The sequence below is a fragment of the Amphiura filiformis genome, chromosome 7 (assembly GCF_039555335.1).
Source record: "Amphiura filiformis chromosome 7, Afil_fr2py, whole genome shotgun sequence".
Lineage (NCBI taxonomy): Eukaryota > Metazoa > Echinodermata > Ophiuroidea > Amphilepidida > Amphiuridae > Amphiura > Amphiura filiformis.
In genome coordinates this window covers 20,476,475-20,620,653 of record NC_092634.1, presented here as the reverse complement: position 1 = coordinate 20,620,653, position 144,179 = coordinate 20,476,475, and the positions used below count along the sequence as shown (strand labels likewise).

The following is a 144,179-nucleotide window of genomic DNA, read 5'->3' as shown; positions in this document are numbered from 1 at the left end:
AACCTTATTTCCGTTTATTGGTAAAAGAAAGAAAGCAAAAGGCAGGCGGTATAGGGGTTATTGCCCGGGTTTAATTGTCAGTGGCCACGTGCCAGTAATCTGGTTTGGATAAAAAGCGCGCGCTTGCTGTCGTTGTGCGGGAATGATACATTGGGGTTGGCATTTTACACATAGCGTTGGACTTGATCAATGTTGACTGTGACCTGATATGAGGCTCGAGGATATCTGATGCACTTCCCTGTAATGAGCCTGATCACTTAATTTTGATATAACATCATCAGATCACAGTCCTTTACAAGTTTACACAACTGTTATTTTCACGACATCGACGCCTAAACTTATTTTCATAACTACACGATTCTAGAAAATTGCACAGGTTTTGATAATTTCAGCTCTAAAAGACGGCCTAAATTGCTCACATTTCTGGGTTTTTCAGGCAATTATCAACCAGAAAGTCAAGGAGAAGACCCTTGACTAGTTGAAGCTTCAAACCCCCCACCTTTTACCGGTACGTCGTCAGCTCCCAAAGACCCACCATCCCGATTCTGGAGAGCATACTCACAAAAAATGTATGATATGCCCCCCCCCCCCCTGATGGTGGGTAGATATATGTATCAACTGTTTTAATTAATGGGAGCATGTTAGAGATTTTTCAATTTCTATCTCATAATGCATGATTCCAGGGGTTGAAATGTGCATGCTCTCATGTCCGCTCATGAGTCATGAGTTTGAAAATATTACAGAGTTTGCGACTCATTCTAAACGTACCATCGAAAATCCCGTCACGCACGGGCGTTTGATACGCCCGTTTGAAAATCGCAGACTCTCCATTCGACTTTCGAACGCGTATGTGAGCGTTAGAGCACATCGCCAACAGAAGTGTCCCTCAAAGTTTATGACATGTAAAAAGGTATAATTATTATCCGAACCTCGTTTATTCGGATCTCTCTATTATCTGGTCATAGCAATGATCTTCATAGGAAAACACGTCAATGCTTGACATCTTAACGTCATGCTTTGAAGCATTTCATGTTGCACCACGGTTGTTTGATGTAATCATTTGTTAATTTTTCAATAAAACATTATGATACATAACTGTACATTTGTGTGAAAATTGAGGGCGCTATTTATATATATTTTAAATTTTAAATTAGCCAAATAATGAGTTATACCTTACATTTCATGATACATAAAAGGTTTTTTGAAAATTCCCTTGTCATTTGTTAGTCTATTTGCTGTTGTTCTTGTAGCATTATATACATGTACAAGTGTCTACCCCTTAAGATGAAAACAAGATTTAAGATAAATAGCGTCATCATTGTTCAACTTTTCTTTAAAATGACTCGGTTTTGCATGCCATCAAACAACCGTGGCACACAGCACTGAAATATTCTAGTGTTAGCACATATTAAATATTGTGTTTCCTAAAAGTACTTTGGGCACGCGCACATGTTCAATGCACATTTATCCGGATTTTCAGTTATCCGAGTAATGGCTTAAAAGCCATTATATTACTGTCAATTTCAGCGAAGATTCCACCATGTTTGTAAGTTATCGTACCTTCATTCGCTGTCGAAGTGATGTAATAATCGGATTAACTATAATAATAGCAATAGGCTCAAACAATTTTTGAATATATCGCGATGCACTACAAGTTGCACTCATCACCTGTGTGTATGTCTGCAATCATAGATTGAATACAATACCGCTCTTTTTAAAGATACTAATCTTACAGGTGCGAGTGATCAGCATGATATGAGTATTCTATAGAATTACGATCCAGGTCTTTATCCCCGCTCTTTGACTATTATATGGTTCAAAGCAGAGGTACCGCGTGAACGTACTAGTGCAGCGCGATATATTCAAAGTTGTTTTAACCTATTGCTATGGTAGTTAATCCGATTATTACGTTACCATGGTCACTTCGAATACCTTTCCATAAATGTACTGCCCCTTCATATACTCTACTCCCCAAGGACTTTTAGAGCAATTGTTATGTTTTTCTTTATATCATTATTTCAATTTGGGCATATATTTGTATTTTGGCCGCCCCATACACATTTGTGATGGCCGTACACATGTTTCAACCTTGCTACGGCCCTGCTACTCCCTGCCCCCACCTCCACCCATTTTAATACAATAGTTTTCGCCATTCGCCCGGCCAGTTTCTATTCGGTACAAAAGTAACATTACAAGTGAACTTGAAAAAGTTCAAGTATGTTAAAGAACGATGAGCTGGCACATTTGTGGTGTAATTCTTCATTGACGCTAATTCTAAATTGATGGGCTCAGATGTTGAAACCTCGACGAATTAAAATAAAAGAGCTAGTAAACTTGGTAAAGACCTTCGTACTGTAAATCTTATTTTACGTTCAAGAACACCTACTCTCGGACGGTCAGTTTCGAGGTATGCAATCGTAAATTCAACAAAGTTTATTGTTCTTTTTTGACGACGTGATTTAATATTTTATTTATCATAATTTTAAGTATAGTGTCTACCACAATATTAATATATTGGGCTTGTGATTTTTAAAATATTAGTTTTTCTTCAGAAAGTCTCTTCTATTTAGGCTATACATAAGTGTACGTTGCCATGGTTGCGTTGATAGTCCCTCCTCTATAAATGGTATATATACGCGAATCCGACAAAACGCGGTATTGAAGAAAGCTTTTGACATTGTTGATCGATTTTGGAAATGACTTTTCTTCAGAAATTCGTTTCTATTGTACATAGTGGTGGCGCTACGGGGGAGGGGGGGGGGCAAGTGTCATCCCCCAAGTTATTGTATTTTAATAAAGTTGAAAGTCCGATTTTTAATTATGGACGTGAAGAATGGTCATATATTAAGAATTGTGTCTTACTGGCCGCGCCTTGCCACCCTTCTATTCTTTTAAATTCAGTAATTAATGAAGGATGCTGAAGACAAGTATTGCTCACATTCACGGTAGTGCTTTCTGCTATCATTGTATTTCTATGTGCAAAATGTAACTTTAAAATGACCAATATTACGTGAAAGTATGGGATTTGTCAAATACGGATACATTGCACATACACATTGTCATAAAGTGTGTGAAGCATCAACCTTTCACAGGTTCACTATTGTCAAAATGTTTGGAATTTTGACAGGCTAATTGTCAAATTTCGAAGACTGTCAAAATGTTTGACACCTGTCAAATGTGACAATTTCTGGATTTCGGAAGTCCACCGACATGCTATATTCAGCCCAACAGCGTAGCGTGAATCATCCGATGGGGAGGGGGCATGATGGGGGACCCGGGCCTGATTGGTGGTGGCGGGGCGCAAGCTGTTTTTCGGTAATTTCCTAAATTTTCAAATCGATTGGGGCCACGTGCCGCTACGACTGTCAGCCAGGGTCCATGGGCAGTGGCGGCGCTATGGGGGCGCAAGGGGGGCACCCCCCCCCCCTTTTTATGTAAAAATCCCCCAAAATTACGTAAATTCCCACTTTTAGCGGTGCCTCCACTGTCCATGGGCCATAGCAGCTCATAGCATATTCGTCAGTTGAATACATTCCAAAAAGATCACTCAATTGTGTTCATGGAACGACCGCACAAACAGACAAACAAATCAAACCAGCAAGCAAATTAGGCATACAAGGTGCTGGAAAATAATTATAGATTGTGCAAAATCGCGTGCGAAAACAGACATGGTATTCTAACCATGTTAACCATGTTAACTGGAAATTTTGAGAGGATTTGAGAATGAAATCCATATAAACCGTGAAACTCACGCATGAGATCAGGAATTAATTTGATCATGTCTTTAGTGGCGAAAGGTGAATCGCGTGTCGCTTGCAAGTTGGTCTGCGTTTTGTAACAATTTTAATATGAAAACGAGCCCAATTTTCGGCATTTTCGTGATCATTTTTGGATTTAACATCAGCGACGAAATTAGTCGCATGAAAATGCCCACATTCATCATGGTAATGTTAACGCAGGACCTTAGGTTGTATCCGGGGGTTGTATAGATAATGTAAACCCAAGACGGAAGAGTGTTCATGTTCAATAGCAAACTATAAAGCCGTACGACGTTGCATCAGGCTTTCCACTGCTGGGGACGCTAGCTCAGGAAGGGGGGTGGGGGGGTGCTCTGTAATATTGTGAGTCGAAATGGGTAAAAGTTTTCTCTACCTTGAACGGGACCGTGACCTGACCTTTATGAACCCTTTCGGTATTAACTAAATCTGATCTGATCCTATGCATAAGACATAGCCTATAAAATCTACCCTCGGAGTCTAATCCCGTATAGGCATGATAGGATCAATTTAACAAGGCCTAATCATGCTAACCATGAACTGTAAATCTGTATGCAGCTTTAGACCTATGAATGTGCCGACATATCAAAGAAGCTCAAAGAACCGTGCTGTGAACATTTAATACCAGTTAGTTTCGCTTGTTTTTCCTATTTTGTACGGTTGCACAATGCACTTCTTCTTTATCCGATTTTTTCTGCCAAAGTGAAAGTACAACTCACAGGGAACAGAACATGTTCATGTTCAATGCCGTATCAAATTAATGTTACTCTCGTCTAGAGGATTTTAGATGCTGTACCAGAACGTAATTCAAACTTGACCATATTATCTGCAAGCAATTTTTTGCACATAAACATGACGTAGCCAGAGGTTTGAGAAAAGTGAGGGGATGAGGTTATGGATCACGAAATGCCCCTTTAAAGGAAAACTTTTTTTTCGATATGTGTTTACTTATGTTCTGTTCACATGGCCTGAAGGAAGCCCGGGGAGGAAAGTCATGAGACTCGAATCCGATAGGGCATGCCCAGATGAGATTTTTTCGTCTCTTTTGCGGAGTTAAATTCCGGAACCGAGAACAAGAGGACATTTCAATACATACATTTGTCCCATCCAGCAACAACATTTAACAACGCCTGGATTATGAAGACAGGTAAAGGTAAAGGTCAATAACATACGGATGTGTGGGAAAATGCTGCTTTTCTCCATGTGAAATTACATGCGACGTACGGAGGAACCGGCAATGAGGACGATTTACGGCCCAGTGCCGAGTGACAGCAGCCCCATTTCACAACGCACCTTTCTCACTGAGACAACTTTTCAAATGGAGTTCCGTAAAGTCGCGGCTGATTCGCGAGAAAAAAGTTCGAATAGCTGTCAGAAATAGATGGTCTGTAGGATTGTCGTACCTGGTATTGGTAGACAGCAGCGATAGGAATAGGATAGCCTCAGGATGTTTAAGTGCGCAATCAATTAACGTAATTATACTGTTATATGTATTGATAAGGCATTACATTTTTGACGTCTGCTACACTACCCCCTCCCAATATCAACAATGCTCATCGGTTCTTACCCGTTTATCCGAATTGGCGTTATTCCTAATTGAGCAAAAGGGAGTATCCGAATTGAGCAAAACCCAAAGCATAATCATAAACCATATCCGTACCCCAACCCAAATTTTCGGGAAAATGCCCCTTCGAAATGTTCGGGAAAACGCCGTTTCCCAATTCGAAAAGACACCCCTTCTAAATACGATGAACGGATCCATTTTAATATCTCGGCTCGCAGTGTCTTTACCCAAATCATCGTTTCTAGATTATCACACTTTTCTTGATCTTATATTCCAGTGCCTCGTTCATTCTTAAAGGTGTTTTTTTAAGTGTCAAGAAGGAATCGCGCTAATTATTTATTCATTTTTAATTTTGTTTAGATTGGTTGCACCATGACATGGCGACACGCGATACTGAATGAAGTTGAACCAAACGAAAACGCAGAGTCGCAGATCCACACGTGATCGGAATATATTCAGGAAAAAAATACCATTTCCGTGACTTATTAGCGTTGTTGGACGGTACCATCATGAGAACTAGGATGGATTTATGGCGAGAGCCCCAAAAATAAATATTTCTACTGGCAAGGTCCTGGGAACTTGACGTTGGGCTCTCTCTCAGGCCCAATCTACTGCTGGGACGCTGTGCGGGCAAGATCAAGGACAGCTATACGGAAATATCTAATGCTTTTACTTGTTACAAACTCACTATAACTTTAATTGTATTGTAGCATTGAAATATTCTTTGTATGCCACTTCCTTCTTTGCATTGCAACAATGGTATTAACACTATACAGGTAAACTTCTGAATGTGGTATCTTGTTTCCATGGTGACAAGTCAGAGAGAAAGGAGATGGCTCGAAATGTCATTTGAAATAAAGAAGTGCCCCTTTAATGAGTATAGACATCAGTGGCGGCACCAGCAATTTTTTCGGGGGGCACTGGGGCAAAATTGCCGCCAAAGGTGGAAATTTACATCATTTAGGGATTTTGCCTCAAAAGTGTGGGGGTCAAACGGGGGGCAAGAAAAAGATATTTGGAGGAAATGCCCCCAGTGCCGCCACTGATAGACAGTCCTCGTGCATCCTATTTATGGTATCAATACAATTTTGAGTATGCTACTTTTTCAAAAAAATCCTCAATTCAATGTTCAATCTATCAAAAAACATGATTTCGAATTTCAAAACAACATAGGCTTAGCTCAATAAATATTCTCGGAACAGATCGCCCAAACATTTGAAACATATCATAACATTTATTTAATAGTTTTGAAAACACTGAATGTTTATGATATAACTGGACAAAAATGTGAATCCAAATAAAGACCAGACTTAGTGGGTCTGAAAGAAACAATGCAATACTAGTACCTTTAAATCTACCGAAGGTGTCCAAATTTTTGCGTGCAACGTAGGCTTTCGCTGCTAGGCCTATACCCCACTTGATGTTTTTGAATTTTTCATTGGCATGTTGTATAAAGAAGTTCGCATTTATTCAGTTGGTTTGTTTTGCTTCATATTTTGTTTTTCCAATATGAATTATGAGTTATGATACACATGGGAGTCTAGGTAAGGGACTGAATCTGTCGACGAGTGCCTTCATTCCCACGCTACTTTGAACGAGGTCCAGCTATACATGACAGATTGAATCAGGGCTACTCTCACTTCCCTGGTATAATCAAATCGGCTGCAAAACGTGCCGCGCATGCCCGACGTGTGCGACCTGTGGTTGGATGGTCAGCAGTGACTTGGTTGGTGATCTGTTGTCAAAATGCTAGAACAAAACAAAAGTAAACACTTTTCTCTAAAAAAAAATAAGACAACACCAAAACAAACAAACAAAGAAACAACAAATTCGTGATTATCTGGCGGAGTCGGAGACATAAGCGCGATTTACAGGGCCGAACGGTCGCGACTGATTGAGTGCGTCACAGTGCGGTGCGCCAAAAGTATCATGTATATTACATGGCCTGGACGGAGGAAATAGAAACGCTTTATAAATGTACAATGTACATACACGTTTTCTATTATTTATAATTGAAGACCGAATTAAAAAGACTAGAAGTTTGCGTCCTGTCAACCAGACCAAAAATGACGCACTACGCAGGTCAGCAACCAATCACGTATCGTCTTTGCTCTGACGTCAGACGCAAACTAGTCTTTTTAATTCGGTCTTCAATTATAATGCGGGACCTGAACCAGCTGTGTATTAAGTTGCGTACCATTTGACAAGTTGTAATCATTTTGATACGCGCGAGTGCCCAGTAAACTAGGTGGACATACATAGCCTATCAGCAAATGACGCGAATTGACCAATATAGGAGAGCGTCCTTCCGGCTTTGAATTGCTTTTTGTCCCACTCCAATATAAAATGTGCACAAATTAACTGTTTTTTAAAATCCTGGAGCGGAAAAGAACATAAATAATAATATAACAAGATAATAGAATCCAGCTACCCGCTAAAGTTGATCGTATATTTATAAGTTTTCGTTTTTTGTCGGCCTGGCCAAAAAGAAACAAACATCTGTCTTTGTAGTTTACCATAATTTTGTTTTCGTTGACCAACACCAATGCCAAGTTTAAGTCCTCTGTGGAGCGAGGGTTAAGTCAGGTACATAGTTACGAGATATTTCATCGCTGCGAACCTGTATCGCTCTCACTATAAAAATACTAGTAGTAAAAAGTCACGTAGACCGTATTCTGCTGCGATATTTCCGCAGAAAAAAATGCCGGCGACGCTTGTTTCGTCACAATATCTGTGGTTTCACAAATTTGTGTATCTTTGCCGAAATCGGCAAAAGTAACAATTATTTGAGAAAATCGCTGAATCTAGTTTGTAAATTCGTTTTCATCTCGGCATATACTCTTGTTTAACAAATAGGCAACTTAGGAAGATTTTCTCCAAAATAATGGCATCGTGCGCACATTTTCTTGACAGAAAAATCGCTGGACTATGCACCGGGTTATATCAGACCTGACGCGAAAATGGTCAGTCGTTTTGAGAATCGTGAGAAAAATTTCGCGTAGACAAGGGTAAAAAGTTTAAAGTTGATTCTCTCTAAGGATTTTTGATATTATAAAACAAAGGGAATTTGTTAATGTCCAATTTATTAATAAATGACCGCGAGACTATAATAATTATTTTGGTTAACTTGTCATTCATTATCGGCGGATAACAAGGCAAAAGTTGAGCCGTGTTGGGAACTGAGAATTTTGAGACATGACCGAGTTATGAGTTGGCCAAGCAAAGGGCATACTCTCAAAGCCAAATTTGAGTTAATATTATTGAAAGTTTATAATATTTTAAAACACTAACTGAATAGGGAAATGGAACTGCATGCGCGACCCGGGATGCGCGACGTGTTGGAAAAATCACGCATAGGCCTATAGGCTATAGCAAATAATGCATACAAATCTGGCATTTATCATGACAAGACACTCATGATTATTCATGGTGGTGGAGTGATGGAACAGATTGATATGTCAAATAATCCTATTTGATTGCTAGAAAGTTGCAACTGAAAAAGAGGTGACTAATTTGACAGTGATGTCACATGATAAAGACAGAAATTATGACGAAACGGCGTGACATTTTGGTTTGGCATATGATCATGATGACGTCACACCTTTTCATCTGAACCCCGGATCTGTGCAGAGATACGCACATGATTGGTATCGCCAATGATGTCATATGCCTACTAATGTTAAAATCATGTGGGATGATTATGTGAGGCAACCATGGTTTTATTGAGCAATTGAAGTGTCGCTCTGCGATATGGTCGCAAGTGCGCACATGCACATGATGCATCTCGCAAGAAAAAAAGTTCCATAGTGTTTTTTAATGTTTGTCCTCACAGTCTTACAATGGTGTATCATAACAGGATCTTTGGGCACTCTGAGGAACCTCTTCGTGGTTCTGACATGTTCTTTAAATATTGTAATGGTTCTCAAAAGAGTTACTGAATTTTAGGACGTTTTTCGAGGGCTCAGGTGTGAGAGTTCTCAATCATGTCCATAGACGAGATGCGCCTTGCCTTGCATGCAAGTTTGTCTTGCGGTCTTCTTCTCTTGCATGAGGTCTCCCCGTCAGTCCGAAACACCGATAATCCGAAAATCGTATTGAAGTTAGGGCTAGGGTTAGGATTGACGTCTTTTTCAATTAGATTTTCGGACTGACGTGACGCGTGACGGTGTTTCGGACTGACGGGATGTCCCCTTCTCTTGATCGTTGGCATAGACCAGGGTAACATTCTCTGTCGTTGGTGACCAATTCTGCACATTTTATTGTTTCTCGTACTCTGTACTGTCATGCTAGATGCTTCTCTGTAAATATGAATTTTTTCGACAAAAATGTAGTCTAATTTGGCAGACTAAAAATTCAAACAACAATCACTGTTTCACTGAAAATGTATTAAAAACTCTTAAATTATTTTACATTTGCAGCTCCATAAATTATTATGTCTCCATTGATAAACTTGTAATTACGAAATAATGAATGACAAGTAAAATGACAAATTGATAGTTGTCAAAATAATATCCGTCATGGCAAAGATGACAAACGGATATTATATGGTGAAACAATGCATGCAGCAATCAACGTCATTGGGGAAGTTGTAGTGCCGCAGTTTTACTTTGTGAGCGAGTTTATAGTGCGAGTCCATGCAACCCGAAGTGCCGAGCGCGCAGCGCGAGGGTTGCTGACGTAAACTCTGCGTTCAAGGGGTCTGTTGCTTTATTAATATACTATCCAGTAGACCTCTGGATAGTATATTAATCAAGCAACAGGCCCCTTAAAGTTAAATTGTGTTAGGGGAAGTGTGAACGACCGACGACCGATGAAAGGAGGTCGAAGTCCTGCATTTTCTGCAAGGTGCAAGAATTAAATGAGCCATATGTGCCGCATCTTCAGATTACCACATCCACGGCTACCGATGGAGTGGTTTATTCGCTTAATTAGCTGAATCAAAACTAAAACTAGATGTATATTCAGGTACATAAGTTGGCGTGATACTATTTAAGAAGCTCACCACAATATGAATTCGTTAACTATTTGTGACGTGTCATGTCAAAAGGAGACACTTTTGGGCAGGTTATCAATTTTGAGGTTTTTACATATCTTAAATATAGAGATATTTTGTTCCACAACGCCGTTTTCCCCAATGAAATCAGACATTCCTAAACGAAGATATTGAGTTTGTAAGTTATGGTAATATAAAATTGGGAATTGAGATATCGGCCTTTAAAGATATTATTGACAATGTAGGGAGTAGGAATTACCTAGAAAAATGTCTCAAAAAATACAAGATGCCAGTTATATTCCGGTCTGAAACGATCAGACAATATTCTAAACATTAATAACATCACAAATTTGCAACAAACCCAAATTGTGAAAAAATCACCCCGGGCAGATTTTTGGCTATTTCTCCATTTACGACCCTGCCCAAAAGTGTCTCCTTTTGACATGACACGTCACATTTATTAATCTTTGTTACACTTGACCAAGAAAAGACCAAACTTAAGGGTGCCGGAAAATGTGGTAATTATAAAACTTTGCATGACTTAAGGGCAGCATAAAAGACAATCCAAGCGGAAAATGCGTTTGGTTTTGATGAATTTCAAAATTCGCGCGTTTTGGTTTTGTAACGGTAACGGGTAAGCTAAATTAATCTGCGATAAAACAAAGAAATAAAACGTATCAATATTTTAAACCTTCTGCCAGCTGGAGAATTAAAACATCTTAATCCATATTTATATTTCATTCTTTTGAATTTTGAATTACTTTTGGAATGTTTAATAGGTTGTTTAAAGCTGATCATTTGCGATTATTTTGCTTGATTACAATCAGGTTTAAGGGTATTGTCCTACTCGCGTGCCAGCACGTGGATAAATATTAATATGATCAATGGTCGTGTGCGCGGGGCCCTTAGGGTCATAACTTGATTATTTAAAAATAAAATCGAAAATTGGTATTTAATTTTACATATATTTACCGAATTTCTTTAGAATTATGATTTTCTATTAGGACAATTGCATTAATATATCTCAAATGCGTTGAGGGTATTGTTTTCCTGCGACGTTTCATCATAACAATATTCAGTCTTTTGGCATTAACTTATCAGTATAGCGGACTGATTTTGGAATTATAAGATTCGACGTTTTCTCGAAATTTAGTGACCTAAGTTTGTGTATACCATCCATGTGTATACCATGATTTAATTTGAATACTGGTTTGTTGAGATTTCATTGTATCTTATCATGAACATGATGAAAGCCAATGCCAGAAAGGTCCATGGAGTGCATAAGTTTGTGATGTCAGCCGACAAATCTTTACCCCCACACAATGACGATGACGTCAAAATTTTGATGACATCACATGACATTCATGTTACAAGTAGCCTCGTGTATAATAAGACTGCAGTTGTACCATGTACCAGCTTGTACCGGTTTCACGTCATTCATACCCCACGTCATGACGTCAAAATAACATTCAACATAATCATGATGGCTATGTTAGGCCTTTACAGTCGCGCAATCACAAAACGATTGTACGCCGGTGAGCTAACCCCACTCCCCATAATCAGCACCAGCCTAGCCCCTCATCCCCGCGGCCCTCATAATGAGATACCGTTTTTCTGGCCCCGCCCGCCCCTCTGCCGTGATTTCGAGTTTATGAACCTGCGAATCTCGAATACATTTTTATGCACGTTCGGGACTTTGCGTGTCCTGAATGTTTGATCATGTTGATGTCCGGATCTTTGGTTGTGTCAATTACGTTATCGGGATATCTGGCTTTCCCGTAGTCTGTACCTATATAATCCATAGGGAGAGAAACTACTGGGAACCACACACTTTCGGAAACCATTCACCGCTTCGCGGCTCGTATTCGCCGCTCACCCCCTTGATCGCGAGTCCGACACTATCGCGAGTCAGTCTTTGACAAAGACTAGCTTTCCCATAGAATATCTGGCACCATCAGGGATATATGTGGGTTGATCCTAATCCACAGATTCATGGAATGCGTTCCAGAATCAGTGATTTATGGTTGAGGATCATGATCTTGTTTTCATCATGATCATTTTCATACAGCAAACGAGGGGATTATGACTATAAAGATGTATGGCAAGTAGCCTATACTTTTTTTGGCGCTAGTAAAAAGCGCGGAGCAGATAGGTCCCTGGGAGTGACATAAGCAGTGATAAGGTCCATGACCCATTACCATCTATCAACCCATGACAATATGAATATCAAGATTCATAATGCACTGATTGGATAATTAACATAACACACGGCTTGTAATGAATTCAAATTACATAAATGAGAACCGAATATCGCATGTCGATCTGCTCCAGATTTTAGTACGAATAATATTAATGCTTATATCATCGCATTTTTTTGTAACCAATTAAGAATGACAGTTTCAAGGCACTACTTTTTTGACATTTTCTAATGAAGTATGACATAAACTAAGCCATATTATATCGCCTAATTCTCACAAATCTCTTTGATGTATTTCCAAGGCAAAGTTAACGCCCGAGGATGAGTTTCGAATCTTTTTAGCATGTTTTAAATCCATGAGTTGGACGTTTTGGATCATTAATGTTGTCATGTTCATGATGTTGGAATCGGGTCAAGTGGATCATCGCACTGTCATGTGATGCGGATGAAAGAACCAGGCAGATCGATGTTTTTGAAAGGGGGGAGGGTCGCTCATGAAAAAAAATCCAGTTTGCTCCGCACGCCCAAATTTTACGACAAATGCAATCTCTAAGTTGGGCATTGCTGGGGAGCGAACCCCGCGCCACCGTATCGTAGTCGGAAAATTTAGTCTCCTCTGCCGCCAGTTTTATTTTACAATAGATCTCTTCAATGAACATTTATTGATGTATTCATGAAGACCTAAACCAAAATGTGGAATCAAGAAAGCCTCTTTTCAGGGAAGTTTGCCACTTTGATTCGGTGGAATTTCTGCTTCCCCAAATAAGCAATACATAAGAAATTGTGAAAATGGTGTCTTGGTGTCATATGTAAGACATGGCAATAGACGTGTCTTGAAAAATAGAAATAATCGAAAATATAACTGACCAATAAAACATAAATTAAGACACAAAGACACGTCTTACAGCCAGACATGTCTCCCAATTCTCGCGATTCCAAATACAGCGCGCCACCAACGACGGCAGTGAAAATTGGCTTGGGGTCGACAGTTTTTCATCAACCATAGCTGACCATTGTGATTATTACTCTAAAAACACAATGTTTTATAGTACTTTTTGAAATTTTTTGAGATTTTCTGTGTTGAAGTGAAATATTGCAGTTTGATATTCACAGATGTCCTTTTCTAAATCCCGCAAACTTGACGTTGATACTAGGTGTTTCCTTTTTGTTATACATTTTCTAAAACCGCCCTTTTTTGTTTTTAAACTTTGCGATGCTTTTCAGCCCGATACGCGCGAGCCTAGTCAATGCGAAGTAGGCCTAGGCCTGTCCTTTTTTTAATGGAAAACGCATAGGTTTTATTTTGGTTATTAGAATAAATTGTTTTAATTCTTTCTGAATTTATTGTTTGTTCAATACGATAATAATATAACACCAACATCCATAGGCCTACTATAGGTGTTGCATTTTTGTAATCGAAGGCGCTTATAGCGGGCCGCCGCGCGGGATAGGCCTACCGCAAAGAAATTCAAGTAAATTTTTAAAAGATTCTTAATGTCTCATTACTTATAAACATGCATCACATTGGTTTGCCGTTTTTGTTATTATTGTAATTGTTTGATTTGTCCTTATTATATTTGTGGCGCCCTCTACGGAGGGGCCACATATAGGCATGTACTTTGTGAAAGGCTTCTAATTTCAGTCTTGCTAGATTTACTCCTTAATTGTTTTGCTAAAATTATGCCCTTGCTCAGAAATAAAACCACAATATGCTTGGATTTTATTTTATTATTGTTTTCTGATATGCACGGGATAAAATGATGTGTGTATATTCTTTGTTTAAAATACAAAATTAATGGACTTAAAAACACCAAATAACCCGTGACCTTTGTATGGTTTAAACCAGTTTACCGCCTCTTAGAACCCGATAGACGGTGACATTTGACCATTCTAATTATGTATGTTTTGAACATGTTTGCACATGAACTAGTTGTTTACAGTGTGAAGAATCTACAACATACTCATCTATCAGGGCACAGTTCTTTAACCCCAATACATTTGTGCATTCATTGAATGACCTTTGAAAATGTGAGTACAAAAACTCATACTTTGCAAATTAAGGTCAAATTTTGCACTATGATTGTTTAATTAAGGTTATTGATATTATAGTGATTGCACACAGTGCACCTAATCCTTAAACCAACACCAATTAATTATAGTTGACCAACACAACCACTGACCAAACATGAAATCACTAATGGTTTATGTGCTTGAATACAGCTCAGTATCTTTGTGGTGACTATCTCTGATAAAAAACAAAACATCAATTAACGAAAATCAATCCTGGTCAGCAGAGAAAGGAATAAATTTGGAAGACATGACTGTGTTGAAGGTCAGAAGTTTATTTGCAAAAATAATATTTATTGTAATATGCCTAACTGTTGGGAAGGGTTCCTAGCAATGTAAAGTGAAAAGAAACCCCAATGGCTATTTTGTCTGTTTAAAATAGAGTTCTATGGCCGACTTAAAGTCATAATTATGACGTAATTTTGTTATTTATTAATTAATTTTTAGCAGAATTAATAACATAAAAATGGGCTGTGCCCGTTTCATGAAGAATAACGATCGATCTTACCCTTGATTTAACAGGCCTGTCAATTTCTTGGTATTGTTTGATATGAAAGGAGGGTATGATTGTTTTGTATTAAGTATTTCCTAGCCTCGCCTCTCTTAGCCACATGGTTGGCTACAAAAGACACAGAGTAGCCTATACCTTATAAACTGGCATGAGTGCGCCGACCCCAAGTTTTCAACATTTCAGGATTGTTTCTGGACGGAGGTCGGGTGAAAAACGAAATTACGTTTACATGACTTTGTCGAATTCGTCGTGTGACAAGAATGAGTGTGTATAGATGACTAGGGGGAAGCTTACTTATTTGTGTCTTCTAGTTATCCATCATATACCCTAGGCCCTGATAACGAAATTCAACAATATTCAATATCCAAAGCAATATCCTCACTACAACGGCCCCCAAAACAGAACTCCCACCCACATAATCGCAAATTGACACAAAGCTTCATTCCATGAAGCATTTCTCTCATTTGATCATCTTCTACTCTTCCCTAAAAAATCATTATAATACCAAATCTAATCACCATGGAATTCACCATATCCCGTCCAGCTCACATTGGGCGCCACATTCCTTTTTTAAAGGAATTTTTATTTTAGCCTAAATTTGTATTTTTAATTGTATTACTATCAAACATTAAAAAAATTACGATCACAATAAAAACACTTTGTAGGCATAGCCTACCGCATAGGCCCTAAAAATAACATTTATTTTTTGTTAATATTTCAATTTTAGACTTTAATGCATAAGTTCAACAATACCTCATAGAGTTCTAGCATTATAATAAAGATGAAGAAAGTTTCAAACTGCATGCAAAAGAGTACATGAATTTAAAAGATCATTATTTTACGGCATAGGCCCATCAAGAAAATATGCATGAAAAACTCCATAACTTTAGAACCAAGTATGCTAGACCTTTGGTGTTTTCACAGTAACACAATTTTCAAAAATGCCTCTTTTGCCCCCCATGAACCAAATCGTGTCACAATTAAGGTTTAAATTTGACAATTGTCATGCCCGATTTTAATATTAATTCATGTTTCTTTTTCATATTTTATTTTCATATACTGTTTCCCCTTTTCATAACCCAAGGAAATTTACTCTTAATGTAGGCCTAGGCCTACTCCCAATTAAAATAGCACACGTTGGTTGGAATGAGTTTCTTTTTAGTCATATCATATCGGTCGGCACAACATTGAAAGATCAAAAACTGTTTCGACTAAATATTCAATTGGGCAATTTTAAACGCCTAGGCCTATACATGTTTTTTAAAAAGAAAAAGAAAAGGGGAAAGATTAGATTTTCTTTTTCTTTCTCATGAAATTATAAGTCAACACTGTGAAAAGAACTGAACTGTAGTGTAGCCCAACCTTTACGGCATTGTGGACTAAATTGGAAAGGTTTAAATTCGGAGGGTCGACATTTCTTGCATATTAAATAATGGATCAGGCCCATGGATCAAGGACTCAACCTACAAAGTAAAGAGGTCAAATCTGGGGATGGACTTTATTGGAGGGGTGAACGCATTGTTTAGGCCTGCTTCATTTGAGACTGAAGGGGCGAACAGGGACACCCCCCCCCCCACACACACACACACACCAATTTACGGTGAAGAATATACTGTACAATAAGGGACAAAACAAGATAACTTAACAATGTAGCTTAACAATGTAGTTTGGAGGCCATTATAGGCCTAAATGAAAATGAAAACATGCCTATTCATACAGAAGGGTAGGCCTATTCGAGTCCCCGCACCAAATTTATTGAGGGGGCTGAGCCCCCAGCCCCGATTCATTAGCCTATGTAATTTTGTTGACAGAATTGCACCACAAGAGTTTATTTTAAAAATTAACAGGTTTATTTGTTTAGTGCAAGTATATCTGATATATTTTCTCCCGACATTATACATTGGGGCCAAAGTGTTTTGTTTATGGCTATATGCTATAGAAGGAAATGGCTTCTAAATTTACCACCTTTCGTGATCATACAGTAGGCCTACATCATGCTACAAAGAGCGTTTCAAAACGTCACACGAAAAATGCTTTAAAACAATTAATTCATATCTATTCAAGTTTGTAAAAGGTTATAAATGTAAAACATCTATAGGCCTAGGTTAGGAAAAAAAATAAAAAAATAAAAATAAGACAAGCGTTCAAAACATTTATGAAAACCAAAAGCTTTTGTCTTAATCATGTATCACGCATGGTATAATTATGGGAAAAGTTATCCAAACAAGAAATAAAAAAGATTTAGATTAAATTTCCTGTTTGAAATTGTCTTGCATCAAAAGCATTTTCTATCATAGGCCTACCCAAACTCGAAATTTGACATTTTGACATCGGGTTTATAGGCCTAGATGGTCGATCAGAGACATCAACATTTTTGACATCGAGTTTTAACCGTAGATGGTTGAATAGGAATAGAGTACATTTGAAATTCGAAAACGTTTTAATCGTATTAAAAAAAATGCTTTACGCTGTCCATGCTGGTAAAATATGTACCGGTATTGAATATTTCGTTATTCTAAAAATTGAGAATTAGGCCTCCTTTACTTAAAACAAACAAGGTTTAAAAAATTTTTTTTTAAGGATATATTCATGAGGGTCTAAGTAGGCCTAGGCCTATCCCCAATCACTGATTTTTCAGTGTTTTCTTTTCTTGTAAACGAGAGCCTAAAGTATTTTCCCAAGCGCCTCGGATCGGGTTCGGAAAAGTTTGAAAATAAGGGTTAATTGATGCCCATTATTTTGTGTGGGAATAGGCCTAACACTCTGAACATTCACAGATGTAGGCCTAAACCATGACTGTCGAAATTAACTTTAAAATGGAGGCAGAAAAAAAAACATTAAAAAAATATGTACTTTACGCTGTCCATGCTGTTAAAATATGTATTGAATATTTCGTTATTCTAAATATTGAGAATATTAGGCCTACTTTACTTAAAATAAACAAGGTTTAAAAATTGGGTTTTTTTAAGGATATGCATGAGGGTCTAAAGTAGGCCTATCCCCAATCATATTTTTTTAATCAAGTCTATTATTGGCCTTCTTACCATGCTTACAACAAAGCTTAAAGACCTGAAAGTGTTTTCTTTTCTTGTAAACGAGAGCCTAAAGTATTTTCCCAACACCTCGGAAAGTTCGGAAAAGTTTGAAAATAAGGGTTTAATTGATGCCCATTATCTTGTGTGGGAATAGGCCTAACACTCTGAACATTCACAGAGGTAGGCCTATACCGGTAGGCCTAAACCATGACTGTCGAAATTAACTTTAAAAAGGAGGCAGAATTGGAAAAAAATCGTCGGAGGGTTGAATTAACAGCTGATCATCATCAACGTAAATAAACAAATTTGAGTAGGCCTAATCGATAGCAACACTCGTTACGTTTCCAGGGTCGATGGTTCATCGTCGACGCGTCATGGATGTCGACTTTTACCCATGATGCTCTGCGCGAAGTTGATCAGCCAGGCGTGATCGTAGGTGGCGCGCTGTATTTGGAATCGCGTCAATTGATGACAAAAGACACGTCTTAGAAACCGGAAATGTCTTGCATAAAAACATGACTTGTGACTAAGTGTTTGCAAAGAGCCATTAAATTTGAACATATCTTGTACAGAGACATGACTAAATAAGATACATGTCTCCCAATTGATGACACATAAAGTGTCTTTTGCCAGGATTTTTACAGTATGATTGCTATTTCTAGCGAAATGTGGCTTGCCCAGGCAATATGGAAATCTCCTTTTTTGATAACCATAATATAACGCGTGGTACGTGCGGATAAGGCGTATGGCAAAATGCGCCAATTATCTCCTTCTTTGAACCGTTACGGGGGACATGATTTGTACATGAACTTGATGAATTACTTTCCTCCAGATCCCTCAATCATGTCTAAAACGATGCACTTAAGTACAATTATGTCGCAATAAAACATTATTTGCAATTAGCCCCCTTATAAATGGTATAATAAAACAATCGCTCTTTTCGGCAATTTTACCACCACAACCATCATGCGGTTATCATGGGTTTGGGTAGAAAGTCCATTGTCATGACTAAACACTAAGTAGTCCTACTTGATAGCCTATAAAAAAGTCTAGAACATTGACTTTATATTGGGCTATGTCAAAATTATTTGTTCATGATTTTCGTTTGTTTGTTTGTGTGCGCTGTTGTTTTTGTTTGTATGCCGGTCGGTTTGGTATAATAAAGCATTGCAGTGCATCGCGTCGAAGACTAAAATGACGAGAGATGCGAGGGGAGGAGCGGGGAAAGAAATGGAGTAAAAAGAGAACGTGAGCCAGGGAGAGAGGAGAAAAGTGAGAGTGAGTATGGCCGGGGCGGGGAGCATGAGCATGGTAACGGCCATATGGACTGTGATGGAGAGAGAGTGGGGAGGGAAGGACCCTTATATAGGATGGAGAAAGGTGGGAGAGGGAGAGGGAAAGAGAGGGGGCGTCGGCGAGAAGCATAAGAAGAGCCTGAGTCTTGAGCTGGAGAGAGGGAGGAGAGAGAGACAAAATGGACATTTCGTTGAGAGAGACATGCAGTGTGGGCATGACGGTGGATGTCAAATACTAGCTTGACATAGAGAGCGTGAAGAAGAGAACAGGAAGTTGTGGGGAAAAGACAGGAATACGAATCGCAAATGTAGTGTCAAAATGAGATGCATGCACGACGTATCCGGTAACGGAAAGAGAACGTTGTATTCGTGCGCTCAAAACGATTGCGAAATTAATTAAAAATTTGCTATTAACATATGATTAATCCGAGAACAATTAAGTCAAAAGGTACGTGAAACATTAAACGATTCACATGTATCATGGGCGTCAATCCGGGGGGGGGGGGCACGGGGGACGTCTCCCCAGTCTCGGGAAGGCATTTCATGCCGAATGCCCCCCCCCCCTCCCCACATTTAAGCCGGATCGGCCGCGCTAATGACATGTTTACACATTTATATACATCCAGAATAGCTCAGAATATATACATGCATCCAGAAAATAGACTCATTGAAAGCTACTCCCTTTCATAATCATGTAGGACTAAACCTATGTACCATTGTATACAATGGACAAGTTGAGGACAGAGCGTTGACAACAATCTGGTCATCCCCCTGAGCGAACTTCTCTGAAACAATCGTGTGATTCAAAACCTCACAAGTGCAATATTTTTCCGTGAACTTGTAACATTAACTCGAGTTAAGGATGTGGTTGATACCAACGGTTATTTTAGCAAAATTGTTTTCTGTCAAGGGATTTATATCTGTTCAAATTTTTTAAGTTATTTAACTTTTAGCGCTTGCAATATTATTACGACAGTTTTGGCCGACCCTTTTGCAATTTCAGTACAACAAAGTTGTGTATTGTTCAATATGTTATGAAACGTCAGAGATCTTAATTGTGTTGTGGTTAATTATTCATCGAACAAAATTGTGTCGAGTGAACACAATAAAATAATACAGTAATTGGTTACAGGCCTAATTTATAGTCAAAAGTGAAGTTCGAAACTATACAATAAGTGAAATTGTGTGGCTTTCATCAGTTAACACTTTTAGTCTTCACTAACAAATTCTAAGAATCTACCGCTCATATATACAAGTTCATGATGATTCATGGTATTAAATACACTAGCATACTCCACACGACACACACGAGCGAACTAGTGCGCAGTACCCATATCTGACTTCATCGCAGCCATGCCCGGCCCATCTCAAGCTTTCTTGCGTAATAATATGTTTAGCTACTTTTCTAATGAGAAATTAAAAGCCTCGTACTTGTGAAGCCACAATCCACAAACTTGACAAGGTAAGGTAGAAAATTCGGACATTGTCTATGCAAATATAATACGCCAACCCACAATTGCGCAAAAGAGCCTAAATATGGAAGCCCTATAACTATAAGGCCGGTCATCAGGGAAAATGGACTCTTGGTAAGCAGGTCAGGGCGGCAAAGACCACGAAGACGAATTTTGCAATGGCAGACCAGGTATTGTCTCTCAATAACGAAAGCCGATTTTTGAAAGCTCTAGACATCAGCATTTAATCCTGGAATTCGGCAGGGATAATGCTCTCAAGACCAATCAAGATACGACGCGATCTGAGTCTAATTTGCGTGAGAATTTTTCATCGCACCCACTCGGCCATTCAACCCTTCAACGAAATGATGCGATTTTAAAAGCCTCAGTAATTTGCGTGAGATTTTTCCTTGGGTCTACGTTCATTATAGTCCGGCCATTCGGCCAATCAACCCTAATCCCTGTGGTTGTCCTGCATCATGGACTATTTGGGACATCAGATCATCTCTAACGAAGCCATAAAATTCCGGCCAATGACCGGTATCTGATCTGTATTGTCAGAGCACCAATTTGGTGCTTGTCGCCTTTAATAAAGATGGCATTGTATATCATCAAAATTATTATCTTATGACATCGATATGGTTGGTTTTAATTCACGATAATGTAAACTGAGTAGAGATGGGCGTAAAACAAACGGCATACTTTCATTTTTTGACAAGAAAAATGTGATTAATAAGAAAATGGTGTTTCGCTGGTGTATCGGGCACGCGACCGCGTGGGGCAGAGGTTAGACCTGAGGTATCTGCCCTAAGGGGCGTCCCTAGACCCTCCTTGAGATACATACGCGAGAAGGGAAGGGACTGTTTTGTAGTTCATTCGAGGTGAAAATTTACCTGTAAATACTCAACAACACCCGAGTATAATCGCCATGGGCCAGGTGAAATCATGGTCAATTGATATTATCATTTTTAATTTGGATGAGAGTGAAAACTTTTATACCTGAATTCGTCGGCCATTGCCCTTTACTGAATTTGGCGCGAAAATTCCCGCGGGATTGCCACCCCGCTGCCATGCCTACACTTCAAATGATGATCATGTTCCTTCGGGGTTGCGTGAATATTATGTTCTTTTAATCGTGTTTTTGTCTTGATTTTTTCTTGCAGTCAAGTTAGCTCAATTGATAAGGCGTTCGACTATGGTGCGAGAGGTTGCGAGTTCGAACCCTGCGGTGCCTAGTACTATCACATGGAAAAATTGAGTTTGCTTGAAATTCCCCTAGACAAGGAACTCACTGCTAATTGTCTCGTTGTAACCCGTACGAGCTGATCCAGGTTGCGAAGGTTAGCTGTGGAATGTCTAGGGTGTGCGCTATTGAAGCTGCAAAGTCCATGTGTTGTTGTCAAATGGTTTATGGAATGATGTGGGGCCGTAGTGGTTAGCGACAACCTGTAAATCTGAGGCTTGTGGATCAACGTCTGTAGGCGTTGTGCCTGTGCGTAGCGCACTATCTGCGTATTTTGGTAGGGCCCATTTATTGTAGGCCAATATTGATTGATAAATAGTCTAGGCCTACATGTATAATTATATTGCCTAATGTTCCCTATGTGCATAGCATAATTATTAATGATCAAATAAATGGTCAACCCTGGTGGTCAACATACAAGGGGAACAACATACATGTCGAACTATAATAATTATACTTTTCCATGTTCTCCAATCCATGAGCATTCACCACAACTTGAGTTATGCCAAGAGTCGTACAAGCGAGCTCATGACTGTTTTGAAACAAACATTATTTTGGGTATAATCTTGGTTAAAACCATTGTACCCACAATTAAGCTCGAGGTGTAATCAAATTAGTAAATATTATAACATTAATACACCAGCTGCCTTACAAACATTGATATACTCTATAATCGTGATAATAGTCATATTGTCTCAATTTTGTCCAGTTCAATAAGTTCCAGTTCCTGTCCTTTGTTTCAGACTTTTACCCCTCCTTGTTGAACTCTGCTCCCTCCCGAATTCCTCCCCTCTGGTCAAGCTCCAAGCATTAAATGACCGAGACTTTGCAGTAACAGGTTATTTTGTTATCAGGCCTTTGCCCCTCCCCTACCACAGAGTTCCATAGTTATCCATTGAACATAGTGCCACTATCCTCGCCAATGGTTTTAATGTCTGCGGTTCTGCATAATGTGGAAGGAATAATTAGCAATGGCTCCTTCCTCGAACGCGGCAAATTTAAATTAATAATCATTGTATTATATGTAAAATAATAACCACTAATTCGAATGTAATCCTGGGGTTACAGAATCACCTATATTAATATATGCATAATAATTATGGTGTAAATTAATTTGTTTCAAGGCCTTCCGTTTGGCGCGGTGTTGTGGTGGCCACTTTTCGTGTCTGCATTCGGAAATGGCACTTAAAATAGCCTACTGCTATTGTAGCTCTATACTGAAAATGCATGAACGTATGTAAGTGTATATTTTATTTATGCAAGTTTACAGTATATCTTACTTATATCAACAATAAAATCACTATCGTCATTGATTAATTTTAATAATATGACACTGAGATGAAGTTGAAATAAATACATGTATATATAGTAGGCATAGGTTATAATAGTATTCTAATAGAGCTATTATTACCTTCCCAGCATGCAAAAACGTTTTAAACGGGTCATATTTTGGACTTTTGGTTTGGTAAAAACGTTTTAATAACATTCAGTGTCCTGTTTTATAAAGGTAAACGTTTTAAACTGTTTAGTATGAAAACACATTACAACAACATTTTTAAAATGTGAAAATGTTATTGTATTAATTGTAAACATGGTAAAATATTTTTGGCTAACATTATTTTGCTAAATATTTCGTCAACATAAACACTACTTTAGTATACTTTGCAGACATTTTTTCAAAGATGTTTTTGAATGTTATGAAAACGTTTTATACCCTTTATGTATCCTTTTTAATTTATAAACCGACATTTAAAACGTTTTCTGACACTCTTTTTGTTACCTTAGTGTCGAATAAAGTCGAAAACATCTTTTTTTTTGTTTGCTGGGTTCTTCTTTTAAAGATAATAACGGGGAAGGACGACGATAAAATCGTAATTATGGTCATGATGCAGGTCTTTCGCAGTCTTTTTAATCTCCTTTGGTTTGCTCCCGATGGCACTCATTATGAACCTATTTCACTGAAGACCTGCCGACAGAGCAGCGAGACATTTAGAACATTTTCTTTATCCGTGCATGTCACGCATGCTTATAACAAAATTTGGGCTTGGTTAATCGCCTCTGTTGCTTATTTTGACACTAGCTACTCTGTTTTTCTTCCTCCAGCATCCCCTAGATTCAAACGTTACATCTTCCCTTGCATCGTCGCGGACACAGACACCCAACACAATTATTATTACTTCACCCAAAGTTGAACACAGTTACCGTGCTTCATGGGCCGTAACGCAATTCACCTTATGGCTACAAACCACCGTGCAATTGAACAATTTTCTTCAGCGTAACTGTTACGCGGTAGTTTGTTGGGGGCAAATCGACCAGAACAAATTGGGCCGAAACTGGGGGAAAACTTGGCCCTAAGGTTAGTAAAAGCAGCGACATACAACGACCCAGCGTGGCGTGTGGTAGAGGATGATGCTCTTTACAAGTGACAATGTCAATGAACTCCAAAGGTTTTTTATTAATTTTCAGAGCTATATATATGATAGTGTTTTAATTCTCTTCTCATGCTTGTTTTAAGAAAAACCTTTTTGTTTTTATTCACATCTAAAATAGAAGCACTACGCAATGATATGAAAGAAGCGATACGCAAATGTCACCATGGTCACGTGGTTATACCAATGCTACTGCGTTTTGGCCAACTTCCTTCATCACAAGTATCCTGCCCATCCCATGCTACTTTTAAAAGATCGAACTAGTCAGTGCAGTGTCGTATACGGGAAAAGACAGCTCACTTAAATTATGAATTTAAATTGTAACTTTCGACTCCATCCAATTCCACAACTTCTTACTCACATCGCTCCATCAGCAATATGTAACTCGCCCAATCATGCGCGTCAACTCGCTAACTTGAAACTCGTCACTATACACTGATGACGTAATAATAGTTATTCACTCCTGCTGGACCGCAATAAAAAGTTGTAATGCAGCAAACAAATGCAATTTCTATTTAAATTCAGGAAAACTATGTCTTCTTCATGTTTTATTCATAAAAAGTAAATAAGTAAAACACTTTTTATGACCGGTCGCTCGAGTCTCGCTATGATGAGACCCATTTTATTGTTACGATTTCCTTTGAGTTTCGGATTCGTTTGTTGGGCGTAATTTTGCCGACTACAATTATTCCATTTCATGCATCATTTACAATTTACATTAAATTGTAATTTGCTTTCATAACAAATAGCCGATGTAAATAAATTCTCGTGGGTAGGTAATGTTTGCGACATGTTTTGTTAGCATTTAGCATTCAAATAGACTTCTATTCTATGTAGTCCACTTGCCCATTGTGCATGCTCTGGCTGAGTATTATTGCATACAGCATTATCATAATGCATAAAACTGTATTAATTTGTGTACACTTGATAGATTTTCTCATCTGATCTTTTCTGTCACCGTACTCCCTCTGCTCATGCTGCTTGTTAGCTTCTCAAATGGAACCGAAAAGAATAAAACTGCATGCAACTTGCACAAAGAAACCAAACTTTTAATATGGGACAAACTCGACTTTATGGGACAAACTCTTTTGTGACATTGTCTCTGTCTGATGTGATGTCACATGTCGTGCCTCTCTTGGCATGTCTCTGCCTGATGCGATATCCCATGTCTTGCCTCTCTTGGTCTGTCTCTGCTGTCTATGTGATGTCCCATGTCTTGGCTTTCTTAGTCTGTCTCTATCTGATGTGCTTTCCCATGTCTTGCCTCTCTTGGTCTGTCTCTGTCTGATGTGATGTCCCATGTCATGCCTCTCTTGGTCTGTCTCTGTCTGATGTGATGTTCCGTGTCTTGCCTCTCTTGGTCTGTCTCTGCCTGATGTCATGTCCCATGTCTTGCCTCTCTTGGTCTGTCTCTGTCTAATGTCATGTCCCACATCTTGCCTTTCTTGGTCTGTCTCTGTCTGATGTGATGTTCCGTGTCTTGCCTCTCTTGGTCTGTCTCTGCCTGATGTCATGTCCAACGTCTTGCCTCTCTTGGTCTGTCTCTGTCTGATGTGATGTCCCATGTCTTACCTCTCTTGGTCTGTCGCTGCTGTCTCTGTCTGATGTCATGTCCAACGTCTTGCCTCTCTTGGTCTGTCTCTGTCTGATGTGATGTTCCATGTCTTGCCTCTCTTGGTCTGTCTCTGTCTGATGTGATGTCCCATGTCTTACCTCTCTTGGTCTGTCGCTGCTGTCTCTGTGTGGTGTCATGTCCAACGTCTTGCCTCTCTTGGTCTGTCTCTGTCTGATGTCATGTCCCATGTATTGCTTCTCTTGGTCTGTCGCTGCTGTCTCTGTCTGATGTCATGTCCCATGTATTGCTTCTCTTGGTCTGTCACTGCTGTCTCTGTCTGATGTGATGTCCCATGTCTTACCTCTCTTGGTCTGTCGCTGCTGTCTCTGTCTGGTGTCATGTCCAACGTCTTGCCTCTCTTGGTCTGTCTCTGTCTGATGTGATGTCCCATGTATTGCTTCTCTTGGTCTGTCGCTGCTGTCTCTGTCTGATGTCATGTCCCATGTATTGCTTCTCTTGGTCTGTCACTGCTGTCTCTGTCTGATGTCATGTCCCATGTCTTGCCTCTCTTGGTCTGTCTCTGTCTGATGTGATGTCCCATGTCTTGCCTTTCTTGGTCTGTCGCTGCTTTCTCTGTCTGATGTGATGTCCCACGTCTTGCCTCTCTTGGTCTGTCTCTGTCTGATGTGATGTCCCATGTCTTACCTCTCTTGGTCTGTCTCTGTCTGATGTCATGTCCCATGTCTTGCCTCTCTTGGTCTGTCTCTGTCTGATGTGATGTCCCATGTCTTGCCTTTCTTGGTCTGTCGCTGCTGTCTCTGTCTGATGTGATGTCCCACGTCTTGCCTCTCTTGGTCTGTCTCTGTCTGATGTCATGTCCACATGTCGTGCCTCTCTTTTCATTTCGATTAGAGTCGAAAGCTCGCAGTCACAATATATACATTTTGAATAAAAATCACAGAAATATATAAAGACAGGCCAAAAAGACGCATGTTATGCTGTTGCGGCTCAGATCTCCGCATGAAAGCGCGTGTGGTCTCAATAATCTGCACGCAGAGGGGCGCATCGTGGTAAACCCTGCCCGTGGCACTCGGTATAAAGAACTCTTTTAAACCTTGCCCGTGGACGTCGCAAGCCATTCTAGGGTCTATGATCTACGTTTGTGGTGTAAAGGTGACAACGAGAGGGGTTAAAATCTCATATCTATATTGGTAGGATCACAGGACTGAACATGCTGAACCGCCATTGCACAGCTGACGAAAAATGCTTTATTTTTTACCATCTTGACCTGAGACCAGGGCAGTGGACATAGGTCTAGTAGAGCTTAGTAGGTAGATGTTGAGAATCTAAATGAGATCTTGAGCATGTATAGTTAATCCAAATTATTAGTTGATCCCAATCAAACCATTGCATCCCATGGCGGATGTCAGTCCGTTCGGGAGGATCCCACCACTGCCACCAATGTAACATCTATACGCGTGGCCTAATCAAGCTATGAACACCACCACTGCCACCAATGTATCGTCTACACGCGTGGCCTAAAGAAGCTATGAACAACTTAACGATTGATGGATAGTATTTTTTGCAGAAGCAGAGAAGTCACATTATAAAAATCTATTTGTTCACAAGTCAACTTTCGAGATTTGTTGCTACATGTATATTATTTTAGTGTTCATGTAGCTGTACACAAAGAGAAATTTTTCCATAACGTTATGTAATTATAAAAAGTCATAATAATAAAGCTAAATTTGCCCCAAAACTATGTACTATTTACTTAATTATGTAAAAGTTTATTTTACTTAAAATTGTAAATAATTTAGTAAAAATTTCATAGTTCTGAGGTATATTTTTCTAATTATCATGAGGTTCTATATACTAACATGACGTTATGTAAAAAATTCTGTGTGATGTATAGGTCTACTAGCAGTACATAAAGCCATATTCAGGCGGGCATGGACCTTAAAAGTTTGAACCTCATTAGTGAAAGTCACTCTGAGTTGAGTCCACATTGTGGGTTTATCATTATTGAAACCCCTGATGCTAAGTGGCTAGTGGAACAATACATTGGTCTTTTAAATGTTGCCTTCATATGTACTACTCGGCACAATTTGATTGAGTGGTTTTTTCACCCTTTGGGAAGACATCATTTGCAAATTATTTGTCTTCGTCCATCTTCGAAGTCATCAACAAATGTTCACCTTCTGGCCTATGACCAGACTCCAATCGATTGTCATGATTTTGTGACAACGAGCTTGCAGTGGCTGTTCATGGCGCCGTGGTCTACCAAAATCCTGATTTCGATTAAATGCTCATTGAAAACATTCAAACAAAATAATGTTTAAAACAGCTAACTTTATACCCAGGACCAACTTGAATTGATTGAAAAAATACATGGTTTGTGTGTATGGTGTTGAGACAACATTCTAAATTTCCCTACAGACAATAACAACAGAATAACAACCGTGTAACAATAAGCAAAATGGCAAATCAACTTGTTTTAACAACGCCGGCACCTTACATCGTATTTCAAACGATTTTATACAGGTGAAAAACACCTCGCGGCGTGGGTCTAAAATCTACGCACCGTGCACGTCCCGTGCGGATTTTGCGAAAAGATTTTCACACACGCATCTGTTGGCAAATAACTTCATTACTCACCATGCATCTCCCCTTCCTTAAATCTAAGAAAAGCACTTTATGTACACATCCAAGTCAGGGTTTAAATACTGAATTTATATTTGCTCATCCCATAAAAGGATGCGGTGTGAAGCTAACCGTAAACACGGATTTAGTCGGTCCGTTTCAAGGGATCTGCATCCTACCAAGTTCACGGGCAGCTTTTGATGTAAGATGTAGGGGGATCAGGTATAGTGTTTGGGCCTGACACGTATTGTTCCGATCTTTAGTCACTTACGACTCTTCAAACCACGCCACGTTTACGCAGCGGCTTGTTCGAAGCTTTGCCAAGCTGGGATGAAGTCCATGCTCCAACACAGTTTTGACAACCAAATAAGATTGTTCCTCAGACCAAACCAATCATATAAGCAACTTGGCAAACGTACAAAGAAACTACGTATAGAATGGTGGATAAAATGCCAAATACTTAGAACATACTTGAGACAGCAATCACATCCAAAACTTCGAACAATGTTTGTTTTAAGGAAGACATTATTCAAAGACTTTATTCGAAATGGATTTATAACCATTTAAGATGAAAAAGAACATTTTAATGAGTGGCGTGTACCCGTAACTAAGGTTGCAAGCCCGAAGTGTGAACCCATATTCGCGTTATACAATGCGAATGTCACACTGGTGACACGATCGGCACCGCTAAGTCTTATACAAGACTAACCCAAATCCAACACCTGTGATTGGTTCAAAGTTCCACCATATGTTTAGTCTCTACGGAGTCCCTCTGATCGATTCTCCCATTTGTTTCATAAACACACTAATGTCTCTTCCATTTGCTATTTTGATATGCCTGACCACAGGCACAGTCCCTCAAAATCTATTTGACCCGAATGGCATGAAAAATAGAAATTCGATGATATTACAGATGAATTTATCATTTTCTCATCAATTTTTCTGATTCCACCTGCTAACTTGGAAATGATATGTCTATCAGCGATAAACAATGTCAATAATTGAGGAACAGGTTTTAACATAAAGGTTACGCTATAATTTCCCCGTCTGTCAGCGTTGATTTCAACTGGAAGAAAAAAGGAAAACTTGTGGTTTGAAAATGATCATGTTAAAAGGAACCTCACCTGTCATCGACAAATATAATTTGTCCTTTGTGGACTTGATTGTAATTAGCATGATCATAACCTAATCATTGCTCATTGATTACACATATGGTTGATATGTTAGGGATAATTTGGTAAATTTGTACAGTTATAAATATGATGACGGAGTTGATCAAAGTCAGGGTTAAGTTGAACATGCAGAAAAATATATTGAGCAACATGATCTGATGAAATTTGATTGGTGAAAAACATCTAGAAGAAAATGACTGTTTTGGGACTGGAGTAAACAGGTAAATATCATTCCTAACATGTGTTATTGGAGTGGTATCAGGTATGCTCCAAAGTTTATAGCAAATAAAACTGTTTTTCCCGATATGCACAGAAACGGTGAAACGTATAAAGCCTGCGTAAAAGAATTATGCAATTTTCTCAATGATTAACATGGCATGATAAAGAGTAGTATGCTCTTCTTTAGGCTAGGCCTGTAATAGCTGTTTACCATGTTTACCGATGGGCGCCAGATTGCAACACTGAAAGAATTTGGGAATCGATGAGAAAAATAATTTAGGGGTCCAGGCTCGATCAATTCGCATACCGTCTATTTTACTACTATACTTTCAATAATCAGCTAAATATTTTATCCGTTCCCTTTAGGCCTAATCATTTGAATATTAGTCATCATTGTTTTTCATATGCCTACAGCATAAGCCTATACGATAAATCGTGATATTTAAATCTTCAACAAATGTTCACAAGTGTGGTCCCATAAATAGGGGAACGTTCGTACAAACATACTGAAAAAACAATTCATACTCTTCGTAAACGGCTCGTAGTTCTCAGTTCCAATATTTTCACAATTGTTCTATTTATAGCATGCGTAATAAATATAATGAGTAGTAAAGTTACAAAAATATGTAAATAGTTTTCAATTTACTTAGCGGCACATTTTAAACGTAGCAAACATCGATAAATATTATTTGAACCATGTTTTCAGACTAACCCAAAAATCAAAGGAAATTACACGCATGTTTTGATGCGGTATCCCGAATGTATACATAGGAGTTTGAGTAGGGATTTTAAGACAAGATCGTCGTCTCAAAATCTATTTATTTTAAGCTTAAATGTAACTGATCGGCAAAGCAACTGATAAACTACAATGGTCGGCATCATAAACCTATTATTCATTAGTTTGTTTTTAAATTAGGCAGAAATGGATTTATCTGATCTAATCTTGTTACCAAATTAGTCTTGATTGATAAATCTATTATATAATTGGCCATGAATTAGGGTCTGCAATGATAAACAATAAAGCAAACGTGAAAATGTATCCAGCAATTAAGATGGTGTCAACCCTGGAATTAAAACTTTTAGGCCTCATTTACAGATAAATTGTTGGTCTAAAGTATTTAAAATCTACTATAATTTTATTTAGAAGAATGACAAACACTTAACGAATCATCTGAACAGTGACGCCAGATTTATCATGTAGGCCTAAATGCTTGCGAGAAAATGACAAAAGAGCATGATTTTGACCCGCGGACACTCACCCATCTTCCCCCTCCACTTGTTCCTATACACGGAATGTTTAGTCATATACACGGGCACACGTGTTTTGAGGTTTGAGCCCCCCTAATCTTTGCACTTCAAATTAATATTATGGTCATATTATAAAAGGAAATATAAAATTGTGAACATCCTTGTCCCAGCACATCCCTTTTTAAAGGGATTTTTCTTTTCTTTGCTGAATATTTACCGGAAAGAATTTTCCTACGCAAATTCTTGGGCATACACATAATTATTTCAGTGACCATTCGCCCATTGCACGGTCCGCCATATGCGGGGAGAGCCTCGAACTGATAATAGACATGAAAGGAAGTATTACGTAACTTTACGCAATGTTATATGACTGGTTCAATTCCCATTCATGCATGCTGCCAGATCGAGGCTCTCCTCGCATATGGCGGAACATTGCATTTTGGACCCAAAGTTAGGTCTACACGTGCGGGAATGCTTTGTTTTATATACTGGCCACAAAGTTTTATGCAAGTCTTATACATACAACATTGTCATCACTATAGGTGATCTGAACTATCACTATCATCACTTGACAAAAATTGTCAAAAATAGCCAACTTTTTTTGCTTGGAGACCAATTTGATAGCATTTTAAACCATAGATATAGCAGCACACTTTACCAAAATATTGTCACAAAAAAGTGTCATCATGACACAGGTACATCATCACAAAAAGTTGGCGTTATTTGTTCAAAGATTGTTCATGTTTTCATACATAGACAGTGGAAAATTTTGATTGCAAGGTAAGTCTGAGGTATGTGGCAGAAGATTTTATATTTATCAACACGAAAAATAAAAATAAATAAATCGGCAATGATCAGAGGCCTCATCTCGAGACGCAAATATGTGAATATGTGGTCCAATGATGTAGGCCTACTGACGCTTTTCGCGCCAAGAATTCCACAAAATGGTCATTTTTGCTGCGAGATATTTGACTGAATCACAAATAAACGTTGTACATTCAACATTGTTGAAAAGGCGCATGATGTTGTGCAAACTTTAGAGATATATGTGTTCAGGGAAGTGCAAACCGTGTAGTTTGTTCGATCAGGGTTACACTTCCCTGGTTCGATGCCACGCAATATCGAGTCTTGCAAAGTACTCCACGTAAAGGTTGCAAAAGCTCCCGAAAATCCCACTCCGCGCAAAAAGTTGCACCCACAAAATTCCTTATACCATGTACGCAAATTTTATATACGCAGTCTTTCGAAAAGTTCTGCGAAATCTGCAAAAAGCCTCGCGCAAATACTTCCGAAAATTGCCGCACAATCTGCATGGTGTTTTCGCGCAAATTATGTGTCCCTGCTCAGGTACATTTTCCTCAAGATATTTCATGTTATTTGGAACAATTCTGATTGTATTTTAAGCCTTAGTTATGTGGGAGAGAAACCTGAAGTTAAACAATGCTCCAAATAAAGTTTTCTCTGCAATTATTTCTGCATGGGCATTGGTTCTCTTCATCAACTGACAATGATAGCCAGCGTTATTTTTCCTTCACAGATTTTTCATCATGTTTTGAGATGAAACTATTCTGATTGTATTTTAAGCTTCGGTAATGCGGCGGGAACTCTTTGACAAATATTGTCAGAAAAACAAAAGTATCATCACTATCATCACGTAGCATCTCAAAATATGTACAAAGCGTTGTTTTTGCTCAGATTTTTCTTGATGATGGAGTCCCTTTTGGCGGCTTGAAGAGGATATCTGTACCGCGGATTAATCACTTTCTCTCTGTGCATTGATCCTGTTGACTTTGACACCTATGTCCAGCCTGAGGTGTCGCGGTGCAAGCGGACAGTAAAGGTTTATTTACAGAGCAAAGAAAGCTCATTACACCTTGCTTGCCCACCTTACAATTTGTCGAAAGAAGCAAAGGTTCTCTCTCATCTATTGTAATGACCACCAAAAAAAACCCGCCGAAAAACACAACTTGACCACTTAAGATAGGCCCTAAACATGAAATAAAAGAAACGAAGTTTGAACTTTATAATATGGTGATGGTCATCATCAACATGTATGATCCATGTTCGGCTTAGGAACCGGGGGGCTTGGGAGCCCAGCCCCCTGGTGCGGGGGCTGGAATACCTTTCAGCCCCCCCCAATAATCCTAGGTGAAGTTAAAAAATTTAAAATTGTGAACATGATACAGATTGGAATTGCATTTTACAGGGGATGAGAAACCAAAAATTCGATGGCGTCCTATAGCCGAAAGTCCTTTGGAGGGGAGTGGGTCAAAAGGTCCGAGTATGATTGTAAAACGGGGATCTTCGGTTCAGAATATTCACAATTTTACACTTACGTCGGAAGGGATGATCTACCTCCTAATCCTTTATATTATACCCTAACCCGAAACTTCACGTGACCCTAACCTATAAAAAAATTCCCTTTAAAAGGGAAAGCCAGCTTCAGTGCAGAAGAGGTCTTGTAATTAGTTTGGGTGGAAACTCTATTCGATATTCACGGGCTATGCTCTAAATCCTATAACTCTGTGATCCTAACCCAAAAATCCTAAATGCCAGCACAGATATTGGAACACAATATCTGTGATGCCAGGCACAAAACCCTATCTTTAAGGCCTTTTCCGACTTATGATTAATATGAACCTTCGTACTGTAATGAACTTTTCCCAATAAATTTACATAAAATTTACGTAGGCTATACTAGGAAAACTAGTGTGTATGCATTTATTTGTTGTACGACGCTGATTGACAACCCATCCATGTTGACACGCGAGGATTTTTCTTCACAGATTTGTGCGCCGTGCGTGCGGCACGCGCCTCGGGCAGACAGACAGGTATCCTTGGTATAAGAGTCACCTTACCCTGAACAAAACATTGCAGGTATAGGTAATCAACCCTAAAGCTAGTGTCATCCTTGTACCTGCATGCGACGGTGATTCGACAGGCTGACTCGGCCTTCGTCAATGGTCTACTTTTAGTATTTTGACACTTGCCTCGCGTCACAATGCTAATGGATCTAGGGTCTGTGGTCTAGGCCACAGTTGGTCTAGGCCTATAGACATGATAGATGCTCAGTGGAAGAAGGACTCAGGTGCCATTTTGGCGAAATTGACAGATTTAAAGTGTGTTTCGTATGGTCATGAGGTCAATAATAATAAGCAATGGGAAGTACGCATTTGTTCCAGTTTTCGTTCGTGAGTTACATCGTGCTTTACGAAGTCCGAGGGGGAGGGGGAGGGGCTATTACCGATTCGTCCATGCCAATTAAAATCATTAGGCTTTATTTATGCATATGATTGATTTAACTAAAAGTTCATATGTAGTAGGCACTATGGGTATTTTTCGTTTCAAGATGTTTTGGCCTACGACTTGCGAGGGGCAATCATGCATATGAGTTCTGACATACTCGGAATATGAATTTGGCTGCACACCGCATTAATATCATGATTATTATTTTTAGCATGTTATTTTCCTTGACTGGTTCTTAGACGTGAGGTCAGTGAAGTTCCGTTTTATAAAAGAAAACATAATGTTTTAATAATCAAAAATCGTGATCATTCGAGGTTTCTTCTTCTTAATCATGTTAATAACAAATCGGATTATAAAAACAAAGGCCATATTCTGCACAAAAATCAAAACCTGAACACAATTTGAGACTCCTTTGATCAGCATGAATCCTCATTATTTCGTACAACCCACTGTTGACCACGCGTCCAAATCCTGCCAGCCCATGCCAGTCACGACGTCCTGTGGACCAATTAAGACTTGTCTTGCCTGATTTTTGATACGAAACGTATTTGTTTTCATGACAATCAACTTAAAATTTCAAAATAGAACTGGTTGGTTTCTGTTTGAACTTTCGCATGGATAGAAACGACGTTGTCTGTCATATGGACTGGCACCACTTCGCGAAAGACCGGGCGAAAGGCACGCGTGCGTGCCTTTCTGTATTTCGGATGTCAAGACGTGTGCAGCCACGCGTTTGTTTTTACCTTGCCTTTAACTTATTTGTTAAATATGTCAAACTTTGAGGTTTTTCTCCCATGCACGCATTGACAGTGTGAAGACGCGTGCAGTCACGCGTTTGTTTTTACCTTGCTTTTAGCGAATTTGTTAAATCTATTTCAAACTTTGAGGTTTTTCTCCTTGCACGTATTGACAGTGTGAAGACGCGTGCAGCCACGAGTTTGTTTTTACCTTGCTTTTAGCGAATTTGTTGAGATAATCTCAACTTTCCTGTTTCTATGTGAATCTATGCCAAAGGTTTTGTCCTTTCACGCATGACCAGTGTGACCTCGTCGCATTCATGCCACTGTATTAAAACAGCAACAATAATAACCATAAATACAGAACAACACAAACAAGCAAACACAAACAAATTCAATTCAAACAGTGCGTGTCACTATGTCACAAAACAATTTAATTGTAAATTGTGAACTTTTGTCCATGTTGGAATTGTTGATTCGTTCATTTGGCAAATCATATATTTGTTACCATGATTTTGTTTTTCAGGTAGCCTATTGTTAAATCATCTTCTCTGATTAAATATAGTAGGCTATACTGAGTATAAGTGAAAGTAATAAGTGAACGTGATTAGTGATATTGACCTGTATAACTAATCACCAAGTTCTTAATTAGCTTTAATTGGTAGTGCAATGTTTGTTATACAGACAAGACAAGACAAGACAAAAAAGACAACCAAACGTAAAAGGGACAAATTATCTATCAAAGTAGATCCGTCACACCATGATCAAGTTTTTGTGTTATTGATCGAGTCTCTGTTTAACTCAAGGATTCAACAACAACAATGGTCCCACCAGACAAAACAATAACAAGAAAAAGGTCGAGGAGGTTTAAATTTCGTGATATAGAACTCACATATCAAACCACACCCAAACTAGGGCGTTACCCCATGATGATTCTTGCACGTGTGTGGACTAATTAAAAAGGTTTTCATGCCGTGACGATTTCAAAAATTTGCTAATTACTACAACAAGACATTTGCTTTAGATGATATTGTATTTCTTTAGAACGGGTTTGATCTAGACCCTATGGTTTGATGTTGATTAAAGCCAGAGGTGGAATTATGAACGATGTAACCCTTTAGAATCCTATGTTCCTACAGCTACACAATAGTCATATTTTTGTCACATGTCATCCGTAAACAGGCAAAACCACAGAGGCAAAACATAACTGAACGATTAGAATTTGTATATCTATTTACCCTGCGCTTAAACGTGACGTAAATATGACGTCGTTTAAGCAAAGTCACGCGGGGAAATGTCAAAACGTCTTGCGTTCAAGCTCATGATACATCTTTAAAGCTGAATTTATACTCCATCGCTGAGCAACGATCGATTGGTTTCTAGCCAATGAGGCATTGCGTCGGGGAAAGTACGTTATATAATTCATTCCCGGGGGTCACTCCCATTGTGGCCTGTCACCATCCGCGATAATGAAAACGCGTAAAAAGGGTAGTTTTTCGTGGGTAAGCACGATACGCGCGTAACGCGTTTAGGGTGTCAAAACATGATAATATTGGAAAAAGGGTAGCAAAATTGCAATTGCTAATACGCGGAAATGAAATTTAGGGTATGAAATTTGATGCAAGGAATAAAATCCCTGTTTAGGGTATTATTTTTAGCAAAGGGTTAATTCCTGGTTTGGGGTGTTTTTAAAAAGTGGATTATCGCGGATGGGGAACAGGCCACAAGGGGAGGGACCCCCCCGGAATTCATTGGTCAAATATCAATCGCTCGTCGCTCAGCGATGGAGTATAAATTCAGCTTTATATGCCATTCTATAGCCCACTGTGCACACATGTATGAGATTCTACTTTCGAGCCTACCCCGACTCCGAGTTTGGACTGTTGATGGCGCTTGTCCAATTAAAACAATGGGCCAAATTAATTCAATCCACTAGTCTCTCTTGCCGAAGCGGTGCGGCGGGCGCTAGACAAAAGCAAAGGAAACATCTGGTTATGGTCAGCATCGACATTTTGATAGAAACGGGGCTTGAAATAGCGAATTAGGTTGAACTTGGGAATTCCCAAATGGTCTGGCTAGACCGCCTTGGCCCGGTCATCATGGTCATCCTCAAATAAACAAAGTCTCACAGTCATGGTCACTCCAATATCATTATGATCATCGATTGAAGGGTCTCGCAAAAGGTTAAGCTGGTTAATGGAAGTAAGCACTTCCCACAAACGCATGAAATTCACTACAAGATTGACATTTTTTTGGCGGTATTTTCCCACGTTCTCGAAATTACATCACACATCATCATTATGAGTGAGCTGATTCTGTCATCCGAAGTGCTAATGTTCTAATCGAGCATTTGTGTTTTGGGGTACATGGGATGGGACTATACCAAAACCGAAGATGTTTTAGTCTTGGACTACTATGCATATCTTAAATTTGTCATGATTGTCGCGAGCGTTCACTTGGCATTAGCTGCCTCATGTTTTTCATTGCCAGTTTTAATATTGCCCATTGTTGTCTTTGTTCTACACATACAGTCTCTGGACGTTATAGTGGCCATGTCGAAGAAGGGGCAACATCTCTATGCGGTCGAAACATTTTGGTGTCAGGCGTGGGAACTACGCTCAAAGTTCCATCAACATGTGCCAGATGACTTGACGACTTGAACCTTGGGCGCGAAAAAATACACCGAAAACCGTGAGATTCTGCCTCCAGTTATAGGTACGCAGTTCATATCCCGAGGATGTGATTCTCACTGAAGACGCCCTCGCATGACCCTTTACCGTCCCAGTTGATTTGACTTTGCCCATGGACCATACTGCTTTGTCCTAAAGTTTGGGAAAGAAGCGTTGGGTCAAGCAAAATCGACACGGCGATCAGAAAGTGCCCACGGTTTTTAGTGATATTCGTTTTCATCTTCTTTGTAACAAAATAGGTCATATTATTTTGAAAAGTGTCGTGATCGTGGTGATGTTCCCCGGCTGTGCACATCTGCACCTTCTTCCTTCTAGGGTTTATTTTCATAGGGTTTAAGTAGGTCAAAGCAGGTATGATAATGCGATACCTGGGCCTACCTACATTCATGAGAAGACACCTTTGGGTAATACGCCACGATTTACCACCATCGTCGTTCACTACCTGGGACTATTCACTTCAACATTTTCGATTAAAAACAATAAAACTTTCATGCGCTATCGAAGCTGCTCTTTGGTTAATTTAACAGACTCTAAATATTGCATCTCGATGCTCAAAAAGCATTTGATGCAAATTAAGTTGATGCAATGGTGATAAGATTAGGGCTCAATCTGTGGACTCAATACTTTGGTATTCGTTTATGTTATTCTGCTCTGGTCAATTGTAATTATATTCCGATGCTCAAAAAGCATTTGATGCAAATAATGTTGATGCGATGACAAAGATTAGACTCGATATCCGTTCATGTATCAAACATCACTGATTTGTACCGAACTGTCAACAATAACAACGAATTTTCTGACTGTGACACAAAGACTGCTGTCAAGACTATCGCACTCAGCCGGGATCAGTGCGGCGGACTCGGACGTGGATTGGTTGAAAGTTCAGATAAGTTCTGCTGGTCGTGTGTAGACTTGTAAAAGTCCTTACAATAATCTCGTGTTGCTATAGTGCAGCAGTGAACATGGTGAACACCAACTCTATGCTACGGAGCTGCAGCGTGCTGATCGAAAACTATCAACTGCAAATTATTTCACTTATATGCATTAAGATAATTCATCTATAACATATTTTCGTGGAGGTAAAACCATGAACTTCTTATCAAAACACTCTTTTACGGGTAAAAATATCAAATTCTATACAACTATTTGCAATTATCCAGCTTATTCAATCCAGTCAAAGACAAGGACACCTATCTGAATTCCCATCAAATTGTTCAATGTAGTGTTTATAATTTACATTAAATTGCCTATTGCTAAAAAAGAAAGCGTGCCCTGAATGCAACCAGCCGATCAGATAATAAACACAGACCAATATCACCTTCCACTTTTTCAATAAACTTTTCTAAGCCGAATTGGCTATCCAAGCTAAATATTTAGCTCGAGAAAATTAGCACCGTTTAGGCGCTTAACATGCTCAAAGCACCCGAATATGTGCTCTCCCTGGTGCTTTTGTCTCATTAAAATATCACTTTTCAGCGATTATTCCGCATAGTTTGAACTTGATTTGTTGGGCTTGTTTTGTTTAGATTCAATTTTCAATGAAGCAGAAACGAGCCTTTTTCTCAAGATGAGGCTTGTCTACTGAGCATGGTAGTCATCACGGCTTCAATTGGGTAGAAGTAACTTATTATTGAATCCTTCTAGTACCCAACAGGTACTGGCTCCTCCAGACTCCTGTGAAACACTATCAATTTAAGGCAATCAAGGAGAACAATTTGGTTTTGAAATTAAGCTATTGACAATTTTTTATGAGAATTTTCTCGTCAATTACGCATTAATGCCTTTTATTATTTTTGAAATATTGAATCCCACGTACTGCGACCTCTTCACCAGTGGATGACCTGCATATATATTTGTTTACATTATTTTTTGAATAAGAAAACCATTGTTTCTTTTTACATATCATAAGAAAGAGCGTTTTGTTCATAAAACAATAATATTACTTCAAACGTTTTACTGATCCCTGCTGATTGGCGACTATACTGCTGTTGCCGCCATTACCATGATTACAGGGTGTCCCTGAAAGAACTGTTCCGGCAGAAACTCGTATTTTTTTACAATCGCAAATTTCCAATTGTAGCCTTTCTCGTCAGTTCTTTCCTTCTTCTGTCAAACTTTATAACGAGCCATGCTAATTTGACCATATTTCTGACCATATTTGGTCACAAGGACCATTTGGTGGACGCACAAATGTCACATGACCAATTCGGGGTCAAAGGTCATCTAAAGGTCATTATGACCAAAAATGTGATTTTCACTAAAAATGCTTCTTCTTCCACAAATTACATAACACAATGACGTCACTTGTTTAAACTTGTATTTTTGAGTATTTGAATTCCCGAACCAAACTGAACTTGATATAGTTTATGCTGTTGAAATTGAAAACAACAAAATCATATACTGACTTTTTGATTTTCGACAATTGTCCTCTCTGTTCATGAATTATAACATGTTGAAAACCACACCTCATGCATTTTTAAATCAATTCCAATAAGATTAAGATTGATTTTTGAATCCGTGGAATTACTTTATGGATTGAAAATGGGGTATTTTCGTAAAATTCTTATATTTCAAGAGCGAAATGGCCAATTTTGCAAATTTAAAAAGTATATGAAAGCTGTTTTATTGTGCAATTGCTTCAATGCTGTTTTAGTGTGCAATTACTTCAAACTTATTTTGTGCAATTGCTTCAATGTGCCACCAAACCTTTTACATTAGCAGATAGGCGAGGTTTGCTTGTTCTCTGTTGGGGCAGTCTTCAGTGAACGGCTCTTTTTAGAGCATACTGCAGTTACTGTCCGTTTTCCTATACACAATAGGGGAGAGCGGGGAGTGTTCGCCCTAGGGGTAGGTTCGCCCACCCCTTGTTTCTCAGCACTACGGCTATCGGGGAAGTTGGTGATGGCAAAATTAGGTGACAAAGGTCATTATAAACTTCTCATATTAGCTACGTGACATATAGGGACGTGTTCATCGAACTGCAGCCAAAACAACAAATTTACACCAAAACGTAACTTTTTCTTGCATTAATAATGTTGTATTATCATTGATACATAAATACAGATGGTTTTAATGGAAATCTGTATTGGGAACATATGGGATTTGTCAAAGATTAAATGCAATTATAAACTCCTTATTCGATTTGTATTTTTCATACCCTTAAGAAAATACAAAAATGTGCACAAGGGGCACGTTCGCCCTTTTGAGGATGGGGCATGTTCACCCTATATCTTCCCCGGGCGGACTTACCCCAAACTGGAGGGCGGACCTGCCCCATCCGCGTATTATGCAACATATTGATAATTATACCATCAAACAAGGTAAAACAACTGAAAAGCATGTTTTTTAAAGTTATGTGGTATCAGTATTGCTCATACCACCGTTTATTTCCTAATCCATAATCTCCCCGAAGTTGTAAACATGGTACGTTTAAACTCACTTTGGACCCCTACATTTTACCCTGACCCGACCCCTGCAACAAATTTAGTGACTCCCCAGAAGAGAATGAATGCCCTGTATACCCTTGCTAAATGTTTGCATTGAATATGTTATTGTTATGCAATGTTTAAACCTTTTTTTGGGATTAGGGTGAACTTACCCCACCATATGGGCGAACCTGCCCCAATATGGGGCAAGTTCGCCACTTTGCAAAACTTTTTTGTTTGTTCTATCCTGTTGCTATTGTAAGCCCTATAGTTCTGGGATTGTGGCCGTATATAGCTAAGACATATGGCTTTCACATGGGCTAATCAGGTCATCCCTAACCTTAAAATTGACATCGCTAGGCTGGTCAGAAAAAAATAGGGCGAACACTCCCCGCTCTCCCCTACACAGTGCTCTCACCATTGACGCGTGACCCCTACAAATGATCTACGTTGGAAGAATGGGCACTTGGCTAGTTAACATCACTGTGTGAAAAATAACCAGCCAATATGTTAGCTATTCTCCAAACTTCTAGCAAATATATTTCTCTAACATGACCTAAAATTACAGCTAGGTTAGATGTTCAGAAATAGTCGCACTTTTGTAAAATATGAGTGAGGGCAAGGCATAGCTAGCCAACTCCCCGTGTTAATTGAATGGAGATTTGACCGAAAATATTGGTATCGGACCGCTCACTTCTGATGGATGCCACAAAAAACGGTACAAGCTACATTTTAACTATTCTCTGGCAATCATCATGATGAGTTTCTTATATAGTATGCCGAAATTGGGTACTGTAGGTGATTGACAAATGGTCGCACTTTTCTGATAAATAAGTGACAGTGAACATGAAATATCAGCGCCCATAAACCCAAGTTAGTAGCTAGTTAGTGGAGGCCGTCACGGGACTGATTATTGATTATTGAAGTGCCTTATTAATAGATACGCACGATTTAGGGCAAGAAAAACAAACCGGGATACTTTTGGAGACATCATCATCATCATCATCATCATCATCATCATCATCATCGACATCATCATCATCATCACTTTCTACATTTTTTCTAAACAACATAGGGCCTACCGGTTTAATAAGATTTTTTTCTTGAAATGCATGTAACTATTATTATTGTTTAGAGCGTGATGAAATAAAACATCACGATTTTCATCACAAAACAAAGTAATAGGCCTACAAAAGAAATACATTTTTCAAGAGTGATTGAATAAAACATCACGATTTTCATCACGGAACAAAGTAATACATAAGACATTGTTTGTTTGATTGCAATCAACCGCGACAGTTCGTCTCGCACACATAACAATGCACTGCGATCAAATAGGTTGATGACAACATTTGATTGAATGGACTGCACTGCGCCATGATTACGTGCACCGGTTCAAATCCTTTGTTTGGAGCCAATCAATAATTTCACGTACAGCCTCTATGCAAATTAGAGTTTACACACGCTGCAGCTGGGGTAATCGACCGAAGCTTGTTGCCGTTAGTGATCGAATGCATGAGCTTATTTGCTTTACTGAATCGATTTACTGGATTAATTTCCTGTTAACTGGGTTTAATGCCACAAAGGTCGAATCGCCTTTGCCATGGACCATGACTGCATCATGGTCACCAAATCTTTTATATTAGCAGATAGGCGAGGTCTGCTTGTTCTGTGTTGACAAGGGGCAGTCTACATTGAACAGATCTTTTCAGAGCCACCAAACCTTTTAGCATTAGCAGATAGGGGATGTCTGCTTATTCTCTGTTGACAAGGGACATTCTACAGTGAACAGCTCTTTTCAGAGCCATAAAACCTTTTACATTAGCAGGTAGTTGAGATCTGCTTGTTCTCTGTTGACAAGTGACAATCTTAAGTCAACAGCTCTTTTCAGAGTCACCAGTAGGCAAGGGGCAGCCTACATGTCTCATTCTTAGGAACTTTGTCCTGAAGAAGTCAGAGCAGAGCTACTCCTCACGAAAGCTTGACAGTTCTAAACTTGTCCGATGGTGAACCCGTTAAAACTTAATAATTGATGTTTGGTCGGGCATTCAAATACCCAAAAATGAAAGTTTGAACAGGTACAGTTCCTTCTTTACTACAATGTTAAAATGAATCATCTGCATTGCCTATAGTAATAGTAACAGTAAATAGTAATACTATGAATTTTCTGTACATCAATTTGTAATGAAGATCAGATAGGCCTATATATTGATGTCAGACGGTCATGAATCAGTACCACCCAACATCACATGATGACCCCAAAACACAATCAGTTCAGATATAGTCTAGACAATAGGAATGCTATTGATGATCTATTGTTTCCCTCATACTGTCAGTGTGGAATGCAGTACTCAGTATAAAATGACATTTTTTGGCAATCATATTTGACTGTTTTGATGTGTTCCTGTAAAAAAATTGAGTCATGATCATCAACATTTGAATAGAAATAATGAATCTACGTCTAATTGATTAAGGGGAGGAGTTAAATAAGTTTAGGCCTCTGTATCACTTGTGTTTTCTGTTAAAGTATATGTGTGTGATCCATTCGGCCCCCCCCTAAGAGTGGTGCCCAGGGCACATGCCCCCCTCTGCCCTCCCCCTCCACGTCACAGACCACTATTTCATGAATGCACTAAATATCGCAATCTGTCCAAGCAAAGAATCTTAAAGCTAACAACTGCTCTTCATGTTGTGTCTGTTAACAAATGGCATCATTTAAGTAAATACTCTGGCAGCTTTCATCAGATCATTACCCAAATAGATGTCTCATAAGTAACATATCCATTTAATAAGGTGCACTTAGTGCAATGACTGTGTGGAGTGACAATGTTTGCATTAATTTACCTGCCTCACCCCATCCATGTGATGCAGCAATACATGCCTCAGTTGCAATGGGCTATTCCAGATGATATCCATACATCCCCTATGTAAGACATGGATTTAATTGCCCACACATGCACACAGGGGATGTAGATTTCAAATGGAGTCACTCGTTCAGGTAACCCCATTTGAAATTCACACTCCCTGTGTGGAAGATTAAGGTCATGTCTTCCATAGGGGTGTATGGATTTTAACTGAAATAGCCCAATCTTTACTCATAGAAACATACACAGGATTCTAGGCCAGGGTCTTCATTCCACCCTAGACTGAAAAGGCGGCAGGCCTATCCCAAACTGCAAACCATGAAGTAGCCCTGTGGTCGGGCCCTGTGGTACAGGGTCTTTTGACTGTGGCGATCCAAAACCATGCATGCTGTATCATAAAACCTGGCTATATCCAGAGAATAAACCCAATGACTGCTTCGGGTGGAGCGGTCACTGGGTTTGAGCGGTTCTTGGATATAGTGTGTTTAAGGTTGGTCTGAACCCTGGAATTATGAAAACTTTCGGGCCTCATAACTGCTCAATTATTAGTCTAAAGAATATAAAAGTATACATTTTTAGGATGGAAATGACTTGATGAATTCATCTGTGAGGTCCAATTTGGGCCAAAATGCTCATTTTTGGAGAAAATCCCAAAAAACGGGTTTTTTGGCCCAAATTTTTTCGTGCAACGTAACAAAAATATTGTTTGGCCAAAAATTTTGTTTTATTAATTTTTAAAAACTAGATAAAAATATCTAGGGACTGTTTTTTCATTTTTTTGAATTTTGACCAACTTCACCAAAAATATTTGAAATTTAGGCGAAAATCATGCTTTTTTATGATTTTTTTGAAAATTTTGCATTTTTTGACAAAATTAAGTGCAAATCTCTCAAAGTTGGTAAAAATAAAAAAAAAAAAAAAAACGGTCCCTAGATATTTTTATCTACTTTTTAAAAATTAATAAAAAAAATTCTGTTAGTAATCCTTTTTGTAATCCTTTTTGGACTTTAACTTTTTAAAATGTTCTAGCAGCCCTATATAAAACCGTAACACTCAAAAGGCCATATCTCTGGAATGAAACGTCCGATTAAGATTATTTAAACGCCAAAATGTTTCTTTCATCAATTCCCAGCCAATAAGTTAGGTCTGAATCAATTTAAAAGTACTTCAATTTTTAGTGGACATGCCTATTATGATGTCATATCAGTGTCCTTGACAGTGGGTCCTTACTCCTTGACCACTGAACAGCTTGATATCATGTTGATAACAGATCTATAGAATCAAAATCTTCATCATATCACAGATTCTCAACAATCTGTGATCATATGGACCATATTGATGTGAAAGTAGTTATCTATCATATCCTGTGTCGTTTTATGGATAAAAATGACTCAAAATGTTATTGATGAAATGGTTGCTATCATAAACGGGAAAAATCCGATGCAAAATAAAGTTTTTAGGGCCTAGCTATAATATGGGCATAATTTATGCATAGGCCTATAGTATTGAACAATGTACCCCATTTGACATGCACTTAGATAAATAAATTGTCTTACTTTTAATATTAATTTAATAACTTCTTTATTATAAATAAAATGACACATAACTTATGTGAAGTCACTTTCTATCTTTTTTATTTTTTTTATAAAATTACATTCAACAAAATGATTGAAGAGAAAACACACAAGGCACTAGGCAGACTGTTATAGAATGGAGTAGGTAAGATGCCATGTTCATAGTTTCGCAGGAGTTTCCGACTAGCAATCAACATGATCAGCACATTCAGAAAAAAACACAGTTTAAGAGTGAAGATTGTAGTGAGTAATCAGTCCTTTATAAATGTGCTGGCCACTATCTTTTATAATATAGTAGGCTTAAACTATACATATTTGCGAATTAATATCAAGTTATTTTAAAATAAAATGTACATGTATTAAGTTAACTCAAACCGGCAGTGTATTTGTGACGTGGTATATCGAAAGCAGTGAAATTGGACATTCCTAAGCGAAGATATTGAGTTCGTAAGTTCTGGTATTACAAAATTGGAAATTGGGATATCGTGGGTAAAAAGCTGAAAAGACAAAAAAAACAAAACAAACCCAGACCAGAACAATTTGGAGTAATGAATTAAAGAGTTGACATGAGATTAGGAATTAATGTTTTCTGCTGTTTCAGTGTTCTCATCGTTGATGGTTTGGTGGACTGTCATGTAACAATAACATGGATGTGAGCGTGATCCTAAAAATGCCTTTCACATTGACCAAAACTAATTACAAGACCTCTTCTACATTGAGGCTGGCTTTCCCTTTTAAAGGGAATTTTTATCATTTTTAGGCTGAACAGTGGTTCTGATAGGCCTGGTTAGGGATGCACCATTAGATATCAAGGGAGAAGGGCTGGGTATTTTTTTAAATTTTTTTGTCGCCAGTTCCAGTGCACTTTTGTACAGGTATAACTGTTTGTCCCTGTTATTTTTGGGCTGTGAAATTGGTATTAAATGTTTGGCTATCAATTACTTCTGTGCATATGAACTCCCCTTCTGCATACTGTTGTGTGTTTTACTTGTTTCTCCACATCAAGTTGATGTAACTTGCTCTCTTTTTCTCGCCGCTTCGCGACAACCTTGTGCTCACCGTTCCCCACCCCTTGGCAAGGATCGTGAGTTGTCTTTAACAAAGACTAGTTTTTCATCAATTAAAGTTGGGTAGTTTTTCAAAGCCCCAGCAGCACATCTCCACCCAAAGCAAAGTTTAAAATCCCCCATGCAGTCTTCATGTTGTATCTGTTAACAAATGGCAACATTTGAGCAAATACTCGCTCTCCATTACCGACTTTCAACAGATCATTAGATTCATTGAGGGCAAAAACACACCCAAATAGCAACATAGCCATCTAATATAAAAGTACAATGACTGTGGAGAGTGAATACACTTCCATTAGCAAAATAAGAAAATACTGTTCAAGTTTAACTTTTGTGCAAATTATATGTTTACTAAGTTTCAATACCATCAAAAACATTAATTTTTATTGTTACTGATGTAATGGTCTTAATATTATTCTACACACTTAACAAATATTTCTGTGGGTGTTTAAGTTTGTGGACTGTTGGGTATCGTATACATTGAAATTGCCACCAGTAAATGAGTTAAAATATTATGATCACAAAAATATAACTTTTGCAGTAAGTGAAATTGAATGCAATACTAACATAGGCACATAGTTTGGATGTTTGTATAATTTGGGTTGATTTGGTAATAGAATCTTAATGATGTTATTTTATTGCTTAGCACCTTGCAACATTTTTATCCAATTTCAGGTGAAGTTCTATCCAATTACAGGTTAAATTAAGATAATAGCTTGGTCTTCATTTTGTCTGTTAACCTATTACATTGCCTAAACCATTGCAATTGCAGCTTTAAACTGGAACTTAGATGGCAGCTTTGCTCAGTGGCATTGTCAAGGGGCGGATATATAGCAAGAGCCTTAGAGCCCTCAAACCCCATCCCAAACCCTCAAGGCTACTTGACTTGACTTCATCCACCCGGGGTACTCAAGTTTGGTTTTGATAGGGGTGTGCCGCTGAGAATTTTAAAGTGGACCGATAACTATACCAATTTTTCAAAAAATTTGGACCCATTGATATACCAAAAATCAACATTTTTGGCCAACTTTAACCAAAATTGTCTTAGTTTTTACAAATTTTCCCCAAAATTTCAAAAATGTTGGCTAGATTGAGGCAAAATTGGGCCATTTTCTGAAAAAATTGAGAAAATTTTGAAAAAAGGACCCATTCATATACCAAAATTGGCCAAGAAAAAGGGGTCATTGATATACCAAAAGGCAGAAAATGCTACCCATATTTGCGGCACGTCCCCGTATGGTCGTTTGCACTGAATACCTCCCCCCTGGGCATCCACCCTCTCCATGCACCCGCTTTCTACACCCCAGCTTATATCTGAGGCCACATCTTGCCCACAACCTGATGTGGAGTGCTGATCATAGTGCTTTTAGATTATGGGGAAAGATAGAAACTTACACAAATTGTATATCATCTTCATCTAATATCAGTGGTGTAGCCAGTGATGCCGTCCCAAAGCCCCCCCCCCCCCAAAAAAAAGAAATTCAACCAAATTTTGGCATAGCGTTTAAGCATTAATATTGCAAATTTTTGCACACACTTAATTGCCGCAGTAAAGTCAAGTGGGTGTAGGGCAGAGGGGAGATCACTTATGTCACATGCTTGACATAAGAACATTTGTGCCCCCTTCACCACCCACACCCCCATTCCAAAACCTGGCCATTCCACTGTCTCACATCCAATGATGGCGACATCAGACAGATAAGCACTTCAGGAAATGAAATAATGATCTCAAAGCTTGCATTATGTTAACCCAATATAATTACTCCTCTTTGTCTGTTCATTTTCCGCATTAAGTTTTCTGTCTGCAATATTTCAATGCTTCAATTGGGCTATTCCATTTAAAATCCACACTACCCCTGTGGTAGATTTTGGAAATATCTTCCACAGGGGGAGTATGAATTTCAAATGGAATGAACACATTTAGGCAGCTCCGTTTGAATTTCATACCGTCCTCCGAGAAAGATTCAACCTGAATCTTCCACAGAGGGAGGGAGAGTTTCAATTGGAACTGCTAATGTGTCCATTCCATCTGAAATTTATACTCCCCTTGTGGAAGATATTTCCAAAATCTTCTGCCAGGGGTAGTGTGGATTTCAAATGGAAGAGCCCATTATATCCCTGTCATTGGTCTTCAGTCCCTGGCCTTCTCCTGACATCAGTTCTGTAAAGGTTTAAGGAGATAAAAAGCAAAGAAAAACTGTTTAATACAAATTGACATTCACAAACATAATCCTATGACATATATATTTAGTAAATCTGATATTTCTATTCAGACTCAGCTTCCGCCTACATCAAAAAAGAAGCTTATGTTTTATAATCTACTTATAAGGATATAATCTTTTCCTTTTTTATTTGATATGTTTTTGGAACGTGACTGAATGTTCTTGTAATGTCTTGTCCGGATGACCGTGATACCAGTCATGACATGAAAGTCATGTGAAATCAGAATTTTCATTTTATGTGAAGGGATGAAGCTCCAATCATGGTTTATGATTTTAAAGTAAACAAAATGATAAAAGAAAATAGAATCCAAGTAATTTTTCAACATACGTTTAAGTTCTGTTACAACTCATTTACCATTGAACACATTTCTGCAATTGTAACACCAGTGCTACATGTAGGATTCAAGTCCCAGGGTCCATTTCACTAAACTTTTAACCCTTCGTAACTCATGTAACAGTTCGTAAAGTTACGAATACCCAATACTAGACATAACTTTACGAAGGGTCCCTGTAGTAAATCCCTATTACTTACGAATAGTGAAATAGACCTTTAATACAACTCGTCGCAAGTTATGAATGCTTTTAAGACTTGCGAAGCTTCGTAAAGTTTAGTGAAATGGACATACTCAACTGGACTCAAGTCCTCATTTGTAAAAGACTTGGTCTCAAACTTGGACATCATGCAGGGATCAACAGATATGACACCCGGCAGCTATTGCAGATGGGCTTTCCTGCACTTACTGCTCAAAATAGCCATCTTGGATGGTAGGAGGATAAATGCCATTGGGATAAATGGGCTATCTATAACTAGGAGGGGCACATCATCAATATTTTGATTTTTTGGGGGAAAGGGGGTATGTTCCCCCACATTGGAGATTGTGGATCTTTGAGAGCTGACGGCGCCCCAGTAAAAAGGGTCTTTCAAAGCTTTGAACGGTCAAAATTAAATAGCTTTTATTTGCTTTCTGGTTGAAATTGCCTTAAAAAGTGAGAAATGAGAAAAAATCAATTAGCCTAGGTCTTTTAGCGCTCTGTTTTGTTAAAATTCAGGGTCTTTTGGAGCTGCGGCGTCCAAAAACAGGGGTCTTTCCAGAGAAGCATATCTGTATGGTCATTTTTGTTGAGTGCCCCCACCCCCTCTGGATCTGAATTAATGATACATGTACTTTTATTTTGAGGTATAATTGCAAAATCTCACTTTCTTCAAGGCTTTAATTTCCAAAGCCAACATGGTTATATTTTACCCATTGCTTTGATAAAAATACATTAGAAGTGGTCACATAAGCAAAATTCACACTTTACAAATACAGCAATTATACAAAATGCAATGCAAATATATTTACTTTCCGTTTTCCCATGTATTTTATTTATCTCATGAAAGCAGGCAGTCTGCGCCAAAAGGGTGGGAAAAAACCTGAAGTGGTCTGAGAACAACATTAGTACATGAGAAATGCAAACATCAATGTGGAACCTTGGAGGAAAATGGGATTAAAACATTTTGAGTGTCCTTGGATTCAAAGAAAGAAATATAAATGTTTTTTAAGTTTTCTTCAACATGATGACTTGATTATGCCATTTTCTTTTGATGCAGAAATAGGACATGTTTTAGATGTTGTATAAATGACAATATTCCAGACCGAGGACCACTTCAGAGAGTGTTTATTATATTATTATTATTATATTATAAGGCCGTATATAAATAATAATTGCTTTTGTTCTGGTTGCCCCGTGGTCCATATTTTGTTTTCTTTTTCTAAAGTTCCAGCAATTCAATATGATAAAAAGAATAGGGGTGTGAGAGGCCACCATGGCCACAGACCAAAAAAGAGGAAAGTTACTTTGAGTTGAAAAATAGCATAAAATTGGGGTAAAAAATGCCAAATATGGCCTAAAAATAAAAGAAAACATGTAAATTTTGGCAAAAGAATTTGCTTTGAAATCAGCTGAAAAGAGGAACTCTCATATCCCAACATGAATCACTTAAAAGATTTTGCAGTATTCTATCTGTCAGAATCTTCATATATAAAGTATCTCAACATTTTCAATGTGTTAAAAGGGGGTTACAAGTGCAAAAAAAACCCTCTGGACCTTGTCAATTCATGAAAATCTTCCAGACCAGAAACAATAAATAGATTTAATGTGGCCTAGAGGATTGTATTTCCTGCCTCTAGTGCCAACAAGCATGAGGGACTTTGTGAGAAGAAATGAGATTGACACATACCACATAGGCTGCAAAATAAAATAAACTAAATTAAAAAAATAATAATAAAGAGTGCACCCAATGTGAGATTTTGAAGGAGCATCTGAAAATCTATTTGAAAAAAAAAAGACAGATACGGTAAATGAAGCATTGCAAGTACATTATAAACTAAAATGATCTCATCCTTGGCAAAGTTCAAGAACCTTCATCCAACAATAAGCATAGCTCAAAAGTTATGGAGTATGAGTTTTTGTGCCCAACATACTCAAAGGTCATCCTATGCATGTAGAAGCCTATCAGGGTTAAAGAACTGGGTACTGACAGATGAGCATGGTTGAGATGCTAGCAACTCTATCTAGTGCCAACAAGCATGAGAGAATTTGTGAGAAGTAGATTGGCATGACACATAGGCTGCAATTTGAAGGAAATAATACTCTTTTCCCTGCTTTTTACTGAATGGACACCCAAGTGTATGACTTTTATGAGATTATTTGACCGATCATCTCAAAATAACACAATTTAAGCTTGTTCCAAATGACAAAATCTAAACACCATGAAGTTTCATGCTAGTATTTGAACCCAGTATAGGAGACCCAACAATATGCATTTGAAAGTCTCACCCAGGGGCATAGCAAGCAGGGGGGACAGGGTGGACAAGGTCCATGGGCCCCCAAGCAAAAGAGAAAATGAAATAATGCTGATTAAGGAGATACTAAAGGCAGGGCCGAATTTACCGGCCCAGCCCAAAATTTGGAGGCCCCAAACTCACTGTGAGGAAGGCATGTGCACTCAAGAGGCCAAGTATGGTTCACAAATTGGGGGCCTACTATTAAGATCGACAGTGGTGGCAGAAGCATTGGAGATAAGCATAATTATTTTGTTCCGGTCTTACTAGGGCATTTGCGCACGAACAACTTTTCATTTTCAGACCATTTTAGCCCAAAATGAAGGTGAATTTTGCAATGTAAAGGGCCAGTATGATATGCGCTAAGCGTGCAAATTTTACAATTTTCCGTTTTGGTGTTGTCGGGCTGAGAGGATCATGCACAGGACAATTGTTTACCCAGGTTGGTCCGTGAGGAACACATTGTGGGGCCCCTGGCACAATGGTAAATCTGGCCCTGCTAAAGGGCCCGCACTGTTTCTTGTCCATAGGCCCCCGAGGCTCTTGCTACGCCCCTGGTCTCATCCATGGGTGAACCCACTTTTGATACATTTTGGCTTACAAAATAAACATCTTTCAGCCCTAAGATTTCATTGATCAGATCATCCTCCTTTAATTTTATGATTTTGTGGTACAGCAAATCACTGATTGTCATGTTAACCTATTTTTGATCATGGAGCATTTATAAACAAATTCTAAATGAGTGGGTGAGAGAGCAAAGAAGGTTATTTACTTCTGGGCAGAACTACCCACATAAACAAGGATTTGAACCCCCACAATGGGTATTGAATGCTAATGCATGACAACTGTGCATGTAAAGTTAGATAATACCGTAAAATTGAGGCATACAGCACGAATATAGGAAGAAGAGGAACTTTATCTCAATGTAATTAAATTGTATTTTGCTTGTTTTTAAAGCCCCAAGTTAGGAGTGGGTGGGAAGAACAACTTTTTTTAAAGATTTCAAGTTCAAATTGTAATGGAACTTACCAATGATACGAATAAGCATGATTAGGATTTTCATATTTACTCCACTTTATTCACGTTTTAAACCAATTAAGAAGTGTGAAGTAAATGTTTAAAATCTTTTAACTCAAAGTTTCAAATGCAAAAATTGTGAAAAAATTAGAATAAGTACTGGTATTCTGTAATAAGCCTATACAGTAAGAGACAAACAAAGAAAATCCACATTTTTTCTAACTGCGATTCACCTGTTGTGTATTGCAAATTGCACCATGCATTCATCATTTTAATGCTTTCCTAATGCAGTACAGTATATGAAGTGCAATAATTGCTTTTTCAAGGCATATTTCATATTAAGCTGTGAAGTAACTATTTTAAAATCAAAATTTCAAATGCAAAAAATTCCTGAAAATTATTACGATAGGCATTCCGAGACAAAAAACAACTTTTCTTTAGCTAGTTGAGATTCACCTGTTGTGTGCATTGATACTTGAGGTGTATGTTTTCCCAATGAAGTTCAATATGACGTGTAAATACACTATTTAAATTGCTTATTTCAAGGCTCAAGGCTTGATGCCATGCCAGTAAGTAAAGCAAGATAAAGCACAACATACAGCAGGGCGTTGTGAGTAAACAAAGCCCACGTGGGAAGCACAGAGTGAGACCAGCTCTGGCACGCGACCAACTGTTGCATGCCAGCCAGCTGCTGCCCTGGCTGGTCAAATGCTAGCTGCTTCATCAGCTTGGCCTGGCTGTATGCCCAGATAGACACCAGGTAAGCTATGCCATCTGCATACACATCCACTGTGTCATGTCATCATAAACCTTGGTCATAAAACCTGCTGATTTTTCCATCAAATTTTTGAACTGTATGGAAATCTCACTGCTATATACACACTCCATTGCATCATAAGAGCAGGGTGTGCCCCACCCATCCAAGTGAAATAGGTCAAATTCAATTGAAAAAATAGCTGGTGCCTGCTCCTCTCATGCTCGAATGACCATGCCTAGCACCCGAGCTCACCCATCCTCATCCCACATCTACAATACCAATACCCATTGTGTTTCACTTCAACACTGCTACAATGCTAGCTAACTTCATAGATTCTGAAAATCTATGCTATACGGGCCAAATGTGATAGCTCAACTTTTGCAAATAACACAAATTATCATTATAACAGTGTAAAATGGCACATGTCCCAGTGCCCGAAAGGTCAAATGATGCTGTGCTACTGGACATGTCATTATCTACCATGTATCTCAGGCCACAACTCTGGTTCACAATACAAGCTGCCTTCTCATTCTGTATATCACAGACTGATGTGACACACTCCCCTGCAATAAAAACAATGTCCCTTGTTTAAAGGCTTATGGTTGTGACAGACTCCCCTGCAATAAAACGATGTCCCTTGTTTGAAGGCTTATGATTACATACCTGCATTTAGTTCAACTACATTTTAACTGCCACATATATTTTTAAAATGATTTTATAAAAGAATAAGATTTTGATTCATTTCTAATTTTGTTTAGAAGTATCACCATAATTTTAAATGTACGTAGATTCAAGTACAGAAACTAGACATCACATTTTTACAGAAAGGCAGCAATGTTGTTGTTTTTGAAAAGTGCAAACTGTTGCCAAAAGAAATAGTAACATAAAATGTTCCTTACCATACCATTTCAGGTGTCATTTAGTCACATGCCGTTCCATGTAATTAATCATGTTTATCGAAGTATCCGAGGGCGTTAGTTGAAAGCGTAGGTCACAAAAGAATGTTGGCATTCTTTGGGTCATGTAAAGTCATTATCATGTGCTGAAAGCATAAAGAAACGATAGACAATGCTCAAAATAACATTAGTGGTAGAAGTCAAACGAACCATTAAAAATATATTTGTTTGCTTGCAACACAGAGCTTGTGTTTAATCAGAGTTTTATTGCCTACTTAAGCATATAAATGATAGTTTAGTTTGTTGCCCACTGAACCAGCTGGAAACTCATGGTAAACACAATTCTTATGCCAATTCAGGTAAAAAGTTATTTTCAATTTTTATTTTATATCCTTTTCTGTTGGATTTTGTTTCACTCAATCCAAATTTTAAAATGTTTTCTTTTACTCTGCAACATTCATTGTGATGTTGCTCAGTGGCGTAGCATGGGTCATCACATCTGGGGGCACCGACCATGATTGGGGGGCACCGGGTCTGATTCGGGGGCACCAGCCATTTTTCGCAATTTTCCTATGGGATTTTAATAATTTCAGATCGATTGGGGGGCACGTGAACCCCTCACCCCTATGACGCTACGCCACTGATGTTACTTTTTTTAATGCTCCATAAATAAACAAAATATGTCTGAACCATTGTGCAATTAGTTAACAGCAAACAATAATCTGATCATGTAATTGCAGATAACGAAGAGGAGCGAAAAACATGTGGCAGGATTCGAACTGGCAACCTCTGGATTATGAATCCAGTGCTCTACCATCTGAGTATAAAGCCAGATTGTTCAGATAAATGAAAGAGAGCTCTGGACTGCCAGTGTTATCACTTAACATTGACTATGTTAATTTTGAGAAAAAAGGGGTTATTTTTAATGTTCACGTACTCGAAATTAAAAAATAGGGTATATATTTGTGAATCTGATAATGTTGAAATCCCAAGAAATCTTAACATTTCTTGCTCAATTTACTCCCGCATTTCAAGTTTTGTGAAACTTTTGTGCCTTCCTAATATTCAGCAACTCACTCAGTTTGTTTCTGGGGTTTGGTTACACCGATTACATTAGGGCTTCCCAGTTTGGCCATTGTGTTGTTTGGTGTGTGTTCTTGAAATGTTAAAAAAGGGGTGCTTTTGTAAAAGTGTACTTGAAATGCAAAAAATAGGGTACTTTTCAAGGCTAATTTGTACCCGTTGCGTAAATAGGGGCAACAAATGCCGAAAATGTTCTTGAAACCGCGCAAAATAGGGGGTATTTTTGACTCTGGGAACGATCATGCGTTATGCCTTTGCTTAGGCAGTGACAACACCGGCCTGGACTCGCAATGCAGAGGTCACATGTTGAATCCCTCTTCAGTCAAAGTTTCTTTTCTCCCCTTCTTTAATTAATTATAAGTAACAGAAATGAAGATAAAAACAAGTAAAAAAAAAAAAAATGAAGACCACAAACTTGTTCAAATCCTAACATGTTTGGTGAGAAGAACAATCATTCCTTTGGCTTGTTGTGCAATTAATTTTGTGTTTGTATTTTGTTGCAGTCATAATTTGATTTGTTGTTGTTACTGCTATTTTTGTTGTTGTCATGTTGTTGCAGTTACTGTTACCATGGTTCCTGTGACATGTGTTTATTAATTAAAGTAAATCTTCCCCATTTTCAATGGGAAACCCCCAGAGAATCCCTTTTCTATTACCATGTCACCAGACCATTTTAAGTTGAATCCTCATAATTTTTGTAGTGTTTCTATGGGATTTACGTCACAAAATAAGCCTTCCATTGTTTTCTTTCATGTGTTGAAAAAGTGTGGAAGAACGACTCTATGATGCATTCAAATTAATAACTACTTTTCTGAAAGTTAAAGCCATATTAATTATAATATTTCTGTAAAAATAGATTAGTATTTATTTTCCATGAAATGTTAGCTTTTACTGTCAGATATGCCCCCTTTAAATTTTGAGCCGAACAAGAAAGGTAAAGCATAGAAAATTGGAATTTACTACTAGCGCCCATGCATGTTACTATGAAACTATAGCCTATTGTATGAAACTATAATGTAACAATTACAGTAACTTATATTTCAAAAATGCCTCCATTTGGCCCCCATGGACCAGATCGTGTCACATATATGGTGTGCTATCTTTATTTCCTCATGTGGACCTTTTTGCATGATTAGGGGAAATATCACCTTGCATGTACAAAGTGAATTTTTACACTTGGGTAGATTATTCTGGGGGCTTTTCCATAATTTGTATGAAATAAAGTTGATTTTTGTGTGAATGTTTTTGTGTGTGTAAATTTGGACATTTTTAAGGCACATTTTAACTCAAGAAATACCAACTCAGAAAAGTGAACCTTCTTATGGATTTGAGCAAAGGTGGCACCAGAGCTGACTTTGACTTCAATTTTTTCCATACTCCACCCACCCACCCCAGCCCCAGTATACAAGAAATCAGCCCTACATAGTAAGTAGGGACATAATTCCTGCTCCGTCAAACAACTCTGATCTAACTGAAAGTGTGTATGAATCAGGGTTGCCAAAAGATTTCAGCCCGAATCGCTGGTCAAATAATCGAAAAGTCGCCCAATTTTTCTCTTTACCTGGGGTTTCAATGGGGCAGAAAACTACCGGAAATCACGGGAGCCAATGTGGAAAAGTCGCCCAAATTTTTTCTTAACCATTGATTTCTATGGGACAGGAAATTGTCAAAAGTCGCGGGAAAAATCTTCAAAAGTCGCCCAATTGGGCTACCAAATCGCGGGTTTGGCAACCCTGGTATGAATAGGTGTCTGGGACTGTATAATTATTTGCTCAACGGTGAAACACCCGTCAATTGTTTAAATGTAGATTATTACATAACACATATAACAGTTGATATTACTATCCCTAGTGATCAAAGTTCCATACTACTATTAAATATTTTATGTTCTATAACTTTGCATGTGAATAGATAGCAACAACATGACCTTACGCGAGGACACCGCAACAGACCATAACAACATAATAGACAACATGAAATAAAATCAATAATTATAAGTCTAGTTCCCACGAATATTGTCTGGTCAGGTTTTTATATGTCACCTCAAGGTTAGATCATGTATTGATCGTATTCATTGATTACTCTATTTAACGATCAGCATTAGTAACTGAAGTCATTCAGGTCTTCATTTTGATGACATTTTTATCCAAATTGGACAAAAATAGGATAGGATTTGCAATAGTGTTGGTAAGAATTTTAATCCTGTGTGCAGACTAATCCTTTGCCTTGAGAAAACAAAGCATATATCCAATTGATCTGAAATTAATTGGATTCTTCAGAGAAGGTCTTCTCACATTTCACATGGTGTCTCTGAAAAGGTAGAAACTTTTTATTTTTATTGTATTGGTGTATCCTATGGACTGATCTTACAAATATGTCCTACCTTAGACAATTGTTTTATATTGGCCAAAAAAATCATGCTATATACAGAAATCATGCTATAGAAATGTGGTTGAAGCCTCTGTCCCTCCCAAAAAACTCAAGTTCTCTGAATTTGCCCTTGTTTTTAAATTTTTGACCCCTAATTGGCTATTTCAAGTAAGTTCAACCCCTTCCCCCATCCTCATGAAATTTATTAAAGATCCCAAGCCCTGATCATTTTCTTAAATCTGAAACAATTTGACCGGATAATTGCAATCAAATTGATCATGAATTTAATATAAAATATGCTCTGTGATTAGTGTAATTCACATTGGATCCTTTTCTCAATAGTGATACTAAAGTATTCATCATTATTTTCAAGCAGGAAAAAAACCCAAAACAAATCTGATTGGCAGTCTGAAATTAATTAATTTACCAACATAATTGAATAAAAATCAATATGTTATCAATATATAGCATCAATAAATGACCAAAATGTGATGTTTTCTCACAAATGCCATCCAATTTCAAGCCCAAATGTGTTCCTAATTTGCCAAAACAAAACATAATATGATATCATCATGGTCAACGAGCAAAATGAGACCAATTGAACAAGAATAAAACTCTTAAATACACCCTATGCTTTAACCCTCTCCACTCGGGTGTCGACTGCAAACGACAAGTTTCAAATTTTCTTTAAAAATTCAAAAAATTTCAGAATTGTACATTTTTATGAGCATATTTGGAATCAGCATGAAAAATACATTAGAATGAGTACAAACAAGCCTAGTATTGGTTCAGTGGTTCTTAAGATAGCTCTTGATATTTTGAGAAAATATTTGAAAACTTGGGTTTTTTATATTGAAGACTATGGCTAGCACGCATATTATTGTAGCAACAGTTGCAAGGTAACAAAGCTACAAGCCACCAGGAAATAATCACACAATTAAATACCAATTACGATTTCAAAGAAACACCCGGAATCAAATTTTCCCCGTAAATGGACTCGTACACTACGAATTTGTCACCTTATGCATGGATGGGCTAAGTTTAGAAGCCAGATGTTTTCAGTGCCTTAAATGCTACAAAAACAACAGGTACTTACCTGTTAAATGCACAGGTGGGACAAATTGTTCTAAATTAAGCGCTGGTATTTTGCACGTAATTTGTAGTTAAGGGTAATAACCATCACCAATCTAGGGAAATCATTCACCTGCATGTCTGGTTTAAATCTATATCAATCTATGCCATCCCAATTATTTGTGTGTGTTGATGCTTGGATTTTCCCCTAGCCCACTCCCCCAAACAAAATTCTTGCACCTGCCCTTTCCCACAAGAAAAATATTCCTGATATTGCTGTGCATTTGGAATGTTTTAACCCTAAACCATACCAAACATCAAAAAACCTCAATTCAGAAAGCGTAGGCACAAGCGTAGGTATCCCATGTGATGCTATTGCGTCATCATGCGAACAGTCATATGGCGACAGAAAGCTTGGCCAGGCAAGCTACACCCCCGTGGCAAGCTAGGTTCGTGCACGGGCGTGGCACCCGAAGGGTCGGAGGTTCAATACCGCACCCGAGAAAAAAAGTTTTCTCTTCTTCTTCTTTCTTTCCTCCTTCTTTCCTTCCCCCCTCGCCAAAAAGCAACTGGGCGTTAGGGCTATTAAAAGGCTGCACAAGTCAGGACCATTATCCTACTACTGCTGCCTGCTTCTCTCAGTCGGGGTTGTTCCATCAAAGAAGTATCTTTGGTTCCATCTATTGCACCAACGAGCCTATCTTTGATTGCACTTACCTATTTCTCACGTCTGTCAAATTTACACCCTTGCAAAATCCTATTGATTAGTACAGGGCTTTTCAGTTCCAGTCAATTTTCTCTGGATAGAAAATATCAATTTGCTTTTTCTTTTATAATTATTCAGAATTTATTCCCCTGATATCAAAATTTTTGAATTGTTTCACCAATAAGAGGTATTTATTTTACGGCATGTTTTGTCAAGTCATTTTGGGATGATGCTTCTGCTTTCTCTCTGGCTGACAGAGCTGTAATATTAATTCCAAAATAATACTTCACTTAAATGTCCCCCTCATCCTTTTTTAATCTGTGGATCTTGGGCCTGTGGTAAATCTGGTCCAGACTGAAAGTGTTTGATAAGACAAATGGTCTAAATCTAAATCGATTTGAATTCATCAGCTTCATGCGGACACTCTACAACATGTTTTCTCTGGTTGGGGTGATTTGAATTGGGTGACCTTACACCACATTTGCGCATCGTTGGGCTATGTAAAGACAGATGGGGGTTAGTGGGTGTTAAGAAAGCTTTTCTCTTGCTTAAACGGTATGCTACGTGGTGGTACAATAGTTTAATTCTGTAAAAGAAGCGTGCCGATGTGTGTATTGTTATCGCCAATTTGTGTCATGTATAGAGCAATAACCGATGTATGAGGCAGGTCATCATGGTCAAGTTCCAATAGATAAGGGGCTTATTTTTGTTTTCCTTATAGAAAAAGTATTTTCTTGTTTCTGCTTATATTTTATTTTTCGAAGCTGCAACATTTATTTACTGGGATTTACTCCAGTGATTAAAGGTTGGCAAGTCACTCTGAGTCTGAGGAGGGTGGTACTCAAGTTTGGTTTGGGTAGGGGTGTGCCACTGAGAATTTGAAAGTGGATCCATCAATATACCAATTTTTCAAGAAATTTAGACCCATCGATATACCAAAATTCAAAACTTTTGGCCAAATTTAACACAAATTGTCTCAATTTTCATATTTCTCCTAAATTTCATCCACATTTTCATCCAAATTTGGCTACAGTGAGGCAAAATTGGGCTATTTTCTGAAACAATTGACAAAATTTGGAAAAAGGACCCATCCATATATTGAAATTAGCCTAGAAAAAGGGGTCATTGACATACCAAAATGCTGAAAATGCTACCCATGTTTGCAGCATGCACCCCATATGGTCATTTGTACTGAGTACCTCCCTGGGCTCGGAGTACTAGTAGTAGTGTTCTTGGTTTGGATCCCATGCATGTGCTTATGGCTTATGAGGCAGGTGCGTACCCAGCTTGGACATTCCAATGAGGGCAAAGTCCAGGTAAGGATTGAGGACTTTATCCCAGTTGGAAGGAAAACATGGTCCAGAACATTGGGCTATTCCAGTTGAAATCCATGATACCCCTATGGAAGACATGGCCTTAATCTTCCAGGGAGTATGAATTTCAAATGGGGTTACCTGAATGGGTGACTCCATTTGAAATCTACACCCCCTGTGTAAGAGATGTTTTATGGGTTTCAACTGGATTAGCCCATTGTTGAAGATGAAAAACACACATTTTGATCAACTTTATCTTTAGCCACTGCAGAAGAAAACTTACTCACCCCACCGACTCACTTTGGGACTCACTTTGGGACGCATAGAAACATATCTCATCTCAATCCATGCAAACTCTACATACCAGTAGAAAATGTCACCATTTCTGAAGAAAAAAAATAACAGAATGGTTAACTTTTTCTTTAAAAATGTCAAATATACACAAAAATAATACTTTCATGGAATTGAACTTCACACTTACACAAGTGCCACTAAGATTGAAATTTGCATTCCAATAACATACTCTTTTCTTTCAAATTAAGCAAGTACATGTGGGAAAAACATTTGGTATTAACTTGCAGGGGGGTAAGGCCTACACAAATCCTGATAGGTAAGGTTTTGTCAATGTCAAGGATAAGATCATTTCAATGTCAGCTTGCTCTATGTTCCTCAGATCACACGTTCAAAGTGAGTTCATGCAGGCAATGAAAACGTTGAAAGTGGAGGGAAAGGTCTAGTACAAAAGTCCTTGGAGAGTACACATTGTCAATGTCAAGATCGATAGCATCATTTCAATGTCAGCTTACTCTATATTCTTCAGATTACATGTTCAAAGCAAGTTCACGCAGGGAATGAAAACGATTGAAACTTGAAAGTGGAGGAAAAGGTCTGCACAAGTCCTTTCCCTTAATCCTAATACTAGTACTAGAGAGTTCGCATCATCAATGTCAAGGATAGGATCATTTCAATGTTAGCTTGCTCCATATTCCTCAGATCACGCGTTCAAAGCGAGTTCATGCAGGCAATGAAAATGTTTGAAAACTTTTTGAAAGGTACAAAAGTCCTTAGAGAGTACGCATCATCCATGTTAAGGATAGTAAATCCTATAGATACACAAATTGTCTATATAGGCCTACCCCCATTTCAATGTTATACTAGCATAAAAAGGTTTGTCGCTCAAACCAGCACACACACAAGCCATTCTAGCATGTGGGCCTTTTTCCAGTTTTTTTTTAGTTATCAGAGAGAAAATGAAGGAAAACAGTAGGTTAAAAATACAATTCAAGAAAGTCCTGTTTTTTACACAATTTTGACAACGTTTGAGTGACTTTTTTGCGTTATTATTTCCATATTCCTCAGATCACACGTTCAATCTTCTCAAATAAAGATGGGTGATGTGATCGACAGCCTCATCCCCCACTTTTTCCTATCAAAATGGAGATTTTAGCATAAGAAAGCTCACATTTTCTCATAATCCCAGTGAAATTTGTGGCCCAAATTATATTCCGTTTAGATGTTATGAATGAAAAAGTGATAACCTAATCCCCAATTGTGGTATACCACACTTCCCATAATAAGGGCCATTGTGAAAGGGGACACCCCGTCAGTCCAAAACCCTGTCAGTCCGAACCACCGCTAGTCTGAATTTTAAGCTTACCTATAACGCTAACCCTAACCCTTACCCTAAGTCCCTAACCATAAAAATTCGGACTAGCGGTGGTTTGGACTGAGTGACAGTGTTTTGGACGTACGAGGAGACCCCTTGTGAAATAGGCATGTTTTTTTTACTTCTAATATCAAAACAGCTAGTGCAATTTATCTCACTGACCTTGGGAGTTTGATTATTTTTGGTACTAACAGGCCTTATATGCAAGGTACAAAACACAATACGAAAAAATCTGACCACCGCGAGTACATAGATGCAATGAAAACATTAGCTAACTTTAAAGTATGGAGCAAGACCTACACAAATCCTTAAAGATAGGATCTAAGTATAGTCAATGATAGCATCATTCCAATGTTGTATAGCTCACTCCCTACCCCATGGGATATTACAGTTAAAAGGGGTCACTGATGTTGTCTTTAAGGTAAGCATCACTCTTTTAAGAGCATTCTTTTTAAAAACATTCACATTTTTTAAGTCGGCAGCCTTTCATGTTTTATACCTGGCACAAAGCCATTATCTCATCTCCACCCACGGAAGAATCTGTAATAGCAGGTATTGTAAACCATCGGAATTATCTAAAGATGCCATTCTAGTACAATTAAGGGACTATTCACAAACACTTGTTAGGGGCCTGATGCAAAATGGGGGGGAGGGCTTAAAAGTTTTGACCCTCCTAGGGGGGTTCTGAAAAAATTGACCACACATTTTCCCGCAAAAATTGAGTTTATATGCTTTTAATGGGGTTGACCCATAATTTTCATGTCAAAAAGGCGGGGGGCCCTGAAATTTTTGAGATCTGAAAAATGGGGGGGGGGCCCAAACATTTTTTGTGATAAAATTTTTTTGCATCAGTCCCCCCCTAACAAGTGTTTGTGAACAGTCCCTAAGAGTAGTGAACTTCAACTTTTACCATTTTAAAAGTTGCATATATTGCTACTCCACCATCACATTTGTCTCCATTGCCTCAGTTGATCAAACATGATGTCACCACTATTGTTCGCTGACATGTTCCATCACCTGTGGCCACTTTCTACATCTACACAGATCTGGGTCCTCCCAATGGACATGATCAAGTGTTACCCATTCATCCAATGGCTTTATAATAATTGTCCTTTCAATTTTTGGTCAAATTTTAATTTTAATTTTATAAGTCTTCAACACGGGACATGAGTATCCAAAATAAGAATGAGGAGGTGCCCAAATCCCCATGGCATATCACCAAAGCCATCAGCTTCTTACTTCCAGCTAGTCGGTCACTTTCTACTTTACAATATTTACTCTTTTTTTCAGGAGGAACAATCATTATACTGAAGTGATGCTTCATCCAATGGCTTTGTCCTTTAACTTCTTGGTTATAGTTTAATTTTAATTTTACAAAGGCATTGAACCACCCTCTGGGACATTCTCTCTCCACTGGTCGGCACTGAATATCACTAAAGCTACCGGCGTCTTCCTCCATCAAGTCGGTCACTTCTTGCTTTACAATTTTTCAAATATTTACCTCCTTTTTAGGAGAAAACTGTTCAAATAACACTAAAAAGTAAACAGGGGTCTAGAAGACCAAGCCCGCATAAATAATAATGGTAAAGAGGGGAGGGTCAAGGGGATCATATTTGTGGCAACCCTTTCTTGTTTCAAATAAAAAGCATACTGACCCTTCTCTGGCAGAATGAATGAAGAAAATTGTTAATACAATTAGAGTCACGCGGTAGCCGTGACCAGCAAGTTTAAAAAAAAAAAAGACTGATAAAGAAGACTAATAACAGATGCTCCATGCGAGACTATATTTACACGTAACATTAAAACACTTGACTTCTATTGTTCGATGTTATTTTTCGCTGGGTACAAAATGTATCTAAAACCATGCTAAATGTTATTTACAGTCCCAGGTGTAATATCGTGACAACTCATTAATTCCAAAAGGGCCACCAATCCTACAGTCAATCATTGTTCGTAATAAACAAATATTTTTGCTTCCATTTCACGCGGTATTTCATAGAGAAAATTAGTTGCAAATCATATTGATCCAGAATTTTTGGACACTGCTACAGGTCTACCTGGTTATCACCTTCACACTACTTTTTCAGATTCACTTCCAAATATACCCTAGCAGGTTCCTGGATACCCTACATACAAATTCTGAGCCCCATTCGCCAAAAAATCAAGTTTTTCACAATTCTTTTGTTCTTATCGGACGACGCATCCATTTATATAATAAATGCTGTATTTCGACAGAGTGATTTACAGCAGAGGTCCGTGGCCTAATGGTTAGTGCGCTTGACTCCAGATACGCTATCCCGAGTTCGAAACCCGGTGACCAACTCATTTTTTTTTTCAATGTTTTATTAACTAATTTATTGTCATTAATCAAGGATAACATAATTTTAAACATCCAGTGCTATTGTGATATTATTTTTTTTTTTTAGCAAGTTGTTTGATTCTCATGGAAATTGTTTATTGTGTTATGGGCCTATTTAAAAACACAGCATAATGTGATACAACACCATCAAGGATCAAAAGAAATCTGAATAACACAAGAAACCAGATCAGGCAATAAGACGTTACTCATTGTTATTCTCATTTAAATATATTTTGTCCTACCACGGGCAAATTCGCATGATAATAGGACAATGATGATTGTGATATGTGTGAATGGTTGTTGAATCGATTAAGAGACCTGACTCTCTGTCATCTTCAGCTATCGTAGAACATGACAATTGTCATATCGTCCCGGTAGGTTGATTACAAACACTCTGTAGGTGTGGAAAATTGTTCCGCTAGTATGGAAGGCCAGCAGGAAAAAAATATCAAAAAACATTTATCAAGCATAGTACGGAGGCGTCTATGTGACACAACTTGACAAGATAATTATCTTGCCATGTCGACTTATTATCAGCATTATGTCAACATGACGATATAAAATATCTCGCCAAGACAAATGAACAAACAAGTCAAGATGGCAAGATAAATTATCATGCTGACATACCAAAAATGGATGTCGTCTTCGCGAAATAAATTATTATGCCAAGTCAATTTAGCAACAAATTAATGTCTACATAGCAGGATATTTTGTCACGTCCAGTTGACTTAACAAACAATATAAGTCAACATGGTAAGATAAATTATCATACCAAGGAATAGTAATTTTTGACACCGTATAATTTAAATTATTGAAAAGCATCCTCGAGATGGAGAGGCGGGTCGGCCCGAAATTAAAGGGAAAATTAAATCTCAAAAGACCGCCGACAACCGCCGCTCAATAGGGATATCCAACTAGATGGCCCCGCAGGGCTACAAAGAACCACAAACCGCGAAATTTGGATATCCAGCTAGATTGCCCCGCAGGACTCAGGAACCACAAATCTTGAAATATGGATATCCTGCAAATTAAAACCACAAACCGCGAAAAACCGCCAACAACTGCCGCTTAATAGAAATATTCAACTATATTGCCAAGGGGCTACAAAGAACCACAAACCGCGATATTTGGATATCCAACTAGATTGCCCCGCAGGGCTATAAAGAACCATCAACCGCGAAATATGGATGTCCAACAAGTTTTAACTATAAATTAGCCCTCGATAGAGGGCAAAGCTTGAAGGATTAGGGAAATTATAACCACGAACCGCGAAAGTTGCCTTAGCAAACAATATAAGTCAACATGGTAAGATAAGTTATCATACCAAGTAATAGTAATTGTTGACACCGTATAATTTAAATTATTGAAAAGCATCCTCGGGATGTTGAGGAGGGGCGGCCCGAAATTAAAGGGAAAATTAAATCTCAAAAGACCACCGACAACCGCCGCTCAATAGGGATATCCAACTAGATTGCCCCGCAGGGCTACAAAGAACCACAAACCGCGAAATTTGGATATCTAGCTAGATTGCCCCGCAGGACTCAGGAACCACAAATCTTGAAATATGGATATCCTACAAATTAAAACCACAAACCGCGAAAAACTGCCAACAACTGCCGCTCAATAGAAATATCCAACTAGATTGCCCAGGGCTATAAAGAACCACACACCGTGAAAAAAAGATGTCCAACAAGTTTTAACTATAAATTAGCCCTCGATAGAGGGCAAGGCTTGAAGGATAAGGAAAATTATAACCACGAACCGCGAAAGACCTCCAACAACCACCTCAATAGAGATATCCAACTATATTGCCCCGCAGGGCTACACAGAACCACACATCGCGAAATATGGATATCCAACATGCTTAAACAATAAATTAGCCCCGATAGAGGACAGGGCTTGAAGAATAAAGGAATGCCACGAACCGCGAAAGACCGCCAACAACCGCCGCTCAATAGAGATATCCAACTAGATTGCCTGCAGGGCTACAAAGAACCACAAACGGCGAAATTTGGATATCCAACTAGATTGCCCCAGTGCTACAAAGAACCACGTACATTTTAGTTAAGAAATAAAGGGTAATGCATGATCCTTTACACGAAAATAATGTGTCGAGGCAGTAAAACGTAAATAATGGGTGAGGCGCAGCCGAACCCATTATTTAAACGCTTTTACTGCCGAGGACACATTATTTGCGTGTAAAGGATAATGCTGCACCCTTTATTTCTATTCTATTACCACAAAATAGTGTGATTTAAAAGCTTTTAAAGAGAAAATATAAAACATTTTGCCCAAATATTTCAAGTTGTTTACCTCAAGGTGGAGCGCATACGCGTAGCCAAAGCATATGCACATTCCAATAACACAACATAACATTCCATTCTCCCCTATAAGCAGGTATGCACATACAATAACACACCCCTGACATTCCATTCTCCCCTACATAAGCAGGTGTGCTGTGCGCTCTGCTGTGCGCCAGATGATAGAAGAACATAAAGTTCGTTGCCCTTGACACTTTATCGCTAATTAATGGTCTGTCACGTGATCGCGTGCTTCAACAAATCACAGTGCGCGATTTTGAATAATGGGTCGTGGGGTAATAGAATTATAGGTATAGCTTCATATACTCGTATTTTTATTGTCATAAATCAAGGATAATATTATTCAAACTTCTATTTTTTTCTTTATTTTTATTCGTAACCGCATGACTTTTCAAGCTTGGAGCTACTCGGCTTCATTCATAAAAAGAAAGGAAATCTACCAAAAAAACGTTGACAACGTAAAGAAAGCAGCAAGTTTAAAAAGCCCCACCTCGGCTCACTTTTTGAAACTTGGTCCCATTTGTAAAAGATACTGATTTAAACTTTGTCATAACTATCAACTTGAAACATTTCCAGAAGTGTTATGAATCTTTAATGTGCCGATGCGATATATTACTTAAAAGTTGTTAGCATTCTGGAACGATCAGAAAGGTTATTATGTTGTTCTTGGCCAATATCCTATATATGTTTTGTTTTATAATAATAAAGTTCATGATCAATGATTGAATTAAACGAATAACAAGTAGGCATGTTAATGGCAATGATGCTAGAAAACACCGATTTGCTGTTGATATTCAAAATGGGACCAAGTTTCAAAAAGTGAGCCGAGGTGGGGGCTTTTTAAACTTGCTGCTTTCTTTACGTTGTCAACGTTTTTTTGGTAGATATCATTTGCCAATAACATCCTTAGCTATCCTTACAGCTTTTGTCTTTGTATTACAAGTACTAACCCCTCCCTGTGGGGAATTCTGACCCCTCCCTGGGGGAAAAGCAGCAAATGTGATCTCTTCTGGGATAAAATATACTTCAAATGAACATGTAGTAACAATTAGTTAAAGAAGGTACCCCAGTAGTAAACAACATATCAATATCATTTGGCGGTCACTTTCTACTTTACAATTTTCATACATTGACCCCTCTCCAAAGGAAAGCAGGCCAGAGCGTCTCCCTCCCCATGGAGTAAATGCGGTGTGTAAAACTGTACAAGAACACTGATATATAATGTTTGAACTTGGATGTTCAATTTCACAACAAGTTGAAATGCAATATCGCTAGAACCAACAAGATCAAATATTTTGGTGAAATCAAAATTTGTTGCTGGTTGCCTAAGGCAAAGGCTTTGAGTGTGCCCCCTTCCCCTTGAGTATATCTTAACATTAGGCCCTTCACAATTGATTCTTAGTTTCCTGTTTCATGGTTGAAAACAAGGGATGCGGCGACTTTTAATTATTAATTATTAATTATCTATTATTTTCTTTATTTTAAAACGAGTGGTCGCAACCTACATCAACCCGTTTTGACTAGGACCATGCATTTAATTATTTTACAACTATGTTTGATTTTATAATAAGTAATGGTAGAGTTAAATGTTCTTTGTTTATTCATCATTATAGTTGATATGAGCAAAGTCCGAAAGAGCAAAGGAAGTCATTTAAAGTTATTTTAAAAGAGAAAATCCAAAATAAAAATAAAATAATTAAATATTTTGCAATTCTCAACTTTGGACGCTGGCGGAAACAGGAAACTAAGAATTAATTGTAAAGGGCCTTAACAGAACAATATTACTTGCTTGCAGAGCGGCATAGCGGTACCTTTCTACTAGTACTATACCATTTTACAAGTTCTGACCCCTCTCTTGGGGAAAACCAGTGATCTCATCCCAAGTGCACATCACTATGGACCACAATGGCCTCATCCCAATGGCATAGTTCAATAACCTAAATAAAACAATCATAGTGCAAAATTCGACCTCAAGTTGCAGAGTATGAGTTTTTGTACCCAAATTTTCAAAGGTCATTCAATGAATGTACAAATGTATAGAGTTAAAGAACTGTGCCCTGATAGATGAGCATAGTCTGGATCCTAGAGCATGGAGAATAATGTTTGACAAAGGAATGGACCATCATACAATATTCAGGACAGAAAGCTTACAAATTATTTGAACTTGATCCATACCCATAAAAACTAAAAAGAAAAAGTAATCCAATAGGACTGCAGCCAATATGCGTTGTCGAATATCTGTAAAGTATACCAGTACCAATAACCATTTTGGTTTCCTTCTTCAAATGAAATCTTTCATAAGTAGACCTCTTTGAATAAAAACAGATTTTACAAAGCATTCTAATACAGCATATTTGCCTTCTTAATTGGTATAAATATGACTATACGATTGCTAAAAATCTTGTAATGTAAAATGGAGACAAACAAAATTGGGCTAAACCAAGAACTATCAGTAATTTTATCCATAGCACACAAACTTCTCCACCCCCTTTGGGGTTTGCAACTTTTTGAGATGCACATGGACAACGAAAGTTGTCTGTTTGCTCACACTTTTTACATGTTGACCTCCCTCTTTCTAATTTGCCGATTTCTGACAAAAGAAAAATACAATAACTATCGGTAATTTCAACTGGGAGTAGCATTGCTGGCCCACCCCTCTGGGGTTTTGGAAAAAGTTGTCCATATTTGCTCAATTTTGAAATTGTTATACCAAAGTATGGTTATACACATGGCTCAATTTCTACCAACCAGTCTTTCTATGTGGTGTACCAGAAAGCAGGGCCGTAGCAAGGTTGAAAAATGTAGGGCGTCCATCACCAATATGGGGTGGCCAAATTACAAATAGATACCCTAATTAAAATACAGATATATAACAAATTTCTCAAAAAGTGCTGCAGCCATGGCATCCCCGGCCGCCACGCTTGCTACGGCCCTGCCAGAAAGCACCACTACATATAGGAAATGGCATCAGTGATACATGGGAGGGGTCTCATTTTGACGAAACTGGTAGGTATATAGTAGTTTTTTGAAAGTCAATAGGCACATCAAACAATTAGAGAGTTGGCTTCAGAAACAGGCCTACCAAAACTGACAAATCAGGCTCTTTGAACCAAAACCAAAAACAAAGAAAAAGATAGAAAAGAGCATGAGGAGCTTCAAAGAGAAAATAAAAACAAGGCTTTTAGGTAAGATTTTGTAAAAAAAAAGTTTGAAAAAGTGGAAAATCAAACAAACGAGGCTCGATGAAAGCGGATCGCAGTGAGTAGAACTTGTGGTTTGAGTTGACCACTGCATACCAATATTCAACGCCCCCTGAATGATGAACAGCGGTGATCAGGGCTTCAATCCTATTGATTCTACATGTTCTGTCAATAATTATGTGCAATTGGCTCGGACATTCACCTCTTCCATTTAAATTTTCTATCAATGATGACGATGACCTTACCGTGTTTGCAAAAGGTAAAATTATGTTTGAACTAAAAGCAGCTGGTAGTTGGGTGAGCATGCCTTCAGTAAGCTGATATCAGATAAGCTCAGATTTGTAAGATTTTAGTTATAAATATTGTTTAAATCACACCTTTTTCATCCTCTTCTGGCTACAGGGGGGGGGGCACTTAACACAAATGACCATAATATGGGTATGTTTCCCAGGAAAGATCCTCTTTAACTTGTTTTCGCAGCTCCAAAACACCCCCTTTTACTGGTATGTCGGCAGCTCCCAAAGACCTACCACCAGCGGCGTAGCTTGGATTTTTTCCGGGGAGGGGGGGAAAGCCTATATGGGACGGGGGCCCGAATCCACCAAATTTTCCTGCACTTGGGGGGGGGGGGCAGGGGCCCAAATAGACAATTTTGCCAGGCTTATTGATAATAATCGTATGGTATTGCATATCGTATGGATTCCCCATCTCTCTGCCCCTCGCCTCCCTCTCTCTCTCTCTTTTTCCTCTTTCTCCTCCTTTTTCCTCTTTTTTCCTTGCACTAGGGGGCGGGGCAATTGCCCCCCGGCAGCTACGCCACTGCCCATACCACCTCAAAACCTGAGGGAGTATACACACTTAAAACTACGGGGTCAAAAAATGACCCAAACGGGGTCATTTTTGACCCCAGCATAGTTATCAACTAAACACCATACCACTAACGGGGTCATTTTGACCCCATTGGTCGGGGTCATTGCAATGACTACGTATTTGGGTCAAATAGTAACCCCATTGGGGTCAAAATATTACCACATTTCGGGGTCAAATGAAATGACCCCTTCAAAAGGGTTGCTTATTGGGTTACTTAATGACCTCATTTCGGGGTCAAATGAAATGACCCATTTGAAAGGGTTGTTTTATAGGGTTACTCAATAACCACATTTAGGGGTTGTTTGGATTTTTTTCGTAGGCCTATGGTCATGCTGGTCCCACCAGGACATAAGTGTGTTTCTGCACAGAGAAAGCATTACATAAACAGCAAACTGCAAAATGCATCTGTGTATCACACTCACACACAGTCAGTCATCGCCTATGACAGTTCACGTATTATAAGCTTACATGATATAAGCTTATAACAACTGCAGCCAAGACACCAGCCACGACAGCATGAAATTGAATGAATCTGCGTGCATAGACAAGGGTCTATGCATCCTTGCAGTCTCACTTTTCAACTAACTTTTCATATTCCATCATGCAGACAAGCACACACGACAATCCGCTGAGCTGCACAATCAGAACAAATATGGCGCTGATGTGACCACGTGAGCCGATGCACACTGTGTGTGCAAATAGTTCCGAAATGCAAGTCATTATAAAGTTGACAAATTGGGTAACTTCGGTCAAAAAATTAGTTTTATTTATTAATCAACAAACATTAATTGCAGCTCATGTTTAAACTCATTTATGAATTGAGATTTTCAAAGCGGAAGATTGAAACTGATATCAATGCGCGACGGTATCGGCAAAATGACCACTAAGTTTTTGACCACGTTCGTCGTGGCTAAAATGACCTCGTGAAAGTGGTCAAATTAAAACAGTACAACCCCCTTGAAGGGTCAAAACAACCCCAAACGTGGTCAATTCAAAATGACCACGGAAAATATAACCCCGTAGTTTTTAGTGTGTACCCACCAAAAGTTTATGATTATATGTGCCCTCCCGGCCTCCCGGGATAGCTACACCCCTAATGAACAGTTTTGTATGAGAATAAAACTGAGAGTATATGCTCTAAGGGGGCATAAGGACCACCTTTTAGAATGGTAAGCCAAATGATGCTAAGAAAACATGAAAAGGAAATAGGCTGAATCCAATTCAAGGTTTTGCCATCACTAATCACGGTTATCATAATCATGATGATGTTAAGATTGACATAATGCAAATACATTTTTCAACTCAAGGCTGCATTCTCACTTATCACAGTTATCATAATAACATTAGAAAATTATCCAAATATGAAATGTCCTTATAAATATGTCACAACATCTTTCAAGAACCACATGTATTACTCACTGGATATATAGTTTTTTGGGGAAAATACTATGTGAAGACCAATTCAGCCAACACATTTTGGCAAAAGTGCACTTAAAAAGGCATCCAGTTTGAGCAAATTGTGGTACTATTTTGGGTGTTTTTTGTGAAAAAATTGGTATACTGATGAGTTGTAAGAACAGCAAAAAGTTGTTATAGAGAAAGTCAACATCTGAAAAGCTGTGTGGCACATGATCACGTCCACGTACATATTTTTTTTGAAGAATCACCCAGTGACCCTATAGAGTTTTTCCCTTGAAAGGTTTCTTCTTGCCCCCTGAAAAAGTCCAAAGTCCTGGCTAAGCCACTGCCTTCAGTATCATTTTGTTGTACTAATAAATAATATCATATCAATCTACGCTACGAGCGCGCTTGTCATAAGGAACAGTGCACCAAAAGTTTTCTGTTATGTTATGTTATAATGTTATCAGGTAATTTAATATAAATTACTTAAAACATATAAATGCATTGTGCATGTCTATACTTAAAGTTGCTATCTACTGAAGATAACCTTCTTCAGTCAGTAGTGTTATTCCTGATACTGAAGGCAGTTGCTATCTACTGAAGATAACCTTCTTCAGTCAGTATAGTGTTATTCTTGATCATGTTGATGCTTTCATGAACCATAAAAATGTCTAATTTTGATATTTTCCACATCAGATCAGCTGACTTCACACTTTCTTGAATTTGATGATTTGGTATGCACAGCAACTTTTACTATCTACTGAAGATAACCTTGCATACAATAGTGTTTAAGTTTTAATGCCTGCATATTATTTCACATACTGATGATATACAAATATAACAAGGTCGCTGGTCCCCGGGCACTGGTCTGTTACTATTGATCTATCATATATCGATTAGGGTAATAGGAAGATGTGAAATTTATTGATGTTGTTTATGAAAAATAGCTGCCGCATTTTAAAATTATACTATTTTCTTTAATTCATATTGAAAAATAACATAATTTGCAATAAATGTATAATTTGATCAGCTCATAATCTGCGGGAATTGTTAGGCATTTACAAATACGCCAAAAAGTAGACCCACGTTATAGAAATGATATAGTTTACCTGTCTGGTCCATACTGTGCATGTTAAAGTAGACAAAGTATAGGACTTGAATTGATAATTTGTGATGCTTCTGAAGAGATGTCACAAGACAATATTCAAAATAAAATATTTTGATATTAATCCGCGATGTTATAAGGCCCGCCGATTAAGAGCTGATCAAACTATAGTTTAAGCATTGGTAAATGTTAATTGCTAGATAAATTGAAAAGTCTCATTAAAGGAGTATTTTGTGATCCTAGCATACTCATTTTATGATATTTTTCAGTAGATATCCACAAAAAAGGCTTATTCCCAAAATTTCAGTTGATTCCGATTTTGCGTTGCGAGTTATGCATGATTATGTGAATTTGACTGCTCCATAGACAATGTGTTGTAATTTCGTTCTGGTATACCAGAACGAAATTCAAATTTCACAATATCTTTGCTAAATGAATTAATCTGCAAGAAATTTTGTCTACATAAACATTATGTAGCCAGAGGTTTCCAGTGATATAAAAATCTCAACTTTTTTTGAGAAAAGTGGGGGATGATCATTACCATTACTACAAGGTTTTTATAAGTGGCGGCTTAACTCATGTTCATGCAACAAGATATTTCTTGAATTTGTAGATTTCTTTAAAGGTTACGAAGAAAAAAACAATGCCCAAAAATGTGACCCTTTCCCCCGGTACGTAATTTTACAAAAATTTTCTGTGTCCAAGCCTGCCACTGCTTTACCCTGATCTGAAACTTAGCAGGTCTGAAGTATTATATAATCTTAATATTTGTTCTTCTTCTATAGCACTGAGCATGCTAAGTAAAATTTTGTTAACTTAACTTTGCAACTTGAAGCAGCTATTAGTATTACCATTCAAATCTATTTCAAAGTTACAACAACTCTCCTTGCACTTTCAGATTTCTGACACGTTCCCTTTGCACCTACGTGCACCATGCTCAAAAATCCAGGGTAGTTTATGCTAATGGCACACTCCTTGCTGTAGGCTTAGGCACAAGCCAGTACAGAAATGCTCATTGACCTTGCAGGCTACGTGAGCTAGGCACGATACTGTTTGCAAAAGGCACACGGTGAAGAATAAAAGTTTTGGAGGTCATTGGGAATCATTCAAATCTACAAGACAAATACAAATGTATTGAATAATGGTGTCAATATTGCATTTAATATGCGCAATTGTTTGAAATCAATAGAAAAAGATTTGAATTACAGTATACCAAAGGAAAATTGATGAAATCTGAGACAGAAATATATCACTGTTTTTGTTTAAAGCCATCTATTTTCAATTTGGATATCTTTTTTTATTTTTTGATGTTTACACATGTCCCAACTTACTCTTAATTGGAATCGTCCAAATATGCTTTGTAGGTAAAACAACAGAGCAATTTTGGTCAGGTAAAGGAGCGGATCCAGGACTGGAAGTTAGCTTCTCTTTCTCCTGGCCTTCCTTCATCTCCTTTTCCTCCTCTTTCTGTCTTTGTCCCTCTTTTTCAGAAATTTTGGGGTGGGGGCATGCACCCCATTTGTTCCCATGTGGATCTGCCCCGTGTGAACACTCTTTCTTATTTTAGATAAGAAATAAGTGAACCTTACTTATAATAGGGTGTAACCCCGGAGTGTAACCATTACTGCAGTGGGTGTAAACATGCATGTGTGAAATATAGAGGGCAGTATTAATCTATATTCCCTAGAGACATTCAGCATTATAAGGGGCATGTGCATCCATCCTCACCAGTGTGTCCAAGATCTTTTCCTACGGGGGTTCAGAGGGGCTTTTCAGAGTTATGGGGGGGGGGGCTTAATGGCTAAAATCGCCAAAAAATAGCTGATTTTACATGATTTTTAACAATGTGCGGGGGCTTCAGCACCCAAAGCCCCCGACACGCCACTGATCCTGGTCATTCAGAGGAGGGGATTTGTACAGGGCAGTATTCGTTGATTGATTGCATTAAGTTCCTTTCCTTTGTGTGTACATTGGACTCTGTCCCCATGAAAGACTGCTTGGTGGTGAACAGACCACATCTTGGCTCAGTAATCACCTGATCTGGTCATGGTCTGAACCGTCAAGTTATGCTATTCCCACATAAAATGTGCTGGCGACAGAACCTTCTCCCCGAGCCTTCTCCAGGACCAGGTCATTGAATCCCCAGCTAAGGTGCTTTATCAAGTGTTGGTTACTGTACATGTACAGCTGAAAGGCCTATCCCATTATGCTTTGCGGTACCACGATAGAACTGCACTTGCCATAGAAAATGTGCAAAAAATCCCTCACTTCAACTTTCAACTCACTTAAGGGTAGACGAAGTATTGTTGGTCGAAGCAGCCAAAATTGATTTTCATTATCTAAATCAATATATTATTGAAAGATAACACTTTGATGTTTTGCAAAAGTTCATTCTACAAATCATATACTTTGAAAACTTGCTTGATTTATTGTTGTTAATGAGTTATGTACTCTCTAAATATAAAAGAGTGAAAATTTCACTCGGAACTTGGAGTGATTTCATTCTCACTCTATTCGAGTGGTTAGTCGTTCTTTTAGAGTGAAAAAAAGCTTCTACTCGGTCAATGTAGATTCACTCCTTACAGAGTGATCCAAAATTACCGCTCAATTTCAGAGTGAAATTACAATCACTCTTTATGGAGTGAATCCACAGTTCGTGCACAGCCAATCAGACAGCCGGATTTTCACGCTGAGAGCCACGAAAAAATTGTGATTATTCATTCGGCGAATAGTCGTTGCAGCAATGGCGGTGGAGTTGTCAGTAGCAGTTTGGCGAAGAAATAGCCAATATTTTCGTTGGTAAGTATACTTTGAACTATTTTATTTATGTGTTGAATCATTGCAGATTGTAATCGACAACTAAAAATCTGATGTTACTGTCTCAAAGGTGATAATTGTACCCATGAAGCTTCTTCATTTGTTGAACACATTGATTCACATTGTCGGTCCTGCATTACGGTAGCACACTCATGCACTGCTATGCATACCTGGTACATGTATTACTTCATAAACCTGTAAATGATTGAGTGTACTTGTGTAATAATTGTAATGTTTGTTATACTCGTCAGCCTTTTTATTGTTAATATGTACCCGATCACATCTCCGAGTCCGATGCGCTAGTCATGCTATACATACCAGTAGCCACAGGATCACATGCAGCAAGGCCAGGCCATACCTAGCTAGGCTTAGGCTATAGGGTCAGGCCAAAGCATAGGCCTGTTATCTCTGACCAGTCTCTAATTTATCATGTTTATATACTGCAGCACATTATATCTGCATGTGTGATGCCAAAAGTCAGAGGACTATAGGCCTCTAGCTAGGCTTAGGCTATAGGGTCAGGCCAAAGCATAGGCCTGTTATCTCTGACCAGTCTCTAATTTATCATGTTTATATACTGCAGCACGCCTATCTGCATGTGTGATGCTAGGCCCATAGTCCCACGTCCACTAAGCTTTTAATCATGCCAAAATTACCATTTTAATCTTAATTAACATGTAATAACACTTATTGTGTTGTAATTCCTTTGCTCACAAAAATACATGAATGAATGAACATTTTGTGCCTATTTCTGTGATTATTTTTGTCAGTCTCATTCACTTCTTTATTTCAGAGCTATTAACTCAAAAGAGTGGTTTTTCCACTCCTCTTTGGAGCTGTATGAGGGGCCGCTCCTTTTGGAGTGAAATTCACTCTCACTAAAGAGTGATTTTATTCACTCTTTTTTTCGAAAGTGAATTTCCTCACTCTTTTGAAGAGTGAATTTCACTCTAAAAGGAGTGGTCACTCATACAGCTCCAAGGAGGAGTGGAAAAACCACTCTTTTTGTGCTGTTTTTCACTCTTTCACATTTAGAGAGTACGTTTTACAAAAGTGTTGTTGTTTCAGCCCTCTTTACAACATAAGTCAAGAACCACAGGACCTAGAAAGGTATAGCTGTGATATTTGAATTTTTCTACACACTTGCTATGAAATGATCAATGCAATTTTTGCTAAAGCTCACTACATTCGCAAGATGCTGTGAACTACCAAATCGCAACAGTTTAAAATAGTTGCTACCTTAAATCAGGGGTGCTTAAACTTTTGTTTGAAAAATATCACCCCAAAAGTACTGTATTATGAATCTATCCATAGCTATCAATATTTAAGCAGCTCTTGCTTATTGTTTGTATACAATCGCTATAGAGCAAAGAGATACGCTGCAAGTTATTATGAATTATGCATGCTTCAGTTTTTCCATTATTTATCATGACAACATTTTTGAAATCTGGACACAAGATGACATAGCTATCCTTATCTGTATTAAATAAGTTAAAGAAATAGGTATTTTGAAATGAGGTTAGTAGCCAAAAAGTGCTTGGGACATTCAAAAAGTCCATTCTTGTCAGATTTCAGATTAAGACAGATGTTAGCAATTTCTTGACATCACGAGGACAAGCAAAAAGTTCAGGTGACCAAAAATTGCTCACCCAAACACAAAAGATTTAATTTGGAGATTTTTTCACTTAACTTTTGTCCCCTCCGCAACTCACATGCCTCAACTCCACACACATTTACACAACATTGACAGATCCAACTGATAATAAAGTGCAAAAATGTTGAGGTGTAAGTGAAAGAAGCTGATTTCTGCAATAGCTGCCTTATAGACATTACACAATTTTCTGCATTCTATATTGTGTATAATCTAAATATATCACACCTGGCAGCTATTGCAGATATGGCTTTCTTGCACTATCACACCAATGTTATCAAAGTCAACTGGTTAACCAGATGGATTTACTTAACAATGAACGATGCCCTTGCTCATTCTTACCTTTTCTTTAACATCTTTATTGTCCGTAATTCGGTAAATTTTCACATTTCAGTCTCGTGACTTTGCACAAACACAGATGATTTGATTTCGAGGATTACTTGAAATTACTTTGCACCCCTGGAGGCATACGTGCCATAAAACACCAACATTTATCCCGTTTTGAGGTTATGTTTCTTTTAAACTCATGGAGGAATTCATGCTCTTCTTTAACTCTCTCTGTCGACTGCAGACGACAAGTTTCAAATTTTGTTTAAATTTTTCAAAAATTTCAGAATTGTAAATTTTCACGACCATATTTGGAATCAGCATGACAAATGCATTAAAATGAGTACTAACAAGCCTAGTATTGATTTAGTGGTTCTTAAGATAGCTCTTGATATTTTGAGAAAATATCTCAAAACTTGGACTTTTTATGTTGAAGCCTATATGGCCAGCATGCAGAACATTAATGTCTTTTACTTGAGGGGTGAAAGTGACATGACAGACAGTTCAAGAATGAAAAAACAAAACATTTAGATTGTGTTGATATGCTCAAGGAGATTGATGATTCTTTCTTCAGGAAAATGTGACAATTTATTTAGAGGTTAATCAAATAACATTATTGATGGGACGGAAATGAAAATCACTCTTTTCACGATTTTTGTTTGAGTGTCCATTCAAGAAAAAGTGAAATTATTCTCTTTTGTAAAGGGATATTGGTATTAGCCATGGGGTGATAATCTCTCGATCAAGAAAACATTTGTATTTATAGAAAAGTTTTCCTTGCATTTTAAAAAGTTTTCTTTTTATTTCACATGATCTTGTTATGTAAAAGTTGTTTAACTGGTGAAAGAAAGAATTGCTCAGGACATGGGTTGTTTAACAATTAAGATAATTAATAAACCCTTTAGTAATGGATTTGTTCAACAAAATAAAAGAAATTTGTTTTGACCGGCAGTGGCAAAATAATTGTCTACTTTAATGTTTTAACTGTGATTATCATCGCAATTTATATGTAATTGCACATAATTTGGTGGTTGATTCTTATGTATCATGAATACAAAGTGCAATTATATTCATTTTGTATAAATTTTGTTACATTGTTGTACATCATTTGAATTCATTATATCCGAAACAAAATTACATAATTATCCTGAATAATTTGTTTTTGACTTTGGTGGGTTTGAGTACCTTTATCCAAATTAATTTATATAATTGCATCACATTGTTGTAAATAATTAAGATTAATTATTTTAAGTATGTTTTAGAACCTTTTGCTGATTGTCTGAGAAAAGTTTTGTTTTTGTTTGGGAGAAAGTTCTTTTTTACACAACAGGTACACACAATTTGCAGTCATTCATGAATAAAAACAAATTAATGTACATTGTGTTGCAAGGTGTGACTCTATTAAACATAATTGGAATCAACTTATTCTTTTTTATTTTGATCATTTGTTGATCGGAAATTATCGATCATTCACCTTTTTAAATTGTCCAAAACATTCCAATACACCATCATTATCATGATTATGAGTTATGTTCAACAGCCAACAAGCCAAAGCTAAACACATGATTGGTGCGGTTCTTTTGATGTTTTCCCGATTTATTTTGTCTTGGTCAAAGCATAGACACTGAAAAATTAAATTAGATAATTAAAGAGAAAATGTATAAAAAAAATTAGCAATGAAAATTTCTCATAGTATCTCAACACATGGTTATATAAACTATAGCCATTCCAAGGGGCAAAGAACCTGGTCACTAAACAGTTTGTCCCATTTGGAGGCAAAACATGCTCCAAAAAGGGCTGAAAAGGGGTAGTCTACCCCGAGACTAGTCAGTATATAGAAATGCTTTTTTTCATACCAGTGACATACCCAGCAAAATATGCAAGGGGGGCAAAATTATAAAATCATCCCACTGAAAAGATTCAAGCCTCAGCTTCCCCCAGGTCTATCTTTGTGGTTCATCAGGAACTACCTTCTTTCTTTCTTTCTTTTTAAAACTCAGTTCCTTATATCAAATGATTTCAGGAAACCAAATATATATAATACAAAATAATAATTAGATTATATTTCATGAATAGTAACTGTACATTAATCATAATATATTGTATCCTAATGCTATATTACCTTCAAAAAACAATAGATACCAGCAGCTTATGAAGCTTATAGAAATCAGAGTATCTTTATTCCATCTCTGCTAACACTTATCAATGTCGGAGAATGACAAAAGAATCTGACACCGACTTGATTGCTTTCTGTATGTCTACAGTCTGGTGGGGTGGCAAAGATTTCAAAAATATAAAAATAAGGATAGAATAGATTTGTCAAAATAGATTTGTCAAAATCTGTGAACATTTTCCATAAATTTTGCTTAACAAACAATTTTGCTGCTGCTCAGTTGGTTACAAAATTATTCAAATCAAAGCGAAGGAAGCACCAGTATTTAATTATTTATTTATTTAATTTTCCATGCCAAGCATATATGGGCATTAACAGCTGAAAACTAGGATAATGCTGACAAAACTTTGGCCAAGCACAAGTGACCTGGAGTAGGGGGTCACCGTAAATAGGGTGGTCAGGGCATTTTTTATAGGACAGGCAAGTGTAGCCAACAATCGGGCATAATTACCCTGATTGGAACAAACTGTAACAAGGTCTTTTTATCATGGGTCATCTGCCCCACCATTTCCAGATGATCCACCGGGAGAGTAGATTGTCTTATCTTGCAGAGATTTGAACCCGGAACCTCTCGTACAAAAGACAAAGACCTCAACAAGTGTGCCAGGCTGCTAGCACCTGGGTCGGACATTTTAAAAATGAATTTAGAAGAGCAGCAACGACATCACTTGCATTACATTCCAGATGTAATTCAGGAGAGTTTGTAGAGATTTACTTGCGGCCATGGGCATCAATCCAAAATGGGGGAAGGGGGATGTGTCCCCCCACCTTTTGACAAAATGACCCAGTTTTTGTTCCTTTCAGCCACTTTTTGACAATTCAGGTTGATTGCCCCCACCACCTACATTCCAAGTTGGATCAGCTCTAATGCTTTCAGCCAAAATCTTTCTTTTACAATATGTCCAGCAGGTATACCCATTATTTTCCCAGAAATAAGCCTACAGTAAAATGATTAGACCTGTAGTATAGTAGGTAACCTGATTAACTCACATTCTTTACACAGGTGAGTTTGTGTCACTTTTAGCACCTGATTAATGACCCAATCCTTAATGAACTATCTCACAGCTTCAACATTTACTCATTGGCAATCAAATGATTATAGGCCTGTAGTGGGTATAAACCTGATGAACCCACATTCTTTACTCAGGTGAATTTATATAGTGTCAAAATGTAACACCTGATATTTTAGGCTGATTAATGACCCTTCCTCAACAACTTCTACATTTTACAGTCAAATGATGAGACCTGTACAAGGTATAAACCTGATGAACCCACATTCTTTACTCAGGTGAGTTTGTATAGTGTCACAACTTGTAAAACCTGATTAACCCTAACCCTACCCGTGGTTTTTTGGCTATCGGAAGGGAAAGAAGGAACGAAAAAGGAGAGAAATAAAGAAGAAAGTCACTTGGCACCCTCGGGATTCGAACCTCGGACCCCTCGCATGCCACGCAGAAGATCCCCAGCATGTAGCTACACAGGTGACGTTGGCCCGCCAACGATTCCCTGGGTATGACTTGGTCTGATTGCGTCATCAAGTCACGTGGAATGCATGCACGCAGAGTGGTTTTAATAGTGAGCTTTAGTGAGTCCTAGTTGGGTTAGGGTTAATGACCCGTTCCTTAACGAACTATCTCATGGCTTCAACATTTACTCAGAGGACATTTACTCATTGGCAGTCAAATGGGTATAAACCTGATGAACCCACATTCTTTACTCAGGTGAGCTTTATAGTGTCAGAATGTAGCACCTGATTAATGACCCACTCCCGGGGACCCACTCCTTAACGAACTATCTCACAGCTCAACATTTACTCATAGGCTGTGATAGGTATACACCTGATTAACCCAAATTCTTTACTCAGGTGAGTTTATATAGTGTCACAACTTACAGCACCTGATTAATGACCCACTCCTTAACGAACTATCTCACGGCTTCAACATTTACTCAGTGTTAATCTAATGTTATCTCTCTGATAAATTGACACTATCTTTGATAATCTTGTTTTTTCCTACTGTTCCGACACCTTTTGTGTGTGTTTAAGGACCTAGCAATGAATTAAGAAAGATGTTGTTGGTATGATATGTGACAAAAATATCAATTTATTAAGATAGGAGAGAGGATGATGGAATTGATACCTACAAGCACACCTGATGTTTATTTCTTGGAAACCAGATTTACGCCCACTTTTTGTATCAGATCTAGTTAGCAGATCTTATTACTCCTCTCCCATGAGTTTCCCATGCTATAGGCCAATAACAAGTTTGTTATCACCACTGATGATTATTATGTGTATGTTTCCCAAAGCATGATTTTATTTATTACTTAAAATTTAAGCAATAATGTAAGATTTCTGACAAACTTTTGGTTTTTTTTATCACAAAATGGTAATGCGTATCTTTATTAATAAAATAATGAGTGGGCGGTCTCTGTCTGGCTATGCTTTTCGCTGTGATATTTCGGATATAGATAGGTTCTGGGAAAAGCATGTTGACGGGTGGTATTTTAAAAGTAATAGGTCAAAGGTCATGGACAGTTAAAATTTCAAACTTCATCCAATCTGGCTCAAACTTGGTGAGTGGAATCCTTGATATGAGGGGAATAGGCCTATAATATGCACAAAATAAAATTGAGGTCAACCGAGGTCAAAGGTCATCGAGGGGCTAAATTTAAAACTTCGACCAATTGGGCTTAAACTTGGTGAGTGGAATCCTTCATATGGGGGAAGCAGAAAAATAAATAAATTGAGATCATCTGAGGTCAAAGGTCATTAAGGGGCTAAATTTTAAACTTTGCCCGATTAGGCTTAAACTTGGTGATATGATAGTAACCAATTCTCTACATCACTGCCCACTCAAACAATTCTCACATCATTATATAAGTTGTTGACTCCTGTTGCGACACCTCTGTTGTGTACGTACTCATTAGATATGTAAGATTAAGTCATTATATTTATATGACTACAGCCAATGTTTATCGTTGCTAGGATAGTTTTGTTTCTTCTTGTGTCTATCTCTGGGGCCTATCTTTATAGGGGGAGTTGACACACCCCGGTCTCAAGACATTGATAACACACCTGACACCTGTACAGATAATTTGGTGTAAAAAAAAAAGCGCAGTGATTTAAAGTGCACTACGCACAGGCACAACGCCTAGACGTTGATCCACAAGCCTCAGCACACTTTACAGACAGCTTGCCACAGCAACTATTGTAATCAGTGATGTCGTGCAAGTCATCTCAAGGGGGGGGCAGGGGTTCTTCGAAAATTTTGTATGGGGATGTGCCTCACAGACTTACTTTTTGCTGTTTTTAACACTCACCAGCACAAAAAGCACCCAAATTTGCCCTAATTGGGCACTTTTAGGCACATTGGTCATACCCACCCATCAATATACTGAAATCACTGAAAAGGTACCCCAAAACAGTGGCACATCTCTGTATACTTTCAACCAGGAAGAACCCTGCAACAGGACTGATTATTTGGAGAACACTGGGTCTGATTTAGGGGACCACTGATACTCATTTTTGGTATTTTTTCTAAGAAATCTGTTAAATTTTGAAAAATTTCATGAATTTTAAAATCATGTGGCTCCCACTCCTATGATATAGGCCTACAGCACTGATTGTAGAATAGGCCTGGAAGTACTGCGGATTGGTTCAATGTTAGTATTACTTTGCCAAATTGAATTATACCGGATACCATATATCATTAATGCATTTATATAATCAGCCTTTTCAGTGGCGTAGCGTGGGTCATCACATTGGGGGGCACCGACCATGATTGGGGGGGCACCGGATCTGATGGGGGGCACAAGCCGTTTTCGTCAATTTTCCTATGGGATTTTTAAAAATGTTAGATCGATTGGGGGCATGTGCCCCCCCCCCAGTGCCCCTATGATGCTACGCCACTGAGCCTTTTGAATCTGTGGGGCCCAAAAATTGTTAATTAATTATGCAAATATGTAAACAATGTTCCAAAGGACACTAGGAATCTTCAAGTGACACTAGGAATCTTCAAGTTCAGTTTCAGGACAAAACTAATTTGCAAAAATCACATATTTCTGTATAAACTGGATTAATCATGCATTTCTCCCATGATGCACAGGTACAGAAATTTAACATCATCCAGACATTTATCCCTTACACCAAGCCAAGGGGGCTCCATAAAGAACTAAATTTATCCTAATTCCTAAATAAATGTTGAATTAGCAAGATATCTTGTAAATCCCACGATGTATCAATCAAAACATCTTCTTTATCTTTCAAAACATCTTCTTTTATCAGATCCCAAACATGTGCCAAAGATGGACATCGCAAACAAAATGTTAACCCTTGCTACTCAAAGCATAAGATTAAGATCCAGAGCAGACTATCAAATGCTCTGTGTGCTAGCTATAGGTTTCAACATAAATAGTCCAAGTTTTGAGGTATTTTCTCAAAATATCAAGAGCTATCTCAAGAACCACTGAAACAATATGTTTCTTGTTTGTACTCATTTTAATGCATTTTTCATGCTGATTTAAAATATGGTCATGGAAATTTACAATTCTGAAATTTTTTAAAATTGAAACTTGTCGTCTGTAGTCGACACCCGCGTAGAGAGAGTTAACATACATCCCATCCCACTCACAGAATTTTTTAAAAACTATAATTGAAGTACATAATAGGCTTAGAGTGCACATACATTCATTCAAGTACCAATATGCAAAGTATTGGTTGTGAATTCAGAGCCATTCTTATCGAAAAGTCTTGGAGTGAGTAAGAATATTTATAGAATCTTTATATTTATAGAATTTTTATCGCAGCAGCATGCGCAACTTATTAACCCACATAATCGTTACATAATACTATCTTCTTAAAAGATAGGAGTGAGTTGGCGTGACGCTTGGAAGTCTAGTCTCACTGACACTAAGAAATCCAAGGAATTTTATTTACTTTGTGTTTACTGTATTTACTTGGGTATTTGGTACCTTGACTCTTCAAAGTCACATGAAAACCCTGTACTTGTAACTGGTGTATCTTGAGGTGGGTCAATGGCACTGCAAAAGTCAGAAAGCCCATCAGGGTTGGGACCATAGAGTTTATAACTAGGCAGTGGCGTAGCCAGTGGGGGGCCAGGGGGGCCGGTGCCCCCCCTCGTCATGGCCGCCGGTTCATGTATCTTTGTAAGGCCATCGGTAGACTGAAGGCGTTGGTGAAAAAAATTGGGGTTAACAATAGACTATTTTATACCCAGGGGGACAGAAAAAAGGGGAGAATTATAAAAATCAAATTGTGTGTTTTTATGTTGGTACTGCCTAATATCCTTCACATTTTCAAACCATGCAAAAAAAATTTGGGTCAACAATTCACAACTTCCGTCGGCAAAAAATATTTCCATCAGTACATTTACAAGTTGTGCCCCCTCGGTTCCAAAATCCTGGCTACGCCACTGTAACTAGGGGCACATCTTTTACTTCATATATATCATCATCATGGCTCCGGAACTTGGGGGCTAGCAGGGACTCACCTAGCCTTGATCAAGTATTTCTCCTTACTTTTTCTCTATTCATGCTATTCTTAGGACCCATGGTCGAAGTATCATAATACTCCCAAACTGGATTCCCTCAGATTTTTAGTCCGGTCAGAATTTTTGTGTAGGCAACATGAGCTAGGGAGGAAGTATACCTTGTGGGCATGGCTGCATTTTGCTCAAACACTACCCCTGCAGTGCACAGTATGCCTGGGGTAAAGTATGATAAGAAAGTCCACTATCTAGCAATTCAAATGTCAAATAGATTTTCACAAAGTTATGATGGTAAATAATTATTTTGAAAGAATAGATATTAACTTCAAAACTTTGGAAAGAAATAATAAGATGTGGCAAAGCTTCCATGAATTTTACATTCACTAACTATGGACGCCAAAGGACTTGAAACAAGTCTAGGACTCACCCACCCCAATAATTTGGATGTGGGAGCTCGAATACGGTACCCTTCAGCCCTCACCCACGACCAGGTGAAGTAAAAAGCTGTGATCAGATCCTGGAATGTTTTTGACTTATTTTATTTTTTGCCATCTGAGTCTGAGGCAACCCCCCAGGTCATCAACACAATTTGGTTTTGTCAGCCCCCTCCCCATGTTGAAAATCTGTCTGAGCTGACTGATCATGGATTGTAGCTAGCTGAGCCATTCACATGATTCAGACAGATATTGCACAATGGCAGTACATCAACTTTTTTATATTATTATATATGTATCTATTATTTGATTTATTTTTCTTCAAGTTTAAGCTTTTGTTTGACCAGGGCTATGAGACATCCCTGGTTTGCCCAATTCATTACATCACAACTGATGATCACATATGAGATAAATGACGCCAGCTATCAAAGAGAGGCGTGTGTGCTTTGTTAGTTTAATTCAAATCTATACAAATCAGAATAAATCTCAAATACCAACTTTGACTTCCCTGGGCATTCCTAGCACTGGTCCAGTGCTGGATGCAACCACAGATCCTGGAGATCTGACGGACCCTTCCTGGCACCAGTGACATAGCCAGGGGGAGGGTGCAACAGCCCCCTGTGAGAGGTCTTGTCCCTCTTTCAACCTTGTGGGATGCTGACTCCCGGTCCCCTCACTCCGTGCATCCGCTGGTATTCATGCTTATCGAAAATTTCGCGAAATAAGGGGTGTTTTCAGATGAAGAAACGCGATTCGCGAAAAACAAAAAAAAAGGGGTGTTTTTTCAAACCACGTGTTCGCGAAATTGAAAAAAAAAAGGTATTTTCATCGAGCAGCCTACGCGTTTTTACCAGAATAAATTTATTTATTTATTTATTTTTATTTATATTAGAAATATCGTTCGTATTTTAGCGAAAATAGGGGTATTTTCGAAGGGCAAATAATTCGAAATCGCTAAAAAAGGTGATTTTCCCGAAAAACTTCGCGAAATGAGATGCAAAGGGGTGTTTTTAAAGTTCACCGACAAGCATGAATACCCGCGGATGCACGGAGTGCGGGGACCGGTGCTGACTGCCCTGATATTTGATATTTTATGCTTTTTTAGCCAATTTTTGACCATTTTCATTAAATTTTCCCCCTTTGTCCCTCCCCCCATCACCCCGTTTTCCCCTTCTGAAAAGGTTCTGCCTACACCACTGCTATGCACTAACCAATTGCACTCCAGTTCCTGGTGCTCCTCTTAAGTTGCTCTGCAGCCGGCTGCTATTTGGCTATTTAGACGTAATTAAGCCAATTTGGCCCTTTTCATAGGCCGTAATTAACTGAGCCAGTTCCAGGTATTTCCAATATTAGGTTCAAATTGATCTACATTTATTTTGTAGCCTACACATCATGACAATAAGGCCAGAAGCTCCACACATGTACTCAGATCAGCTCAGAACCATTTGCCAGATCTAAAGCCAGAGCAATGGTGTATCAATGGGGGCTTGTAACAGAGACAAAACTTATCAAAAGCTTAAGTTGCATCTTGCTTTAGCTCTGTTCCAGACTAAAATTAACCTAAACTTGAACCATTTTAGCATTAAGATTGATAATTTTTAGAAACTTTGTATGCAATGGTCCTAGAGAAATTATTATGAGAAGGAGTCATCAGCACAACTTTTTCACATTGCCCCATGGAAATTTCTCCCAATATGCTACTGAACCTGGGGTCTGCAAGATCACAGGTCTTATCCACTAAAGATATGAAATAAGTAAGAACAAAGGATTATTGTATTATCCACTGAATGCATTAACAAACAAACAAACAAACAAACAAACAAACATTCATTACTGGTTCCTCTCTTTTAAACATCTAAATATCCTCCATAAAATTTCACATCTCTTATGATACTCAAAGATGGTTGACAATAATTGTGTACAATCTCATCCCTGACATTGACAGCTCCTAATTATCTGCTTCATTGAAAATAATAAAGTTATGAATGAAATGTTTATTGAATGTGAAATAGTGTGTAACAAGACCTGTCATTTCCTGAATCCCTATCTAGTCTCTGAAGTACAACATCAACAAACATCACTTCACTTGTTTATAAAGTTAAGACAAGTGTAAGTTCTTTGCAGTGTTGCCAATCTTGCAATTTGGTAGCCCAATTGGGTGACATGGAACAAGAGTTCCACTTTGCAAATGGCCGCTGCCAATTTTGGGTGACTTCCAGGATTAGAGCAGAAAATTATTTTGCCCATTTTCAGTGAAATTGCTATAACAACAAATAACAAATCATTAGGTTTTAGAAAATGATTTTATGATACAATTCACAGAAAATCATAATTTTAAACAAAATCTCAAAATACCTGGCTTCTGTAATTGATTTCTGATATATGTCTAAGTTTGGGTGGATTTTCAATGATTTGTGTGACTTTTAAAGTACCGCACCCTGAAATGGGCTGAACATTTTGGCATCCCTAGCTGTTTCACACTTCAACATATGCCGTTCACTCCAATTTGTTTATTGAATAATTATGATAATCATGATTAAAAAAGCGGCAAAATAATTGTGTGTCTGTCCGAGTCTAATTAACCATGCAGAGTGTCATCTATTTTGTTACTACAGCCAATCAACGTGAGAAAGTTACTAATTAGGAAAGCAGACTGTAATTTAATGCCGATAGCGATTTGAGGAATGTAAACAAAAAAGATACTTGAAGCTATAGTTGACATAAGTGTGTCAAATAGGAGAGGTGTCTTTAAACAGGAAAGATCTTTCACTTAATGTTTTTATGTGGTGTGAATTGTTAATTAGAATCAAATACTTTGATGTGGTTAATTGTTAATTAATAGTCCAATTAAAGATACACACACATTGATAATAATCCTTCTCACACATGTACAACTCCAAACACCTGCATTCTCACTTCATTATTTCATTATCAGGATTCATTATGGTTTATAATACTCACTCAATCTAAAACTAGCACCAGTTCCAGGGGAGGGGGCATGTACATATGTGACATGATCTGGTCCATGGGGGCCAAAGGAGGCATTTATGAAAATTGAGTTAGTGTAATTATTACATTACACATACAATAGGCTATCATTTATTGAAAACACCAACGGTCTAGCATACTTGGTTCTAAAGTTATGAAGTTTTTTGATGTGTATTTTCTTATGTATTTTATTGTTTTTTACTCCATATTTTTATCTTTATCTCAGTTTCAAATTTGCCACCTTTGGCCCCCATGGACCAGATTGTGTCCAGGGTTGCCAAACCCGCGATTTAGTAGCCCAATTGGGCGACTTTTGAAGATTTTCCCCGCGACTTTTGACAATTTCCGGTCCCATAGAAACCAATGGTTAAGAAAAAATTGGGCGACTTTTCAACATTGGCTCCCATGACTTCCGCTAGTTTCCTGCCCCATAGAAACCAATGGTTAAGAGAAAAATTGGGCGACTTTTCGATTATTTGACCCGCGATTCGGGCTGAAATCTTTTGGCAACCCTGATTGTGTCACATATATCCTAATCTTTTTGAGACACCCTGTATGCACGCACATTCGTCATGTCTGCAATTTTATCAACCAACATGACCAAAGTGCAAAAGTGAATTTGAAATTTGTATTCACACCCATAAACTGTCCAAAACATACCAAGTATACATATGTCTCAATTACCACACTAGGATGTTAATAGTCGAAACATTTCATCACATTTTTTGCATGATATGTGGTAATCTTCTTTCAGATCTTTTAATGAATAAGATAGCTTGAGATATGGTGTTAAAAGTTCAAAAGAAGGCAAAAGTTACAGACCACTATTGTGACCAACTGTTTTCACTATGGTGCAAAATATGTTTGTTGAATCCTATCAATCAATTGCTTATTTTACACTCGCCAAGATACTTTTATATACAGATATCTCAATTACCAAGTCAATAGTTGTCACATTCTAAAACATTTTTGCATGATATGTGGTAATCTGTTCTAAGATCTTCTAATGAACGAAAATGACTGGTATAATACAGCTTCAAAATGGTAAAGGTTTAAAGACCACTTTGTGACCTACGGTTTTGAACACATGCACTTTAATGTGCACTTAACAAGTTTTCAATCTTATTAACCTGGTCTTATTTAACACCCTCCAAGATTTATATAAGAAGAACATAAATGTCTCAATTACCATAATAGTTGAAACATTCTATCTTATTTCCTTCAGGACATGTGGTAATCTTTTAAAGATCTTTTAATGAATAACAATTGTTATAAAAAAGTAAAAAGTTAAGAACCACTTAATATGAGCAACTGTTTTGAACCCAGGTTTTGAACATGGTACATTAGCAAGTTTTATTTTCACCCTCCAAGATACTTTATTAGAAAATGAAATGTCTCAATTGCCATGATTACCAGTTAATAGTCAAAACATTTTGTCATATTTTCTGCAGGACATGTGGTAATCTTTTTAAAGAGATCTTTTTAATAAACGACATATAACATCGATATTAAAAGGAAAACAAGTTAATGACCATTCTTGACAGCTGTTTTGACCATGGTGCAAAAATTGGATTTTAAGTACTATATCATATTCTAATTTAAAATCCTCTCAGAAACTTATGAAATGAAAAATTTCAATTAATGAGTTAATAGTTGAAACATTCTAGCATATTTTTGCATGATATGTGGTAATCTTCTTTAAAGATCTTCTAATAGCTTCTAATGGCTGTAATAGCTGGAGATATGGTTCTACAAAAAGGGCAGAAGTTAAAAACCAAATTATGGCCAACTGTTTTAAGCACATGGTAGCAATAATGAGCCCTTCTGTTATGTATTCTGTGGGACTGACATCCGGGCATTTACTCCATCTTCATCCAGGTATTTGCTCCATCTTCATCCGGGCTTTTCCTCCATCTACATCTGGGCTGTTGTTCCACCTATTACTCTTACTCCCCAAATCTGGAGTGAAACTTTGCATTGAGTGTATAGTGAAAACTTTGTTCATGCATTCTTTTCTGTTTGACACAATGGATTAACATTTTTTGAGCAGAAATGAAGAGAATATCAACTGGACAATATTTTACATGTTGCAAATTTTTCATGAAAAATGAGACTGCTGTTTCAAATTCTGTTAACTTTCTCATTTACCAATACCATGTTTACCACAGCAGCAATCTTTCACTCCATTGTCAGAAGAGAATATGCCCTTTATATTCCACCACATGGGAAGAGGAAACTGGGATGGCCACGCACACTGTACTTATACAGTTAGCTCTTGATCAGAGCCCTCGCAGTACCTTAGAAGATCCAGTGATCCCTGAGTAAAATAAACCCAAGCAAGTGACTAGTAAAGAAAATGTAAAGGACAATCCCTGCCTGGTTAGACCATTCTGATCGCAATAGGGAAGTTGGAGAAAGCTTGTAGTCGCCTGCTCCACAGCCGACTGATGATGATGATGATGATGATGATGATGTCAGAGGGAGATTGAGCATGGATAGCCAAGAACTTGGTGCATCCGGGATGAGAAAATTTGCACAAATACAATTATTATGGTTATATTGGTGAGAATCAAGATGAATTTCATTCTTAAAGCAGTCTTTCATATGAATATTTATGTTGAAATGCGTATCAAAACATGAAGCATGCAGAAGTTTTGAATCGGCTTGCAGGAGCACAGAATTGATTTAGATGGCCCTGAATTGGTTGATTAGACATCCACTAGGCCCTAAGATGACACCAGGCATGTGTCCTCCCTTACCCCCAAGCTATCGTAATCACTAATATACACCCAAATTTCAATATCAGTGCCCAAATCCCGGGGGGGGGGGGGTACTCAAGTTTGGTTTTTATTAGGGACGTGCCGCTGAGAATTTGAAATGAAAGTGGACCCATAAATATACCAATTTTCAAGAAATTTGGACCCATTGATATACCAAAAGTCCAAATTTTCGGCTAAATTTAACCCAAATTGTCTTAGTTTTTATAAATTTTCCCAAAATTTTGAAAATTTTGGCTAGATTATGGAAAAATTGGGCTATTTTACGAAAAAATTAAGAAAATTTTGAAAAAAAGGACCCATTCATATACCAAAATAGGCTTTGAAAAAGGGGTCATTGATATACCAAAAGGCCGAAAATGCTACCCATATTTGCGGCACGTCCCCGTATGGTCATTTGTACTGAGTACCCCCTCAGGCCCAAATCTAATTAGCATCCCCACAAATTTCAAAATGTCTACTCACAAACCCAAGTATTATATAATGTTAACCTTTTGCTTGAGATATCTCTGGTCCCAAATATTCAATTGGTTACATAAATAGGAAGATGATCTCCACTGATCACCATGGTGTCTCATCTCCGCGCATCTTCCTCCGGTAACCCAAGACTACTTAATCTATTACGAAAACACCATTGATTAACTCTGCGTCGTTTTTCATGAGAAAAGCGTTCCATTACCTTGTTAAGTCCATCCCACGTGGTGATGCGTGCTGTCGCAAACCGTGGAGAGCGTATCCCGGCGCTGGGAACAGTTTTCATTTTGTGACAAATACCTCACTTTTAATCTGGTGATGGTTAATTCGATGATCATTTCTTGTCCATCAAGATTGATAGGGCGCGGTGTTGTGTTACCGTGGTTTCCGCGGCTTCTGTGTACTGTTTACATGGGTTGTCGTGGCGAGATCTTGGTAGGGATGGGGAATTTGGCAGTCAGACCAGACATTGTTGATTTAAAGTTATTTTATTAATAGTAAATGGTCACTATTTTGAAACTCTGAAATATGCGGAGAACCACTGTTTTGCTGCATAACAAGTTTGTAGCAAACTTTTAGATAATTGTTTTTCTAGACTATAGGCTAATTGCATGAGAACCTCACATATTTATTGCATAATGAATTCAAATCTTTGTAACATCAACTTGTTTCATGCTTATAAAGTAAAAGCAATTTGTTTAAAATTGAATAACTTCGGGCCCTCTGTGTGCTCTCTGCATCTGGCCCCCTCAGATTGGTAATCTCCAGTGGCAATGTTCTGTCACCACTCACCCTTCCTCACTTGTTAGCAGGCCTGTGTACCACAATATCTGCATGAAAATGTGGGCTATACCAATCAATAGTGGTGGAACCTAACAGGGGCCACTCAATATAACTCTGGGTTTTACCTTCCCCTGTTAATATTAGAAATCAGGAAAATTTTCATTCTTTAGTTTAAAAATTTGCCAATTTGGGCAAATATTCAATTTAGGCAAATACTTTGATATTTCCCCCACACACACTAAAAATAAAAAATTCCTGGTGTCACCAGTGGTTCCAATTGGAATAACCACCTTCAATCATCTGAGCCTACTATATTTAGTTGAAGTCTGTAGCCGGCTCTCACAGACTTTAGCAAGCATGTATAGTGCTAGACCAGCCCAATGTCCTGGGTACACCACCTCTGGAAAGCAACACAGAGCCCAAAAGAGTGCTGACTCAATTCAATGTGTCACATTGATAAAACTTATGAAAAAAAATAAAAATTAATAAAACTGAAATAGAAGAACATTTTCTTTTTCCTTTTCATGCACTTGCATAACATTAACTACACGAATAACAGAAGCTTTAGTAGAAGAGAGCAAGGAGGAGGGGTAAATTGATGTGTTGTGGCTTGTAGTTGGTTAGGTCCCCAGTTATGTCCTATTGCATGTATGTGGTAGGTTAAGTTGTACTTAACATCTTAAGCCACAGTTAATGAGCCATCATCGCTAATAATTAATGACATCCAATGTTAATGACTACAACTAATTCGTTAGTCCCTTATAATTAGTTCATTTGGGCCACCAGACAAGCCAGCAACAGACCTCGCCTGTTACCCGCATCACGAACACCACAATCACAGGTGCCTACTAAGTCTGCTCTAAATTAACCACAAAAATGTGCAATCAGTGTGTAAAAATTCATAATTAAAATGCAAGAACTATTGGTAGCCTGTGCAGATGGATGATAAAGTGCTGATCGAGGGCGTGAGAAACTACGCTTGTTATCAATGATGCCCTGGAGTGCGGAGAGAATGGGATGCCTGGGACGAGATGGTTTGGCTGGGTCTGAGAAAAACTTGCAGCTATCTACAAAATCATTAGTCTCAGCACAGGTGTAATTGAACTTCAATTTTAAGTTTCTGAATTTTGATACTCAGCAATCAGCATGCAAGATACAATAAAATATGAAGAGTAAACTTGAGTTTGTACAACTGTGTAAAAATATTGAAATAAAAAGCATTACTTTAATATTGTACTCCTGTACCCTAGTCAAAGACCAATGGCTAATGATCAAGGGGAGATACAGTGGTGCCAGGGGGATGTTAAGTACCCCTTTAAATCTGCAAAATCAGTCTATTTTGGGGTCTAATTTTTAGCCTCTCAGCTCCAGCTATAAATATTAGCATTTTTCAACCTGAATCTGCGATTGAAACAGAAATGGTCCTCTTTAGCTTTGCATCTTTCCCCATGTGAGATGCTGGTCACCATGATATTTGAGATTTTGAGGCATTTTTCATGTTTTTGTCATCTCTTCCACCTTTGAAAGTTCCCTTCCATCATCTATGTCCAGAAAGTTCTCAAACTTGGTTCAGAGTGCCACTGAGAATTTGAAAGTGGAACCATCAACATACCAAAAATTTGGAAACATCCAGTACCAAAAGTCACATTTTTTTGCCAAATTGTCTTAGGTTTTGCAACTTTCCCCCAAATTTTGGGAAAATATAAAAACTTTGGCTACATCAAGGCAAAATTGGGATATTTTCCAAAAATGCTACCCATGTTTGCAATCCTGTCCCCGTTGGTTCATACTGTATACCCCCCTCCCCAGTCTCGTCATTGGTCTTTGAAGAAGATCCAGATCACACTATGTTAGTTTCACCTGTTATCCCTGGCAACACTCTGGTTATGACACTGCTATGTTCAAACACACAGTGATTTCAATGTTTCCATGTGCAAAAGTGTGGGAAACACACCAAGTTTCAAATTAGCTTTGGTTAAATCATGAATTTTATTTGTTTTATGCTACAATTTGGAATGTTAGATATGCTTACAACTGTTGCGATTCGCAGTGGATCACTGTGACAGTTGCATGAAAACTGGGTGCATCCATAATAAAATTTATTATGTTATTACCAAATTATTTCTATTATTTAGCAATGAAACAAGTAGCAAATATAATTTAATAATATTTTATTATTATTAAATTATATTTGCTACTAAGGAGCAACCTCAATAATTTGGAGCCGAGTCTAAATTTTGGCTGCCTTCTGGCGTTGATTCTGGGCTTTCGCTTGTCCAGAAAATGGTAATCTTTGCCCCCCCCTGAAAACTGGCCCCTGATGACCCACTGGTACACATACCCCAAAATGTGTTGGGGTCAACATGGCCATTGTGATGTCAATGGATAGTCCTATTATGATGATAGTTTTTCACAGTTAGTTTAAATAGCTTTAAATCCAAAACGGGTATATTTTGTCAGCAAATAAATAAATAGGAAAGGCGAGATTCGTTTATGGGGTGTTTAGAACAAAAATTGTTCATGCATGTGACATTATCATATTTTAATGTGTTTTCTGACCCACCATTTTTGCTGACTCCCTTTTTTATGGTCAAACTCAAAGGCCATGAGAGAAAACCATGATCTTATAATCTTTAAATTTTACCCTTTTAACAAAATGTTTTCATTTCTGGGGTGGGTCAGACAGACTATATGTTAAAAGGTTTTTTTACCCATCATAATTAAACAATGCATACCCCAAAAAACAAGACAATATAAAATAAAAAAATATTTATAAAATGCTTAATATCAAAGCAGCTTTTTTCAGTTTGCGCGATGCAATTCTCAGCACTGTAAGAGGCAATTTGTTTACCATGTTTACCACCGCAAAACTAGACTCTGGGCCTGCCCATAAGCAAATACAGCAAATAAAAAGCAGGCCTAGCTCGCAAGTTTCTTTTATTGATGCCGATTTCACAGCGGCCATTTGACACCATGGTAGGGAAGAAGACCCATATTAGGTCTCAAATTAGCTTCAAAGTGTGATACAAATCAGATCAGTTTACACGATTCACACCAACCTGTGATGCGATATTCAATTGATTCTATTGACGTGGGAAATCAGGAAAGATGATCTAGATAGGTTTGCTCCCATTTTGGACAAATCTGAATTTTGATGAGATGACCATTTCTGGCCCTCTGGCCATGCACCTCCATCATTGCTTTATGCGAAGTGACTATGCACAGTTCTCTAAAAGGATAACCCTAACCCAAATTTCTTTTTAGAGAACTGTGCATAGGCCTATCCTTGCTCATGAGTTGTGATCCATCATATAATAGCCCTAATCAGCAAATCTGCACTAGAAAAATCCTGAAAGAGGCTTGTAAGGTGTGAAAAGTAGCGTAGCCATGATTTAAATGTCAGGGGGCAAAGCCAAATTTTACGTCCACATTTGTCAATATTTTGTCCCAGTTTTAGTTATTTTAAGGACACTTTACTCTTTGCTGTCCTTATTTTATCCCCGAAAATTTTCTGTGGGGAAAAATTGCCACCTCCCCTCCCCTCCTAAACCCCTGGGTGAGTACTATTGTGAAAGACCAGAAACAGGCCTATTTCAAACTTACAGTAAAAAAATGGCACTTTCCGCATAAAAAAGCACCGGAAAAAATGATAACAGCACATCAGTGATTTACCCCTAAAACAGCTTCCCTTTTACACATGGGTGGAGGGGATAAGTAATATAGAATCCATGTAAAATGCTCCATGTAAAAACATCTAGTTTTGCGTAACATTTGCGTTATTATCTTGGTTTTAAGGTTCAAATAAATGTGTAATATCAAGCAACATACCAAACTTGTTTTAGTCATCCTAATGTTGTTATTTTTGACAAATGAGTATGGTACCATATTTTTTCTGGATCATATCAGGGGTAGAACTAATTATGGGTTCGTTAGTCACATTTGAATCATTGAGAGATGTTTTAATTTAAATGATCAAAATGCATTTTAATGCATTTCAGTTAAAACTTTCTTTTTCAATGCATTTAAGTCAAAACTTTCTTAACTATTTTATACCACAAATTTATGATCACCAGTCACAACAACCAACAGAGCTACTTGAAAAGTTGCTCACATGGTCAAATCAAGCTTAAAACACAAGCACCACCTGATCTACCCACAAAACTCAACATGCTCACACACCGACAGAAAGTACTTATATCTAAAACCCTATGTATTTTCATAAAGTTTTATCAAACCAAATATTGCATTTTTGTCATTGTGGGAGTCTCTGTGGGTAGTTTCTTCTTTTCCATGGTAGCATCTCAGCATCCAGTTGTCACAATTGGTTCATCATCTCTCTTCCCATCTCAGATGGAGACCGGAGGACACACTTGAGAATAGAGCAACTTCTTGAGTGGCCGCACATCAGTCAGGCTAGCAGACTAGCATGCTTTCCCATAATGCATTGCTAAATTATGCTCAATTCATGGACGATAGAGTAACAGTCCGTGTGCAACCAGTAAAGTTCCTGTGCATTGTATGCTGTCAGTTCTCGCATATTCATGAGGACCGATTGTTCGATCATGCCGTGTCTAACAATCACACCAGCGTTGCATGCCTTTGCATATGCGCGATAGAGCCTTATGTGGCTTCGCGGTTATGCGGTAGACCATAAAAATACGTGGTAAGTTCGTAGCAGTCTCGCCTTTCACATTTCATAGAACAATCGGCCCTCATTATCGGGTGATGCTGAGACTTTGACTGGTTGTACAATGTACATGGTCTGTTATCTCTTTCGTCCTCACTCATGGAATCTTGCTATACTTTGCTAATGATATGATGGTTTAATAAAGCAATATTGTAACAATGTCCATAAAAAAACAGGTTGTAATTTTTTTTGCCCCACAAAATGTTAATTTTCATTGTCAGGTGTGCCCCATTTAATTTTGAACTGATCAAACGAGGTAAAACAAAAGAAAATTGCTATATAATTCCACTGCCTATGTCACCAATATACATCACTCAGTCAATCGTAACTGAGGTCGGTCAGCTTGATGTGTTATGAACATCACGTAAGCATTAGACTAATTTCGATTGTATAAGTTAAACCACCAGTTACATCGTTTTTGAAAAAACCTGAGGCATCCTCCTCAGCACATGTTACCAAATTCCTTTAAAAGCAATTGTCTTGATTATACCATTCAGCAAATTACTTCAGCGGTGTCCGTCTGCCCTGTCTGATTATCACGTAAAAAGAACTAGGTCACACATTGCTACACAGCTTGATCAGCGAATGATGAGGTGCCAATGTGATGATGACGTGATTCAATTAGCCAATCAGAATCCCACTTCCGTATATGTCATAAACTGCGCCAAATTTACAGACCGCTGAAGTTCTTTGCTGAAAACTATCATGTGCTGGTTTAAGTTTATAGAGATACTGGATTATGCATTATGGGAAGGCAATGTTCTACTCTGTCATGGGCTCACACTGTGCTTGTATATGCCTACAGTAGAAAAGCTACCGGAACGTGTTGGCGTTTTATTATTGAAGCAACTAAAATTGGCAATTTCCAGAGTAATTATGAGTGTAAATTTTCCAATTTAAAGTTTGGTAAAATTATGTCTCATTTTTGTTGAGTAGGCTCATTATAATCAATTATATTCATAGAAGATCATGTTTCTTTTTCTTTGAAAAAAGATTTTTTAAATTTTACTCAATTTCTCAATACTCCACTTACAGTATTCAATAAACATGATGATAGCTATTATATGTTCTTGTGATTATGGTGACTGTCCACTTTAGAGCAGCTTTTATTAGTCTTGATTTGTTTTGTTTTTAACCCATTTGTTTTTATGTAAGCTAATCCTAACCCTGATCCTAACGCAAACTAACACTACCCCTGGCAGATTTCAGCTACACACCCATAGTGAATATACGTCATCAAATGTAAATGTCTACAGCAAAACACTCTCATCAACTTGATCAATGCCATGCATTATTATCAATTTAGTTAATTTAAAAATGCCTGTATAGTAATTCAGTTGTCTCAAAGTGCAATATTGTGGACGTGGCTTCAAGAATCAAGTGCATAATTACTTCATCATATATAACTCGTGCTCGCTGCGATATACCGTGTAGAACGGTAATGGAACTATGCAGTATGTGTATAATTTATTGAGATATTTTAAGTGCGCCATGAAAGTTTCAATTTACAAGTCATCCTTGGAAGGATTACTGTTATATCTAGTCATGATAAATTGACTTTTACACATGCTATCAGACGTGTATCACACAGGAACCGGACCAAATCATCACGAAGACCCCATAAGGAATACTATATAAGCTTATATAGTAAATGCGCAACCAGGTAATTAAACCAATGGACTTTATAAAGAGATTTTGGAAAGGCATCTTTATAGTTTTTACCTGAATATGATGAATATAACCAATATCAGTGAATCCAATGACGTTGTCATCATTCACGCTCACATTAATATTGCAGATGCCATATTCCTACCACTTCTGACGCTTCTGACCATCGTTGCAAATCTTGGAATAATCACTGCTTTCTGGAAAGAATCCAGTTTAAGAGAAAAACCAAGTAACTTGCTGATTTTATGCCTTTCTTTCGTAGATCTACTCCAAGGATTGGTATTCCTTCCATTTTTTTCACATTTTCAAATCACTGGTGTGTGGATCTTTGGTGAAATTGGTTGTCAATTGTGGATTGCTTTATCATCTACTAGTATTACAGCCACCCTCTTACTGGTTACCATAAGCTTGGATAGACTACTTCTTATTTCACTATCATATCCACGCTATGTAAAAATTCAAACAAAATCACGCATCAAAGTAACTGCCATTTTATGTTTGACTTGTTCACTTATATTCACAGTTACTGAACTCGCTGTGTGGGATGAGGCTAAAAATATCATCAAAATGGCAAACTTTGAGTTTGTTTGCTTTTCACCACCAAGAAGAATCGCACTGTTTCAGGTTTTCATGATAATATTCAACGTTTTACCTTGTTTCGTGGTTGGATTTTTTACTTGCTTGTTCTTCGTTCGATTGCTCAGAAGAATTAAGAAATCAAATCGTGTCGGTGAATTGTCAACAACTCACAACCATGATAGTAGTTTGACTGCACCTGCTACAAGCATTGCCCACACTCATGACAATTTTACTGCAGAAAGCGGTCCCAAAAGCAGGTCTAGAAGTCGGTATATCAAACCTGCAATCACTCTTTCGGCTCTGGTGTTGGCTATGATGATATGTGTTATACCTTATAACTTCTATGTTATTGTCATAAGGCGAGTGTGCATTGAATGCTATAATCAACAAACTTTGTTAAATTTGGGAATTCTTGGATTTTGCAACCCTTTATTTGATGCAGTTTTTTACGGAGTAACACAGAGTAAGATAAGAAGATTTTATCAGGCCCAAATCCGAGGGATTTATAGGCAACTGAGGCAAGTTTAGAAGATACCTATTGGCGCAAAGCAAAATAAACAAGGAAAGGATGAATTTGTATTTGTGGTACATTATTTTATTTTCAAATATTTCCTCAAAAAAAGTTGAACTTGATCAGTTACCTCGGATTGCGATGCCCTCCAAACAGCGAGCGCATTAGCACAAGCAGAGGCACATAGCACCGATACCGAGGCCTACATCGCCGAGTCGAGAAGAGGTGGACATCGAGACCATCCACCTCCTCTCTGCCCAGCACCGCAGCATAGACAGAAGGTTGCTTGCGGATAGTGCAGATGCTCTTTACAAGAGCTACAAAAAAGAAGTTCCTCATCAATTAATTTTATTAAGGAAAAAGAATGTTAAATTTATTTGCTGTTAGTTTTGTAGTTGTTGAGTGACCTTATATAAAATATATAAGGCATAACTATTGGCCATGCATATATATAGAAAAAAATGTTCAGAATGATGAATTATTGATGAGTGCATTTTCTCAGTACAAATTACAAATCATATTTCTGGTCTTTTTGTTCATATATTTATTTATTTATTTATCAAGAGTACATGTAATAGGTCACTAGTTTGAAACAATGTGACACATTGATATGGTTAGCTCTGTAATTCAAGTTTTATTACACTTTTGATTAAAACATGAAAATGCTTATTCACTTTACAGTTGCAAGGCTTTCTTATGAAAATAGCAACATTAATTTGAAAGGTCACATCAACAATTTTGGTAGATATATCAGAAAAAACAATTTTATAATTTCATCAAGCTTTTGTTCACAATATTATATATTTTTATCATTTCATTAGTTCCTTTGTATTGTTAGAAAATTAAATAAGAATATCAAATCATACCTTGATTGAATTATACTTTTTCTTGGAACAGATAATAGATAATGAATAAATATTATAAAATGATTGCATTGCCAAAGTAAAAAAGTTAATTGAATAAAACAGTATTTTATAAACCAATTGTACAAATAGTAATTCTGAGCAATTTTCAAAATTAGCATCATCTTCTACCTATAGCAATAATGCTACCTCACTATACACACCAATACACACTGGTATCTACAATAAAAACAGATGCACAGAGGTAGAAACCTGCCTCAACAAAATACTGATGTCAAGAATAGTCAGCTACCTCATCAATACTATTACTGGGGAATATTGCTACTTCATCATTAACTGACATCAGGAATAGACTGGCTAGCTACTACATCAATACTAACATCAGCATTAGGTAACTACTTCATCAATACTAACATCAGCAGTAGGTAGATACCAACTTCATCAATACTAACATCAGCATTAGGTAACTACTTCATGAATACTGACATCATCAGTAGATAGCAACTTCATCAATGCTAACATCAGCATTAGGTAACTACTTCATCAATACTGACATCAGCAGTAGATAGCAACTTCATCAATGCTAACATCAGCATTATGTAACTACTTCATCAATACTGACATCAGCAGTAGATAGCAACTTCATCAATACTATCAGCATTAGGTAACTGCTTCATCAATACTGACATCAGCAGTAGATAGCAACTTCATTAATACTAACATCAGCATTAGGTAATTACTTCATCAATACTGACATCAGCAGTAGATAGCAACTTCATCAATACTAACATCAGCATTATGTAACTACTTCATCAATACTGACATCAGCAGTAGATAGCAACTTCATCAATATCAATATGAGCAGTAGATAGCTACTTCATCAATACTAACATCAGCATTATGTAACTACTTCATCAATACTGACATCAGCAGTAGATAGCAACTTCATCAATACTAACATCAGCATTAGGTAACTACTTCAACAATACTGACATCAGCAGTAGATAGCAACTTCATCAATACTAACATCAGCATTATGTAACTACTTCATCAATACTGACATCAGCAGTAGATAGCAACTTCATCAATACCAATATGAGCAGTAGATAGCTACTTCATCAATACTAACATCAGCATTAGGTAACTACTTCATCAATACTGATATCAGCAGTAGATAGCAACTTCATCAATACTAACATCAGCATTAGATAACTACTTCATCAATACTGACTTCGCCAGTATAAGTAACTACTTCATCAAAACTGATATCAGCAGTAAATAGCTACTTCGTCAATATTGATATCAGCAGTGGATAGCTACTACATTAATAAGCAGTATATATCAATTATTTACATCAGCAGTAGATAGCTACTTCATCAATAATGACATCAGCAGTAGATAGCTACTTCATCAATACTGACATCACCAGTAGATAGCCACTACATCAAAATTGACATCACCAGTAGATAGCCACTAAATCAAAGTTACATCAGCAGTAGATAGCTACTACATTAATTAGCAGCAGATAGCTACACCAACTATTTACATCAGCAGTAGAGAACTACTTCATCACCACTGATATCAGTAGTAAATGGATACTTCTTCACTACTAACATTGGTAGTAGATAGCAACTTCATCAATACTGACATCAGCCGTAGATAATACTTTATCAATACTGACATCAACAGTAGATAGCTACTACATCAATTACCAGTGGATAGATGCTATGCCAATTATTTACATCAGCAGTAGATAGCTATTTCATCAATATAATGACATCACCAGTACAGTAGATAGCTACCTTAGCAATACTGATATCAGCCGCTGATAGCTACTTCATCAATATTGATATCAGTAGTAGATGGCTACTTCATCAATACTGACATCAGCAGTAGATAGCTACTTCATCAATACTGATATCTGCAGTAGACAGCTACTTCATCATACTGATATCAGCAGTATATTTCTACTTCATCAATACTCAGATATCAGCAGTAGATAGCTACTTCATCAATACTGACATCAGCAGTAGACAGCTACTTCATCAATATTGACATCAGCAGAAGATAATACTTCATCAATACTGATATCAGAAGTAGATATAGCTACTTCATCAATACTGATATCAGCAGTAGATAACTACTTCATCAATGCTGACATCAGCAGTAGGTATTACTTCATCAATACTGACATCAGCAGTAGATAGCTACTTTATCAATACTGAAATCAGCAGTAGATATCTACTTTATTAATACTGTCACACATCAGCAGTATATAGCTACTTCACTTGATCAATACTGACATCAGCAGTAGATAATACTTCATCAATACTGATATCAACAGTAGATAGCTACTTCATTGATTATACTGACATCAGCAGTAGATAATAGTTAATACTTTTTTTAATACTGACATCTGACATCCGCAGTACATAGATCTATTGATTGCATCAGAATGATACCAGAAGCATTACTAGTTGCTACTTCACTCATAGGCTTAAATCTAGGGGGGGGGGGGTAGGGGATAAATATTTTGATTCATAAGGGGAGATGGTCCATACAATCATCCCCACCTACCCCCCATGTTGATGGGTTTCTGAGCAAATTAGCCTCATATTTGGTCATTTTAGCCTAAAAAGTGTAAATATTTGCACACTTGTTCCACTTTTGCACCATATTTCACCATTTGAGCTTCAATATGGCAAACTTTTTCTTATTCTGTTGCCAAAAGGTGCTGGACTCACTATACCTCAAGAAATTTTTCTAACCCCATGTCAAAAAGAAATCTACACCACTGACTTCACATTATAGCACATGAGTGTAACCTCCTGATAGTTCTGGTAAACAACAGTATACTGTTGAAACTGTTATGGTGTTAATTAATTCTATATGCAATGTCCCCTTTTAAATGTATAGTATTGAAATAAATGTGTTGAAGTGTTTAAAAAGTGTTGTCTGTCATTTTTTGCAACCAGTGGCATATTATATGCAAATAATCCAGGAGGTGAAAGGCTGGCTGACACAGCCTCAAAATGATCCCAGTACAAAAATGGGTATTTTTGAAATGAAAACTTTGGCAAAAAACAAGGAAAACAGCAGTATTGACAAAGTGGAAGCTCCATTCAAATACATGCAGCTAATTTCTCTACAGATTACAGATTCATGTAAAATGTCTTATTTTGTCTTTAATACACAGAATTCGAAACCACTATAATAAAAGGCTATAAACATAAGCCAAAAATTAAGGTACCATTTATGTTCACACATGTTTTTCTTTATTTAGGATATACAGGGGTGAACACAACTGGTACCTTCATTTTTTGGCTTACTGCCAAATTAAGGTGCAAAAATGATTTATAATATGATCCTCCGTCAGTATGAGAAAATCATTGAATGGGTACCTTTAAGACAGAACATCAAGATGAATTTCTGTCTTAAGCAGGTTCATGGACAACAATTAATTTTTGGTTAATTTTTTTATATGAATTTTAAGCAGGAATGATGTTCCTCGGTCAGTATGACACAGATTCAAGATCAATTTTCTGCTCAATTTTTTGGAAGGGACAAACCATTATAGGCAGATTTTTGGGGAACGGGGGAGGGATAAATCCCCCAACATCAAGGAGGAGGGATGGTCGATGTAATCAGACCCCCCATGCTATGTGTGTGTTTTTTATGGAATTCACCATTTTTAGTTTTAAAAATTACACTTTTGCTTCCAGTTTAACATCATATTGAACTATTTTAGCTTCAAAATGGACAGTTTTTGTGTACTTCTTGTGCATTTATTCCAGGAAAAGTCTTCTGGGTGCAAAAGACTCTCCATTCACTTATACTTATCAGATTTTACACCAGCTTCTATTCATCTAATTTCAATTAAAAAAAACTCTTTAAACGGGAGAACTGAATGAAATACAAAAACAAATGAATATAAAGAGCATACTACACTACAGGATCACATGTTATGCAGGCCTTCTCGGTAATAAATATGTGAAAGGATCTGCCTTAATCAGACCAAAGTCAGTGGCACCAGCCCCTTCATTAGGAAGCGCTCACCCATAGATTACCGTAACTAAATGAAATACTATTTTATCAATTTTAAAGAGTCCCTGTGTTAAAAGGGATTACATCACTGAAACTGACCATATGCCTTGAGTTACCAACAATTGCTAACAAACTACCTCTACCGGCCTGAGACAGTTTTGAGACAGTTGCTAATCACACAAGCTCACACAGTCTCTCCAAATCCAACGAAGTCATCAACAGTAACCTGCAGGTATTGTATAAAGTATCAAACCAGCCCATAATTAACACCATTTTTGAACAATTTGCAAATATCATCAACACGTGGGATGGGTTTTGAAAAATTACAAAACAAATAAGGTACTGCGATTCACAGTTCTGCTAAAGCTATATGATTCAAATTGCATGCTGAGCATGCACAATGTACTCAGTATTTATGCTAGTACTCAAATTTAGATGCCTTGATGATAATTATCCAAAGGAGTCGTTAGTTCTACCCTCATCAAGTACCCAATTATCGACATATATTGGCCAGATCAAACTCCCATTAAAATATGAGGAGCTTTGTCGCCCTCACAATTTACCCCATGCAGGGCGTGGGCTCGTATCGAGTCGCGAAACATGGGAATGAGGACTTGGACATGCAGAACTCGTCTAATAAAGGGACTTTGATTTGAATGAAGTGTGGTTTTGAGTGGAAGAACATGTGCTAAACATGATTTGGTGAAATTCTGGTTTAAAGTGCACTTTTGAGCAATTTGGTAAAGAAAACAAACATGAAATATGACTGAATTTAAAAATTAAGATAAGATCAGTATTTGTGCCATGTGAAAGTGATAAACAGATTAGAAATTTGACAAACTATTTGTAAGGTTCCACCCAATTCACATGAACATGTCTGCGCCAATTTGTTTAGTTATGACTTGATATACTTAACTTCCACCGCAAATTTTTGTGTTTTTGCTATTATTTTATTATGAAGAACATAAAAAAATATTTGTGTCACCTTTTCATGTAACCTTTAAGGTTTAACATTAGAAGTTTTATTTTCATTAGGCTGTACGATCACAGAACCTTCCAGAAGTCTTTCTTGTATATTAGCAAGGCTTTATAGAAAGCATCTAAATTTTCTAGACATCTTTTGCCAAAAGTTATAACTGAATTTATAAAAAATTAAATTAAATAAAGCTTTATTTTTTACTTGGCCTTTATGTATTTATGTTTTAGTTAATTAATACCTAGGCCTATAGCCTATTCAACAATACTCTGAAACTGCTAACATTTTAACTGCTGTTGTTTTAATCTGGTTTTCCCTTCAAATTAGAGGATGTGCAATAATTATGAGCCTCCGGGGATGGTAGGGGGAGGGGGGGGGGTGGGATGGGTAGATATTTTTGGCAAGGGCAAATTTTGGGCATAGAAAACAGTAAACAAAATTGTATGTTTATCCACCCCAGTTAAGGGCAACCAAAACAAAGATGCAGTGGTGCACAAAATTGGCCAGTCAGGGAAGTTGAGGAATATTTTGCTATTCAATTTGTTTTCAGTATTGCCCCCCCCCAAATGAAAGTGAAAGTGAATTTTTTTTTTTTTTGGGGGGGGCATCCACCAGGATTTTTGGAGTTATGCAAAATCCAAAAATTGGGCATTTGTTGTAAAATAGATAACTTGCTGATTTCTTTTGTTGATGGGTAGGGAGGGCAAAGCCCAAGAGTGTGTGTCACATTTCTAATTGCTAATGCCTGGTCAAACCATTGGCGTGGGTTCCCAATGCATGGGTGTGATGCATGAAAATAGCAGGAAAGCAACTCTAGATGGCGGCATGATCATCTGGCTTGCAGTGCTTTGGATAAGTCACACCGTTATTCATGCTGGCCCACTTGCCTATCATCGTGCACACTCTAGCTGTAGCGTTATAAATTTACATAAATTCCACTTTGTATAAATTTCCACATCCGATCTTTTCAGCGACCATACTCCTTCTGTTTCCCCCATGAAGTCAATTTTTGCTGAAATACTTAACACTGGTATCAATGGAAAAGTTTCCCAAAAACTGGGTCTGGCTTGTGATTGGTCGTCCAGATCTCGTGCCACTACCCGAAATCGATTTATGATAAGAACTAGGCCTATCCATTATGTCTAGACCTGTGCCAGACAGAATACCAACTTATAAAATCATCTAAATTATGAGAAGGATGCTAATAATGAGATCAAGACATGGAATATAATATAAATCCACACCAAAATCCACTTCAAAGAAAGTGATAATAGGGGAAGGGGTCGACACCAAAACAAGGGTCTGCTCTCTTTCTATTTTTCTAGATTCAAAGCATGGTTCCTATCTTTGTTATCCTTATTATGGGAGGGACAGTGATAATGAGCTTATGACGAGGGAACAATACAAATCCACACAAAATGGCTAGATAATCCATACTTATCATTATCAATTCTTAATGAGTGTTGATATCATCTGGTGATATCTGGTGCCAAGGAGATAGGTATAATGGGTTAGGCCTATTAGCCTAATAGGTTAGGCCTATTATCAAATTAGGAAATAAGGCCTAATACAATAGCCATATTATATTAAGGAGAGACAGACACCATGACAGTAGAGGGAAGATGACAGACATGAATTTATAATGGGGTTATAATGATTTGAATAAAGCTGATGATGATCCACTTAACCCCATTATTTCTGTATTGATTTGAACCTTGTCTAGCCTAGATTGGATTGGGTTCCAATGATCTAGGAACATTGCACCTGAAATATCACATGACCATGCTCACTGAGACTAGTCTCAGTGTGCTCATGTAGGCCTAGATTATTTAAAAAGCCCCTGAAATATCACATATCCAATCCCTGCTCACTGAGACTAGTCTCAGTGTGCTCGGGCTGGAGATCATTTAAAGAAAAAAAAACCTTTTTGCTAATGTGATATATATAAAATAAGGCCATTTTAAATTTAAGGAATCCATGAACTTCAAGATCAAGTTCTTACTTCTTAAATACTAAATTGCACCCTTTAGGAGCCTTTTTTTTTTCAAGCAAGGGCTCCCTTTTTTTAATGCACGCAATTTAAAGTTGGAAATTTCAATTACAAAATTACGATAGGCATTATTTTGTATAGTAAAAACTTTTTTCCACACTTTCAAAATTTTGTGAGGGCAGAGAGGGCAACCAAATTTTCTTTTGCATGGCCTTAGATGAGTGCTATCAATCACAAAACATACCTGGGAATCCTATGAAAAAGAAGAAAATTAATTGATTTTCATTTGATTAAAGGAGTATTTTGTGATCCTAGCATCCTCTTTTTATGAAAATTTTCAGTAGATATCCACAAAAAAAGCTTATTCCACAAATTTCAGTTGATTCAGATTTTGTGCATGATTATGTGTATTTACTGCTCCATAGACGAGTGTTGTAATTTCGTTCTGGTATACCAGAACAAAATTCAAATTTGACGATATTTTTTGCTAAACAAATTAATTTGCAAGAAATTTTTGGTACATAAACATTATGTACCCAGAGGTTTCCAGTGGTATAAAAATCTCAACTTTTTTTGAGAAAAGTGGGGGATGAGGCTGTGGATCACAAAATGCCCTTTTAAAAGTCACATGTAAATTATTTATAAAAAACAAAATGGTCTGTAGCAAAATGAATTATCTTAATGTAGGGATTGTTTTGGGATCTAGTATAGGGGTATAGGGCGCATCTTCTGTTGCACTTTTCCATTCATTCTCAAAGGATTTCTTTTCAGAACCAATTGAAATCATCAGAAACAAACGGACAACAACGAAAAAATGGTAGACAAGAGTAGCCACATATCCAAACTTGAAGTCTTGTCCATTTAAATTGCATTTCACAGTCTATTTCACCAGCAGCTATCGGGTTATATCCTTAGAATACTGTGATGAAAGAACATCCAATTACCCATCATTTAGGTTCATTGGCCATTTGCATTGTGTTTGGTAATCACTGTCTGGGGTCTATCAAAAGATTGTCATGTTCAATTGGGGACTGAATACTCTAAAACTACCTACAACTTTCATTATTGTTAACTCAATGAATAAGTTAGACACGCATATTGATTTGCCAATCCAGAACACCCTCAAATCAGTGGCAGTACCAGGAATTGTTTTTTGGGGGGGGGGGGGCAAAGTGAATTTCATGTGGGCAAAATCAACCAATTTTGCCCGAAATTGCCACAAAAAGGGGAAATTTGTGTAATTTTTTGGGTTTTGCCTTGAAAGTGGGGGCGCAAACTGGGGGAGTATTTTCCATTATCTCCCCTCCCCCTCCGTAGCACCGCCACTGCCTAAATCTAAGTCCAATTTTATAGTTTGTTCAGCTTATAATCACTGCTAATTGCCAAAAATTATTTGTTTTTTGTCTTTGTGCATGTCAATAAAGTCCCAAATTCACATAAGTGTGCACCACCAGGCACTCCTCAATGCGCAACTGGTTACGGGCCTGCAACTACCAGCCATATCTGTATGAATATGATTTGTTTACGATATTCAGTGGCAAATCAGGTCCATGTCATTTGGCCCATGACAAACATTGACAACTTGAATTTGGATTGATGGCTAACAAGAGCTACACTTGTAAGAAAACGTGCCAAATTTTATGTTTTTGGTCCATTTTCCCTCAAATTGCAAAAATATTAAAATTTAACATTGATAACCAGTTCGAACAAACTAAAGGATTAGGATTTAGCTATGTTTCATTTGACAAAACAAGTTAATATATTTCTAATTCCAAAAACTTAGTGCTGTATTTTTCTGGAATCGGGAGTAAGCATGTTCATACCCATTCAAAATTTTCATTTGGATTTCAAATAGGCCTACATATATCGATTGCAACTAAAAATTTTGAAAATCAACAATTTTGAAGGAAGAAAAATCACCCATAATAACCTATATCATCATCTGGAATTGTGCATACAGACAGTTATAAACAAGTTTGATAGACAATAATGAGACAAATCCGCTTTTCATGTTAATACCGCAAGTCTGCAGAAAACATCTTCTCTGACAAGCCAAATCTTGTTATCATCCATTCTGGAATTTAATCACCATCTTGTAGATCATGCTATCCAGAGAAAAGATGATATTCACCATGGGTTCACCTTGCCCCCATCTCACCCCCTTGCCCCATCTTACCCCCACTTTACCCCCACACAACCTTACATCTCTATTTTGACATGTTCACAGACAATGACAGTCTGTTTAATTTCACCCAGAAGATTTGAATTAATAGATTTTAAATCCATTTGCTGATGATCTCATAAGCTTAAAGTTAATGGCATAGACATTTTATTCATCTCAATCGTGTGCAGTTCTGATGCCTGTTATGGACGGCATCCAATCGAAAAAATGTTGAAAACAAATTGTATAAAAAAATCGGGTCAAGGTTTATATTTAAGCTTATTTAGGTTTTTTATGGTATTTATTATCCAATTATTGGTGCAAAATAACATAAACAGAGACAATTATTGAGTCTGATACAACAGATTTGTCATGTACAGACAAATGATAGTATATTGATAACATACTCATCTATAACAGATTTTTAAGGTGGTGTTGTGCATTTGTGGATTTGATTTTATGGCTATAGGCTTGGGTGATACATGCTTTCGGAAATGGATACTCGGATGATGCCAAATATTGCATTAAAACCCAATGGAATATAATTTCATAAGGGCTGTAGCAACCGGGGGCAGCCGGGAGGGCATTGTCACCGCCCCACTTTTAAAATTTGTTATGTTTTTCTTTATAGCTTTATTCCAATTTTGGCACATTTTGGCCACTTCACATTTTGATAGCCACCTCACATTTTTCAAGCTTGCTATGACCCTGCCTTTCACAAGAAGGTCCACTTTTACATATTGCTGACAAGTCTACATTTTGCAGAAACATTCACAGAAATTCAACTTTCTATAAACTGTAAAAGATGAAAAAGAAGAATTTCCTTTTGGATTTGCACATAATTCTTTGTGATTATACCAAGTTCTAAGATTTGATTCTTGACATGAAAACACATTTTCTATAGCTTATTCATTGTGACCAGAGTGTGTGTTATATACCCCAACAAATCGGCAAAATCTGCTTTGTCTGCAAAAATGAGGAAAATTGGGCAAAAAATGTCAACATTTTAGATAATTTACCCCTAATCATGAATTTTCTGTGAAATGTAGGCTGCAAAAATCAATTGTAGATGGCATAGGCTAAAGGTCTGCTTTTATAGATTTATCTTGAAAAGGTCTGCATTAGAACTTAGTCAGTTCCATTGGACTGCGATGTCCAACTGAACTGGACAGCGAACATGCGCGTTAGTGCAAGCAGATGCGCGTAGTGCCGACATCAAGGCCAAAGGCTGCCTCAGATGCAGATTGCTTGTGGATATGGTAGTAGCACACCTTGTGCTTGGTATATTTGCTTGTGTATTATTGGTCGTGGCAGAGGCTCTATACTAGAGCTAGTCTGCATTTGAAAAATCCACTCCCTTCTATATTCACGAAAAAATCCTGGCTAAGGGCCTGTACTACTTTAACATTCTAAATGTGCAAAAAGTACACACAAAACCAGCAACTATGAGGAATAGTGTGTGTGTAGTTTGGAAGTACAAGAACTCAGAATGTCCCTTTAACTTAATAGCATTACTTTTCTCCCTCCAGGCAACACATCACTAAACTTTGCCAAAAATTTCAGATGAAGGAAGCTTATGTCAAAACAAAGTCAATGTCAATACTAAATGGAATTCTTGCCATCACAAGAGCTGGGTGCTGTTTGAATTTAATTTCACTGTCCATTTCACACAATGGTTGAAAAGTAGGATAATTACAGAAAGCAGGAGCCTACTAATGCTAGGGTCAGACTGGTCACTAGACTCAATGAGCTGCCAACTAGGCACATTGAATTGCAAAAGTTGTAGACTACAATGTGTAATAGGCCTAGGAGAGGCATAAATTTGAACAATTGATTTTCTATACTATTTGCAATGTTATAATACTCAGTGGAAATTTGTTACATCAAATTCTCAACCTAAACTGAGGACTTATTGTACTTTTAAACAACAATTTTGTAAAGAAAATTATACTGTTATGTTTAATCGTAAACGTAGATTAGCATTCACTAACCTTAGAATTAGTTGCCATTCTCTTAGAATTGAGTCAGGTCGACATACCTCGCCAAAAACTTTAATTGAAGACAGACTTTGTGTTCATTGTGACGCAAATAAGATTGAAGATGAATATCATTTTGTTAATGAACAACGTTTGCACTTCCTTTCTAACATGAATAAGATGTTACACTGTAATGATATGTCATTGAATGACACAAACTTTGCCAAAAATTTCAGATGAAGGAAGCTAATGTCAAAACAAAGTCAATGTCAATACTAAATGGAATTCTTGCCATCACAAGAGCTGTTTGAATTTAATTTCACTGTCCATTTCACACAATGGTTGAAAAGTAGGATAATTACAGAAAGCAGGAGCCTACTAATGCTAGGGTCAGACTGGTCACTAGACTCAATGAGCTGCCAACTAGGCACATTGAATTGCAAAAGTTATAAGGTGTGTTTAGACGGTAGCCTACTTTTGAATGTAACTTACAAGCGAGCCAGCAATTAAATTACGCTACAAGCAAGTGTGTGTCCACACGGGACTTACTTGTAAGCCAACTCACTTGTAAGAGTGACCTTCACTGGTAAATTATGCCATGATTATGCACAATCAGAATAGGATTGGGTCATCAAGGTCATGCTTACAAGCGAGTTAACATGCAAGTCTTGTTCACACTGGCCTTACATTCGAATGTTGCTCGCTACATGTAAGATATCTTACATGTAAAATCGTCACTTGTAACTTGCATGTAGCTACATGCGAGTGTGTTTAGACGGTCACTACATACAAGTTAACATTTGAATGTAGTTACAAGCGACTTTACAAGCGATCGTCTGAACAAGCCTATAGACTACAATGTGTAAATAGGCCTAGGAGAGGCATAAATTTGAACAATTGATTTTCTATATTTGCAATGTTTGCACAATTGTAGCAGCAACATATTTTTCTCGTTCGAATCTTTGATTACTCTAAAGAGGACTAAGACCAAACCCAGGACCTCCTGATCCCGGGCTCCTGATCAGCAAACAGGTGTTCTTTTCATAAAGCAGCAAGATCCAAGTCTACTAACCAAGAGATTCACGTCTTAAAATTTTAAGGAATAGGCCTACTAAAGGCTGTTGAGCAGTTAAAAGTTTATACAGTGGCGGCACCAGGAATTTTTTCAGGGGGCATTGGGGGGCAAAATGAATTTCAGGGGGGGGGGGGCAAAATCGACAAATTTTGCGCAAAATTGCCGCAAAAAGTGAAAATTTATGCAATTTTGGGTTTGTCCCCCCCCCCATAGCGCCGCCACTGCTTCTATATGAAGGAACAGAATGTGACTCAATCAGTTATAGTCTAAATGGTACATATTTTGACATTCAGATACAAGCAGAAACTTAAGATGGATCACACTGGTTTCATGTCACAAATAATATTATTTTCCCAATTTTCTACAAAACAAAACAATACAATACAATACAATACAATATAATACACCATAATACATATTAATACCATGCACGTATCAAACATATTACGGTTTGCCATAAAATTTGTATGAAAAGAAATGTGGTTCATATTACACATTTAATTTCCTCTAGTATTGTTGGTAGTGAGTCTACCCATACCCAACACAAACTTAACATTAAGGTGCATCAGAGGGAGCATGAATTAGCTCAGGTGTTTGTCCTGAAATATTGAGACAAATTAAGCTGACAGACAAGAAGAATGGTATAGGATGTATGAAGGAGATTTTAACTTTAAGGCTTGATATAAGGGGTGTTGTTTTTCTCGGGAGGGGGAAATGCTGACAACTTTTGTTTTGATATATTATTGACCTTTATAGCTCAAAAACAGCAAGCCCTTTGGAAATATAAATCCAGTTATTGGCTTCCTTGACTTATTTCCTATAAGATCAACGTGTTGATATGTTATTAAAGCCATATTATAACATTTTCAAACAAAATGGATTAGCATTTCTTTGCCATAAAATGTTAGCTTTTACTGTCAGATATATCCCCTTTTATTTTTGAGCCGAACAACTACGGCAAAGCAAAGAAAATTGGAATTTACTACCAGCGCACATGTCGCCAATACATACCACTCCATCGATCATGTTATGGTACGACCCTTTGTTGTGTATATCACCATCCCGCACACCGTATACATACTGTGTGTTATGAACATTGTGTATGCGTTCGACTAATAATTCCATCGTAATAATAAAACGCCGGTTCCGTCGTTTTATTCAAAATCTCGGATTTTGACAAAACTACAGCACCTAGAGTCTTGATTTTTGCAGGGTATATTTAAAGTACAATATAATTGTGTAAAAAACTGGAATATGGCTCTAACCATCCCACTTGCCTTAAAGATATAAAAAACTTAACACAAAGATTACAGAATCGCACTTCCTTTTCTCATTTCTCAACAAAACATGATGGATTGGTACATGACAGAATAAATGAGTCAAAAACCTTAAAGAACAACAAAGAAACAAAAGTTTTTGAACAAACTTATATTCTGTTAGCATGGTTAGGATACAAAATGACGAAAAGACATAACTAATTCCAAACTTTTCTTTTAGGCTATTGTTCATTCATGGACTAATTTTCTGCAAATACTGTCAAAGTAACAATCTTAAGTGTTAAAGCCTTCGCAGCAAGGTGAGTTCCTAATAGGAATTCACAAATTTCTTAATATTTGAATAAATTTGAAATTAAAAGCATATTAATCGCTGCAAATTATAGGATTTTCCCATGACACTTTGTCCTTAAGATACAATGACCATCCTGTCATGCTCAATCAAACATCGGCATTCTTATTGGATTAAATTAAATTGTTTTGTCTTGTCAGTCTTTCATTCTTGTTGCCACGGTAAATTGCTCTTGAGTGGACAGAATTAAAATACAAAATGGCTGCCGTGTGATACTTTGCATTTTTTTAAAATTATTATGAATGACGGCAATAAAACTATGAGAGGAGTACACTGAATATTATGTAATCTGGTCTTAAACTATGAGGTTCTAATATGTAGAGACCTGTAAAATGATAACAAGATGTATTGAACATGTAATCCCAATCAAAATATTGTATGCCCATTATGTAAGATGATAACATGATGTATTGAACATGAAATCCCAATCAAAAAATATTGTATGATAATAATACATGTAGGCCCAATATAGGCCTGTAAGATTATTGAACAGGAAATCCCAATCAAAAAATATTGTATGATAATAATACATATAGGCCAATATGTATAGGCCTGTAAAATAACGTTTTGAACCACCAGGTTAAAAACCAGTTTGACCCCTGCAGAAATAATGGTTTGGTCCTGTTAGTTTATTGCTAAAAGATCAATATGAAGTGATATAAGATCAATATGAGGTGATACATGTGTATTGTCTATTTGTTTATCATGGGCACCATCAGTGATCATTGGGCCAATCAGCGATCACCTTTAACAAGGCTTGATTCTTGTGTGTGTGTGTATGTACCACCATTATTCTGTCAACATTCATGCAGACAAGTCATATGGTGAATTTTTCTCACGAATTTCGTTGGAGAATTAAAACAAATTTGTCATGATCGTGTATGAAGGAAATAAATTGAGGGGACCGCTGTGGATAAATGATGCTACTAGCTGGAATAAAAACTTTAGGTCTATTATAATTGCACAAGTACCGGGCAATTCGCGGGTGCATGGCTTGATATTTCATCGGTTATTTAAGTGCATTCATAGACCGTTTAAATCTACATCTAAAAAGAAATACTTGGACAGGACCAATTCAATTGGTATCGACGTCCAGATTCTAGTGGCATCACAAATGTCTAAAACATCGCAACTACAAATGGTAGTAATAGTTTGGTCTCCTTTTTGCATCTGAAGTGGGCAGAAAATAGACGTTTTAATTTGAAGTGTTTACGCACGAAACAACCAGCGGCCGGGCGAGTGAAACCATCGAGATGAGGTTTACAGCGGCCTTATGCGGCAAGCATGGAAGGATCGAAGGGTAAATAATTTGCGACATTGATCGGAATTTTATTTGCATCAAATACCTGGTTAAAACTAACCCGATTGAGGGAACGGAAGCCGCTGGATTGTAACAATTCTACGTAAAATAACAGTACTGAAACGTAATTTTCAAGTAAGATGTCTGCAGTCATCTATCCCGAGTATCCATGAAGAGGAGGCAGCAGTGGTGTTGAGGTCATAATGGCAGTCATAATGAGTTGATTTGGTGAGAAACTTGCTTTTAAAAAGTTCGTCATATCAGTTTCAGTATAAACGTAGGGAGATATATTCAATAGTGAGACAAAGTATTAATATTGCTTTATTAAATTTACTTCACAAAAATGACTGAGCTAAAAGTATGTCAAACTTTGATTCACGAAAACAGAACACAAAACACAAAGCCCGTCAATCAATCGGTGGTGATTATGCAAATAGCCGATTTTTTATGACGTGTCAGCAACCCATTACATGCATTACAATGATTACGACGGTCGATATTAATATTAATGAGATGACGTTATACCTAAATTTACACTAGTATATAATACATCGTTGAATACGTACGACGTTGAGTCGAAACCAAAACAAATTTTATGAGCTTTTATGTATCAATAAACTTGTGCAGTTAAGGGGTTAAAATGTTATAAATTAGTATCATATTGGGCTTTTACATTTAATTTACGTTGTTCACGTAATGCATTAACTTAATTGAGAGAAAAATATCTGACTTCTGCAGGACAAAGATAGGCATGACAGGCTGCAGAATTCAACGCACTTGATTATATCGAATTGGCGTGTTTCATTGTTATAAAAAAAAATATGATCGATATTATTTCAAAACAGGGCGGGGCAATGAATGCCAGAATGAATGACAAGTTGGGGCAATGATTGATTTAAAGGGTGCTTTGATAAAAAGCATGGATCAGAAATAATAAGCGTTGGGTCAAGAGAACTCAAACTTTTTGGGTAGTACCAAGCCTTGGTCCAAGGTCCAATAAATTCACGGATTTTGATTGTTGTAGTGGATTAAAAGATCTCGGGGGTTTCCCCTTGTTGGAGGTAAATTAAAATAAGAGGTGGGCCATGCCGGCGACGTACATCGTACTACTGTTTATGCTCTGTCCATTCATATGGCGCGCTGTTTGTGGGGCATCTTGTAGTAATGTCAATGACCGTCGGGAAATTTAATGAGCAGCTTTAATTCTGAATGGTGCACTCGTGTGCAGTTTTAATTTTGAATGGTGCACAGTTTTTGCTGATAGCAATCGTCATGAAAAATTGTAAAATGGTTAGCAGGTTTAATATTCAAGGCAATCGGTGAGCGTCATGTAAATAGAGATGCTTGTGTATGAAACTTGCGGAAAATGTCAACAGAAATGAACAGCACTATAATAAATTTAGCATTTTGGAAGGTCGCTTATCGGACAGTAGATAGACTGCCTCGTACTCCACTTATTTGCATACTCTGGCTGTTAGTATTACATTAAATTAACACTAATCATTTGACCACTTAATGTTGAATACAGTAATTGTAAATTGAGCGCATTCATAATGGTTAACATTTATTAACTAAAATAGAATATAACATATTCTATATTAAAAAATAAAAAAAAATTGTGATTTTTAAAGGAGCTTATGGAAAATTATCATCAGGAAAGCCAAAGTGATAAACAAGTTGTTGGATCATAGTCTATGGTCTATGGTTGGATTGCCCAAATTCTTCCAGCTAATTTGCCGAATGCTTATTGATCAGCAATGAGTTCCAACTCGGCATAGTTTACTTCAATTGTTTACTCCTCTCGGTGACATCTTTATGTACCGGATTTTCAAAAAATGAGTAAATATTTTGTTTTTTCTTTGAGTAAGGTATTTTCATTAGGTTTGTGTGTATATGTAGGTGAAGGACTATATGCTTGCACAATTTGCTCCTCCTTGTTTCTCTCTTCTTCATTGCAGATTAAATACTTCTAGTCGGGTAGCAGAAGGGAAGATGCTTTGCCTGTTTTAAGAGTCGCAATTACCACAGCTACTTGACGTTGATCCCATCATTAACCTACAATACCTTCAGGGGCTTACTTTAGCCACATATAACAATGACTTATATTGGTATAGTTTTGCACATAACATGGAATGTTACGAAGGAGGCTAAGGATGGATGCAAATACCACTGAAGAAGTTACTGCATGGTCCTTTATTAAGCAGTCAAAGGATGATACAAGAACAGCGTACAATATATTCGGCACAGATTAATAAATATACTCGATTAACATGATAATGGTATAATTAAACACTAGGTATAGATGCACTTCTGCCTAGGTGAAGAAGAAATTGTATAGTATTGCATGTTGCATTTATAAGCTACACAAGGACTGTTTCGATCGCTGGGGTTAATAGCATAAAATAAAACGGCATGCAATCATGTATTAAAAACAAAAAAACAAAAAAAAAAAAAAAAAAAAAAAAAAAAAAAAAAACACAACAACCATGTACTCACTTCTTATTGAGATGGGACCAAAGTATTGGAATTATGTGATTCAATTTATCGGAACATTTGACTGGCTCACCAGCATGTATTATACAGCATCATCAAATATTACTTTCAGTTGTTGTGTATCGGTACTCCAAATGTCTGCTTAATGGAAGTATGGAGTAAGTATATTTAGCAATTGGAGTGCTCAAGTTATAAGTTCACATTTGCTGACACTGTGCAGTGGATAACTTACATTGTACAAGAACAATAATTATTAAGAATTCAATTGTCAGGTTGGCGTAAGTTAGTCAGTGACCAAACTACATTTTCACATTTTCTCCAGAAACTTAAGAAACAGAATTACGGTGCCCGCAAATTTCAAGATTGTTTTCATATATAGTATTTGGTCGCTCTCGTGATGTGTCTTGCTCTTTTCATTTGAGCATTATACCTGGTGTAGATATGTTTGCTTCGCCACTTTGGTATTGTTAGTTCATATTTGATATTATTGTATTATTAATAATTGTGCAATTTTGGTTATTAATTATATTTAAAAAAAAAAAAAAAAAGTGTGCAATATGTTTAGCATAATATTTTGCCTACTCCACTCAAGTTAATTTATTGGTTGCTCTCGTGATTGCTCTTTTCATTGAGTATTATACCTGGTGTAAATATGTTTTACACATATCCAAGAGGCACTCACTTACTGTGGTCTAGATCATATGTTCTCAAACAGATCATATGTTCTCAAACAGAGAACCTTTTAACAGTAACTGGGTGAACTCGTTTAATTATATTAAAAAGAACTAGATGATAAATTATGGTTAGAGATGGCTTCAACGAAGAAAACTCTGGTAAATTACTGTAAATATAAGGAAAAACCAAGCTTAGAAGATTATCTTCTTGATTCCACAGATTTTTATGGAAGTTCGCTTAAGTTTAAAGCTCGTACTAATACGCTTCCACTTGAATATAACATTAAGTCTTGGCATGAACATAACACGGGTATATGTAAATTATGTAATATCGATCTTGAAAGTACCAATCATTAATTTCCTCTTCACATGTCAGAAATTAAATCACATAAGAAATGAAGAATATGATAAACTTAAAAATGAACTGTTTGATATCTGTTTGCAGTATATTGCCGTTGTTTATACCAAATTACTTTGGTTAAGCTTATCTTGCTTTATTGCTTTTGCCGTCACTTTAAACATTTCACATAGTTGTTTCTTTGCTCATTTTGCATGTATTTTTCCGTGCAATCCCTTTTGTGCAATGTTCATCGTGTTCCTCATTTAAAATTTAATTGTTATTTTTAATGATGTATATTTATAGTTCTATGGGCATTTTGTTTTTACGTACTCATGTTTTAATTGTAAAGCGCCTTGTGGTTTTTGATATAATGCGCTATATAAGAATAAGTTGCTGATAATCTGATAATCATAACGGGCGATAACAGATCTATAAAAGGCCCTCGCAATATGTTGGCTACAATATGTTGGCTACAAAACTTTATAAAGTTTTATGAGGTATGGATTACAAATGGGTCACAAAAACTCACAAATTGTTTGACCAAAAGGTATTCACAATATAACGTTTAACCTAATTTTCCATCTATAACTATTCAGCCACAGTTACATTGTATTGACGATGAATGCATTAAAGTTAATCGTATTATGCAGGTGATACTGCTTGGATTATTAACACTGTTACTCAAATGCACTCATCTATTTCTTGGCAATACCAAATAATGCAAAAAAAAAAAAAAAAAAAAAAGGGGGGGGCTAAGGGAGTCACTTGCATACATTTTAATGTATGACTAGCGCCTCCTTTGGCAATGTTTTCTAACATGTATTTAATTATGTACATGTATACTTCTTTATATATTTTCATATTGGATTAATATACTATTTTATATCCAAATTAACCTTTCAGGAATTTCTCTCCTAGGATTCCAGGAAGCAATCTCTTGGAAGAACAGTATTCATGCACAGTTATCGTAAAGATTCAGCCCACTATTCACTAATATAATTATTCATTTGTTTAGTTATGACATGATCATCTAGGTCCTGATTCATGATCAATTCAGCTCCCAGGTAGATTGTTCACTGGGGAGGTACTAGATTCCAGGTAGATTGTTCACTGGGACGGTATATCCAATAATATATTCATTAGTTTTGTTATGACATGATCAATTCAGCTCCCAGGTAGATTGTTCACTGGGAGGTACTAGATTCCAGGTAGATTGTTCACTGGGGCGGTATATCCAATAATATAGTTATTATTAGTATTGTTATGACTTGATCAGCTCCCAGGTAGATAGTTCACTGGGGAGGTATCTTAGGTAGGTTCATCTAGGTCCTGGTAATAATACTAACTATATTTTCAAAGTATTGTGGAAGCTGTTTTCTTAATGTGCATGCTAATTTATTGTAACATAATTATGATATTTGATGCAAATAAATATATGAATGTCTGTCTGAATGCCTGACAGATGCGCAATTGGTGTTTGTGGTCGAATTATTTCTGTCTGGGGGTAATAACGTTTTGAACCACCAGGTTAAAAACCAGTTTGACCCCTGCAGAAATAATGGTTTGGTCCTGTTAGTTTATTGCTAAAAGATCAATATGAAGTGATATAAGATCAATATGAGGTGATACATGTGTATTGTCTATTTGTTTATCATGGCACCATCAGTGATCATTGGGCCAATCAGCGATCACCTTTAACAAGGCTTGATTCTTGTGTGTGTGTATGTACCACCATTATTCTGTCAACATTCATGCAGACAAGTCATATGGTGAATTTTTCTCCCACCCACCACTCCCTATTGCAAGGTGTGCATTTAAAGCCATTAAAGGTTTGAAAATAGTATAATAAAAGCTGAAAGTTTATGGCTAATTAAAAAATGTTGATGTATAAGAAAGAATAATCTTGGATAATCGAAGAAAATTTAATAAAATATGTGACATTATCTGAAGAAGATTATATTGTAAATTAAATTTAATACTGTAACAAAAAATTTGCAACTCACTTTGCTTTGTTTGTTCATTTAAACTACTGGGTAAATATAACCTATACCAGGATATTATCTACATAAGTGTGGTACCAGTAGCAATTATAGCAAAGATGTATTAATATCGAATTGTTGGACTCGTGAAGCAGTTTACCATTGGTATGTTATCTAACAGTCCTGATGATCTTTCTCAAGGGGCTTATATAATCATTTTTAAATATCTAATTGTTTTTGATGTAGTGCTTATAGATGGGCAATATATGTATTTTATAACGTTTTTCTGGCGAATAAAATGAAATGAAATATGTAATTACCGGTACTTACAAGAGTTAGGGGTGTGCAATTTGACATATTCATATGCTCTGGGCTCTTTTATATTTATGATGGTGGTATCAGCAAAGTTCGTTTCGGTAAAAATGTCAAAAGACCACCCTGTGCTTGGCTATATTAAAGAATAAATTTTGCAGGTACTTCATCTTGTAGAAAAAGTAGTTCGGCGGTAACTCTTCTCTGAGCTAGTTTAACATGTTGAATGAACTGTTCTATGGGTGCGATTTAACTTTCACTATAATATTATCAAGGATTACTCAATGTTAAAACAGTCAAGTAAGGCAATGTTTTCTAACATGTATTTAATTATGTACATGTATACTTCTTTATATATTTTCATATTGGATTAATATACTATTTTATATCCAAATTAACCTTTCAGGAATTTCTCTCCTAGGATTCCAGGAAGCAATCTCTTGGAAGAACAGTATTCATGCACAGTTATCGTAAAGATTCAGCCCACTATTCACTAATATAATTATTCATTTGTTTAGTTATGACATGATCATCTAGGTCCTGATTCATGATCAATTCAGCTCCCAGGTAGATTGTTCACTGGGGAGGTACTAGATTCCAGGTAGATTGTTCACTGGGACGGTATATCCAATAATATATTCATTAGTTTTGTTATGACATGATCAATTCAGCTCCCAGGTAGATTGTTCACTGGGGAGGTACTAGATTCCAGGTAGATTGTTCACTGGGGCGGTATATCCAATAATATAGTTATTATTAGTATTGTTATGACTTGATCAGCTCCCAGGTAGATAGTTTACTGGGGAGGTATCTTAGGTAGGTTCATCTAGGTCCTGGTAATAATACTAACTATATTTTCAAAGTATTGTGGAAGCTGTTTTCTTAATGTGCATGCTAATTTATTGTAACATAATTATGATATTTGATGCAAATAAATATATGAATGTCTGTCTGAATGCCTGACAGATGCGCAATTGGTGTTTGTGGTCGAATTATTTCTGTCTGGGGGTAATGATAACATGATGTATTGAATATGAAATCCCAAATCAAAAATATTGTATGATAATAATATGAAAAGAGATAATAACAAAGAAATAAAGGCAATTTGCCTCACCTCTTTGAGGTTAAAGATAAAAAAAAAATGAGAGGAGTACACTTTACCTAAACTTTAGCCCTATAACTGTAACATTAAACTCAAAATTAAAACTCTTTATTTAGGACATCATTTGGACAAAATCACAATATCATTATGATCATAGATAAAGTGTGAATCGCCATTTTGGACAAAAGTATTATCTGCTTATTTAACTTGGAAATAAGCTGCAGTGGGATATTTCTCCTGAGCCCGCCCTCAATTTTTCTAGAAAGCTAGATTTTTACACTAATATAACACAAATCTAAGCCTAATGCTAATTATGCTGTATTTCTGACCAAATCAGAGATTTAATACTAAACCGTCAAATTCAGTCAGGTTTATTATTATCATGTGATACCCATACAAAACTGTTATGTACAAGGCGTGCGGGAAGGTCATAACACATCAAAAGAACCAAACTCTGTCATGATGGACAGAGTAATGTGCATTGGCGACATTATGCACTGGTTAATTGGTATATGTGCTGGTATCTATTTTTATGGAAAAACTACAACATGGCTGTAAAGGATCCCCATAAACAAATCCAGATGGATTGGTAACATCCAGGTGCAAACACCCTACACTTTATGGAACTGATATGAAATACAATGTATAGGTATAACATTCTATACACAGGACTAACAGCTTAAACATCCCCTCCAAAGGACATATCACTCTCATGGTTCATTTACCCGGCACTATAATTAATGATGAGCCATAGGGAAAGCAGAAGTCTGTATTTAATCTACAGATTTTGCTAATTTTATTAATTCAGACTTTTTTCCAAGTTAATAAATACACCAGCAAGTTTCCACCACTGTGCAGGCCGTCGTAACAAATTTAAAAGTTGTGCAGCTGAAAGTGGGTGTCTGGGGTTTGAAGGGGCAGAGACCCTCATTGGGGTGTAAAGAGGCAAAAGTCCAAGCACTTTTGAAAATAAATGTACAATTTTAACGATAAGTTAATAGAAACTGCAAAACTATGACATTAAATATCTGATTTTTTGTTGTTGTCAATTTGTTTATTTCGTTTATTTTTAATTTGTTAATTTATTTTTTAGGCTGAAAAGTGGTGCACCAGCCGCAGCAATTCCGTTGGGCCAGTACTCTACTCTGACTCTACCCACTAAGACACATAAAACCTTATAATAAACATTTGGCAGCTATTTGTTTACCCACTTCTTCCCACGTTCCTCCAAAATCGGCAACAAAAAGCCATATCAAAGAAGCCACTGACCAACCAAAGAGGACCTCATCCATGGCCGCTAAGTACTCTCTTCTTTAAATGAAGTGTCGGCACTCGGCATTTATGAAATAATTTTATCCCAATATACAATTAGCGTGATTAGTTATGCTTTCTATACAAAACCAAGAGATATGGAATGCCACAAACAAAAACAGGTGACAAAATTCAGCATAATAAATTTAAAAACCGGATAGTTAATTATTATTTTTATTATTTCAAAGTCATTAACATGTTTGTACAGAACCAAACCTCCAATTTGGTCAAAGATAATTTGCAAGGAATTTTCATTTAACAATTAACAAATTATCTTTTTGATCTTCAAACAAAGGTCATTTCCTATACTTGATTGTTACCTGATATTCCAATAGGAATACTTGCTTGATCAATTACTGTAATTAAACATTTTAAGTGGTCAATTTTCAGGTAAGCACTATAATAATGTAAGTTAAAGTGACCATTAAATGACCTATAAATGACCATTGACTCCTCAGACAGGTGGATCATTTCATAAGCTTACCTGTGTTTATGTCAATGTTAAGTTTATACCACAACAGGTTGCTGGCTAACCAACCAAAACTAATGCTAAATTGCAGATTTTATCAGTGATTTGTTTATAATAATTACATGACAAATTTATTTATTTTCATATTCTGCAATCAAACAAAATTTATTTACGGCTTACGAAAGCAAGTATACATAATACAGTGTCTTATCAGGAATAATAACTTATTTTTAAAGTTTAGTATAATGTTTATAAAATCTCAACTTACATATTTCACTGTCACTGGAACATTAAGTAGAGAATATAGTTCACCATCCGTGTTGGTTGGTCCTGAGCTGTTGCCAGAAGCTCTCTTTGTGTTAATTCCAAGATCTGCTTCATCTGCAATCATTAAGTGATAAGCAGTGCAAATAATTAATAACTTTTCCAAATTAATGGCAAACAAAATGCTCCTTCTTCCTTTTTGGGGTATCCAATTGAGGGTGTTTGTCTTTGACTATATCGTTCACGCAAAAATCTTATTTCCTTAAAAATATGTTCTCAAGAAAGGTTGAAAAAGAATCAAGCATTCCACAAGGCATGTCATATTCAAAATAAGCCATCATTGGTGTAATTAACTATAAATTATACTGCTAATCAGATATTGCTATCTTCAGTAGACAGCAATATTCAATATTTTATTGAACTGTAAAACACTTAATTAATTCAATGAGCTGACACTCACATTGATATTATCATGATTATAGCAATCGCTCCTTCTCTGCTATCTTCAGTAGATAACCCATACTCTCATGGCTGCTTGAACAACCAACTTGAACCAATTGCTGTGATATTAACCTAAGAACATACAAATGAATAAAAGGAGAGAACAATATTGATATAATTGTTTTATCTTATTTATTATCATATTAAATATTGGTCTATACCACTTTCTGTGTAGTCACTGAATCTACAAGCTTCATGATCAGACTCTTGGTATGGCTTCCGGGTATGGCTCCACCAGAACAATAGTTTCTGTCTATGACTCTATATGAAGTCTACAAACGCTACTTTTTGTCCCAAACTTCAATGACATCAATCCTGATAACATCTACTTTCTGCACTCCATTTTAACAAACTCTTTGGTTTCATCCTGAATCTCATACCAACAGATACAGTTCATGACCCTCTATTCACCAATGTGTAACCTTTGAATCAACTTTGGTTTCTGGTATGAGTTTTGGTAACCCCAATACACACGAGTTCAGTCACAGGTGCACATATGGGGTTTAGAACTTGGCCACTGAGGATTGTAATAGAGAAGATTGGATAGCTTATGGTGGGGAAAGTCAGCTGACCCAAATCAGTGAACATAGTAATAAAAAAAAGATAATAATCAAAAAATTTAGCCACTCATGCTCATCGGCTCGTTAAATGCACCTCATATCAGTTCATCTCATCTCTACAGCCAGTCGGCTAACCATTTAATAAAATAAATCAGACCACAAAATGGTCATACACCCAGCGAATTAAGCACTTAGCATTTTTCCTTTCAACTTTTCAATCCATTGAGTTTGTGGTATGATGGACTGATGTCATTCTTAGTGATGATGTTATCTGGATAAGCTAAGATGATCCCCTCCAAGCTTGCTGCACAACTTTGGCCTTTAACTTAACTTCACTCAACTTTTGCCTATGAGTATGAGCCCCAAGTTTATTAGAAGTGAACAGCGTATCTTCCAACTATTGGTATTAGAGCCAGTATGAAAACTTCTGATGTGCAATTTGGGAATTGGGGTCCCCTCAAAGGCCCTGGAAATATTTTAATCCAAGTTTAGTTACGATGCCACTTCCAGTAATATTCGTCATGCTCAACCGTATGCATAAATCCCCCACCCAATATTTTGATAAGGGGAGATGGTCCATACAATCAGAGAGTTTCCTCCCTGTTCCAGGGAACTTGGATGAATTATCCCAGAGTGCAGAGGGAATGGAGAAAATTTCCACTCCCCCACTCTTGGCAAAATTATGTGGGTACTATACATTGTAGTACTACTGGTATACTGCACACTGCAGGGGTATAGCCAGCTTTCTTGGTCAAGGGGGGAGCAAAAAGAATTTCAGGGGCACTAAAGACGAAAAATCTTTGTTGCATCATTTTGACCCGGTAATATCGGTGGGATATAATGGACTAGATTACTAAAGTCATTTATTCAAAAGTAACAATTGAGTCATTTTTCTTTAATCATTTCCGAATCTTATGTACCTAAATTAGTCTCAGCAACATACAATATAAAAAGTAAAATTGCTTACTTCCATTTTAAATCAAATAAAAAAGACCTCAATAAAATTTTACCAAATTCAATTTCAACTGCTATATGTTTATGAATAGAGGGATGGGAGACACGCCTGATTTCACATCCATGGGCATTGTCACCATAGAGATCCTAATCAAAACATTGGATTCAATCTGTAATTTCTCTGTAGCATCAAATAATCCTATCTTGATCAAGCCACAATGATCAAAAGATCATGCATGATGGCGGCAAAGCACATCACAGATGGACTGACTGAAAACAGACAGGTATCTAAATCTGTTCAAAAATCTTAGAAGTTAGAAAAATTCTTAGAAATAGTGTCTCTTCATTTTATATACTGGTATTGGTTCCTGCCTCAAAAAAATTCTAGGTAGCATAAACATGCATACATTATTGTCCAGTATCATAGCCAGGGGGGGGGGGGGGCCCAGGGGGGGAACTTCCCCCCCCGAAATTTTTAGGGATGAAAATGGGGATGGCAAAGAGTTAAGTATCATTTTAAATGACTAAAAATGGGATAAAAAATGACAATGGGGATTCATTTTGGTGAGAAAGATTGAATATATTTAACAAAACAAACAGTTTGACTTTTAATTTAAGAGGAAGAATCTGAAGAAGCTTCCTTACTCTTCTTTAATATTCTATCTCAATTCCAGTAGCATACCGACAGGAGGGAGGACAAACTTGAAAACCAGTACACACATGATCACAAGTTATAATTTGCATCTTCAATATAATTTTAGCCTTAAAATTCAGTGCAATTTTTCGTGCATGATAGAACCAATTAGTTAGCAGGATGATTTTGCAATTTTGCTACCCTTGGAAATTTCACTTGGTACACCACTGCTCAATTCTCAGTGTTTGTGTCAAAACATTAACCTTTTCTTTACAATAGCATCAATAAGTAAGGCCTACTATATGACTTCCCCCACAGTGGCGTGCGCAAAGGGGGGGGGGGGGCAGGGGGCCACCCCCCCCCTTTTGTTGGTCATTCGGGGGGAAAAACGTTTAAAACATCCAAATTTGCTTCTAATCAGACTCCATTTGGGGGAACTAAACAACCTGGTCCCCCCACTTTCAATGTGTTGAGCACGCTACTGTTCCCCCAGACATGCATGTGCATCACTATCAGGCTTTACCAGTGTTTACACAGGTTAGCAAAAGTGGGGGTCCATGGGTCTTGATTCTCGAGCATTAAAAAAAAGTTAATTCCCAAGTTTTTACCCCGATTGGATGAATTTCTCACTGACTGACTGACAAAAGTGGGGGAATAAATACCACTGACTGGACATGCCCCCCACTTTGCACATACAACTGGTCTTTACCATGTTTCTAGCTGAGGTTTCTAGTGGACATAAGTGGAGAACAAGACTACAGTCAGAATGGTTCATACCACGTACCAATGCGGTACTCGATTGATATGACCAGAACTAGGCCAAACAAAATTGCAAGCTAAACCTACCTGCGACAGACAATGTTGAATAAATACGACTGTATGATAAGAATCAACATTCTCTCATACCGTCAGAAATCATGCCCTATCAATTAATCTGATCAATAACCAATCAGTCCTGGCAATCAGTACAACAATACTTCCATGATCTTATCTGAAACCCTTCCCGATTTGTAAAACTACTCTTGCAAAAATCTCTTGGTGAATCTGGTGGTGGTTAGTTTGTTTTTTTCTGTCACAGCTTGGGAGTTTAATTTGACAGACAGATATTTCTATTAGGGATGGTCATGGCCCATTAAGATTAAAATGATTGTCAATGTCAGAATCTTTATATCAATGCCGCCGACAATCACAGCTCTTCTCTGGCATGAAACTGTTACCATGGTAATGGTTAAAGCAGAAACATAAACTTGTTATTCTGTGTATGTAGGGGTATGCCGGGCATGTGATTTGTAAAGACTTAACATTTAAAAAAAAAACGAGCAACCGGGGACATCCACAGTTTCCTCTTCTTACTTCCTGTAAAGTGTGCTGAGGCTTGTGGATCAACGTCTAGGTGTTGTGCCTGTGCGTAGAATCACTGTGCTTTTTTTTTACTAGCATATTGCAAAGAATGTAAAAATGCACCACACCAATGTCTGGTTTGCTGGTGTAAAGTCTGATAACATTTGGATAGTGAAAGTCAAGTGAGTTGGGTTCACATTTGGAGTCTTTGAGGTCCTATATGGTTATATAGGAATAAATGCTCCAATTTTTGAACGCAATCGTTACCAGTCCTCACCTGCAAGCACAACCCGATGACTGTGCGTAAGCAGTTGAAGGACTGGTGGATCAAGTCTAACCGGCATCAAAGACTCTTTCCATATGCATAGAGAGCTCCAGCCCCTGGTGATGCGGTACTGTGCGCACACCCTTGTTGATACTCCGCGATAGCACAACGCGAGCAAGTGATATCGCACCGCACTTACGCGATATCACACCGCTGAACTTCGATAAGCGCTGCGACGGACAGCACGCGTATTTTGGGGGGCTTTGAGGCGCCAGCCCCGGGTCAAAGTAGAGGCGGCAAAAACGAAAGGCGGCGGAAGAAGGGGTCGAAGGCGGCAAAAACAGGGCGGCAAAAAGCGAAGGGGGGGCGGCAAAACGAATCAGCAAAGAAAAAAGGACGGAAAAAAGTTAAAAACCATAAAAATTTGTAAAAGGATGGTTTTAGGGCGATAGCACCTAAAATCCTTTTTTTTTTTTTTTTTTTTTTGCTCTTTTCGGGCTGTTAAGGAAGGGGCGGCAAAATTGTTTCTTCTTCAGCCCCTGGGGTTGGGGCGGCCACGGTACGCCACTGGACAGACGGACACTCTGTGATTAGTATTATGATAAGTTGCATATCCTCATTTACAGGTTTTTACATGTCCTCTTGTATAATGTCTGTGTCACACATGCTGACAAAGACAGAAAAAGTTTTGGGAAAGAAAAATTAGAGAAAAGAAGGAAAAGTAAAAGGAAATATTATAGGCAAAACTAGAGTAATTAGAAGCAAAGCAAGTATTTGCAAAAAGGAAAGATGATACTTAATTAGGCCTGAACCACGTGTATCAACATGATCAAACAGCGTGTTTATACTGAGCGTACGGCTTTTTGACCCGGAAGTACGGAAAACAGATTTAACGGTTGTATCCTAAATTTAAATGTCTACGCATGGCAGCTCATGGCATATGACCTACAAGTCACAATTTAGTGTTTTCGTAAAATACAAATTGCATTAATTTACCAGTGGATCTAGTAATTGGCTATTATGATAATTAATTTACAGCCAAAATAACCAACTATAAAGAAGTAAGCCTAGACTAAGTAAAGTCATATCCATTTTACTTCATCAAGTTCATGCGAGTCACACATCATGCCAGTGTATATAATATCAGAAAGAAGGAACCTACTACATTATAGGCCTAGGCTAGACTATACAAGTATAGAATATAAATCGCATTATTTTTGCAACACTCATGACCTCGACCCGGCAACCGATCACACGGCTCGTTTCTACTGCGCGGATTACACGCTTTGACCCGGCATGATCCACCTCAAGAGGTGGATCACGAAAAAGCGAGCACATGACCCGGCATGACACGGCAACTGATTACCCAGATCGTTTCTACTGGGCTTGTTACCGGTATGACCCGGCACGCACGGCATGGCACGAATTTGGCCCTCAGTAGAAACACGCAGAAAGAGAAACTGAGAAAGGGGACAATATTAAATTTTACATTATGACACAAAGCTATTTTGATGATCCCGACACAAAAATGGCCCTGTTGGGTTGAGCCCCATAGATTACACCTTAAAAATGTATAAATTTTTTGAAGGGAAGACTATGTCTTTCTTTTGTGATAACTTCATGCTTCACTGTTTGGTAGTATAGTCGGCAAATGGCATACAATAATATTTTGGTAATCTCATTATATTTTTATTGCTTGCAGGATTAAAAGACATCATTATCTATATCTTTCTACAAAATGGAGGAAAGATCAAAGAGACAGACGACTGGCACACTTCTTTCATATGTAATTGTTTGAAATAAAGGAATAAGACTGATTCTTTTTGACAGACCAATTTAAGGTTTAGTTCTTTCCTGAAAACCTCAATTTAAGTTACATTCAAATAAAAAAATCACTTTATTTTTATTGGTTTAAAGACTAAATCAGATTAGTAATGTTGCCGAACAAACGCAGGAGGAAAAGATCAAAGTGGTTTCAAATAATTATATACTTTGGCCTATATCTTTAGGTTCTATTGTACAGAAAATAAGCTTACATGTATATAAGTATTTTATTGAGCACAATAATATCATAATAGTTTGGAATTATGTGAAAAGAGGTGATATTTGGTGGACTTGTGTCATCACAATAGAAGAGCAATTACCAGATTTTTGGAATCAATTTTCTGTCTATAATTTTTAATAAAAATTTCCTTTAAAAGGGAAAGCCAACCTCAATGTAGAAGAGGTCTTGTAATTAGTTTTGGTCAATGTGAAAGGCATTTTTAGGATCACCCTTACATCCATGTTACATGACAGTCCACCAAACCATCAACGATGAGAACATGTACACTGAAACAGCAGAAAACATTAACTCCTAATCTCCTGCCAACTCTTTAATTCATTACTCCAAATTGTTCTATTAATTCTGTTTTTTTTTGTCTTTTCTGCTTTTTACCCCAATATATCAATTTCCAATTTTGTAATACCATAACTTACAAACTCAATTTCTTCGCTTAGGAATGTCCAATTTCACTGGGGGAAAACAGCATGTGGAGCAAAATAGCTCTTTATATAAAAACCTCAAAATTGATAAGCTGCACAAAAGATGTCTGTTTTTGACATAATACGCCACATTTCTTAAAGACCCATTCAGTGATCTCAGCGCAAGAGTAAAAAAATTAAAATTGTTTATAAATTGCTTAAAAGTGAAGGATAAGTCATTCAAATTGTCATTGAAGATGTGTTGTCCCGGGGTGTTGTCCTCCATGGTATCCACTGTCATGTCTGATCCATGAACTGGTAAAATGACTAAGGAAAGCACTCTCACCAGTTAAAACAGTTTTTGTAATCATTTGGAAATTTAAAATTATGGTGCTATTTGAAGGAAAAAAATCACTATGCAATGTGTTGTTTGTACTGTTTACCCTGACTGCTCATATCCATAAGTAGGAGACCTGAGTATCAGGGACAGTCTGTGTAGCTCAGTGGTTAGCACTCGCCCGACAAGTGAGAGGTCTGGGGTTCAAGTCCCCGCACAGGCAGGTATGTCCGGATTTTTTACTCTGGTATATATATCTGCCTATGTATGTCATGTTTCCATTTGTAAATTCATGTTTAATTGTGCTGGTGTGCGATGCGTAATTCTTCTTTCCCCTGTGAATTTTGATGATTTTATGGTTTCCTGAATGAGCAAATCACTGAACTGCTGAATGGGCCTTTAGTTGAAACATCTCTTCTTCTTTACTCTTTCCCCATTCTTAAAAGGTTTTGACATGCATTGCCAACCAGGATGCCTATACATTCTCTCACTGACATTCACACAGCATAGTATGTTTTACCTGGGACACTTGGTCACCTCAGGTTAAATAAGAAATAAATAAATATGTAAATAATATGAGACCTGGGCTGTGTTTCCCCCTGCCTTACCCCTCATCATGGATGCCCTCATTTATTGCCCAAGTTTTAAGTTTAGGCAGAAGTTCAAATTGAAAAGAGAGAAAAAAGAGCAATCTATAGGACCTAGACACAGTTCAATAATCAATCCACTATTGTCATTTAATCCCATCAACCAATCATAGATCCATACTGTGGTTAAACCTCCTTTGAAATTGATAGGAATTTAATAGAATTATAAATACATAAGTACCAGTTAAATTGCTGATCAATTTTACCTTTGATCTTTTCCTCCTCAAATTGGGCATTTCGGTTTAATCTTCATGATGTCTTCATGGAGCAATAAAAAATAAGTGACTTTTTGTATTTGAATGATACTTGGGTTTGACTTTTTATTGAATATAATGAGCATAAAGATAAGACAGTCATGGATCTGATTTTTGAAGAATATGACTTTGTGAAGAGTCCAAGACTGTAAGAATGATCTTATAAAAGTTGTTTGTTGAGGTAACCTAGACAATCTGTCTACTAATACCCAGAATACAATCCCAGAATGCAACGCAACATAGGAAACTGAGGGTCTGGAGAAAAGGCAAAATTTGCCATCCACTTCAATGCCTGAAAAGGTTATCTCAATTTTTTTTCGATGGTTTAAAAAAGTGAAGAGCAAAAAAAAATTAAACGGAATAAGGATGATTAATATGCGCTAGCAACCTAAAATTTTTTTAGGTGTAATTCCATTTATTTCACAATTTCTTCCGCCCTTTTTTCTTGAATAATTCTTTTTGCCGCCCCTTTACCTTCTGCCACCCCTGCCCGGGGGCTCGCGCCCCGAAGACCCCCTCAATATACGCGCATGATACCTCTCATTATGGAACAAAGAGATTCATGGAAAAATAAGATCTCTCTTTCTTCCATACCCTCATTTATGAAAGTCCAGACCTGTCCACTACATGTAGTAGAAGTTTTTCTTGGCATTAGTTTTAAGTTTCGCCCTAACACCCCAGTTGCTTTTTGGCAGAGGGGAAGGAAAGAAGGAGGAAAGAAAGAAAGAAGAAGAAGAAAACTTTTTTCTCGGTGCGGTTTTGAACCCCCGACCTCGTGGGTGCCACGCCCGTGCACTGGTCTTCCTTGCCATGGGGCCGGTGTAGCTTGCCCGGCCAAGCTTTCGGTCGCCATATGACTGTTTGCATGATGACGCAATAGCATTACATGGGATACCTGCTTGTGCCTAGGCTTTCTGAATTGAGGTTTTTTGATGTTTGGTACAGTTAGGGTTAAGGGAACTTGTTCAAATTGAAAAGAGAGAGAAAAAAGAGCAATCTACAAACAGATCAATAATCAATAATTATTGTCAGTTTATTCAATCGATCAATACACTGGTTAAATCTTCTTTGAAATTGATAGAATTTTAATAGAATTATAAATACATAAGTACCAGTTAAATTGCTGATCAATTTTTCCTTTGATCTTTTCCTCCTTAAATTGGGCAATGTAGATGTTGGTTTAATCTTCACCGCTTTTGATATATCAATGGCTGGGTTAAGTTTTCAGTGGCAACTTGGGTGCATTTGGGCAAAAGTGCCCTTAAAAGTGCTCAACTTAGGCAAATTTGGATGCTTTTGGAGACAAATGGGAATACAGATAGGTTGCAAAAAGTTGGTATGAAAGCGAGCATCCTAAAGTCTGCTATGTACATCCATGGACGTACTAAAAAGGTCCATGGTACATCCCTGTACAATATTTTTCGAGTCAAGGTTGTGACACAGGGAGAAATTTTGCATAGAAACTATGATAGTTTCAGCTCATTTGTTTTTAACATTTGTATTATAAAGATCCACAGGACAATTTGTGTTAAATTTGGCTGAAAATTTGCACTACGGGTATATGGGTGCAAATTTTCTTGAAAAAGTGGTATATTGATGGGTCCACTACACTCTCAGAACATTGGATAAAAAATGAATGGGCAGAAAACAGTTGGTTAAAAAATGCCCAACAATGGTTAAGATTCTTGAAGTTGGGCAAAATACAGTTTAATACATGGTTGGTCAAACCTGTCAATATGGTATTTACACAATGTTGGTTAAAAGTTAACCAACCTTGGTAAAAACATCCTTTTCCGCCAATAAAGTTGGGCAAAGTATGGTTTTGCCCAACCATGGTCACATGGTGTTCCTTTGCGAACTGTGATTGGTCATTGTGTTGGGCAAAAATGCATTTCAGAAAACAAGATGGCCGATATGAGTGGCTTGCTGCAAAGCTGTGGATCGGGGTCTTCAAGATCTGTTGGAGACATTTGAAGGTAGGAAATTATATTATAAAGTATATCATTTTATCGGGTATAACACTTAGTTTAAGTGTGTGCGAGGCCGAGACTGTGAGCAAGACTTACGATGCTTTATCGACAACTACCACCACAACCGGTAAGCTTAAGCTTAAGCTTTACGGTTGTGGTGGTAGCTGTCGTCGATAAAGCATTGTAAGTCTTGCTCACAGTCTGGCCTCGCACACACTTAAACTAAGTGTTATACCCGATAAAATGTTTATACAGTGGCAACTCGTTAACACGAACCCTCTTAACATGAAGTTCCTGATAACAAGAAGTATGTTTTACATTCCCAAGCATACATTTCACATGTTATTAGAACTGGATAACATGAACTCCTGATAACAAGAAGTAAAATTTGAATTCCGCACAACTTCGTGTTAATGAGTTTCCACTGTAATATAATTTCCTACCTTCAAATGTCTCCAATTGGTTAAAATATGAACAATGAAATGAACTTACCATTCATAGTGTTTAACCAACTATTGGTTATATTTTGCCCATTTTGCCCAACATGCTTTACCCAACTGGTTGGTTACCGTAATGTTAACCAGTAGTTGGGCAATGTTTTTAACCAACCTGTGGTTATATTGTTAACCAACCCAGGTTGGTTAACAATATAACCAACTGTTGGGCTGTTCACCTGTAAATACATGGTTGGTTAAAATTTTAACCAAGTTGGTTAAAATTTTTAACCAATGTTCTGAGAGTGTATCAAATTATCAGTTGCATACCCCTACCCAAGCCAAACTTGAGTCCCCCCAAACTTGTGTGCACACTCATACCCAATGGCAGATCTAGAACTGTCAGGAGAGGGGGGGGGAATTTGAGAAAAAAATAAAATGTGGAGCAGCCATTGCTGTTGACAGTGGGGTGTCTGAGGGGATGTACCCCGTAAGAAGTAAGAAACTGTTACAAAATGAGGACGTAATTGAAGTGATTTGGTGGACCATTTTGGCACTATTAGAAAAATTTTAGTTAGAAAAAGTCGAAAATGAGCAGTCCATGAAGCCCTTCATGGACACGTTTTCCCTAGGCCTATAATCTGTGTTAAACATAGGGACTAAATTGCAAATGTCAAAAGCAAAAGCAAAAATGGTCAATTGTTTATCCTCTCACGCAGGGGGTGTCTGAGGGGATGTTTGAACACTACCAAACATTCCTGACATTAACTGACAAAATGAAAATTATTGCTTTTCATTTGACCGAGAATTTTACAATGAAAAGGTGCAACTCAAAATTTTGCTCATTTCAAAACCAAATTTGATTGTTTGTGTTGCCTCATTAAATGACTGAGTGAGCCTCGTATAACAATAGCCATCGATTCACTAGAGTTCTGAGTGATATGCTCATCTTCACCACTGTTATTCAGTGATGCAATACCAACAAATTATATAGCAAGAGGGGGCTATTACTGTTTTCCAAATGACAAATTCTCATTTTTATATCAGCTTGAAGCCATCATTCAGTTTTACCTCATATCTCTGGTTTATTTTATCCCTGGGATAGATCTGGGGCCAGTGGTTTAGGGCCCTTTTTAAAAGCATTATACTATTGTTTTTAAAATAAATCAATATTTATATGTGATGCGATCAAGCAAACTCAGAAATATCAGAAATATTAAATTTTCAGATTCTTATAAGATAGTAAAAAGCATTTACAAAGCGTGATTTTGCAGAAAACCATATTGAAATTGAACAGCCAGTTCCAAAGATATGATGAGCAAGTAAGGGATGGGGTATGAACGTTTGGACAGTATTTATTGTGGGACACAAGAGTACAGACATATCGAATTGCATTCTGAATACGAAGAATGGCCTTCTGATATCAAATAATTTTGATTTTTTGACATTCGAAATGTAATACACATTTTATGGCAAATGATTAACAATTGATATTTTTGATATTTAACAGTACTTGAAGTAAACTTATAAATCTGATGATTTATACTTTAAGTGTATGTAGGTGGGATGAAAAGCCGACCATCAATTGAAAATTTTGACCTTTCATATGAAGATATGGATTTTTTTCCCAAAACGCCAAAAAAAATTAGGTCTTTTGGGAAAAAATCCATATCTTCAATATGAAAGGTCAAAATTTTCAATTGATCGTCGGCTTTTCCTCCCAACTAAATACACTTTAAGAATATATCATTAGATTTATAAAATTTACTTCGAGGACTGTTATATATCAAAATTGTGAAAAATATCAAATTTTAATAATTTGTCTTAAAATTTGTATTATATCATGAATTTCAAAAAATGTAAATTATTTGATATCAGAAAGACATTCTTCATATTCAGAATGCAATTCGATATGTCTGATGTGCTCTCATGTCCCACAAAAATACTGTCGAAATGCTCAAGACGCTCATTCCAGAGTTTCCAAAACAACAGGAAAAAAAGGAAATACTTCCTTTGTTTGGCTATATCTCAAAATCAATATTTGCGAGTTCCGACTGATTTTGCTTGAACGCATCACATAGAGGACTGAGTGCCAAAAGGGCATTTGGGGCTGCATGGTCTTCATGGTCTTCTGTGGGGTCCAGAGTGACTTAAAATCCTGGCTACGCTACTGATATACATGCCAAATTGATCCAAAGTTGGAGGATGTTTAACAACAAACATCATCACTACGTAAGATAACCAATATAGACTAGACATATGGATAGTTTGGATACCCATATGTCTTCAGAAAACAGACAAACAACTTTGGTGTTTACAATCTACAATGGAAAGAAAAGAATTTGGCAAATGTGCGATAATTATGAAACCGCAATTTACCACTTATATACCATTACCTGTATCAAACATATGGATGTGGAGTGATTTGTCATTGAATTAAATGCAATTTATGCACACCAATCTCACACCAATCATACAGAAAAGTTCTCAAAAATGAGATAATTAGAGTGATTATGATGCAATATGGCTGGAACTGTGAAGTGTTTAGCTAAACATACAAAACCTGTGTTCACATTGTCGGACGTACGTCTGATGGAACTTGGTCGGTGCAAGTTGCTTGGAGCAGCGGTAGGGTGGAGTGATGGCAGTGTGAACAATGGTCAAGCGTACATCTGACAATCTACTCCTGAGGGGGCAAAGCCAAATTTTCGTCCCCATTTAGGAGGCAAGGCCAGATTTTCATCCCCACTTGGGGGGACAAAGCCAGATTTTTTGTCCCCATTTGTCAATATTTTGTCCCATATTTGGTCATTTTAAGGACATTTTGCTCTTTGCTGTCCCCATTTTGTCCCTGAAAATTTTCTGTGTGTGTGTGTGTGGGGGGGGGCACTATGATTATGCCCCCTGCCACTGCAGCAGTAGTGATCTAGGTGTAATCGCTGCCAGGCATATGTTGTAATGTGATTGCTGCTACTCCTATACTGGCAGTGTAAGTTTGAACTTTTTTTGGTCAGAACTAAGAAATTACATTTCGCATGGTTGAAAAAGGTCACTCAAAACACTGCGGAAGTGGTCGCTGATATTTACGCCACCAAAAATGAATGCTTGGTGAAAATGGTCGGCATAGTGCTAGGAGTAGGTGTGGGCACGCGGTAAAAGTAGGGCCAATTTGTGGAATTTGATCAACGTTGGCGTAAGTTTACACCAGGTGTATAAACTCATAATGTGAACACAACTTAAATGTGCATTTTTCATAATTAACCAGATGTTTTCATCTGTAAAGAATATTTTATCAATAAAGACCTGTTATTCCAGAACCATAATTGAATATAGACTAATTTTATTAAATAATTACCACAGCAATATGCGACAAAAATATAAACAAATCCATTTAGCCATCATTTCTGCATCAAAACATGTCAAACCCCAGGAGGCCTAAGACAGGCCCCCTGATCATCAAGGTAATTTTGGGAAGGCCAAAATAATTAATTATAGTTATTGTGTAAAAATCACTATCTTTTTATAAAGAAAAACATAAGAATTTGTCTAATAATTGTTGCCCTGGTCTCCCGTTTGACTACACTTGGCTAGAACTGGTTTCAGTTCCTCGAGGGAGTGCACTTTGTAATGTCAGAGTGGGCTTGTCCAGGGCCGGATTTGCCTTTTTGGGGGCCCTGGACCAGTCCAAAATTTGGAGGCCCCAAACACACTGTGAGGAAGGAATGTGCACCCATGTGGCCAAGTTTTTAGATTTTACTAGGACATTTGTGAGCGAGCAAAAAAAATTCAATTTTAGCCCAAATTGAAACTGAACTATGCTATATAACAGGCCAGTGCGTGCGAAGCGCGCAACATTTTGCAATTTTTGTAGGCTATTTTGGCCCAAAACATGGGGTTTTTCAGCTAAATTGGAAGATGCACACTGCACAGGGCAATTTTGGGGCCCCCAAAAAAAATTTGGGGGCCCTGGGCCTGTCAATTGTCATGGTCCCCTATGCAGTGAACAAGTGCTACACTTGGCATGCGTGGGCCTGGTGTCAATGCCAGAATTCACCCCATCAAGGGCATAACTGGGGGGACTGGGAAAGGGGTAACATGTCTACATGGCCCGGTCGCCCCCTTCAAACGGTAAAAGTTTACATTTTTGAGTACTTGAACACATTTCAACAATGATGATCATTATGAGGGACCATAAAAGGCTGAAATTCCCTTGATTATGACCAAATTATACTGACTATAAATTGATAATAACATTTGTAGATGATTTGTTCAGGAAGAGTCATTACAGATCAGGTCAGTTGTTTCTCCCTTCAAGAAGGAGGCACCATTTCCTATCCTTGCCATGTGCAGCACTAAACACTATACAGCCACGCCTTTGTACACATGTTGAGAATGTATTGGAGTGATTGTGAGTGAGTGAGTCAGTGAGGAAGAGATCAGGCTCATCCACAAGGAGGGCTTTTTGCTTGAAGCCATGTTGTAACATTTCTATAAAAATTTATTAGTATTTCTTTTCCATAAATGTTAGTTTTTACTGTCAGATATGCCCCTTTTAATTTTGAGCGGACAACTGAGGTAAAGCAAAGAAAATTGGAATTTACTATACCAGTGCCAATGCGTGTTACTCCGTCTGTTGTGCTACGGTATGATCCTTTGAAGTGTGTGTATGACTGTCCCGCATGCTGTGTATGTACGCACTGTATTATGAACATCGCATACGTGTTCGACTAATATTTCCATCATAATAATAAACCGTCCTGTGTTCAGCAGGTTTATTCAAAATCTCGGATTTCAACAAAACTACAGCACCTAAAATCTTGATTTTTGTAGGGTATGTTATATTACATTACAATTGTGTAAAATTACTAAGTCATCAGGTATCAGTGGCGTAACTAGGGTTGGTAGCGCTCGGGGCAAGAAACAAAATTGGTGCCCCTACCCCCCACCTGAGAATATCTTGGACGCGGGCAGTGGCGTAGCTAGGGTTGTGGCGCCCAGGGCTAAGGATACATAATGCCCCCCAATTCTTGAAACAATTGCGCACAGAGCGCACACAATTTTGGACAAATAAGGCCTACCACTAATTAATTTTGGTTACTAGAAGTTGAATATCGGTCTTAAAATATTCTTTCAATTGATTTTGTGCTGAAATGCCTGTGAAAAAACGTTGCCCTCCTGCCCCCTAGTTACGCCACTGTCAGGTATTGCAAAACTCAAGGATTTCAGAGTCAGTTGAGTCTTGTGGACATGAACTCGGGAATTGATTTAGGAATCACAATTCTCGAGCATGTCGATCCTCAAAGATTCGAAGGCCATCTGAACAGGACTAGTAAGGCCCCTAACCATCTTGATCTCTTCTGTGGATTGTTGCATTATATTGTTCTCTTTTCATATTTTTGAATTAATCCTTAACACCTACTTTTGGGATTTAAAAAAGCTAAAAATATCACATCTGGAACCACCTGCAATATTCAAGGATTTTTCATTTTTGAAACATAATAGTTATGCATCTTTTGTCAAAAGGTGTATAAATATGATAGTAAATGACCTAAGTATGCATAAATACAAAGGAAGTATACGTATTTTGGGCAAGCCACCAAGTAATTGTATCATTTATCTAGCTCTTAATCAGAGCCCTCACTATACCATAGAAGGTCCAGTGACCCCCCCCCCAGTAAACTAAATCAGAGCAAGCAACTAGTAAAGACAAAATTTGACAAGTTTAGGACCCCATTTACACAGAGAGAAGTCGACTTTGACCCTGTTCACATTAGAAGAGTTTTCATTCGACGAAGATAAGTTAATCTTGATTAACTAATTAATCATGCTAAACAAAGATCGAACGAAGACATTGCACTGTACACATTTCTTGAAAATTAAGCTCGAACAAAGCTTTTAATGCCTGGCTATTATTAAAGCCGGCGAAAGTCACTTGTCACATGATCACTTTCCTTCGTTGAACGAAGCGAGCTACACATTACAAAATTAGCTTAATCGAACGAACTATTCCTTCGTCGATCGAACGAACTATTCCTTCGTCGAAACAACCTTTTTAACTTCGTTGAACGAAGCAATTCTAATCTTTGTCGAAGGAAGAAAATTTTCTAATGTGAACAGGGTCTTTGACATCAAATTCATTTTGCGACCAAGGATTAGCATAGGCCTACATTATTTTCTGATGGGGTGTTTCCACTAAGCAGAGAACTTAGTTGACTTTTAAAAAAAAGTGAATTCGACTTTTATGCCCTCTCTTGATTGTTCAACAACAGAAATCAAGTACGAATCAACATGTGTGTCATCCCGGTCATTTTGTACAAACCCACAAAAACACAAAGTCAATACGAAAATGCAAAATTGCTCGTAAGTTCAAATTTAATAAAAATAATACCGCCAACACTGATAAAGACAACATGGTCTCTGAAGTCGAGTTCAAAACATGGCGAGCCGGTTTACACACAAAATAAAGTCAAGTTCAAATTAAGCTTAAGTCATATGAAAATTGGACTTTTCAGATTAAAATAAACGCCTACATTTTTTCCCAATAAGACCTAAAAATTGTAGGTGTTTGGGGGAAATAATGTATATCTTCAATACGAAAGGTCAAAAGTTTCATATGATAGAGAGTTTTTCATCCCAGCTACATACACTTTAAGTATATAGGCCTATCATTAATAGATAGTAATGTTTACTTCAAGAACTGTTAAATATCAATACCATCAATATTATATAATTTGCCATAAAATAGTTTTTTTTTTAAATTTGCGATATAAAACCAGACTTACTTGATATCAAAATGACATTCCTATAGATCCTCTGCAATTTTGTTTCTCAGGCCCCACAAAAAAATACTGTGCAAAGGTGGATGACTGACCCCTTAATAAGGCTTTCATTTTTCATGTTTCTGTAGAATTCTGTTCCAATCCAATTAATACCTATTATATCTACCTTTATGTTAACATAATTTCTATTTAGTATTATCAGATTATAATTCTTCTAATGTTACTTCTTGAGCTGGTATGCTAAGTAAAACTCTGGGTAAAACTGGAAGAAATCCCAAAATCAGATTATTATCCTTGAATTCATGGATTAAGTTCAAAGAAGCCTACCCTGATCCGCCAGACCACCAGGAAAATACACACAATTCTGCGGCTCAGAGAAGATGCCTTACCCTTCCCAGAATCCTTTGCAACATGCGCGTCATTACAGCAAATTACACTCCTATTACTTTGTACAGGTTTCCTTTGTTTTCATGTCCAAAATAGACTGGCTAAACATGGGTCGATAGTTAAGAAATAAACATATTTT

At 37.4% G+C, this 144,179-nt stretch overlaps 1 long non-coding RNA gene across 1 annotated transcript; it reads right to left on the bottom strand.

The window, feature by feature from the left end:
- Positions 1-49,087: 49,087 nt before the first annotated feature.
- LOC140156306 (uncharacterized) lies at positions 49,088-127,100 on the bottom strand. The gene is made up of 4 exons (XR_011859519.1): positions 126,975-127,100; positions 126,519-126,631; positions 54,727-54,864; positions 49,088-49,162 (listed from the first exon to the last, which is right to left on the bottom strand). It is a non-coding gene; the product is annotated as an uncharacterized lncRNA (long non-coding RNA).
- Between the last annotated feature and the right edge of the window lie 17,079 nt (positions 127,101-144,179).